The 116,594-nt window shown below is 50.2% G+C and overlaps 7 protein-coding genes across 12 annotated transcripts; 5 read left to right on the top strand and 2 right to left on the bottom strand.

Annotated features, from left to right (window-relative positions):
- The first annotated feature begins 27,734 nt into the window (after positions 1 to 27,734).
- On the top strand, positions 27,735 to 52,975 carry LOC108941609 (voltage-dependent T-type calcium channel subunit alpha-1H-like). 4 transcript variants are annotated; one of them, XR_003797863.1, is made up of 34 exons: positions 27,735 to 28,087; positions 28,358 to 28,491; positions 28,949 to 29,046; positions 30,889 to 31,048; positions 32,530 to 32,845; positions 33,751 to 33,843; positions 34,246 to 34,855; positions 34,942 to 35,255; positions 35,498 to 35,649; positions 35,765 to 35,950; positions 36,146 to 36,263; positions 36,669 to 36,824; positions 36,986 to 37,085; positions 37,500 to 37,708; positions 38,734 to 39,099; positions 39,690 to 39,790; positions 39,876 to 39,999; positions 40,111 to 40,179; positions 41,504 to 41,688; positions 41,775 to 41,901; positions 42,530 to 42,655; positions 42,741 to 42,830; positions 43,804 to 43,996; positions 45,850 to 46,001; positions 46,739 to 46,848; positions 46,973 to 47,106; positions 47,186 to 47,256; positions 47,356 to 47,434; positions 47,758 to 47,879; positions 47,960 to 48,256; positions 49,184 to 49,358; positions 49,454 to 49,605; positions 49,678 to 51,234; positions 51,381 to 52,975. XR_003797863.1 is itself a non-coding variant. In XM_029254041.1 (33 exons), exons 1-33 carry the CDS (start codon positions 27,995 to 27,997, stop codon positions 50,635 to 50,637), a joined length of 6,372 nt encoding a protein of 2,123 aa, XP_029109874.1. In that variant the 5' UTR covers positions 27,735 to 27,994; the 3' UTR covers positions 50,638 to 52,975. The 4 variants fall into 4 exon arrangements, 2 of the variants coding, with proteins under 2 accessions (XP_029109874.1, XP_029109875.1); XR_003797862.1 differs by having other exon boundaries at positions 51,357 to 52,975; XM_029254041.1 differs by having other exon boundaries at positions 49,678 to 52,975.
- Positions 52,976 to 54,123: 1,148 nt separating this feature from the next.
- ccdc97 (coiled-coil domain containing 97) lies at positions 54,124 to 56,971 on the top strand. 2 transcript variants are annotated; one of them, XM_029254044.1, is made up of 6 exons: positions 54,124 to 54,355; positions 54,486 to 54,589; positions 54,948 to 55,419; positions 56,017 to 56,280; positions 56,376 to 56,502; positions 56,637 to 56,971. In XM_029254044.1, exons 2-6 carry the CDS (start codon positions 54,527 to 54,529, stop codon positions 56,758 to 56,760), a joined length of 1,050 nt encoding a protein of 349 aa, XP_029109877.1. In that variant the 5' UTR covers positions 54,124 to 54,355; positions 54,486 to 54,526; the 3' UTR covers positions 56,761 to 56,971. The 2 variants fall into 2 exon arrangements, with proteins under 2 accessions (XP_029109877.1, XP_029109876.1); XM_029254043.1 differs by having other exon boundaries at positions 54,921 to 55,419; positions 56,637 to 56,964.
- Positions 56,972 to 59,764: 2,793 nt separating this feature from the next.
- Positions 59,765 to 65,502, bottom strand: syngr3a (synaptogyrin 3a). The gene is made up of 4 exons (XM_018764370.2): positions 65,253 to 65,502; positions 61,853 to 62,087; positions 60,908 to 61,053; positions 59,765 to 60,061 (listed from the first exon to the last, which is right to left on the bottom strand). Exons 1-4 carry the CDS (start codon positions 65,379 to 65,381, stop codon positions 59,831 to 59,833), a joined length of 741 nt encoding a protein of 246 aa, XP_018619886.2. The 5' UTR covers positions 65,382 to 65,502; the 3' UTR covers positions 59,765 to 59,830.
- Positions 65,503 to 65,911: 409 nt separating this feature from the next.
- Positions 65,912 to 67,540, bottom strand: gfer (growth factor, augmenter of liver regeneration (ERV1 homolog, S. cerevisiae)). The gene is made up of 3 exons (XM_029254046.1): positions 67,262 to 67,540; positions 66,896 to 67,110; positions 65,912 to 66,436 (listed from the first exon to the last, which is right to left on the bottom strand). The coding sequence occupies exons 1-3, from the start codon at positions 67,445 to 67,447 to the stop codon at positions 66,274 to 66,276; spliced, it is 564 nt and encodes a 187-aa protein (XP_029109879.1). The 5' UTR covers positions 67,448 to 67,540; the 3' UTR covers positions 65,912 to 66,273.
- Positions 67,541 to 67,680: 140 nt separating this feature from the next.
- On the top strand, positions 67,681 to 72,093 carry drg2 (developmentally regulated GTP binding protein 2). The gene is made up of 14 exons (XM_018764530.2): positions 67,681 to 67,792; positions 67,981 to 68,061; positions 68,390 to 68,550; positions 68,758 to 68,847; positions 69,185 to 69,245; positions 69,429 to 69,519; positions 69,813 to 69,885; positions 70,019 to 70,109; positions 70,256 to 70,353; positions 70,642 to 70,718; positions 70,816 to 70,904; positions 70,990 to 71,048; positions 71,605 to 71,658; positions 71,776 to 72,093. The coding sequence occupies exons 2-14, from the start codon at positions 67,998 to 68,000 to the stop codon at positions 71,860 to 71,862; spliced, it is 1,095 nt and encodes a 364-aa protein (XP_018620046.1). The 5' UTR covers positions 67,681 to 67,792; positions 67,981 to 67,997; the 3' UTR covers positions 71,863 to 72,093.
- Positions 72,094 to 72,387: 294 nt separating this feature from the next.
- Positions 72,388 to 105,382, top strand: myo15aa (myosin XVAa). The gene is made up of 65 exons (XM_029254047.1): positions 72,388 to 72,621; positions 82,186 to 82,268; positions 82,356 to 82,419; positions 82,552 to 82,661; positions 83,107 to 83,181; positions 83,956 to 84,046; positions 84,453 to 84,556; positions 85,143 to 85,206; positions 85,454 to 85,567; positions 85,813 to 85,974; positions 86,233 to 86,346; positions 88,476 to 88,534; positions 88,774 to 88,897; positions 89,046 to 89,141; positions 89,245 to 89,376; positions 89,648 to 89,773; positions 89,893 to 89,970; positions 90,061 to 90,215; positions 90,310 to 90,355; positions 90,482 to 90,606; positions 90,755 to 90,872; positions 90,971 to 91,146; positions 91,235 to 91,319; positions 91,399 to 91,452; positions 91,566 to 91,647; positions 91,842 to 91,972; positions 92,188 to 92,283; positions 92,371 to 92,606; positions 92,708 to 92,886; positions 93,174 to 93,246; positions 93,444 to 93,638; positions 93,789 to 93,904; positions 94,182 to 94,276; positions 94,713 to 94,830; positions 95,471 to 95,674; positions 95,896 to 95,960; positions 96,057 to 96,239; positions 96,316 to 96,394; positions 96,534 to 96,675; positions 96,759 to 96,849; positions 96,934 to 97,069; positions 97,236 to 97,351; positions 97,443 to 97,502; positions 97,601 to 97,676; positions 98,206 to 98,321; positions 98,471 to 98,589; positions 98,696 to 98,837; positions 98,934 to 99,045; positions 99,159 to 99,233; positions 99,541 to 99,746; positions 99,878 to 100,017; positions 100,102 to 100,174; positions 100,334 to 100,406; positions 101,147 to 101,220; positions 101,308 to 101,390; positions 101,481 to 101,611; positions 101,928 to 102,022; positions 102,111 to 102,188; positions 102,277 to 102,373; positions 102,567 to 102,727; positions 102,827 to 102,960; positions 103,121 to 103,254; positions 103,415 to 103,548; positions 104,707 to 104,847; positions 105,021 to 105,382. Exons 2-65 carry the CDS (start codon positions 82,186 to 82,188, stop codon positions 105,120 to 105,122), a joined length of 7,248 nt encoding a protein of 2,415 aa, XP_029109880.1. The 5' UTR covers positions 72,388 to 72,621; the 3' UTR covers positions 105,123 to 105,382.
- Positions 105,383 to 106,081: 699 nt separating this feature from the next.
- Positions 106,082 to 109,473, top strand: LOC108941731 (RNA demethylase ALKBH5-like). Of its 2 annotated transcripts, none has more exons than XM_029253858.1 (5): positions 106,082 to 106,644; positions 106,968 to 107,815; positions 108,314 to 108,394; positions 108,530 to 108,664; positions 108,781 to 109,473. In XM_029253858.1, the coding sequence occupies exons 2-5, from the start codon at positions 107,121 to 107,123 to the stop codon at positions 108,980 to 108,982; spliced, it is 1,113 nt and encodes a 370-aa protein (XP_029109691.1). In that variant the 5' UTR covers positions 106,082 to 106,644; positions 106,968 to 107,120; the 3' UTR covers positions 108,983 to 109,473. The 2 variants fall into 2 exon arrangements, with proteins under 2 accessions (XP_029109691.1, XP_029109692.1); XM_029253859.1 differs by lacking the exon at positions 106,082 to 106,644 and adding an exon at positions 106,679 to 106,778.
- Positions 109,474 to 116,594: the final 7,121 nt, after the last annotated feature.

Raw genomic sequence — 116,594 nt, 5'->3', positions numbered from 1 at the left:
CTCCGCTTTTCTACAGGGTTTGTTTCTGTAATTGCATGCAAATGTCATGCAGATGTTTTGTGACAAAACACCTTCTCTCTGTCCTCTGCCTGCTTCATTTAGCCGCAGCTCTTCACTGCACCTGACAGGACCGTTTTCTCTGTAAGCGCACTAACTGGTGCTCCTCTCTCGCTCTCTCTCGCTCTCGATCGTCCCCATAAACCATGTGGCCCCTGGGGACCACATACAAGATCCCCGGATAAGGGTCTTGAGGACTCTGGGGAGGTGTGTCAGTAAATGGGTCGAATAAAATCAGCACTCGCTGGAAGAGCGTTGGGTGGGGGTGGGAGGCTGGACTGGAAGCTGCGCAGCCACAGTGGAGCCACACTAAGTGCCGAAGGCCAGTTACACTTTAATGTTATTGACCGGCTGCAGATGGAATTAAAACCTGGAGCCGCATATGGAGAAACGCATACAGGCACTACACACACACACACACACACACACACACACACACACACACAACATTTATATTTAGACACTTTTATTCGAGGTGCCTTGCGGTGCTGGGTTTCTACGCTAAGCTACTTACACTGATTTAGCGCTCCATAACTTTTACCGTGTTGATTCTGGGTAAGTACCTTGATCGAAGGTACAAAATACGTTACAAACGTGCTCTTTTTTTGTCTCTGCTGCCCGTAACTTGTACATATGAATCAGTCAGATGCTTTTCCCCGAAGCTGTGTACAAATAAGAGTAAACAAAGTGCGTCAACAGCAGACAGAGGGCTTCAGACACTGACACGGCATTTTGGACACAGCTCCTGTGTCTGACTCCACCACGTTGCTGGTTCGCATCCCTCCAGTAGCTCCTATAGAAGTGACATTCAAATAGCAAATGCATAGAAAGTCATAGCAGATGGTGTTGGTGGGAGGGATTCAGCAGCTCTGAGGGGCAGAGGGAGCTCACCCAACTCTCTTTATGGAATTGTGGAGCTGTCAAAAGGTCAGGAGAGAAGATGGTCTGAAAGAGGTGGGTTTTAGACCTTTTTTGTAGGCTGGGAGGGATTCAGAAGCTCTGAGGGACTGCGATAGGTGATACTGCACCTGTTTCGGTCTCTTTCGCCGAAGGCACTTTTTGTGTGTTGGACCTGTTGCTTGTTTGTTCACATGAACAGGACCACATTAACACACACGCTAATGTACAGTTAGACACACACACACACACACACACTGCAGGCCCCAGCTGGACAAGGGAACCTGTCTGATCCTGTGGCAGGAGAAATGCCAACGGTGTGTTAGTTTACGGTGGAACACGTGCTGCCGGTGCTTTACTTCACCTGTAAGTGGCTCAGGTACGAGTCCCGGTAGAGCTGGGCTCCAAGGTGCTGTGACTCGTGGGGCTGTTCATCGTTCTGAACCTCTGGATCTCTTCAGCAATTGCTGTGCAATGCAGTGAGTGTGTGTGTGTGTGTGTGTGTGTGTGTGTGTGTGTGTCTAACTGTACATTAGCGTGTGTGTTAATGTGGTTTCTCCTCTCTTGTGTGTGCGGTGCAATACACCCCCGGTAACCATGACGACACAAGGATAAACAACCCCAAACAATCTTCTCCAGGCTAGAAGGACATGAGCGTGGCAGCGTTCGCAGAAATGGAGCACAAAATAAAAATGAAGAGCGGAGCAGAGCGGCGAGTTGACGCCGCCGCAGCTACTCAGTGGAGGCGCCAGCTGACGCGAAGCGCTGGGAACATGTCCTGCGCGGAAACAGGAGCGCTCCGAAATCACAATGAGAGTGAATGTGGAGCGCTTACATAAGAGCCGTGGCTGGAGGTCAGAGCTGCCTGCGCTGCACAATCACCCTTTCCGTGTGTGTATGTGTGTGTGTGTGTGTGTGTGTGTGTGTGTGTGTGTGTGTGTGTGTGTGTGTGTGTGTGTGTGTGTGCACACGCACCCACGTGTGGGAAGGGCCCAGGTTCAAATCTTACATCCTGCTGTAGTAGCCTTGGTCAAGGTACGTACCCTGAACTGATATGGTAAAAAATACAAATAGGTAAATCAGCATATCTGGTTTAACACCATGAGTTGCCGTAGAGAAAAGTGTCAGATAAACAAATAAAATACACACACACACACACACACACACACACACACACACACACACACACACACACACACACACACACACACACACACACACACATTTTCAGAACCGCTTGTCCCTTACGGGGTCACGGAGCCTACCCGGCAACACAGGGCGTAAGGCCGGAGGGGGAAGGGGACACACCCAGGACGGGACGCCAGTCCGCCGCAAGGCACCCCAAGCGGGACTCGAACCCCAGACCCACCGGAGAGCAGGACTGCGGTCCAACCCACTGCGCCACCGCACCCCCTGACACAAATAAAATACAAATAACAATAATATGAAGAAATGAATAAATACAAAAGCAGTTAAAGGCTGACTGACATTGGTCAACGTCACGGTTCATGGTGACCAACCCGTGTGACCTCCACAAGCAGTGGTCCGGTCCCCCCTGCACACTGAGCTCCTCGCCCACAAGGGCTTTACCGTGTTTCACACTGTTTGAGCTTTGGCAGCCGGCAGTGAAAAGGCCCTCTTGGTGCTGCTGCCTTAGCGTTCGTATGTGGCGCTGTGTTTGCGACCCGCTCTGCCAGCGGTCTCTGTCCTTTCTGCTCTGTTTTCACAATGGGCTCCAGCACAGAGGTTTCGCCCTTCAAACCGAGCGGTGCCGTTGCATAGCAACTAAGTTATCTAAGGTACCCCCCGCCAGGGGCTCGCGGAGAAGCGCTGCCTTGAACACACATCCTACTGTATGCGTTTTGCCAAGCTCAGCGGCGAAGTCCAATGCGACGACCGCGGGGAAAGCCCAGCCTGCCCATCAGCTGTGGTCCCATTTATGGTCAAAATGCATCATTTAAACGAAAAGCAGCAAAGTGGCGACGCACAGACACGCCGTCCTGCCGATGTCTTCGATCTTCCTGCCGTCGGCCCCTCGCCCTCTCGGCGCTCCCGTCTTCCCCGCCGCAGCAGATGGGCTTGTGTGACAGTTTTCTATCAATATTACATTAATTTCATCAGCGTTTTGGCAGCCGCCCCTTTCCTGTGTTGACGGCGGTGGGAGGCTGCGGGGGAGCAGCAGGTGGCGTAGCGGTTGCGACTGATGCTTTGTTTTTAAAGGACCCGGGTTCAAACCCCACCTCCAGCTGCAGCGCCCTCGATCAAGGTACGTACCCTGATGCGCCAGTGTAAATCGCTGTAAATTGTTTCGCGAGCCCCAGGTTGGAGGAACGAGTCTGATCGATAAATGGATGTTAACTGGAGCTGTTTTTTTTGACCCCGCATTCCTCCAGGGGTCTCTTCTGTTACACAATCGGTGTGTGTTGAGGACACGCTTCTCCGGGCTGTCATCCCCACAAGGTGTGTGTGGAGCAGGGAAGCAGCAGGGTGTCGCCTCACATGAGGCTGACGTGCGGAGAGCAGGGCTGAGGGCCGAGGGCTGGAGGGCTGCGCCGCACCGTGCGTCTCGCTCTCCGTTTCTCCCCTTTTACATTTGGCCGAAACACAGAGGAATCGCACAGCAACGAACGTGGAGGGAATACGAGGCTGAATGAAAGTGAGTCCACACACACACACACACACACACACACACACACACACACACACACAGGTCCAAAATCAGTGCTCCACAATAATGAGGGTGAGATCTTTAATCGTGTCCAGCAGTGAGACTTGGGAGTGTGTCTCACCGGTGGACAAAAGGAACGGGAGGTAAACTTGCCCCCCAGTCCTTGTACCTGGCCAGGTGAGTGTGTGGAGGGGGAGGTCGCTGTAGTTGTTCTGCTTTATTAGTGCTATGATTCATCGTCCCCCTGAGTGTGTTGAGCGAGGCTCTTCGTTGGAGCCCGACCCCTCCTTCGCTCCGCCGCACGTTGGCTTTCTCCCACCGAGCGCCCGGATCGCTCCTGCGTCGTCTCCTGATCTGCCGCTCACGACCGAGGAGCCTGGGGAGGGTCGGTCCCCGCAAAAATCAGAACCAAAACAGAATCGGGTTGTTTGTTCAGCGCCGCAAAGTGCAATTATTGCTGGAGAAGAAGCGATGTTTGGCTCAGGAAGCTCCGGGGGACCTCGTCTAAATCATTCATCGAGGACGTGCAGGGCGACGTGAGCCGCCGACCCCAGCAGAGGCGTGACGCCAAAAGGAATGGTTGATGCGATTGGCTGCGTTAAATAAAAGATGCGCTCCTCGGATGTTCGCCGTTTCGCGGCCCAACCTTTCATCCGCCTTTTTCACGGCAGCGAGGGGACCTGCGGCTGGCGGGAGGGGGCCAGGGGTGGGGCGGGGTGGTGTTCCTCCTGCTACCTTTCGGCCGTTGACGCGCACGCGGTGCGACTCCTTTTGGAGCAAGACGAGGCAAGATGGGACGCTAAAGGAATCGTTATCCGGAGGAGGGGGCGATGGGATCGGGTTGCCAGGCTCCAAGACGAAGCGCCGTGTGCCCACGGTACTGTGAGTCATCGCGGAGGAGTGCCGCGGGGAAGAGCCTGCAGACGATGCGCCGGGGATGCGGCACGACCCCCCCCGCCGCAGGGGGACCCACCCACCCACGCGCACACACACACACACACACACACACACACACACACACACACACACACACACACGCACACTCTCACGGGCTTCCGCACTCATTTCTGCGTAACCTTGAAGCAGCGGGATGTGGACAGTGGCTCCCGGGCCCGTTTGGACCGGTTGGGCCCGTTCGCCGAGGTCACACGGACGGGTGTGAACGAGGGTTCCGTGGATCCTTAACCACCTCCGTGCACACCCAGACAGAGAGCAAGACGCTTTATCCTCACTGAGTTCAGCGCAGCTGCTCTCGAAGCTCCCCACGTGGTTAAGGAGCAGTTCGGGAGCCTGTCTCAAGGCCTTTTGCGTAATCCCACTGGCGTCTCCACGGGATCAGCAGCTCGTACTCTTCGGGGCGAAGCGGCACTCTGGCAAAGACCTCATTCAGTTGAAGCTCCGTTTTTAAGGCTGAGTTACCAGGCAACGGGATCGCTCTTTAAAACGAGGGACACTCGGAAGCGGGCGGAGTGCCGTAAACACGCGGCCGGCGTGCCAAGACGCGGAGTCTCGTACAGCCTTATCTCGTGGGCCGGTTCCTTGCCGAGGGGCCCCCACCCTGCTGTAACCACAGGCATTCTGGGAATGCACTGTGTATGCCTCTGAGGGCCACCAGTGGGTGAGATGACCAAGCCTTCCCTCGGGACCGCTGACCCCGGCCTAGAAGTAGCTGGATCTGGGAACTCCCAGACTCTCCCCTAAGGCGCCGATGTGAATGCAACCTCCCGGTTCCATGGAGATGGATTACAAAGGGGTGGTGTCACTGTGGCGTCCAGAGCTGGAGTAGCCAATGGGGAGGCTTGCTCCACGGCCATCTCGCTGTGCCCTGCCCACTTTGCGCTTTTTTTAGATCCTGGGAGAAGCAAATAGTCCCCGTTTGCTCTGTGTTATTTTCATGTACATTTATAGTTATTCGTTTAGCAGACACTTCTCCGAAGGGACGTGCAACTCAGAGTAAACAAAAGTGCCTCTCACCAACAGACAGCGAGCTTTGGACACAAACACACGGGTGTCGAGGCCGTCCGTTTCCCCAGTTGCACCGTTTTTTCCAACATACGTTACGCAAGCAGCTGTCAGTAGATGTGGTAGGAAGTTCAATTGTGACCGTGTCAGATGGAATGATTTATGTGACTGTCAGGAGATGATGAGGGAAATGGATATGGAAGTTGATTTTTGTGATCCTTCTTGAATGCTGGGAGGGATTCAGCAGCTCTGAGGGACAAAGGGAGCTCATTACACAGCCTCGGGGCCAAAAATGGCATCGTTCACGTTGCCTTATTTCATCATCTTTGTTGCCTGCACTCATTTGTAGCATGATCTCTGCGACGAAAGACCGGCCCGTTAGAGTGAGTGTGTGTGTTTCTTTATTCATTCCTCTTCATTCATCTGTTCTAAGGGAATGTCTTTGTTGGGAAAGACCACAAACAAGTAAGATGAACTTCTTCCCTGGTCTCCCAGCGGTGGGAGATGGAGGTAAAAAGGGGGTGTGACTCTATCCCACCAGGTCATGCTGCTACTGTGCTCTCTTGATACACTGCACCACACTGGTCCAAAGCCCCGACTGGTCAAAGCACCTCATGAGCATCTATAACATGTTGGACGACCTCATTGGTTTGAGTATATAACTGGTCTAAACCGCTGACTGGTGGAAATACATGACTGGTCTGAGCATCAGACTGGACGACAGCTCAGCTGACCTGTTCCTGACCTCTAGAATCGTAGACCTTCCTGACATGCGAAGTGTTGTGAAGCACATGGCTCAGGATCTCGTGACAGGGCGAGTCCATTAGTGCTCCTGTGATTGATCTCCGGGCCGTGTCGACACGAGGGTTTGGATGCACCGCCACTCAACCGACAGCAGCTAAATGCTGCTCAAATCAGGCTTGTTTTTCCTGTCACTTGGAGAAGCCTCTCTGATCGCTGGCAAAAAGACCTCGCATCACAAATCCTTCGCCATACCTCAGCAGATCAGGTATGTTTTTGGGAGACTTGCAGTGCAATAGCACTGTTCCCTACTTTTCACCCTGCAGAACACACACACACACACGTTGTCTGAACCACTTGTCCCGTTCGGGGTTGCAGGGAGCCAAAGCCTAACCTGGCAACATAGGGTGTAAGGGAGAGGAGGGGACACACCCAGGACGAGACACCAGTCCATCGCAAGGCACCCCAAGCGGGACTCGAACCCTAGACCCACCAGAGAGCAGGACCCGATCCAACCCACTGCACCACCAGGCCACCATGCCCCCCTATAAAAAGCAATACGCTGTCATTAGTAACTGCGTACTGATCCCTCTTTGAACCCTGAACAGTACGTTGAAGGACAAGAGCGGACAGCAGAAGGATTGAAGACGCATGAGAGCATTAAGATCCGACGGCATTATTTCATCGTCGGGTCGCTCTGCTGCCACTGACCACGATCATGGCTCTGGGACTCTGAATCCTCATTTTATGCGGCGTCCCCATTATCTCATCGCTCATCTCTGGACAGAATGTCTGCAACACTCTGTCCGTTGTCATGGCGAGGACAAGACATGCATGGATATCTCATTCTGTCATACTGTATTTCTCTTGAGGCCCTGGTGATGCATCAGGGTGGTCTCCCCACAAAGCACTAAACAGGTGTGTGTGTGTGTGTGTGTGTGTGTGTTTCTCCTAAAATATCACTTTCCGGTGCCAATCATGGTGTCCGGAGCACCATACCTTCCCGGAGTTCTGTGATACGGATGCCTGGGAATGTGCTGGTCTTCGCTGCTACTTCGACTGAGTGTTGGATGATGAAATGGTATGAAAAAGTGGGATCTAGATTAAAACATAAAAAAGTGTGCACTGCAGAAACATGGTTGGGAGGTAGTAATACTTGCAAAAAAAAAAGAAGTCTCTGAAATGTACTAGTTACCTGATGCTGCTGAGGACAGCAGGGGCACCCCCTACGGAGCTCCGTCGCCGAGAGGTTAAAGGACAGGCCGAGGTTTATGAGATGTGGCCTCCAAACAGGGGAAGTCTCTCATCTCGACAGAACAATTCCTCCAGGGATGCCCGCGCTCTCAACTTCTCTCCTAGTCCAGGCTCTGATCACACACACCCCTCTGGAGGGTGTCTCCTGTAGATGAGCTCCGACAGCTGAGGATCAAGTGGTCATTAGCTGTAGGCATGGGGAGACGGGGTGGAAAGGGTTAAGCGCGACCAGCTGCTCTTGAGAACCCGCAGCGGAAGGAGCTGAGCTCCCGGCACAATCGCAGGCAACGCGTGGGTATGAGGAGGTTTACACGGTGACTGTTCTCGTGGCTCACTGACGTAACAGGGCCCGCTCGTCTCCGAAAAGCCATGGTCGGAGCTTGCGCTCTCGTACGGCTGAGCGAGACGCTTCACCTTAACGACTTGGGTAAAGACCGAGCAGGTGGAGGTGTGTGCGCTGAGGAAACGTGGACTGTGCAGCGTTCAGGGGAACTGTCTCGTTGTTTCAGAACGACCTTCCAGGAGCAGCTGTTAAATGAGAAACGCAAACAAAAAGTCTCTGTGTCCCTCAAGCAGGGGGGTGGCTGGGAGTGCTGGGACCCCTGAAAGAATGCTGCTCCCCCATGAAGGACTATATCTTGCACTACATTTTAATAATTTACTGAAACTTGACGGATCACTGACTAGTTTTAATTTACTGAAGAATTTTCTTTTTTATTATGACAAAATATGCAATGCAGGAAACACATTCAATTTGCAAATCGTTAAAACGATTAGTGACAAAACGCTAGGAAAAAATCTCGATTTATTTTACAAAAACATGAGGGAGATCAAATGGATAAAGGAGTTTGCCGTCGTGGGCGCAATGACAAAAACACGGGTTTGTTCTTAAATCCGCTCTCCGTCCAATAAACACACAACTTGTGGTGCCGGCCAGGCGGAGCCAGAGAGACGGGTCCAGACCCCGCGCTGGTGTCACGTTTAAGGGATGCTGGGAGCTGTGGGCTTTGAGGTGAAGGATAAGGAGTCTGCCGAGTTCTGGAGTGTCTGTGCTAGTGGAAGCCGTGGTTCGAGAGCTTTCGCCACGGGAATGCCAGCGTGTCACCAGGGTATCATCTCCAGCAGCCCGCCCCAGACCACCGTCGACTGTGGCACTTTTTTTGCTCCAGTTCACACCTGTTCCTCAGCCCTCAGAAGACAGAGTCTCTTTCCTTGTTCCCTTGTTCTTATTGTGGTAAAAAGTGGATTACGGTATGATGTGAGCTTGCCTTCAGGGGTCTTTCATATCCTACTGGCGCAATTAAATAACCAAATTAAAGCCACTCCGCGGATTTTACAGCGTTTTTGACATTGTGTGACACTGACGAGTCCTTTAGGCTCACAGGAGCCGGGAGAGAACACACACACCGAGCTTCCACACACTCAGCGCTCCCCCAGCACTGTCATGTGACTCAAGCAGTTCAGCCCCCATTTCTGCCAGATATGCATATCCATACGCGGAGTGTTTGCCCTACTTTTTGCAGTGTGGCGGTGGATTGCGAAGCGCATGGAAGCTGAATTACCATCTCACTGTTGTTGAGAGTGCGCACTGCTACACACTTTTTAAAAATGTATTCATCTCCCTGACACTTCTGCTCTACAGTGACTATTGATTCTAGGTTTGTACATCGAGCCACTCGCAGTGATGAACCTATTTTTACAGCAGGGTAATTTTTACCATGTCTGTTCAGGGTTAGTACTTTGATCGAGGGTACTGCAGCAGAAACTGCCCCGTGACCCAGTTTCGCACCGCTGTTTTGTATGCAATCTATAGAAAGGAAACCAAGCTACTGATTTTTCACAAACACACATTTTTTGTTTTTGCGTGACGGTGAACATTTACACCGACGGTGGGAAAAGTGCATCCTTAAAATGGCTTGTACGCAGGGGGGCTTGCGTAGACCGTACCTGTCCAGTGTCAGAACTTGATTGACCACTGGATCCTAGAGTCACGGGATGAATTCACACACACATACACACACACACATTTTCAGAACCGCTTGTCCCATACAGGGTCACGGGGAACCGGAGCCTACCCGGCAACACAGGGCGTAAGGCCGGAGGGGACACACCCAGGACGGGACGCCATTCCGTCGCAAGGCACCCCAAGCGGGACTCAAACCCCAGACCCACTGGAAAGCAGGACCCGGTCCAACCCACTGCGCCACCACGCCCGGGATGAATTCAATAAAATGAAAGTGAATGAAAATAAAAATATGTTGCCTCCACGAACTCCCATTCAATGGCGATTTATGACTGATTCATCCCACAAACACGTGCCGCGTTGCTCATTCTGCGCCGATCACCGTCACAGGCTGCGGACGCCGTGGAAGTGAGGTGAATGAAGACGGTCCCACACTCCCCTTCAGCTTGGGTGCTTTTTACTGCCACCTAATGGCTGCGTGTGGAAATGCAGGTCAACTCGGTCCACAACAAAGAGACATTTTCCAGGAGCGACTGAATGACGACCAGCTGCTCGCACTCGAGGGCCTGGTGGAAGGACCATAAAGGCAGCTGGCCTGAACAATTGAGAAGAGCGCTGTGTGTTTGGAGAGGCTTCAGTTGGCAAGACCTGGGTTCGGTGAGGCGTTTGTTTTTGTTTGAAAATAAACCCCTTTGTTGGCGCAGCCCTGCAGTCCTCTGACTTAATCCCTGCGGTCGCCTCCATCCCACAGCCGGAAAATGTTTCTATCCGGGGAAAAACAACCTTCGCCAGATTGTTCGTAACTCGAGGAGTCAGTGTTTTCGAGAAAAGTCCAGGGAGGTCGCAACGGACATACTGACAGTTTGGCGCCGTCACTTCGCTGTATACTCTGCGGTTACTGTTCCCAGGTGGCGTTTTGCACGCCCTCGGGAGTGTGTGCCGTGGTAAAAGGCCCCCCACCACCGTGTTTCGCTTGAGCTTCTCGGTGTGGGTGGTCAACCAAAGAACAGCTGAGGGTGTCACTTTTACCGTATTTTTGCCGGGGCGATCGCACTGACAGGACACACGTTCTCCGCTCTGAGGAGAGTGAAAAGATACATCCGGGGCCCTTTACACCAGCAAAGTGCTCAACAGCAGCGCCTGGAAACGTGCGCGTTGAAAATGTGGAGCGTTACGAGTGCGGCGTTGGCACTGCAGTGCCTCGCTGCCAACACACGCGTGCGCGCACACGCGCACACACACACACACACTGCCTTCTGGAGTCCTGCGAGGAGGGGCTCACACATCACACACTCTTCACATCCTTCGTGATCCTCTTACCTCACACTGTTCACACACCTCCGTTCCGAGAGTCTTCGTACACCTTCACACCACACACTCCTCAGTTACAGTGGTCTCCACTGGTCCTGTCTCCTCAAAAGGCCCCAGGTGAGTTTTACCCGTTAAAACCTGTCGAAGAAAGGAGGGACACCTGTATTGCCTCCGCCATCCGCAGTGTTAACCGTTACTTTACCTCGTCAGTTTACCCCAAGTTGAGCAGAATGTTTCTGACGAGAAATTTCTGACGAGACACCGCGACTCCACTGTCAACCCAGACGACACACTTCGTTACGCTGTTTTCACTTCAAAGTTGCTCGAGGGGCAGCGTGAGAGGCCACGGAGGACGTGGGGACAACATGGTAAAGTGCACCACACGCGCTGACTGCGCTCTGTGCACAACGACGTCTCGCGCTTCTGCCGCGGTGCGGGGGGCTCTGTGTGTGTGTGTGTGTGTGTGTGTGTGTGTGCGCGCGCGCAGGGAGCCTGAACCGAAGACGCGAGTGTGTCAACAGTCACAGTGTGTTTCCTTCTCCGTCTCCGCGCTCGCTCGTTTCTCTGCCTGTTAGGGGACGGACGGGCGCGTCGCGCGCGAACTCTTCCGCCGACGCTCGCGGCGCTCTCCACGCGCGATGGGCGCACACCCGCTGAGCGTCACGGCTCGCGCTGCAGGGATGCTGTGACCGCGTCCCGTCCCCCGCCCCAGCACCACCAGCACCCGACTCCAGAGCGCGATGTGCAACCAGCTGAGGGGGAATTCACATGGACCCGCGTGAGGCGCGAGGGGCGCAGTGCTGCCGCCGGCGGGAAGAGCGCGCGGGTGCGCCGCAGTGAGAGCGCGCCGTGGATTAGCGCCGCGTGCCGCGCGCGTGAAAAGCGCAGCACAGAGCGGAGGACGAGAGGACATGTCCAGGGGGACTGGGACTGGAAGGTACCGTGACCCCGAGCCGATACACACCCCCCCGGTTATGGCTCCGGAGTTGGGATAATTATAATATCTCATTGTTTCCGCCGACTGACTGCCGGCACGCGCGCGCCCTGCCCGCCTTTTCAATTGTCTCGTGCTCCGTTTGAACTTAGTTGCATGTGACTTTCAACGACACTTTTTATTCGCGTGACACACGTTGAAATTAATTTCTTACACGCGTGACACACGTTTACACTCCATTTCACATTGTCACACACGCGACACATGTAGGTGAAGATCGATTTCTTGTACGTGACACATCGACATGATCATCATGATCATATGTACACTCACTGTACTTCGTTTCACCGTGCTCGTACACGTGACACGTGTCCAAAAACTCCATTTTACATTCCTATACATATGAAACGTGGTCAAAATACCTTTTGTATTATCTATACACGTGACGTGACACTTGTTTAATCTCAGTTTCTCCGTTGTTGTACATGTGGCACCATGATCCTCACATCTGCTGTCAGGGGTTGGATGGATGGATGAGTGGATGGATGACGACCGAGCGCCACCCTCACCTTTGCTGTTGCGGGATGAATGGCAAATGAATGAGTGAATCACCCCCCCATGCTGTAACAGGATGAAGGACCATGAGTGATTCCCTCATCCCTGCTGTTACAGGACCCCATCATGACCGATGGTGAGGTGAGACCGCCTGGGCCGCACCTGGACAGTGACCCGGTGAAAGTACCAATGTCTGCGTCGGACAGGGGCCCCGGCGAGGGCGAAAACCCCGGGGGCGAGGAGGGCGAGGAGGAGGGCAGCAGCACGGGGAACGCCCCCGCCGGGAGCAGTGGCTCCAGCGGCCAAGACCACGCTCCTGACTTGGTTGTGGACGACGAGGAGCAGGTGCTCTACCCCGGACTCGCACCTGTCGTGTTCTTCTGCGTCAAGCAGACAACTCGTCCCCGGAGCTGGTGTCTCAGGATGGTTTGTAACCCATATCCTTTGCAAGGTCGTGTGTGCCCAGCGAGCGTGAGCAAACACCACCTGTGCTTCCCCTCCAAGCCAATAGGTGGCAGTATATACTACTGAAAGAGAATAGGAGAATGAGACCACTTCAGTTCATCTCACTTCCACGGTGTTTACTGCTTGTCTCTGGTGTTCCTCACTGTTGGTGATCGATAACGAAATGAGGAACATTGTGTGTTTATGAATTGGTCAACAAACCAAGTCAACAACTGAACAGACAAAAATTTTATTGTCTGTCATTTTGGAGCTTGAAAATAAAAATATTGAACTAAAAATTTTAGGCAATAGGCTCTGGACCGCAGCGACCCAGTGCAATACAATGAGTGGCTACCAATAGTGAGTGAGTGTCGAAGTGTTTTTATTTATTATTGCTATGCCGAGGCCCTTTGCAGAATTGAACCTTCAGGTAAACTGAGCGACGCATGCGTTGATGAGTGAAAAAGGGGACCTTGGAGTTACAAACAAATGGAGTTATGAACGGACATCCAGCTTCAGTTGTGTCTGTAAGTTGAGGAGCCCGTGCCACTCTTTCTGACACTGTATCGGAGGGACGCAACAGTCTGGAAGATGCTACGGGGAAGCTGCAGTCGCGTCTGTACTCCGGCTGTGAGTACTGCGGGGCCTCGAACAAGTATTACCACATGGAGTGAATTTCATCCCGTTTGAGATGGTGGTACTTTCTTTATCTGTGTGCAATTTCGGTTTTGGCTGAAGTGTTTTTTTAATCAAATATTGATGAATGTTGAGAGCACACCTGCCGAGTGTTTTCTCTCTCTCTCTCGCTCGCTCTCTGTATTTATTTATTTATTGAAGCTCATTTTCATGTTGTGTGAGGCCACCTTGTGCTGGTTTCTTCCATGATCCAGCTGCTCCTCCAGGAAGGAGCAGGAAGACCAGTTTCACTTGAAAGACCCTATTATTATTTGTTTTATCATAACTGGCAGGGTTATGAATAAAGGAGCATCCTTTCAGTTACACTGCTCTCTGCTCTGGTCTCCTTGGTTTTTAGGGTCGATGTCAGTTGCTCTCGTTAAGATGGTGTTCAGTGATGACAAATTAGTAGAGCAGGAGGCGTACTGGTTGAACACGTGGCGTTGTAAGCTGAAAGTTGCAGGTTTGAGTGCTGATGAAGGTGCTGAAATTGGGAATCTCTCTGGAATGTGGCTCAGAAACACACCTGGGTGCTCGAGGATAGGACGTCTGTCTGAGGGAGTCCAGAGCTCACATAAGGAGGGAGCTGTAAATTGCTGTGGGGCAGCAGGTAGCAGAGTGATTAGAGGTGATACATTGTACTCAAAGGCCCTGGGTTTGAATCCCGCTTCTTTCTGCAGTTCTCTTCAGGTACTCACCCCCAGATGATATGGAGAAATTGACCCTGCTGTGTAAATGGGTCTATCAATCTAGGTTGCTTCAGAGAAGGTGTCAGATAAATACACACACACACACACACATTTTCAGAACCGCTTGTCCCATACGGGGTCACGGGGAACCGGAGCCTACCCGGCAACACAGGGCGTAAGGCCGGAGGGGGAGGGGACACACCCAGGACGGGACGCCAGACCATCGCAAGGTACCCCAAGCAGGACTCGAACCCCAGACCCACCGGACAGCAGGACTGAGGCCCAACCCACTGCGCCACCGCACCCCCACATGTCAGATAAATAAATAGATGTAAATATGCTGCGTTTCAAAGGTCAAAGGTTGCCCTCATAGCCGATCTCGGTTGGTGTTGAAGCCGGTTCCCCCTCCTCCTGACCAATTAAGCATTTTATTGAACAAATCACTTCCCTAATTGGCCCAGACTGTTAGATTGTTGTTAGGTGGCCACGTGCAGTGGTCACTGTGCCCCCCCCCCCCCGAGCTTACAGTGCGCTGTTCTGACACAGTAGCCACACACCCCTGGACTCCCCAAGGTGATCGCCATAGAACCGAGAGCAAATCAGTCTCCTGGGCTACGCACGGCTCTCCAAGCGGCATCACAGAATACTAGCCTCGCTGGGTGGTTACCATAGTAACGGCAGCAATGCTACGGCGAGCTTTGCTGGCGAAACCCCCGATGTGGCATCTCATGAGCTTCTCCACTTCACAGAGGCGCAAGGCTCTTCCTCTCGGCGCTCTGCACTCAGCTCTCCCACAATCACGTCCCTGTCTTCTCGAGAACTGGACGCTGACTTGTCCCGGTGCAGAAGTGAGCGGGATAGTCCTCTGTTCGCTTTCAGAGGCTGACGCCATTTGTGTTGCTGTCACAGAGAGAAAATATGTGATGTGGTTCATGAGTTCACCTATCAACAGCAGTACTGGCGAGTGGGTCTCGGAGAGAATGGATGTTTCCAAAGGTGTGCACCGAGGATTCTCTTTACCTTCAGGGTTGACCTACACAAATGTATCAATCAAGTAGCAATGTCCAACCTTCTAAGACTTCACTGTGTTTTCTGTCTGAAGAAGTGTGAAAAGTCCCAAGATTTACCGCTAACCACGGTACTTAAGTAGCACCATCTAGCTGTATAAATAGTTCAAGCCTAAAACTGCAAGATATGTAAATTGTTAGGATATGTAAGCGTGTGCTAAGCAACTAAATAACAACAGTGAAAAATAATGCTGTGTGCCCTGGTTGCCGTGCAGAGGGAATGTTATTTGTGCCGTGTGGCAAGGGGAACCATGGGCGGAGTCACACATGGAGAGGAGTCCTAGGGGTCCAGACTTGGAACCGTCATCAGACCCCTCGTCCCCATGAGAACTCTTCTTCGCTTTTGGACAGGCTCGTCCTCCAGGGAGCTGTTCTGCAGTTCTTCACAGCGCTCTCGGCCTGTCCTCTGTCCAGCGCGTGCTCTGGAGTCATTTTTTTTTATCCCTTCTGAAGCCGAATGCCGACACTGGTCCCGTAAAGGCTCTTTACAACTCAGACGTGGGTGCTGCTCAGCCATAGACCTCATCTTCTCAGTGGATCCGAGTTCCACTTTTGGAACATGTCATCGAGTTTACACACACATACACACACATTGTCTGAACCGCTTGTCCCATACGGGGTCGCAGGGAGCCAGAGCCTAACCTGGCAACCCAGGATGGGACACCAGTCCGTCGCAAGGCACCCCAAGCGGGACTCAAACCCCAGACCCACCGGAGAGGAGGATCTGGTCCAACCCGCAGCGCCACCACACCCCCCGTCATCGAGTTTGCGCCGGACAATGTTGCACAAATATGTTGGAGGGGTGAGGTTTGCCGTTAAGGTGGTGATGTGTTTCTCCAGTTGGGATGCGGACAGGGCACCAATGGATGTGTTGCGATGGCCTGTCTGTCACAGGTGATGAATTCCTGACGTATTGGGCTCAGAAAGTCCCGTGTAGATATTGAGTGAGGCACAGCAGGTGCGGTGAGGCGGATTGCTGGAGGCGAGATTTATACTTAGCTGCTCTCGATAAACAAAAGGGTGGCAAAGGGTGTAATTGAAAAATGAATCGGGCATTGATTCCCCAGCTCTGGCATCACACCCCACCACCCAATAAAGCATAAACTTCACATTAAGTGTCCCCCACAAGCATTAAAGTTTTAATGAGGCAGTTATTGAAAAACACTGGGAGGGTTGTTTCCGTAAGAGTGGCCTTTGCTTTTGGAAGGACTTGTGCTGTGGGAGGGGCCAGCTCTGAAAAGTGGGGTCCATGACATAGAAGAGCCAGTTTTATTGGATGAGCCTGTTTAATGGGAGGAGCCCTGATGATGGCAGAGGGGTCCAGGTGAGCCAGGACAGGTGATGGAGTGAAGCTACGCAGACCTCATTGAAGTAGCACTGCAGTCCCACTCTGCACTCGGTCTTGTCGAGGTCCTAACGTTGCCCCGATCATGACCACGGATGGATGAATGCAGATGACAGAACATGCAATGATGGATATTTCACTCGTAAAATTTAATTTCATGTCTTTCGGCTGCAAATATAAGTCCCAGGGGTCGTGGCCTTTACGCAGCTGGACAGGGTGATGGCCAAGGTCCCTGCAGCGGTGACTCATCCATACCGGGAAGACAAAGGTGTTTGAGCACACGCCGCACATTGTCAGAAGAATATACTGCCACATTTCTCACCAGTGCTGCTGGCACTATGGCTGCCGGAGGTTCTTGGATGTATTTCCAATTACCGCTGCAATCTATTAGCTTAAGTTCTGAAAGGCGTCGACACTCGTTGTTTTCCAAGGGGACTGCTAAAATACACTGACGGTTGCATATATGAATTGAGAATTAGTTGTTGTTGCTGTGTGATTTGAACAGCTGCCTGCTAAGACGATTATTTATGCAGCCCGGCTTTCTTGTGCGAGAGCTGCGAGGCCTGTGGTGCACGGAGCGCTCGTCTCTCATCTCAATTAGACTTCCATCGACGGACCGCTTTTCCTCTCATTCCAAAAGTATTAACGGATATATATGTACAGGACAGCCTGGCCGCTGATGGGTTCCAACAACGTCTGCATTTTCCAGAAGCTTCTCATCCATTTATCCAGCTGAATCCAGTTGAACTGAAGCAGTTTACGCTCAGTTATTTTTGTCAGAGTACGAGAACGGATCCCTCATCCATGTTTAACGCACGGCTACCATGGGGCCTCAAGCCCGATTGCTCAAGTGCACCAGCACCTGCTTAAGAAAAGTAAATAAGTGCTTAATAATCTAAGCCGGCGTCAGAAATTCACTTTTATGGCTGAGGGCTCCGTTGGTTGGTGGACTACGTTGCCATGGCGATGCTGCCCATGGATATGTTTCAGATTTTTTTTATGCTATCAGCACTTTGGCTGTAAATCTGCAGCACGTTCAGTGCTGCCAGCCACCCTCAAGAACATGGGAGAGCTGTCAAAGTGACAGCGACATGACGGCTGCGACAGGCTGGAACTGCTGTACGATAATCAGCCGTGAACCCCCCCTCCCTGAGGCCCGCGTGGCCTTTTGGCGCCCGGTGGCCTGTACCGTCTACTCCGAACGGGATTCCTAAGGAACACCAAGGACACAGGTGTGTCGATGTGGTTTCTTCTAGGAGTCCGGGTTGTCAGACTTCTCTTGGCTGATGTCAAGCAGCTGAAAAGAAGGAGGGAGACGATCGGGCTTTGAAGCCGGCGCAGCGCAAACAGAGCACATGGGGAAACCTCAGAGGGAAAACCGTCACGGGGAACCACCCGGTTGCTGGGCAACGGACGAGCGCAAAACCCCACAAAAGGAAGCCCGCGCTTCGTCGTCTTGCGTTCGCGGGATTTGGCCGAGTCAGTGCAATCGGTTTTCATCCGTCCAGGCAGGGGGAGGAGGAGGAGAGGAGGTGGGCATTGTTTTACAGCTATTTAACTCTTGATTGCTCACAGATGTCCTCCTGCCAATCCGCCTTGACCACGTCATCCCGAAATAATCGGTCGATTATAGCGTTAACTTTAACTTAAACATTATGCATAAAGAAATGCATTTTAAAAAAAGATCAGCTATGAAATAGAAGGTACTGCTTTGTTCAGAGCTCTGAAGGGCAATCTTGCGTCCGGGATAGGACCGAACGCAGCTCATTTGAAAATATTTCATTTGTCCTATTATTCATGATGGGAGCAGCACATATCTGACAAAGAATCTTTAGGCTGACAGGAAAAATGGTGTGTGGGATGCATGTGTCTTTTTGTGGCAATTAAAGCATAATTCCTTTTGAATCTGTGTTTACTGACACTGCTTACATCCTGCCAATGTATGATCTGGGCCCTTATCATGTACGCTCTGTTGTTTTTATGCAGGCTGTGTCATATTCACATTAGTATGCGGCTGTCGGCAGAAAGCATTTCGGGAGTGTTTGAGGGTATGCCTGTTCCCAGAATGCAGTCCAGAAGCTCGCCGCCTCAAGACCCATTTTTATTTTCCACGAGTGGAATGCTCATAGTGGTTTATCAGCTTAATGTTTTATGGTAAAGGACCTATAAGATGGATTTCTAATTGATTTTTCTGACCTTTCCGAAGCTGGAAGAACTCATGTCCCACCCTTCGGTTCCCAAGAGACACGCAATTGCTGCTAATGAGCTGAATCAGTGCTTCTAATTTTCCTGTTTTGAACTGTGGGTGATTTTGCGCTCACAAGATCACATTAGCCAATGTCAGGAAAACAATGGCATGGAAAATGGCACGATGGGGCTCATTTAACTTTAGTATATGTCTAATGAATGTTTATTGTCCTGGAATAAAACGGGTTTAATCCGTTAGATCGTCCCACCACGGGGTGCTTTTCTGAGGCAGAAAGCCAAGATGCTGGAAATCAGGGTAGCTGATTTCTTTTTGTGTCATTGCTGCACAAGTTGTGCATTTTCTAGTGGCGCCAATGATCGTTAATGCACCGGCTCATCCGCGCCAGGACTGAAGACAGCCGGTGGTGGATCTGTGGCCAAGGAACATGCAACTGTTGAGCTGTTTGATCTGTGAGTCTGTACCGAGACCTGCTGGCCACCTAACACTTTCTGCCGGGTGCTGTGGCTTGGGGCAACTGTATGGGGGAAGCCAGAGCGGGATGGACATACCCACACCAGTTTAGAAACCGAGGGGTCATTGAGGGAGTGGGACCTGGGTACGGAGGAGCCACATGGTCTGAAGGGAGGGACTCCAGTGGCTCTGTAGCCACTTGTGCTCCATTCGCATCCCGTCAAACGCCAATAAACCTTTCAACAGCCTGCACTCTTTCAACAAACCATCAATCTCTTGGATGCCTTGTCTTTGGAAACAGCTGCTGATGTTCAGAATCATCTTTCCGAGAGCTCTCATTCAGTTTTCTACTGGAATTAATTCATTACATTTATGTATTTTTTCCTGTTTACTTACTAAGAGGAGGATTTCATCTGCAGGATGTCGCATTCCTTTCAGCTGGACTTTTTCTCAATCTTTTAAAGGCGACTCCCTTGCTTCAGGGTACAACAACTGTTTCCCAACCATGATTTTTGCCTGGAACACTTGAGTCACATAGCTATTCTCAAACTGTGTCCCAGTGAACCTCCCATTAATCCACAGCAGCATGCTAAAGCCACTTTGGCAATATGTAGGTAAAAAGACTAAGAAGACTGTTCACATAATAAAACACTGTCTGCTGACCCTCTCAGTGGTGCTATAAAATCTATATTAAAGAAGAAAATATTTACGGTTATGACCTGTTTTATTTAGCTGTGAGCCAAAGGTAGAAACCTGTTAAGTTATGCAGCCATGCAAACTGCTGGTCAGACAAGGGCAGTAATGTACTATGTGCTCTTTCCCAGCAGTTTTACGACCGTGTGACTGAATCATTTCAGTGCAAATGAGAAAGTAAACTATTGTCCATAGCTGTGGCGACCGCTGGAGCTCTGCCCGGGCTCTGGATGCCCTCGCTCCAGCCGAGCGGACAAAGAGTTCAGATCTTTCTAGAAGCAGAGGCTTGGGGGACCGCTCTTAAATATGTGCTGGAAGGGGTGCCTGTGCCTCTTCATGTTGTAATGACCCATTTCAAGCGAGTTAGGTGTTACTCACCCGTGCTCGGCTGTACCGTCACGATTAATCGCCCCTGCTGATAAACGCGTGTGCTTTTACTCGGAGAAAAGCACGCTATGGAACTGAGTGGTGGGTATTTATTCAGTCATTTTAGGTAGTGCTGGAGGTCACTGCAAAACAGGGTTGTGTGAAGTGTCTGTTGCCTCTGATTTTGAGCCACTGGTCAGTCAGTCATGACTATTAATAATTCAGAAATGATAATGAGTTGGAGTCATTTTGAACCTTATTCTATTCATCGGATATTCATGTCTCATTGTAAGGTCTTTGCATTGGATTGTCACGCGGAACTGAGGACGCGGGGACGGGTGGGCCGAAGTGCAGGATCGTTTGTCAGGAACCAAGGGGCCAGGCGAGTTCTTGTTGTCGGGGACGGGTGAAGAGTCGGGCGATCGGCAGTCAGAGTGGGAGCGAGGATCCATGGATGTAGGGGCTGAGAAGGGTCTTTTTAAGGAGAGTGCTTTGATTATAGTCTGGTGCTTGATCTGTCAGGTCCTGTTGATTGTGGTGCGTGCGTAGACGTGACATGGATGGGCTTTCTCTTTCATTTTTGTGAGCTATGTGGCTCAGCCCTCTGAGAGTTCTCTGCTCACAGGAAGTCTCCGGGGAGATGGTGGGTGCCATCGGTGAGAACAGCAGGTGTCCCCTACTTCACAAGGGTTGTTAACCCCAAAGTTTGATCCGGTCCTTGTTGGCTTGGCTAAGCGTTTCCGCCGTTCTGTTGTGACATGGTCGAGGTCCAAGCCAATCCTTCATCACATTCTGACACCATCACTCCGTGCAGACTGTCACAAGTGCGTAACCAAGGAAACCTGAGTGCGGTATTAAAGCTCGTTTGTTTGGTGTGTGTGTGTGTGTGTGTCATGTGAGCTCAGAGCTGAGAAGTCCTGCATGTCCCTAGTTGACAGTCGCTGCTTGTTAGTTATGGGTGACAGGAGCTCGTGTACCAAGACAGCACCCCTGATGCCCCCTCAGGCCAGCAAGGGAAAGCAAGAAGCCCGTTGCAGGTCCGTCACTTCCTGGTGGCTTTGAATAAACACTCACTCACCTCTTAGTCTTTCATAACGATGGATCTCCAGCGCATGTCAGTAGTGTCACGCTGTTGATGACTCATCTGAATAAACCTGTGGGATCACGGCGACGTAAAGTAAAATAATAAGGATATCGACTCTGTGTGAAGGTTTCGAATTTTGGTTCCAATTTGAAAGTTTTACTGAGACAGAGATGAATCAGCATCTTGTCAATCAGCTTAGAGATGATAATAATTTTCATGTTTAAAGCAAAGGAGGGATTGATGTACTATATACTGTGTATATTTAGGAGAAGCTTTTCATTTCAGCTATGATGTCAATCAGAATAGTTATAATTTCATTTCAAGGTGTTCTGTTATTTTGCTGTCATTTAGAGCAGTGCATCGGTGATGTTTCTCAGGGGCTTCTTCTCATGAATGTGGGTATGAGTGATGCTTCTTGTAAGCATAGTTTTTCTTATTTCTCTCCCACTTCGCCAATAACAAATTATCAGTATGAGTCGCTTTCAGAAAGTGTAACCTTCTTACTAATTACACAGCATTTCATGTTGAAATTCTGTAAGTAAAGGACAAAGCGACAGTGGGAGCACGTTCTGATAATGGAAACTCAGTCATTTGACATGTACCAAAAAGAACCGGAACTGCTGGCCAAGAGATGATTTCATCCTGATGTATCATCATGCAGTTGAAATGTTATATAATTACGTAACCATGTATTCATATACAGAGGCGTCAGTGTCCATTATAGTTTTGTGTCTCTCCTTTGGAAATACCAGTGTAGAAGGTTAGTGTATTGTCCACCTTGTTTGATTTCCATGTGCATCCTCCAAAACAGACTTTCCGTGTGTCACATTTAGTTGCTTTTTCTGCCCTTTAGTCCAAAAGGACATGGCTGTGGCACGGTTGTTCATGCTGGTGCACAGCGTTAGACGAGCAGCCCTGAACCCTTTCTTCACCTGACACTTCTCAGATCTTTGATTCCCTGCTACCTGCTGGTTTCTGCCACCTCGTCTGAGCTCCCTTGGGACGTGAGCTCTCAGCAGCTCCTCTGCTCGTTACTTCTTCTGTAAAACACCTCACGCCGCTCCACCAATATTCTGTCTCATTTATGCCTATACTTTCAATTAAAGTCCCAATCTCTAAAAGATCCTCAGAAAGAAAGTGTAATTTCTGGATTTACTGTTTCTTACAGAAACTCTTGGAAAAAGTTGATTGAGGGCAGCAAAAGTGGAAGGAGATGAAGCAAATCCTCACATAGCCCTGTATGGTAGGGACTGAGGGTGACCCCTCAAGCCTGGGGTGCCTTGTCCTGGTTGCTGCGTGTGACACCTTGAACTTTGGGGTTGTGTCCAACAGTAGCTTTGTGTGACATCTTTCCTCCCAGGCAGGTTTCCACCCAGAGCTGGAGTACAACCAGAATTAAAATGAATTAGCTTAAATGGTGAATAAAACCACAACTTAACATTATTCCAAATGACATAGTACCCCGAGAGTTACCATGCTGGCTTGGAGCACCAAGTCGTTTACCTGGAACTGCTATGAGGAGCTCTTCCCACGCTCTTCATACCTCGAACACAAGTTCTGGCTGGAAGGGCTCAATTAGTTCAATTATCTGTGTAGTGCTTTCACTCAAGGGCTTCATTCTATGGACAGACCTGTACGTTTCCTACAGGGGGGCAACGCACTGGAACCCTACTGGGTTCGAAAGTGCCGTGTTTCATCAGGACCCGAACATCAGCATGACTTCACAGTGCTGTAAAATACAATGTTTTAAGCTGCTGGGAGGAATCCAGGATGCACAAAGCCAATTTGTTTCCTCCATTAGATGGGAGAAATTGTTATTGATCTTAAACCCGGTTTGTAGGGTGCCCTGGGGATGCTGTGGCCCCACGTGTTATTTGATCGTATGGAAGCGCAAACAGTAACCCTGAGGTGTGGGTGGTCTCGGTCTGCCCCCCTCCCCTCCAGGGAAGCAGCTAGTTAGCGGGGCTCTGAAATCCAGAGTTGGGGGTTGGAGGGGGACGTGGTGAGGCTGCGGAACAAAAATTAGCAGTAGCATCCAGGCCGATCCTGGCTCTGTACGCATACGCACATCACCATGGTTACCGGGAGCCTGGCTCCCTGCATAGTTGGGATTCCCTGCAACCCGTATGATGACGTGCAGCACCGCTGAGGCTCGATCGCTGAGCCGTTTTTTTGGGTCGTGAGGGAGTGCTTGGTAAAACAAAACACAAAAAACAGCCATTTCTTAATTGTGCAGCTTTGTCTCTCCTGTCTGGATGTTCTACTGCTTCGCGTGTTGTCCGTGGATTTCCCCCTGTAAAAATGTGCGCAAACAACGAAAATGAGTCATTTGCCATTTCTCATCAGTTCAGCTTTTGACCCTGGAGGTGGGGCTGCTCACTGAATTGCTCTTGAGGGGACAAGTGTGGCTCTGGACACTTCCTGTTGCTCTGCTGTTTACGGTGTACACAGTGCAGCTGTCTGCAGCGAGAGAGGTAAACAAAGAGCTGGAATGATTAAGACGTTAATCCTTTATATTACCAACGTTGGGCAGGACGGCCACCAAGACTTCGTCAGGCCTCGGGAGAGCGAGTGCCCTAGCAGCCTGATACAAGCAGGGTCAGCCTCCGTTGAAAAGTCCATTTTTGCTGGAACCCCCTAAGGCTGAACACCTGGGTTGCCTCGATGCAGCAGTGTAAACCGCAGTGCTTGCCGATGGCTGGTTCCGGCCACGGGGTTGCAGCAGTGCCCAGGATTCTGGCTAATTCGACAACGGGTGCTGCAAGGGGAAGGCTTGCACAGTAGATGCACGCAGAGTTGCAGCCCGTTTATCAGAAATGGCAGCCTGTGGGGGGGATCCAGCCTAAGTGTTTGCATATGGCTATAATTTGTGTATTTAATTGTCTCTGTGTACAAGCTGCACTACGTTGCTCGCACAATAAACTGACGGTGTGTGTGCGCAACGCCGGAGGCCGGGGGATGAGTCTGCAGAGAGTGGAGGTTTGTTTAACAAAGGAAAAAGTGGGTTTTTGAAACTGCTGGAGCGATCAGTTAGATGAGAAACCAAATTATGTGTTGACTTCAGCGCCATGGTCTGTTCTTACCCCCCTGGGGCAGGAGGCTTCTGGTTTGCTGATGTGAAGAAGCCACGTTAGCGCAGAATGTAAAAATGCAGCAAACAAATGCTGGAGTACATCAGCAGGTGACGTAGCGGTTGAGGAGCTGGACGCTTGTCCAAGATGGACTTTGCGCTTCTTTCCTAAATGAACATGGATTTCTCCTGTATGTCATTTACTGTGCGGCTTCCTGAGCCCACTTTCAAAGTGTTGTCAGATTTCATTCCAAGTCCTGCTACCTGACTTCCCACAGGTGACCTCACGTCAGATCAACGCGTGAATGGAAGGCATCTACCGATTGCCTTTAGGCTTTTCCGTGTAAGGGCCCGGGGGCCGTTGGGTCAACTGCTGGACGCTGGACATTATCTCCACGTGCCGCATTCCAGGTACGCACTCCGGGAGCCAGCGAGCACCCGTCCCTCAACAGTTCTCCACTTTCCTCCATGTTTACCGTCAGCATTCCCATGTGGGTGGTCCTGCCAACTCTGCTCTTCCTCAGAATCTGCCCTACTGGTCGCCAGGCAACCGGGGGACCACGTAGTGACACCACCGAATGAAGGGTGGTGCTGTTTTATGTGCAGCTGTGAGCAACGAGCACATCGGCGTTCGTGCCTTTGTCAACATTACAACTTCTATGAGTCTTCTGGGTGCCGCGATGTATTTTAATAACCTTCAGGGATGGAATTTAGCCAAAGATTTCACTAAGCTGCCTTTCGCAGCATGTTGTATCAGTTCACTCTTTGGTTGGCTTAGAGTGCAACACACAATGTCAAGTGTGACGTATCCCCAGGTATGAAATTGGCCACAATAGGTAATTTGTGTACACTGTTAAGTAATTTAACTTCGTACACTGTTAAGTGATTTCTCAAGTCTCAAGCAGTCTATAATTCCTGCTCCTTCGCTGTAATTCAGACTTGAAGATTTTTCTATTTTCCCGAAACAAATAAACCGATAAATCCGCCCAGAGGGAGCTGGTGGTCCCCATTCTTCGCTCTTCAGGATAGCTGCTGTTCCTTCTGAGATCCTGTGGGGCAGTCTTCCCGCGTGGTGACTGTCCGTCAGCACTCAGTGAGGGAGGCACGTCGGCTATAATTAGGCACCGGCAGTGGGTGGCGTGAAGGGGGAGGCACTCGCATCTGGAAAGAGGGGAATTATGTTCGCATTTTATTAAAGTACCTGTCTGAAGTGCCTCTATTTATAGGGCCCTGCGTTCACGGCGACGGAAGGAGAATGTGATTAATTACTTTTGCGTTGCGGAGGCTGCCCTAGTTCCCCTGGTTCCCACAATGCACCCTGCTTGTCCTCCTCCTTTCTAACCAGTCACATTTATTGCAATCAGTGTCCTCTTTACCTGCAAGTTACACAACCGTGGTGAACTGGTGAGGATGGCGAGCAGCTTGGGCCCCGCTGTGAACTCCTTTCCTCCAGTGACCTTCCACTTGAGGCCAGCAGAATCCAGCACTTCGGGTGTCCGAGGTTTGATATTTAAAGGTCACGATGTGGAGGTAAGTAAGGTGTGCGTTCGTTGTGCGCACAGGGCGTTCGCGGACTGTCCATTATCACCGTGTCCCACCGAAAGCCTAGGGAAATGTTACGAGCTTCGATCAGGTGGCACCGTGTCTCTTTTGGACGGCTCTGGGCCTTGCCAAGAAGGACGATGCAGAAGTGGTGACAAGCTAGAATTAGCACTTACACACTGTCCAAATGTTTGTTCCTTAAAACACCCCCCCAAGGATGATGATCAGTCACTCCTTGTCGTCACTCTACTTTATTTTAGCCAGCACAACTTATGTTGTGTTAATCTGCTTCCGCTGATAGGTACTAACCCTAAATGGGTAATTTGTACAACAGAGTAAGTCTTATTGCGATGGTTTAGGATTAGTACCTTGGTCATGGATTCTGCAGCAGGAGGTGGGATTCAAACCCAGGTCCTTTGAGTGGAAGGTAGCCGTTAGAGCTGCCGTCTCACCTGCTGCTCTTCGCTGTCCTACTGGACCACAGGACATGCTGTCGCCTTTCAGTGTCAGAATATTTCGGAGGTGTGGAACGGAGGAGATGTCCGTCTGTTCCTTGCGTTGGGCCGCAGCGTCGATCTGTGATGCGGGAGGGAAGGTTCCAGAGACCACCCCTGTCGGATGCTGATGGAAGCTGCTCATGATGATGGGAGGCCCTCCCACTGGAGTACGTCGCTGTACGCCGCTTGTGCAGTGGCGTTCTGCCGGCCCTGCTGTGCCGCAAAATGTCCTGTACTTGTTTACGTCACCGACTTATCTGCTCAGGGCACTCTTTACAAAGACAAGTAACAAGGGCTCCAAAAGCCATTTCGTCTGAATTATCAGGACGAATGGATGTTTTTTTAAGAAGCTGCAGCGCATTGAGGCGCCAGGTGGTGACAGCCTGATGAGTCAATGCGATGGCTTCATCAAGACAGTCCTCTCCGGGTGGTGGCAGGCTGTTATTCCAGGCCCCTCCTGTGGCTTTGAACATCTCTGTCACTAATCCTTCGGACAACAGAGAGAGAGGCCTGCCAGGAGAGAGAGTCTTAAGTGTGCGAATGCGAAATGTGTGCTTATCCAGGGCCACAATGGAGTGGAGAAGTACCAGTAGCGTTGAGGAAGTGATGCTGAAGGTGCTTCAGATAGGAGCTCTGCAGCAGATCCAGGCCAGGGCGATGAGGACAAGGTGAGACACTGGCATGGTTGGACCGGCAGGGCAGTGGACCCGACAATATACCAGCTTGGCAGTGACGTGCACATGCCATAGTTCCGCTGGATGTTATGCGGCTTGGAGTTTGATATGAACAACATTTTCTTATCCTCTTTAAGAAATTGCGAAACAAAGAAGCCACCGCACAACTGTTAGGTTCTGTTCATAGCAGTGCCGACAACCCTGATGACTCGAGGAGATCTCCATGCAGAATGGCCCGTTTCGCTGACTTTAAGCACTGTTGTGGATGCAGCTTTGTTACTGGGTGTTGGGGAAGAACAAAGTGCACCATCAATTCAAAGGACGTTTATATTCCAAGGCAGCGGTTGCACTGAAGCGTCCCTCTGCCTTTCTGTAGCATTCTGCAGTTGAAGTAACCGGGATGAGGACTGGAGCAAAGGTGAACATGTCATTCATGTATAAGTGACCCCTCTGGTATTGAATTGTGTTATTACGTAGTTACCATGCAACAGCAACGTTGGTTACTAAGACAGTCAGGCAGATGAAGAGTAACAGTGCGCTTGGTTTGCTTCTCTTGTGATGAGCAGGTGGAAACCTCAGCCAGGCACTATCCTGAGATAGAAATTTATTCTTCAATGTCCATTAGTCATACAGGTTATATGTTGCTCCATTTAGCTCTCAGTGAAAAAGTAGACCAGATGTTATTTTAGATGGCTCATCTGAAGCAGGGAAACCAAATCTAGTTTTTCCAGCCAGTGGCCAACCCATGTAAAATAGAGTGACCCGTATCTTTAAGGACCAAGTGAGGGATTTCTCTCGGTTCGGTGTTTGTCCTTGACCCCTGTGCATATGGTTTGAGCGCGTGAGCATGCTGGTCATCCTCTTGAACTGCGTGACCCTGGGCCTGTTCCAGCCATGCGAAGACATACGGTGCCAGTCACAGTGGTGTGCCATCCTGCAGGTGAGTTCATCTCCGTTGGGGTTATTGTAGGTCTTAGCCAGGATGAGTAACGAAACTTCTGTAGCTAAGAATAACCTGGGCTACAAGGCACCTGGTAAGCAGCTAATGACGTACCTCTGAGCCAGGTGTTTGATCCACATTGCTTTATTTAATGTTCTGAAGGTGCCGTGCAAAACTGTAAAATATGAAGGAAAGAGCCGATAGAACGACTAACAATGTTTCCGGCATGTCAGGGAATGTACATCTATGACTCAACTTCCTTGTCCACAGGCATTCGACGACTTCATTTTTGCTTTCTTCGCTGTGGAGATGGTCATTAAGATGGTGGCCCTGGGGATCTTTGGACCCAAGTGCTACCTGGGTGACACGTGGAACCGTCTGGACTTTTTCATTGTTATGGCAGGGTTGGTGCACCACTAAAATCCCACCTCTGCCACCATCTTCCGGTAGATGAGCAAGACTCATGGGAATCAGTTGTCATCTCTGTGAGGTTAAATGTCCTGGAGAATTTGGATTTCCCAATCCTCAATGTTCTAGATGCAAGTTAATATTTTCAGTTCCCTGGCTCTACCACTCCCCTTCATGAGGGGACAGGAAGGAAGAACTCTAAACACTGTCACCACTGTCATATTTGGCTGAGAATTCTGGCCTCGGGTCTGTCTCCTTCCTGACTTAAACCTGACAGCTTTGTGCTGATGTACGTTCTGGCATGTGGGTTCAAAAAGGAATTTTGATTATGTTGCTGGAGAGGAGGAGGGCAGTGAGTGACAGGCCCTGCTAGGTGAAAGGTGAAAGAATGGCCATTTGCTCCTCTTTCCCACGGGTGTTGACCTTGCGTCATCTTTGCTGTCTTCGCTCTAGGATGTTGGAGTACTCGCTGGATGGCCACAACACCAGCCTGTCAGCCATCCGGACTGTGCGTGTGCTCCGGCCCCTGAGAGCCATCAACAGGGTCCCCAGTAAGTGCTGCTTCATGAGGATTGATGGGACAAGGTATGGACCGTACCTTTGATTTAGGAAAGTGTTAGCACTAAGCGCCAGGACTGCCTGGACCTGCCGAAATCATTCTAAGTGCAGTGGAACAGGATGCCGATGCTTTCCGCTGTACTGGCAGCCAATTGGAAAAGGCCTGGGCATTGTGGGATAGAGCACAACAGGGCAGTGTCCAACCCATTGTGGGTTTCCCTAGAACTCTGGAAGTAAGACAGTCGGCAGAGACCCAAACCCTTGCTTCATTCCAGTGTATCTTGGAGTGAGCAAGAGCAGGTACCGTCCTTCCAGGAAATGGCAGGCTAGTAGCACAGTGTGCGTGGAATGTGCTCTTATTAGGCCCATCTCTGACTCGGAGGGTTTGCGTAAACACGGAGATGGCCTCTGCCAGCTTGCTGGAGGACAGGCAACAAGAAAAAAGAGACCTTACGCGTTTGCGATGGGTTTGTTTGAGCAATACCTCAGGAGTCAAGGGCTTCCTCTCAGACATGTTAACTCTGTTCTCCTGCGATTTGGGAAAGTGCATTGGGCCATGCGTAGACATCCAGGCTGGAGTCGCGCGGAAAAACACTCAAACCGCGTGAAGCTGGAGCTCCATGGGTTTGTGTCAAAACAAGGTCCAGTTAAGCAGTAAAGCCAGCATGTTACTTGATGTTTTTGAAGCATTCTCTTATCCTGATGAGATCAGACCTTCTGTCCAGATTCATAGGTAGCTTTGGTATCGGGATGTATGAGGCTGTTGTAGTCCTGAAGGAACTCAAGGTGTCAGGTGAGTCCTCCTTGCTGTGACTCTCCTTCCTGAGCTCCTCAGCCTTTGTTTCTGGACTTGGCTCTGGTTGAACCTGGAGGAAGAGAAAAATGTTTTTCCTAACAATTCTGCTTGTTTAAATCCTTCCATTTACAAAGCCCAGCCTTTAAAATGTCTCTGCACTTAGCTGAGACCTCTTTCTCAGAATACCCCAGAGGCCTGAGCCGGACACACCTTTGTCCTCGGCCGTATCGTCTGACTATGTCTATCAAAGTAGATCCATCAACGTTATGCTATACATTTTCATCAAAATATAATAATATAACGCACAACCTTCAGAAAAAGTATCATGTCAAGTATAAATCACAGCAGCCACAGTTTAAGAAATGAGCTGTGCAGACAGGGTAGAGAAAGCTTTTCGCCCTGAAAAGTTTTATCAAACCATTTAACACCAGCATCTACTTCAAACCACCCCTTTGTTGCCGTTTTCCTGATTCTCACCTGTTTTATTACACTGTTCTTGGTATTATTCGTGCTCCTCTTTGTGTCGGCGTGCAGTGCAGCTCGCTGTCTGCTTAATCCCTCTGTGAGGCACCGAAATGGAGGGAACCGTCCCCTTTACGCTGTTGAATGTGTTTGCACATCAGCAACGTCGATGTGCTGCATCCATGAACAGAAACAGACAGGCAAGGTGAATGCAAAGTGAGGCGGAAAACGCAGATTTTCTGAATATGGGCATCCTGCCAAAGCTGACGTGGATATTAGTGTTAGAACCGGAGGTGAATGAGCACCTGGCTTCGCTTCTCGTGTCAGGAGAGCAGCACAGCGTGCAGATATGTGATGGAGTCAAGCTTGTATTTCATATCACAATATTTGATGCTCAGTGATAAAGAGCGTGACCTTTGCGGTGCATAATATATGTGGCATTACTCGGACGGCCTTATTCCTGCTTTGGGTCCTTCTCTGCTTTTGCAGATCGCAGGGAAAGCCGGTATTTTGTGTGTGTGTGTGTGTGTGTGTGTGTGAGAGAGTGAATGCTGATGTCTCTGTGTGCTCTCTGCAGGTATGAGGATCCTGGTGACCCTGCTACTTGATACTCTGCCTATGTTAGGCAACGTTCTCCTGCTCTGCTTCTTCGTCTTCTTTATATTCGGCATCGTAGGGGTGCAGCTGTGGGCGGGGCTGCTGAGGAACCGCTGCTTCCTGGAGGATGATTTCAGGAGGTGGGTGAACCCAGTCCCATGACCTCTGACCCCCCAGGCTCTGAGCACCAGAATGCACCTCCCTGTGTCAGCATGTCTTGGGGCATGTAAACTATGAGAACAGGAGTTTGCAAACATACCAGTCACAGACCTCTTTTTCTGTTATGGATGGTTGAGTTATGAATATAGAAGATAGCTGAGTGTCGGCGATCAATAACAAGATGAAGTGCCCGTGTTTATGGGGTAAATCGATCAGCAGCCCAAACTGAGTCTGAGTAGCCCAAGTATAGTACATAATCAATTGAAAAAGTATAAAAGAAAAATTCTGGCAAAGTATTTTTGTTTGTATCGGGGGGTGCGGTGGCGCAGTGGGTTGGACCGGGTCCTGCTCTCTGGTGGGTCTGGGGTTCGAGTCCCGCTTGGGGTGCCTTGCGGCGGACTGGCGTCCTGTCCTGGGTGTGTCCCCTCCCCTTCTGTCCATACGCCCTGTGTTACCGGGTAGGCTCCGGTTCCCCGCAACCCCATATGGGACAAACGGTTCTGAAAATGTGTGTGTGTGTGTGTGTGTGTGTGTGTGTGTGTGTGTGTGTGTGTGTGTGTGTGTGTGTGTGTGTGTGTGTGTATTTTTGTTTGTTATAGCTGCGCTGAAGATTTTTACACCACGTAACCTGAACATATTCAGGTGTTTTGGTCGGAGCTCTGGAGCTGGATAAGCGCAGTCTCCCTTTTCGGGGCCCCGTATGAATCTCGTAGTTGCCTGTGTCGGCGTTCTGTTCAGGACCAGCCGTCTTTTGTTGCACTGTTGTTGTCCACGATGCAGGACAGTGGCACTCCGCCAGACACCGACAACACTGTGTTTCATCACAGCTGTGTCGCTGGCAATTTGTTGCTCTCGCTTTGGCGCTTCAGCTGCAGAGCGTGCACTTAATTTGTTAATTACTTTGGGTGGGATTGTAGGTGGGGAGAGAGTGCCGACAGATGGGATCTGAGCGGAAACTCTCTGCGGGTGACCGAGCCGCTGTTTGTGGAGCGCAGCTTTGTGTGTATAATCAGCAGCGGAGCACCATCCGGGGAGTCTGACAGGCCGACAGTCGGCGCCATTTGAAAGAGCGTTTCGCCAGCAGCCCTCGACGTGTCCGCTGTTTCTTCGCGGCTTACAGTCAGAGCAGTCGTGCTCCACAGCTCTGCGCGTCTCAAAGCCAATTCATCCGAAGGAAGAGCTCATCCCTCTACTAGATATATGTCACTGTTCGCGGGACATTCGTGCACGCTGGCGAAGGCATCCTGCCAAAACGCATCCTTGTGACTCAAGTTCAAACCTGATTATCGTTAGCGCCCTGAGTGCTTTCCCATCATCGTTCCTCACTTTGTGCGCGCTGCTGGGTTCGAGCCCCCAGGCTTCTTATATGACCTGTATGCTTGATACACCGTGGCCGACAGAACTGCTCGGAGAGCATCGCAAAGGCGTTTGCCTGTAACCGTGTTTTGCATTCCCTCGCTAGGACACACAACCTGTCCTTCCTCAGTCCCTACTACAAGCACGAGGAGACTGAGGACACACCTTTCATTTGCTCATCGGTGCGCGACAACGGCATGCTGCGCTGTCACAACGTGCCGCCGCTGAAGGAGGCTGGGGTCGAGTGTCACCTCGGCGTGGCCCCTTCCAACCACACAGAGGAGGGGCCTGTCGCCACCAGCGCCGCTGGCTGCATCAACTGGAACCAGTACTACAACGTGTGCCGGCCCGGCGAGCTGAACCCTCACAAAGGGGCTGTTAGCTTTGACAACATCGGATACGCTTGGATTGCCATCTTCCAGGTACGAGCGCCAGCACTCCACCGCCTGCTAGAGGTGTGAATCTTCACTTTCCTCACGATTCGATTCAGTTACGATTCAGAGGGTAACGATTCGATTATAAACCGACTCTCGATTCATCACAATGAGGGCATCCTGTTTTCATGTGCCCAGCGACTAGATGGCAGTATAGAGCACCCAAACCTAGTAGGAGTGTGGGATTGCCTTCATTCAACTCCCTTCCACAGTGTTTACAGCTCATGTCTTATGCTCTTGAGTGTCAGTGATCAACAGTAAGACAGGGAATGCTGCACATATTTATGGGATAAATCATTCCACAGTTAACATTGAATTGGAATTTGTGGAGACAAAATGTTTTTATTTCGAAATTGTAACAACAATTTGCATTCATTAAAAAAAAGTATATTTTTTTACTGAAAAATGTTAAAGAATTGTATACAACCTAGCCTGTGAAAAAGATGTGGTGTCTCTATTATCAATCTTTTCATAATATGACTTTCTATTGACAGATACTTTATTGACCCCAAAGGAAATTAGAGTAACAGGAATAAATAAAGCAAACAGACAGTCGATAGTGTAAGAAATAGACAGTAAATGTAAATCAGTGAAGTAAGAAAGTTGTATTCTGAGCTCTGTAGACGTTAGTGTCCTTCTAGCTGTGTCACAGTAAACCAGCTTTGAGCTGACAGCTGTCTATGGATCTCAGGCCATTTCCCACAATGCCCCTCTTTCTGTGCACCTCTCAATGTGGTTGGCATGCTCCTCCTACCATTTGACATACCTCCCGTGCTCCTCCCATTATAGCCCACTATGCTCCGCCCTCCTCCTACACTCCAACTCTCCGCCACCTCCCCCTTGACGTGTGTCCGTATCTCCCTTTTATCCTTTCTTCTTTTCTGCCCCCACAGGTGATCACCCTTGAGGGGTGGGTGGACATCATGTACTACGTCATGGACGCGCACTCCTTTTACAATTTCATATATTTCATATTGCTCATCATCGTAAGTACCAGGCGCCACAATAGTGAACACTTAAATTCAACATTCGCTCGATGCAAACGCATTAGCGTGTAACTACTTTCCTGTGCTGGGGCTTATGTATAAATAATGTAATTTCAGGATAATGTAATTCTGCAGAGGGTAGCGAACTGTGCCGGCTGCCCATAATGAGGCACACGAGCGCTGCGGAGCAGTGACCTCTGGGAGTTCCATAAACAATAGACCTACTGCACCGTTTACAGTAATAGGAGGCCCAGGGGATGAGGTCAGGGTCAGCGCTGCTTTCAGAAGGATGGGACAATAGAGCAGTAGAGTACAGTAGCAGCTCCGCATGCCGACCGTGGTGAGAGGAGGAAGACGCAGAGGTCGGGGGCGACTAAGGAAGTGCTGCCTTTGCCTCCTCAGGTGGGCTCCTTCTTTATGATCAACCTGTGCCTGGTGGTGATCGCCACGCAGTTCTCGGAGACCAAGCAGCGGGAGAACCAGCTGATGCAGGAGCAGCGGGCGCGCTTCCTCTCCAACGACAGCACGCTGGCCAGCTTCTCCGAACCAGGCACCTGCTACGAGGAGCTGCTCAAGTACGTGGGCCACCTGTACCGCAAGCTCAAGCGCCGGGCGCTGCGTGTCTATGGCAGGTGGAAGACGAAGCGCCGCAAAAAGGTGAATCCCAACAGCGCCGGGGGAGAGGCCAGACGCTGGCGGGGCCGGAGGAGCAATGGGCGCCACGGTCGCTCCGTCCAGCACCTCGTCCAGCATCATCAACACCAACCCTACCATCACCACTACCCGCTCAGCAATGGCAGCCAGGGGCCACGGGACACCCTGGAGACAACTGACTTCTGGAGGCCTCAAAACTGCCTCGGAGATGGCATGAACTACCCCATCATTGTGCCCTCAACCCTCTGCAGTCACACGGCTGCCACCCCCAGGGGAAAGGGCAAGAAAACGTCGGGTAACACCCAGGGCTACAGCACGCCAGACCTTTACACCAAGCACACGTTTGCTCGTGAGCAGGGTAAGTTCAAGATCACTATACTCCCTTGCTTTACTGACGATTTTTGTGCCACTCTTTGTTCTTATTAGCACTTGTTCCCTGCAAAGGCCTACACCTCCCAGCAGGGGGCACCACCCCTAGTTGGCTGCAGCTCGAGACGATTGGCTGCCCATACTGTGACAGGCGTGAGCCCGGCAACACGGACAGTGACGGCTCGGAGGGTGAGGCAGTGCTCGAGTTCACCCGTGACCCGGGACGCAAGTGGGGAGGGGCCCACGGGGGGCGTCGTTCAGCCATCCGGCACTGGGACAAGTTCCAGACCAAGCTGAGAAGAATTGCGGAGAGCAAGTACTTCAACCGCGGCATCATGATTGCCATCTTGGTGAACACCTTGAGCATGGGCATCGAGTACCACCAGCAGGTGAGGGAAGCTGGACAACAGTGTCTGCCTGTGAAGTCTCTTCAATGCAAGAGTCCCCTCACACCAGCGAGCAACGGTAGCAGCATTTGGTGTGTTAAGTTTAAGGCCGAAGTAATGCCAGCGTGAGCCCTCTGTAATTCTGGTATAATGCCGACGTAATCTTTGCCCAGCAGAGCTCGGACCAGATGTGCAGCAGTCGTTCTGAGCTCGTTGCCTTTTACCCGTTTTTTTTTGTGCGGCAGCCCGACGAGCTGACGGACATCCTGGAGATCAGTAACGTGGTCTTCACCAGCATGTTCGCTCTGGAGATGGTGCTCAAGCTCCTGGCCTTCAGCATTGTGGGCTACATCAGGAACCCCTACAACATCTTCGATGGGATCATCGTCATTATCAGGTTTGCCGGCTCTGTCTCGGCCCTGCCGAAAAGATGAGCGGTTCCAACCCGGGTTAAGCGATTGTGATGTGCGTGAACAGTCGCAGAGTGTGTCCATGTACCTTGGTCTTCGCAGCGTGTGGGAGATCCTGAGCCAGGCGGAGGGCGGACTCTCGGTGTTGCGCACTTTTCGCCTGCTTCGCGTGCTCAAGCTGGTGCGCTTCCTGCCCGCTCTCCGGCGACAGCTGGTAGTGCTCATGAAGACGATGGACAACGTGGCCACCTTCTGTATGCTCCTCATGCTCTTCATCTTCATCTTCAGGTACTCAGTTCAGATTGAGGATGGTTCTCATGTGGAGATATGACAATGTTTCGGCTCCTGGGGTACGACCCTCAACTTTCTGAACTTCTCGTCTTCTTGGCACTTCTGCTCTTACGCTGCAATGACGGTGTCTCGGTTTGGAGATGCTGAGCTGTCTCAGTCGGCTAAGGTGTCTCCTCTCGTATTTCTTCTCAGTATTCTCGGAATGCACCTTTTCGGCTGCAAGTTCAGTCTGAGGACAGAGAATGGAGACACTATCCCGGACAGGAAGAACTTTGACTCCTTGCTGTGGGCAATTGTCACTGTGTTTCAGGTGAGGGCGGTGGGTCTCGAGAATGGTGGGAAGGGGCTTCCAGGGTGGAGAAAATAGCCCAGTGGGAGAACCTACTTCTGCTCCTCAGGCTTCCAAATGGCTTCTCATTCCCTTGATTCCATGGTCATAGTATGGGGTCATGTCCCTTTGACCTTGTCCATGTACTATGGTCTTCCCGCTTGTGGTATTTGGATCTATACAGCTAGGGAATGGTGGCCTGTCAACCTCATTCATCAGTGATCAGTGAGGGCTGTTTATTAGGCATTGGCTCATCATCTGGGAAAAAAAAGGAGTTTAACAAGTCTAACATGGCTGCATGAAGCTTGCGGACCTGAAGCAGCCCCTCCAGTCCACCATGAAGCTGCTGGGGGGTCTTGTGTTCTGAATGTGGTCTCTGGCCTTCAGATCTTGACCCAGGAGGACTGGAACGTGGTGCTGTACAATGGCATGGCCTCCACTACGCCCTGGGCCGCCCTCTACTTTGTGGCCCTCATGAGCTTTGGGAACTATGTCCTCTTCAACCTGCTGGTGGCCATTCTGGTGGAGGGCTTTCAGGCGGAGGTAAGACAGCCGTCATCCTTGAGCCCCGTGGCGACAGAACTTTGACAGGTTGCTGGCAAAGGAGGGCATTGGGAGGGAGGTCCCCTCAAACATACTCGTGGTGGCGACAGCGACGTCATTGGTCGCTTGTTTACCGTCCATTCCCTCATTTGCTTTGGCAGGGAGATGCTAACAAGTCGGATGCAAGCGAGGATAAGCTGTCGGTGACCTGCCAGGAGGAGGAGAAGCAGATGGAAATCCACACCTCAGGTGACACCGCAGGTGATATACCCCTTTCATCCTCACACCCTGACTACTTCCAAAGCCGTCGGTTTCCCACGGACCCCTCGGGCAGCTTCCTCCTCAGACTTCCTGGGATGGTACCTCCCACCTGAGGTCTCAGGTGACCCATGTAGGGCTGGCTGTCCAAAGGATTCTGCTGCTCCGTGAGCTCATTGTAGACACATGAGAAGAGTGTACAGAAATGTGATCATCTACACAGGAATTGGCCTATAGAGCCTTCATGCAGATGGGCCGTGTTACGTAAGTCGCAGTTGCACGCTGATTAATATTCCTCAGTGTATTTTTAGAAGACACCGATCGCCTGCTATAGCGATACGTTGGTCGTCATCATGTCGAAACACCTTTGCAGGGAGAGTCCAGGGTTGATGCTTCCCTTGCATTGCTTTTCTCCAGAAACAAGGACGTGCTTTCTAATGATGGTGGCGAATGGCCACATGGAGCCCAGCGGCTGCATACCCACACCGACCATCATGCGCACTGCAGCCACGCCCACCCCCACCCCTAAGGGCTCCCTGGGGGCCGAGTCCACGCAAGGCTTCGACGACTCGCGCAGGGGCAGCGGGGCCTCCATCGACCCCCATGTCTGCGTCCAGAGGTCCCTGGTGAGCAGTGCGCTGCAGCCCCCATCGCAGGTCGCATGGCGCAGTCACGCCACCCCATTTGCCAAGCGCTCTGCCTCAGCTTGCATCCATCAGATGAGGGTTCTGTGAAAGATGTGCTTTGAACAGGATAATCTGATTAATTATAATTCCATCTGTGATATTTGAATTATCTTGGCACAGCAATTCTTCTTCTTCTCCTTTGTTAAACTCCACGTACAATAAGAAATATAAAACAAACTGGACTATTGCACAACCAAATTGTGACAAATTACTCACATGCTCATTTGAGACAAACCAGGCTTCAGTGGATGACAGGGACTAGCACAACTTTCCCATCTCTTTCAGCGCTCAGGCATACAATACCACATAGATAAAATGACAAAAGCTGGAAAATAACGCAGCCAGCTGGAAACGAACACCCCTCCAACAGAGAAGTTTGCCTTGGCACTTTGCACTCACACAACTATTTTGAGTGATTAAAATCAGAAATACTCAGACGTGGACATAAGAACATCGAAGAAAAGCCCACTGAGGCTTAACTGTGTGTGGCTCTGGCAGTGCTCTCCATCGAAACTATATTTACAGTAAATATAGTTAGCTGATGCTTTCCCCCAAAGCGACTTACGGTGTTTAGCTACTTACAATTGTTTATCTATTTACACAGCTGGGTAATTTTACTGGAGCAATTTAGGGTAAGTACCTTGTTCAAGGGGTACTACAGCTAGAGGTGGGATTTGAACCTGCGACCTTTGGGTCCAAAAGCAACAGCTGTAACCACTACAGTACAAGCTACCCCTGACTATAGTTAATTATAATTTAATTGCATTATAATTGCATTACTAATTTTTCAGGCTTGAAACACGCAAACAAGCGCCAAGATAGAGGTACGTTTAAAACTCCAATTGAACTAAGATGTTCAAGAAAACTATTAAAATCATCAGTCAGTCAGTAGAGTTACGAGGTCATGGCACACCAGTGGTGTGCGAAACTTAAGGAGTGACCGTCTCGCGTTCTCTGTCCCCCAGTCCAGCCACCCCAGCTCCCCTAGTGCCCCGCGGGGGGCTGGCAGCTCCTGGGGCAGCCGACGCTCCAGCTGGAACAGCCTGAGCCGAGCGCCCAGCCTGAAGCGGCGCGACACGTCCGGGGAGCGAGAGTCACTGCTCTCGGGAGACGGGCGCGGCAGCCTCGACGACTCGGACGGCGAGGGCGGAGTGCCGGGCGGGACGCCCCCTCCTCAGCTGCAGCAGCATCCCGTTTCGTTGGACCCCGCGGCGTGCTTGTCGGGGAAGCGTCTCAACTGTAGCAGCAGGACCCCGCAGCTGCCCTCCTGCGCCGAACCGGGACCGCAGCGCCCCAAAGAGGACCCCGACGTGGACGAGGATGCGGACGAGGTGAGTGAGGCTCCGAACTCCCTGCCGTACGGCGTCGCTACCCTTGCCCACGCTGCGCTGCGCCGTGCTCATAGTCGCCTCTGCTGCTCGGCAGCTGCAATCAGGAAAACAACAAAATTTCTCCTCTTGTTGCGAGGACGCCGGTGTCTCGGCTTGATAGATTGGCCAGCACTCTCCGTGGGAGGTGATCCTTCTCCTGGCGAGTAGAAAGCCTCCACTGTGTGGCGACACACTTAAAACGAGCGTGCCGCACTTACAGTTACCTTTGTTTACTCCAAAGTGATGTACAATTCGGAGTTTAAAAAAAGCCTAAATAACAGATGAAAAGATGCATCATGTGATTGTGGAAGCGCAGTCAGTGTGCCCCGTATTGCTGGTTGGTAACCAGACTATTGAACTCGATGCAAGCAGAGTGTTCCGGTAAAGGTCCACGCTCCAGAGTACAGCAACACGCCCAACCAGGGGGGGACTTGAACCCACCGGACTCCTTGTTTCTCCACAACTGCCAGCATGAGCATGTTTCACTCCTGGTGTCGCTAGTTGTGTCTGTCCACCTCCCCGACCTTCCCCCACCTCCCGGCCCCTTCCAGAGCTGTGCGTTCCGCCTGAGGAAGTTTCTGGAGAGCTTCCGGCCCAGGTGGTGCATCGAGCGTGCCGAGTGGTCCCTCTATGCATTCTCTCCACACAACCAGTGAGTACGCCGTCCCCGACGGATGTACGTCAGCGCCCTGGTGAGCGTGTGCCGCAGGGTGACGCCCCCTCTCGCTGGGCCGCAGGTTCCGCAGGGCGTGCCAGAGGCTCATCTCGCACAGGATGTTCGACCACGTGGTGCTGCTGTTCATCTTCCTCAACTGCATCACCATCGCCTTGGAGCGGCCCGACATACCGGCCCACAGCACGGTACGGCGAGACGGATGCTGCGCCACGCGTGCCGTAGCGATCTGCCGCCCGTTTGGAACTGTTCCTGCAGACTCTGTCAAACGTGGATGTTGTTCTGCTTTGCTCTTGCAGGAGCGTGTGTTTCTCAGTGTCTCCAATTACGTGTTCACTGTGATCTTTGTTGCTGAAATGGCCGTGAAGGTAACACGCTTTCTTCCCTACGGGTTTGTGGGTTCCTGTGCTTTGTGTGCGTCTCTCAGCCTTGGTCCTGGTAACCGCTGTCTCCTCCTCCGTGTCCATCTTTGCTTAATGAGATTTGGCCGTCATCATCTTAGGCTGTACAGTTCATCCTTTTGTGACCGCACTGCGGACGGTGACCGGACAGCCCAGCGTGTCACTGCGTTAGTTTCTAGTTCATTGTCCAGAATTTAAAAAAAAAAAAAAAAAAAAAAAACAAAAATTGGGGGAGAAATTGGTAAAAAAATCTCCAGTGTAACAAAAATTACAATGAAATCATTTTTATTTCAATATCTCAAGTGATTTTCTTGCATAAAATTTTTAGTAATAACACGTTATTATTAAATTTTACTTATTTTTTAATGAATTTTATTAGAAAAATGGATTTGAAAGAGTTGGTGTTTACAATCTTCCAGCGTGACATCAGGATCATTACTCATTTTTCTCTTAAGTGTTAATCAGCAAAAAGAAACCCAAACTGTTAAAAAAAAAATCATTTAGTTTGTACTTTCAAAGTGATTTTTGTGCATACAGCTGTCAATACATAACATAAAAATATTTTTTGGAAGGATTAGTCATATTTGCACCAGTCTCCACCTCTCATTAACATCAGTGGTAATTTATCTGTCTAGTGGCAGGATACTGGGCAAAATAAATGATAGTTAGTTAAAAAAGACAAACAAACAGCTTTATTTCAAGTCATCTGCAAGCACACAACATTAAATGTACAACACAAAAACACTTTATTTAATGCCCACCTGTTGGGAAACTTTGCCACATATATGATACACTAGAATGATGATGGGGAGGCGGTGGGCCTGGATTGAGGATGAACTGTACTCTAGTTTCTTTTTTTTTTTTTTTGGAAAAATGCACAAGATGCAGTTGGCATTTTAAAACGTGTCTTATGCCAAAAAATGTGGCACTTCCACGTTTGTGCTCCGAATTGAACCGGTGAAGTCTGTGCAATGAGAAGCAACAGGAGCGCCCCAGGAGCAGGGCTGAGGGCTCTGCTTTACTCCGGCCTGTGTCTTTGCTGTGGTTTGCTGCGCTGTGTTGTGCAGAGGTGCATCTGCTGTGAGCTGTGAGCCGATGTGCCGGGGCTCAGGGGTCTAGAGGAGGTGCTCTAGGGGTCCCAGTCCCAGCCATACAGCACGTTTACCTCATAGGGAATGCAAAACAGCCCTGTACAACACGCGTGGAAAGTGCCCAGGAAAAGCCACATTTGCATTTCTGCGTGTTGGAATGAGGTGTATGTGGAAGGACAGAGCGTTCCTCGCCCTTCCAGGTGGTGGCGCTTGGCTTCTGCGCGGGCAAAGGCAGCTACCTGCGGAGCAGCTGGAACGTGCTGGACGGCGCCCTGGTCTTCGTCTCCATCGTTGACGTCCTGGTGCTGCTGGCGTCCGCCGGTGGCAACCGCATCCTGGGCATCCTGAGGGTGCTGCGCCTGCTGAGGACCCTGCGGCCCCTGAGGTAGAGCCCCGCGTCCCCCCCTCCCCTCCCGAGGGCCGCCGTCGTCTCTGTGGCGGAGCTTCCTGCTGACCCGGGTGTCCCCGCAGGGTGATCAGCCGCGCCCCGGGGCTCAAGCTGGTGGTGGAGACGCTCATTACGTCCCTGCGGCCCATTGGCAACATCGTGCTCATCTGCTGCGCGTTCTTCATCGTCTTCGGCATCCTGGGAGTGCAGGTGGGCGCGCCGAGCCACGCCGTTTCCCACAAGGCCCCACCGTTGACACGCATCCACAAAATGTCACTTGCATTTATTTATGTAGCGGACGCTTCTCTCAAAGGCGACTTGTAGCGTTCGGCTGTTTACCCTGATTTAACCATGTGTGCAGCAGAGTCGCTTCTACTACCAAAACTACTTTACCAGTTAAGGGTAAGAACCTCGCAAGGGGACGGCTCTAGCCACTGCACTAACTGTTGGACCTTCGAGGTCTCCCGCCTGCTGTGAGCTTGTGCACAACATACATTTTGTTCTCATAACATCAGCATTAAAATGGTCTAATAAAATAACGGCATTAAGTTGGCAGCTCATGGGTAGAATGCTTGGTAACACACGGTAAAACACACTTCAAGGCTGCCTGACACGTGGAGTGTAAAACAGACGTTTGAGTGTCGCGGCGTGGAGAGTGAGCGGCGACCCCCAGTGTGACCGTACAGTCGGGGGTGTGTAACACATGTAAACACGGTACAGTACAGTACGGAGAGAGACGTTCAGCGGTTGGTGTGCGTCCCTTTGGAGTAAGAGTAAAGTAAAGAAATCCTCGGGACAACGGCGCTTCCTCACAGCCTCACACTCCTGCGCTTCGCAGCTCTTCAAGGGCAAGTTCTACCATTGCGAGGGAGCCGACGTCAGAAACATCAGCAACAAGTCGGAGTGCCTGCAGGCGCGCTACCGCTGGGTCCAGAGGAAGTACAACTTCGACAACCTGGGCCAGGTGAGGGGGACACTGCGTACTGCTCTAAATTCACGGTAAACAAGGTGACGTTGTGTTCGATTCGAGGCTGTCCCCCCCCCGCCAGGCCCTCATGGCGCTCTTCGTCCTGTCCTCCAAAGACGGCTGGGTCAACATCATGTACGACGGCCTGGACGCGGTGGGCGTGGACCAGCAGGTAAGCGGTCAGCGCGCGTGTCGGTGTTACCGCGGCACTCCCCGTGTCCGTCTGTCCTGCTGCTCTTCCTCCCCAGCGGCGGGAGTGGCGCCACTCAATGTCAGTGATGAAACTGACACAAACAGGTCATTGCAAGCGATGCAGTACACAGCACAAAACAATGGCTGAATTAATAATTTATTACGAAACACTTTTAGAAACAAAAACAGAGTATTTTACACAGTTCTGTTTACTAAGTGCAGTGCAGGAAACCACACAGCTCCGGCAGGGACGTGAATTCGGGGTCTCTGTGTTTGTATACGGCCGAGCCCGTACCCAGCTCCCGAATTTTGAACACCGCGTGGGGCAGCGGCGCTTCAGATGGCCAACGCAACTGGGACCAGAAGTCTGCTCGTAATTCGTTTCGTGTGTAACTCCACACCCACTTTCAGCACTAAGTCGCGGACAATAAAAGGCAGAAAATGCAGACATCCCTTCATTTATTTGCTGGTTAGCTTTTGTAAAAGTCTTTGATGTAACGATAATAAATGGATGAATACTTGTAAGCCTTATTTTAATGTTTCTATTATTTTTGAGCTGTGGTCAGATTAAATCTGGTGAAAATAGCAAAAAAACTCTTGTTCGTCATTGACTGATGTATCCCATAAACATGTGCAGCATTCTTTACCTTATCATCGATCACCAACGTGCATGAAAACCGGACACGAGCTGTAAACACTGTGGAAGTGAGTTGAATTAAGGCGGCCACAAAACCCTACTTTGGCTCGGTGTGCGTACATAGATTGCTGTGCTGCAAAGAAAAATAAAAGAAAATATTTAACTGAGGGAAAAGCAATTATGAAATTATGATGAATAAAGATAGAAGCAAAATGGAAGATGTGAGCCTGTCTGAAAATCCATAACTGCCTGTAACGTGACGAGTCCGTGTATAGTGCGACTGACGCTCCTCGCTACGCTCGTCTCCCTCCCACAGCCGGTGCGCAACCACAACCCCTGGATGCTGCTCTACTTCATCTCCTTCCTGCTCATCGTCAGCTTCTTCGTGCTCAACATGTTTGTGGGCGTCGTGGTGGAGAACTTCCACAAGTGCCGCCAGGACCAGGAGGAGGAGGAGGCTCGGCGGCGCGAGGAGAAGCAGATGCGCAGGCTCAACAGGAGGCGCAGGAGTAAGGAGAATGGCGGGCCGGGCCGGCCGTCGGGTCGGTAACAAATCTCTGAGCCTCTCTGGGGGCCTTGAGCGGCCCCCACCCAACCCCCGGCATGTGCCCCTCCCCCCAGCCTGAGCATGAGCAGGGAGCAGCACCGCACCCAGACCCCGGACAGAGGAGAGAAAACACACGTAACGTACACACTTTTCAGGCAGTCGGGGGGCGGGGACGCTGGCCCGGTGACCCCCTCTTTGCATTTGAGTCCGGGCCAATAAGAAGTCCTTAGGGGCCCTGCGCCCTAACTGCTTTCACATCATTTCCATCACCGCGTGGTTTGTCACAGAGACAATAGTCCCTCGGTGAATTGAGGTGAAAAGACAAAACCCACGCGCAGCGTTTTTGCACACACTCATTTGTCAGCTGTTTACGTGAAAACTCACACCTGGGAGCTGCAGCCCCGCTGTTTGCATTTACTTTTGTGTTTATGCATCAATCAGACTCCTTTCTCCAAAGTGATGTTCAGCTCAGAGTAAACACAGTGCTTCAACACAAGACCTAGAGCTTCAGACAGAAACAGGACGACTGACGCACAGCTTGTGTGTCTGACACCACTATATTGCTGGTTCACATCCCTCCAGTAGCTCCTATAGAAGTGACATTCAGATAGCAAATACGTAGATAATCACAGCAGATAATGTTGATGGAAGGGATTCAGCAGCTCCGAGGGACAGAGGGAAGTCATTGAATCCCACCTACGGAGGTTATAATCAAATAGCAAATACACAGATAATTATGGCAGATAGTGTTGGACTCATTTATGGAGCTATCAGGAGAGAAGTGGCTCTCAAAGAGATGGGTTTGAGATCCTCCCTCATTATGGGAGGGATTCAGCAGCTCTGAGGGACACAGGGAGCTCATTCCACAACATTGGGGCCAAAGCTGAGAATCTGCAGGTCTAGGTTCAGCATAAATGTCAGACATAGTTATAATAAATGAAACGAGCCGTAGTTCTCTATGGTAACCCCTCCCCGATCACATCCTGTCAGTGAATTTGCTGTGTGCTAATTGTTGTGGACGTGTCCATGCGCTGTCTCCGGCAATTAGCACTGCAAAGAACCATTTTCGGCACGAAGCTCCAGAGGAGGACGGTCTCCTGTCTGCATGATTCCTAGAGTTTGTGGCGCCTGTGATGGACAGAGGGACGTCTGCCTGGGAAAGGTTAAACTGAGAAATTATTTCCCCAGGGTGATCAATGTTTTAACTCTCAGCTCACAATTCCTGTAATATAAATAAATATCAGTAATAATTTCCCGATCCAGTACTTATTATTGGGACTGTGCCACTGCTCCTTTGAGGACATTTGGCACATTCACCAGCTAGACGTCCCCACGTGAAAATCAACATCGGAATGATGTTTTAGTTTTTTGTTTTGCAGAATTTGCACTAAAAGGTGGATTCCCCAGACAGCGGCTGGACAGCATGTCTTCGAGCCCAGAGCCGAGTCTCCAGTCCACGTCTCCTCATCTTTCCATTTCTTCTGGACTTCATTCCTCATGTTCCTGTTCCTTCATGTGGTCAAAGACAGGGATGAAATGTTCAAAACACGGTTCAGTCCACATGCCGTCCGGTCCACGATGAGCCCCCAGTGAGAGACGCATCTCGGAGGCTCGGCTCTGGATGTCTTCTCATGGATGTTCTGAGTTTGACAGCACTTCATACGACTTGTGAAAATGCAGATTTCCCTGGAACGGATTTTCTTATGTGGCACCAGCATGAAACAGTGCAGCAAAGCACAGCAATGGGTGGGGCAACCAATTTTACACCTCTCTGTGTGTGTGTGTGTGTGTGTGTGTTGTGTGTTGTGTGTTCAGAAGCTCAGCAGCAGCCGTACTACGCGAACTATTCCCCCGTCCGGCTCTACATTCACACACTGTGCACGAACCACTACCTGGACATTTTCATCACCATCATCATCGCGGTCAATGTGGTCACCATGTCCCTGGAGCACTACAACCAGCCCCGGGTAAGCCGCTTCTCTCTCTCTCTCTCTCTCTCACACACACACACACACACACACACACACACACACCACACACACACACCACACACAAATTTACTGCTTCCCTTAATCTGCAGCTGCCTGTGGCTAAAGGAACCAGCATAAGTTAAAATTTCACACTTTACCCATTTATTCAATTAGGTATTTTTACACTGTTCAAGCTGGACAGACTGAAAGAGAACCGACTACTCAAAATTGGAACTCAGCTGTGACCAGAAATCTGTCCTTTGGCCAAATTCTCAATCAGAAGCGTAATCATTTTCACTCTTTAGGACCTTAAAATCTTCAACACCAATTCTGCTACATTTGAACACTGATTTAAATTTTAGTGTAGTTTACAGTAAATAAAAACGTTTTTCAAAATGTAAATGACAAAATTAAAATGTGTTGCCTACACAAACTCCTGTTTAATAGTAACTGTAAACACTGTGGAAGTGAGTTGGATCGCAGTGGTGCCACTCTGCTGATTTCTCAGGGTGCTCCTTACTGCCATCTGTTGGCGTAGTGATAAAACAGCTTGTGTTCACTGCAACACATAGAAATTTTTTGAAAAGGGAATCAAATCTGTTTAATCTTCGGGAAGAGAACAGCGGAAGCCTGCTGACTTTACCTCGATTTCACTGCGCTCAGTGCTGGGACTGAATGAGCACGTTTCAGCACCCTGTTGAACTCTAAAGATCTGAACACATTTTGTCCCGCAGTACCTCGAGGAGGCTCTCAAATACTGCAACTACTTCTTCACTGTGGTCTTCGTGCTTGAGGCGCTGCTGAAATTCGTCGCGTTCGGATTTCGGAGGTTCTTCAAAGACAGGTAACAGAACCGGCCGGGAGGGGGTGCTCGCGAGGGGGTGTGGCCTGTCCTTTCTGTGGGTGTGGCCTGCCCTGCCTGAGGGAATCTGCAGGGTTAAGGAAGCGTCCGCTTTGTTCCCGCTCAGATGGAATCAGCTGGACCTGGCGATCATTCTGCTGTCCATCTTGGGGATCATACTGGAAGAGATCGAGATCAGCGCCGCCCTGCCCATGAACCCCACCATCATCCGCATCATGCGTGTGTTGAGGATTGCTAGAGGTAGCGCCCCCTGTTGCTCGCTCTGAGAGGAGCATCTTGCCGTTACCTGCGGGCACTAACACTTTGACTGTGTTCGCAGTGCTGAAGCTGCTGAAGATGGCCACTGGCATGAGGGCTTTGTTGGACACTGTGGTCCAGGCCTTACCGCAGGCAAGATCTGAGATCATCTAGATTGTGTGTGTGTGTGTGTGTGTGTCTGTCTGTCTGTCTGTCTGTCTCAAACCCGGTCTATCCGTCTGCTCCCCTTAGGTGGGAAACCTGGGCCTCCTCTTTATGCTCCTGTTCTTCATCTATGCCGCCTTGGGGGTGGAGCTCTTTGGGAAGCTGGGTTTGTATTCTCCTCCCGAGCATCTCTGTGCCTATATTTGCTCCCGCCGCACCTCCATCACAAGAGGGCGCTCTGTACTCCACTGAGGCAATTGTCGTACTTGCACCTTGATATAAGTGCAAATAATTTGATGGAAATAATGAAAGTGAACAGTGTTTCCTTAAATCGAGCAGAAAATGTTACATGGTGATCGGGGGGGGTCACTCAGTCATCGCTATAAGAGGTAATAAGGAGGAATTCTACTTAATGAAACTCACGTGAAGGCCACTTGTCCATGCTAATGGTCCGCCAATTTCATGGTCGTCTCTCTGTGTGGGCTGCAGAGTGTACAGACGAGAACCCGTGCGAGGGGCTCAGCAGACACGCCACGTTCGAGAACTTTGGCATGGCCTTCCTGACCCTCTTCAGGATCTCCACGGGGGACAACTGGAACGGCATCATGAAGGTAAGTGAACATGTGGAGGGCGGAGCCCCAGGCACCGAGGGCTTGGCTGTACGGGGACCTGACGGTGGCTCCCCCTGCAGGACACGCTGCGCGAGTGTCAGAGCGAGAAGCACTGCCTGAGCTACCTGCCCTACATCTCGCCGCTCTACTTCGTCACGTTCGTGCTCATCGCCCAGTTCGTGCTGGTCAACGTCGTGGTGGCCGTGCTCATGAAGCACCTGGAGGAGAGCAACAAGGAGGCCCGGGAGGATGGCGAGCTGGATGTTGACACGGAGGCGGAGACGACGCGCCGCCTCAGTGCCGCTTCGGGGACCGTCGAACTGGACTCCGAGGGAAGGGCCACCTATGTGGGGCCGGTGCCCACCTCCTCCAGACAGGTCAGCGATGCGGGACGGTGCGGTAGCTGCTCAGAGGTTAAGTGCGACGGCTGTTGCGAAGGCCACAAGGATGGCAAGGGCACAGTTTACCGCGGTTAAACATTCAGTCCCTAAATGTGGATCGTTTAGCAGAGCGTTCATTAGATGGAGCCGTAATCGCCGCGCGGGGCCTGTGCAACTTAAAACCACATTAGAGCCCCGGGGTTTAAATTTGATCTGAGTGCAGCAGAGTCGCTCCGCTTCCATTATCGCATCCGCAGAAGATTCAGGCTGAATGTGCTATCGATCATCCACAGCCCTGGAGCTCGTAAAACGCTGCGAGACGGATGTTTTTCTCAATCGACCGTGCGTGTAATCGGTTTTCCTTCCGCTGCCTGGGATACACGCTGGTTCCCCGTGTTGCAAACGGAGCTTGTGATTGCCCTCCGAGCCCATAGGTGGCGGTAAAGAGCAGCCAAACAGAAGGGCAGTGTGGCACCCCCTCAGTTCAACTCACTCCCGCAGTGTTTACTGCTCGTCTTTGGTATTCCTTGGTGTCGGTGGTTAACAGATAAGGAACGCTCTGCATGTTTGTTGGAAGAATCAGTCGAGAATCGGCACCCAGCACATATTTTGCTTTAATTGTTGTGTTGTTCAAACTGAATGGAATATTAAAACTGTCTTGCAAAGTGTTTCTGTTAATTACAGCGATGTCCAAGACTTTTCCAGAACACAGCAGCCAGTAAAGACGTAAGGAGACGTTTGTATTATTAATCTCTTATTGACCGTGACTTTGAAGTGACTTTGAGTTACAAACAACGTGAGTTACGAACAGACTTCCAGTGCCGGTTGTGTCCGTTAGTTCAGGAGCCAGTGAGTACAGAATGTTACACGTTCAGCGGCAGAGATGCACATGTGGGTGAGTGGATGTGTTTCACCTGTCTACAGGATGAAGAGTCCCGCTTTTACCCTGCTGAGGAAGGTTCCCTCTCACTGCAGAAGGTGTCAGTGTCGAGGATGCACTCCCTGCCCAACGACAGCTACATGTTCCGCCCAGTGAGACCGACCAGCGCCCCTCAAACCCTGCCAGAGGATGATCCCGGTGGGCAGAGCCACCACTTAGGTAACATCTCACCTCTGGGGATCACACTGGGTGGGGTTCGACCTATGACCTCTGCCAAACCGCAGGAGGGACTCTCTCTGCATCCGTGTCCACAGGCTCTGTGACGTCCGTCCGTTCGCAGCCCTGCGTGGGAAGCTTGCTGCTGCAGGTCCCTGACGCGGCTCCGTGGGATGGGAGCGAGGAGCCGCCTAGGATACGGCCGCCGCCGAGGCCCTCGTCCGGAGGCAGCAGGTCGCTGCGCAGACAGGTAGCGCGCGTGTCCGTTGCACGGGGGTCTGAGTCCCGAGCCACGTCTCACGTGCTTGTGTGTGTCCTCCAGGGGGCCGTGAAGAGGGACTCCGTGGAAACTCAGAGTGTCGAGCGGCTGGAGCGGCATCGCAGTCTGCACCTGCGTGTGCCTGTGTCAGAGAGCCTGGTACCGCCCTCTCCCACCCCTGAGGGGCACGGCTTCGCCCGGCTCCGCGCCTCCAGCGCTGTGCCCTTTGAGCGGCGCAGCCTCCCCTGCCGACCGTCTCGACCCAACGACCTGCCACCTGGCTTGGTGGACCTGGAAGACGAGGAGGTGTGGCACATAAACAGCTCGGCACGGTCACTGGTGGGGGTCGGCCAGCCTGTCACACGCAGCCACTCTCTGTCGCCGTGCGCCGCACCCGACGCCAAGCTGCCTGTGCCGCCGAAGAGTGGTAGTGCCGCTCACCTGCCGGCGTGTGGCGCCAAGGACAAGGACCTGAGGAAGTTCTACAGTGTGGACGCGCACGGCTTCCTGGCCAAGCCGTCGTGGGCAGAAGATACCCGACGCCACTCCATCGAAATCTGCCTCCCTGCTGACGATGGCCAGGGCGCGACCCCCAGGACTCCGCCACCTCGGCGCCCGGCCGGCCCAAGGAAGAAGAAGATGAGCCCGCCCTGCGTCCCCACGGAGCCCCCCGTTGCATCCCTCGCCGTGCCCCCAGAGAGCAGCACGCTGCTGCGGAGGAGGACGCCCTCCTGCGAGGCGTACCCTCAGGATGCCGCGGAACCGGCGCCGCCCGCCGACCCCCTCCCGGTCCGACGCGACCAGCTCTCCTTCGACCAGTCAGACCTGAGCTCGCTGAGCAGCACGTCCGAGGTCCTGTCGGACAGTGAGGCGTCCGCTGGCTCGCCGTCCTGCGGCCGTGGGCAGAACGGAGGCCTGCCGGAACCCACGGAGACGTGCAGCGCCAGGAGCCCACTGAGGAAGAGAGGGCCGGTCCGTGCCGCGGGCTCCGGGAAGGAGGACCGAGACAATGCGCAGGCGTAGCACCAGCTGGACCCCTGGCAGACATCACCACTGGAGGCCAGAGACGGGTGACATCGATCAGGGCACCCCGTCCCCCCACTCAGCCGGACACACTGACAGGGTCATTTATTTATTGTCAGCTCTGTGGGGGGGGGGGGTGTCTGGGTATGCACATATTTTTATAGCGAACGGGACATTTTGCACATATCAGCTTGAACTTCAAGTGGGTTCGTGTTTTACTGTCTTTCTGTGAACGTGCAGGTTTTTTTTATTATTATTGTTAATAATTATTATTATTGCCGTTGTTATTACCTGTTGTTACTATTATTTAAGCGAGTAGGGTGAGTCGCCGTTGACCTGCTGAAAGTGGATTTTTATTTTTTTACTCTGCGGAGATAGACTTTTTATACCGATGAAATCCAAGGGAAACAAACCAAACAGTAGATTGTGTGTCCGCCGAGTGCAATAAAGGAGGTTCAGGGTTCGATGCAGGGCGCAGAGATTGTGCTTCTGGACCAGTCACTTTGCTCTCAAGGGTTCCTTCTTATCCTTCCCTTCGAGCCCCATGTTCTGCGCTCGTCCCTGTCCTCGTCTTTCGGTCCCACACGGACTCAGCTGGTGAGCAGAACCGCATTTTCTCATTTCTCATCTATTTATATTGATGTGACACAAAACTGTGTCTTTATTTGCATTCGCTGGGCAGGAATGGAAATGGAATAGCGCACGTTTTGTTCTCACAGGCTCGCTTTTTATATCCCGAATAGACGTCCCGTTCACGCCGCGGGTTTGACGTCCTTCTTGACACGGTGCCTTCAGACTTGCGACTTCTGGGGACGTGAATATATGAGCTTCTCACTTGAAATGGTGTGAGTGTGAGTACTGCACGCAAGCTAAGTAATGAGTTGTTTTTTTTGTTCCCCTGGTGTTTGCACCCTCCTGAGACCCAGCAAGAAAGGGTTTTTGGAGGAACTCCTCAGGTTTCTGGGACGTTGTCCAGGTGTCCTTTCACGGCACAGCACGTCCTGTGGCAGGTGCAATGAGAAGGAACACTGTGGCCTGGACAGGTGAGGAGAAGTACCGACAAAATGTACGTCCTCTAGAGTGGACAAAAATGACAGGAATGGCTGGTTTCCAGGAAAGTGGAATTCACACCGTGAGGGGAAACGCGACGTCGGCGAATGAGATGTTGTCAGGGGCACATGCACTGGTCCACGCAGCCGTGCCACGTGGCTAACCGTCACACACGGGCCATTAGGTCACGCGGAAGGAGGAAGGTCTCTGGCTGTGTACAGGCTGGGGTGAACGAAAGAGCGTCGACACCTGCATTCGAGCGACGTCCGTCCCTGAAGTGCGTTGACAACGTCGTCGTTGCTGTCGGTTGCTGTCGATTGCTGTCGGTGTCCATGTGGCGCCTCTCGGAGACGCCGTTCCGCCGACGGCCCTCGCGGATAAGGGATAAGGAACTGAACAGTACCTTTTTACATCCAGTTACAGTATGTCTCACATGTTCTCCTGTGATCGTGACGACGTGGCCCCCGACGTGGCTCCTAACTAACAGCTTCATGTAGCCCACGGCAAGAGGCTCCGAGACGGGGAAGGGGCCCGATGAAGGTTGCGACGAGGGGCCCGCGAGCGATGCCTCCCGCGAGAAGAGGCCTATAAAACGTAGCACACAGATCTTGTAGCGTTTCGGGACATTCTTCACGGACGTGTCGGGGGCTGCGGTGCGTGGAAAGTGTGTGTGGAGTGTCACACTGATCACTGCTTCTCACTGTCACTTATTAATAATGTACAGAGAAAAAGTCTGAATTAATTATATCCTCCACTGACATCTTGTACTTTTATCTCTCTCTCTCTCTCTCTCTCTCTCTCTCTCTCTCTCTCTCTCCTTTTTCCTGTCCAGACTGTGATAAAAGTGTTACTACGTCATGTTTGTGTGTCTGGGTGTCATTATCTGTGAAGAGTATTATCTGGACATGGAAGATGAGTGCAGTGTGTGGAGGGCAAACAATAAAACGCCAGTATGTGATCAGTAAGAGCCCTCCTTCCGCCAGTAAAAATATACACTATGTTCCTGATTTGTCCAGAGAGAAACCAGCTCTTCACATGAAACATGTTTAAAAAATGATCGTCTGTTTTGCAGAGGGAAGAGTCTCAACCGAGGAAAGAGCTATCGATGACACTAATGTCTCATGGCTGTTTGTTTGTTTGGTTGGTTGGTTTGGGTTTATTTTTTCTCACCCTCGTTTGTCGTTTGCCGTTTTACTTTTTTTAGCCAAAGACGTCATTTTATAACTTTTCATGATCACTTTTTTCCACTCTCGTTCCTATGTTTTGATATGTCTTGCTCTCCGACTTGTGCTTATTTTTTTAATAAACAATTTGAGTTTGGTAAGACATGTTTTCTATCAAAGCCTTCTTTATATTATATTTTATATGAATAAATAAATTATCTATTTGACCAGTAGCTTCACATAAGAGGGGCAGCAGGGGGCAGGGTGGTTAGAACTGCTGTTCTTCAATCCAAATGACTCTGATTCGAATCCCACCTCCTGCTCCAGTGCCATTGACAAGGTATTTGCCCTGAACTGACACAGTAAAAATTACCCTGGTGCATAAATGGGGTAAATGGCTGTAAAGTAGGTTATCTCTTAGTCGCTTTGGAGAAACATGCCAGACGGATGAAATAAATACATTTTTTAAAAATTACCATTTCATGTTAAGCGCTGTAGCGTGTAAAATTACACGTTAATTATTTTTATTTCATGCAATGAAGACCAGGGGGCGTGGTGGCGCAGTGGGTTGGACCACGGTCCTGCTCTCCGGTGGGTCTGGGGTTCAAGTCCCGCTTGGGGTGCCCTGCGATGGACTGGCGTCCCGTCCTGGGTGTGTCCCCTCCCCCTCTGGCCTTATGCCCTGTGTTACCGGGTAGGTTCCGGTTCCCCCGTGACCCCGTATGGGACAAGCGGTTCTGAAAATGTGTGTGTGTGTGTGTGTGTGTGTGTGTGTGTGTGTGTGTGTGTGTGTGTGTGTGTGTGTGTGTGTGTGTTTCCAATACGCGCCTGTAGCGCCACCCAGCGGTCGTTTGAGAAACAGCATTCGCGGATCACACGGATTACACACACACTTTCAGAACCGCTTGTCCCTTACGGGGTCACGGGGAACCGGAGCCTACCCGGCAACACAGGGCGTAAGGCCGGAGGGGGAGAGGACACACCCAGGACGGGACGCCAGTCCGTCGCAAGGCACCCCAAGCGGGACTTGAACCCCAGACCCACCGGAGAGCAGGACCGCGGTCCAACCCACTGCGCCACCGCACCCCCCTCACACGGATTAATAAACTGTAAATACACAACACGTAACAGTGCAGTCCATCAACACCTTAATAGTTAAATTAATTAATATCCTTAATACTACACAGTAGGGCGTTTTCAAAGAAGCGTTCAAAACGACGCATTCTCCCGGCGTGCGGAACCATTGTTATGCGGGTCAATGTTGGCGGGGGGACGATAATAGTGCTGCACCAGGAGAAAGACGCTCCGGAGAGGCTGTGAGCGAAACACATTTAATATAAAATCAGCAATAAGCGGAATCCTGAGGCAACTTGGCGGCATTAACCTGGTCCTCCCTCAGCTATATGTGCGAGAGGAGATGGAGAGCTGCAGCACAGTTAATAAATTGCATTTTTCGGCTTTGGAGATGCTGAACTGACATCATCATCGGCGTGAAAAAGAAGAAGGTGAGGAAACAGAAACACTCGATTAAATTAATTATTTAAATATTAAACGAATGCGCGTTTTACCGTCTCTGGCGTCGTGACGCCGTCGTGTAAACGGCACCGGCGTCGTTCTGTCCTCCTGTTTCCATAGAAACCGAGTTTGTGCGCCCGCTGCCAGCGAGTGACGTGACGATGTGGGGAGAAATCGAACCTGTAACCCGACCTCGGAAGTCCAAACCAGAGGGAAATCGTGAGGTAAAAACACACACGCACACAAGTTCAGATAAAGCGGTATAATTAAAAGAAAAAGCTGTAAGGCTCTTTAAACACAGTATTACCTTGAATTGAACTGAAGGCTTTATTTGTCATGCTTTCATTGTACTGCTGTGGTAAATTAATGGTACTCCCTGAGTTCTTTACACAACAATGCAAAAATGAAACACTATAAAAATAGAAAATTACACAGTTTAAACAGATAATACAGTAAATAAATAGGTAATACAGTATTATAAGATTGATTCCTTACATTTACAATGACATAAAACGAATGCAGTTCTGAGCGAGTGTCTTGTGTGCCCTCATCCAGGCTCTTTGTGTCCCTGCTCCATCCCAGTGGTACCCTGCCAGTGAGCGTCCCGCCGACCGTTCCAGCGGTTTCCATGGTGACCGCCACAGCAGCCCCCCTAGCGACCGCTCCGGCGACGGTCTCGGCGACCGCTCCGGCAACGGTCTCGGCGACCGCTCCGGCGACGGTCTCGGCGACTGCCCCGGCGACCTCCTCGCCATGATCGAGGCGGTGGCGGTGAGCGAGAGCCCGGTGAAGAGCCAGCAGCTCGGCGAACCGGACCTCACCCTGGGGGAACGCAGGGCGCTGCTGTTGCAGCAGTACCGCACCAAGCCGCTCGTCTTCCTGGAACGCTACCAGGCCCACCTGAAGCCCGAGCACCTGGGGGCGTTCTCGCACCTGAGCGACGACTGCCGCGTGCAGCACTACGGCCAGGAGGTGCGCAGGAGGGCGTCCAGCCAGACCAGCAAGACCCGGGTCAAGAACCAGCGCTACGCGGCGCTTCGGGCTCTGCAGCAGGGTGAGCGCCTTCGTTCTGCTCTCTTCCAGTGTTCACAGCTCGGGGTAGTTTGATGTTAATATAAGTGTGAAAATGAAACGATTTACAGTGCGCTTTTCTTTACTGTAGCTGTATCCCAGACTTTTACAGCTCTGAATCTGTAAATAATTGGAAGAACCTTTATTTTATTGATTGTTTATACGATGTAAAATTGAATGTGGGACAGGCTACGGTATTGAATGGGGGGTCAAGGAGACGACTCCGTTTTCATTTTTAGTTCTGTGAACGAGTTTGAATTTTAATATTGACTCAAGGTAAAATAAAAGGGTTACACTGCGACGTACCGTGTCTCGCACCCTGTTCCGGAATACAGCAAACCACCGTGACCCTGCACTGGGAAAGCAGTGATGATGGATGGACGTTGTACAGAAAATAATATCTTGTCTAAAGAACCAAACCTGTGAACAAGCGGAGGGACGTCCGTTCTTAAACGTTCATTGATTTTAGTGACTTGGTGGTAAAAGGTGGCTTTAGAGCCATGAACTAACTGAGTTATGAACAGGCTTCTGCCCCCCGCTCGCGTTCGTAAGTTGAGCGGCCGATGTAACTGCTTTCCAGAGGGGCAGTACTTCAGCGAGGAGCAGATGAGGCTGCGAGAGCCGCTGCTCTATGAGCAGTACATTGGCCAGTACCTGAGCGAGGAGGAGCTGGTCAAGCGCTCCGAGGAGCTCCTGCAGGGTGGCACCGGCGGGCTTGCCGACCTCCTCATCAACTCGTACCAGGAGCGCCTGCTGCAGAACCGCCTGCTGGAGCAGCAGGAGAGAGAGGACGCCGCCCAGGAGGAGACGGAGGATGAGGAGGAGGAGGAGGAGGACGACGACGGTGGGTTACGGTGTGCAGGTGACAGAGCGGAGGGGGAGCGACCCCAGCTCTCGCAGGCGTTCTTCAACGCTCTGACACTGGCTCTATGCCCACAGAGGCGCGTGGCCCTGAGGGGCCCGAGTGGGAACCCAGCGCCGAGGAAAAGGCCCTACTGAGGGACGAGTTTGTCAGCCAGATGCACCGGCGCTTCTTGGAAGGGAAGGACAAGGACTTCAACTACAGGTGAGCTGGAGGAAGCCGTGAGGTGCGAGGACACACGTGTGTCGTGTACCCGATCAACTTGTACACGCCAGCGGGGGTGAGTGTGCTCTGGCGTGCCCGTGTGTGACGCCTCCCTCTGTTCCTCTGCGTGTCAGCGAGGTGGACGAGAACCCCGACTATGACAACCTGGACATCGTGAGTCGCGATGCAGAGGAGCGCTACTTTGACGAAGATGATGATGATGAGGAGGAGGAGGAGGAGGAGGCGGCGATGGAATAGCCCTGGAAATACACTGAAACTGATTAAAAAGCCTGTAAATACCATAGTGTGTAATTACGATTACTGATCAGTTTTTATGAATCATTTTCTGTGAAGGTTCAGTGATACATTATACACACCTGTCTCCATAGACTGCTGAGATTTCCTAAAATAAAGATACATTTTACATAAAGTGTTGATTCATCTTCATCGCTTTTGCTTATTGCCTCTTTCACGAAGGGACTTTTGAGACCACGTTTGGACTCGTGCCTCAACAGGAATGATTTCACTCACCTCGTTTTCCCGAATCTTTCGGCCTCGTAAACAAAGGTCCAAGTTCCCCTCTAATTCAGCACTTTTTTATTTTCATTAGGCGCTGCTTCTGCCTCTGTATGACAACGAGAACTTTTTCTCCGCAGTATTTTCAAAGGAGCCCGTAGGTATGAGCACCAACGTGGACGGGTTGGGTTGGGTTCTGAACAAGTGTCGACACGGTGCTCCTGGGACACGATGTAAACTTCGGCTTCTCCTCAAAGTCCAAATATGGGCCCGTGTTGCGCACTTGTGTCGGAACCAGGAACCACCCGATTCTGCCTCCACGGGCTGTGCGCTGCCTGCTGCTGGAGCTCCTTCACGTATACGAGTGGCCGACGGCGGAAGCGGGGGTTCGGTCAGGTGGTCCGTGCTGCGACAAGACCGACCGCCAGATGGCGGGGTGCCTCCCGATGTCTGCGCTCCACACGATGCCCTGATGCCAAAGGATGCCCCCATCGGGTAGAGCGTGGAAACACACGTTTGAAGTTTAATGCAGTGGCTAGATGACCATGTAAGCTGAATGCAAAATGTGAAAAAGTCAGAATCTGCGATTATAATTTCTTATAGACAGTAAATCATACTGATGTATTTTGTGGCATCATACATGGAAGGTCTCCTGTTACCACTGTGCTCAGCCTTCACTGGGTGTTTTATTGATCTGTCTTCTCAGTTTCCTCCAGGATCAATAAAGTGTCAGTCTGTCTTTCTTCTCCTCCTACCTTTTTACATAACCCGGACGATGAAACCCAGCAGGGACCTCCTGGAACTTCCAGCAGAGGAATGTGGAGCTCGTCCAGGCTATAAAAAACACTCACTCGTCGAGTCCGAGTTGGCGGAATTCGCAGATCATTCAGGCCACTTTGGAAAGGTGAGTGTAAAACATGGTGTCTTTGCCCAGATTCACGTTTTCTGTAGCTCCCGCCGGATAAAGGAGACTCTCAGGGCCTTGTCTCATGTAAAACATGCTGAAAATAAAGACGCGTCGACGTACACAATATCACCGTTGGTGAAGAAATAATGGTGATCGTGATTTTTAAGTGCTGTTTGGAGCCCTCTTTAAAAAGCCACATGCTTCACTTTCATCTCGAGAGAAACGAGGACGCTGCAGGGCGACAGACCCGTTTGCCCTCTCTTCTGCGAGCAGCGGAACAGCCCGTTAAACCTGAACAAAAAGTGATGAAAGAATGAGAAAACGGCGCGCAAAACTGGTTCAAGACCCATTTTACTGGAGGAGACAGCAGAGGACAAACAGCGTAACATAAACAGCACATTGACATGTTGCCGAGGACAGTCTCACCTGGTTAAGGCTCCTGTGTGGAGGAGACACGTTTCATCAGTTACTCTACCAGAAGAACACAATGCTCAGCATGGACATTTTGGTCTAAACTGGTCTAAAATAATCAATTATGAATTTACTGATGTGTTTACTGTACACCGGCGGTCTGCGGAGTGATCGGTATTTTTCTCCGATTTGGACGTGTCTCTCCGCTGTCCAGAATGAAGACGATGAATGATGGACACCGCTGGACACCCGGTCGCTTCGTAGAGCTCGGGGGAGGCGATGCCCGATCTCGGCACCGAAGGCCAAGGGATTGGTGACGTGCTGCCGGCGACCCTCTCGGCAACAGCAGACGCAGCGGTCCCACCTGCACAGCGCCACCTGCTGGAAGCCTTTGCTCTGCACGTTTCGTTCCGTTCCCAAACACCCGAACACCTTCAATGTGCTTCTGTGGAGGAGGAGCAGCCCGGCTTCGCCGGGGGCGTCGGCAGCGGGTGTGTGGCACACACGATGGAGAGAAGCGACGCTCGTCTACTGGTTACAGTTCAGCCCCAGAACATCACAGACCTCGGCAACTTTCAACAATATATTTATATGTATATATATATGTATGTATATTTTGCACATATCAATGGTGTATTTTTTTTTGCAATGGAACACGTGACCCACGTGTTGCGCTTCATAGATGTGTTCAAATCATCACCTTGAGTATAGGAAATAAAATAATATATTTATCTAGAGACAGTAAAGATGTTTATATGACACTGCGATATCTATTTACCGAAACAAAATTTCATATTTGGCAGTTCTGATCAGCATAATACTATGTTGGGAGCTGCACCAAATTTAGTCTCCGCACACAGACCCCGACGCTGGAACACCCTGCCAGCTTCTCATGAGACAACGGAAATCTGGCACGTGCCCAGCGAATGTTTGTTTGCTGGATGAAATATTAATCTTGGCCCCTTTTGTTTTGCTGACAGGCGAAAGCGAGCAGTGAGCAGGCCCAGTGTGTTGAGACGGCCTGCTTTGTGTGTGTGTGTGTGTGTGTGTGTGTGTGTGTGTGTGTGTGTGTGTGTGTGTGAGAGTGAGGATGGGATGGGGGGCTGTGTGTCGCCCGTGTCAGAGTGGAGGATGCGGGACAATCCAGAGAGAATGACCACCTCTGGCAGCCTGGACGGTAGCGATCCATATACACACACACACACACACACACACACACACACACACAGAGCTGCAGGACCTGTTGCTGCCGGGAATGAGCGGTGCCACAAAAACACTCGTTGCAATCGCTTTATGTATTCATTTGCATTTCCATGCCCTTAAAGAGTAGATGTTCTGCCTTTGTGTTGAGAAGAACTGAAATAACAGAAGGGAAACGCGGCACGTCCCCGACAACAGACATCCACAGCTGGAACGGCGCCTCGCTCACACACAGCACACGTGTCACGGACGCGTTTCCTCCCGGCTTTTTCTGTGGCTGGGGGAAGGGCTTTGCTAGTAGGTGGGCACCTGGTAGTCCCTGGGGGTGTTCTCCGGGTTAGTGATGGTGGTGGTGGTGGTGGTGTTGGTGGTGAAGGGGGGGGTCTTGTAGATGTCCGGGGCCTCCACGGCGCCGTTGCCCGGGTGGGGCTGGGGCTCGGGCTTGCTGTCCAGGTGGTCCGTGGCGAAGAGGCTCATGTCCGTGCCGAGCAGGTACCGCTGGACGGCCCTCACGGTCAGACCAGCCTTGGACGGGATTAATAGGGTTAGTGAGCGGGAAGAGGGCGCACCTCCCCGAGCGCGAGTGGTTAGAGTGAGCTGCGCGGATAGCTGTTAGCGCAACGCTAATGGGTTAACATATCTGACCGAATGTGACCATCCAGCAACAGCGCATTTGTGCGCAATAATTTAACGGGTTACGCCTGTCAGACAGATTAATGGAAAGGACAGGATGTGAAATGAGCCGGTTCCGTCGGGCGGGAGCAGCCGCTCCTCTTTTCTCTGCGTTTTTTCCCTGCGGTCTGGAAAAAAAATGTGGTCCTAATTGTCTGCGGAGAAGGTTGTTGAATTATTTACCGGGGTGGGGCTCCGGTGCCGCACAGATCGCTCTCTAAGCACATTGCGATTCCAGCCGTACCCGTTTATGTCAATGTTTTACCACGGAGTGTCCGTTCTGAGACGGGCGGTTAGTTCGAACCGATCTCGGTGCGGCAGACTGGGCCCGACGGGGTTAATGTTAGGGTTAGGTCCCGCCAGGCTTTACACTGGAGCACCAGCGACACACTGCTTGGGGACCAGCCTCTGTGTGTCCTCCAAAAAGCCCATGTTTCTAAATCTGTCCAAGGCTAAAAGACAAAGATAAGCCTGCAAACGAGAAAAGATGGTTTTCACAAATTGAGCACAAGTGGGACAAAGGTACTGTCCGTTTGACTACATTAACTGCCGTGTGTTTTTACAGTTGTATATCTCTGTGCTGCCGGAAAAGTGCAGATTTCCCTCAGCTGGCTGTGGCTCGTTTGAAGATTGACATGGGACCCGAGTGTGAGCCAAGGGGAACCCCTCTCCCAGGGGTACCAGCACTCCACTACTCACCCAGGTGATGATGGAGAAGAAGGAGAAGGCTATGGCAGCCCGTGCTGCATCTGCACCCTGTGCCAGCGGCAGTTCCTTGGGCGAAGTGCGCTGCCACTGATTGGCCAGGAAGCAGAAGCCGACAAACCAGAGGAACGTCCAAAGGCCTGGTGAGGGGAAGGAAGAACCAACCTTCTCAGAGCACATTTGCTTCATACCGTGTTCCCGTCAGTCCTCTAGCAGAGACGTTCCTCAGCACCGTCTGTCTCTTTAAACAGGTCTACACGGGAAGGATCTCTTCTGACCCTTAGCGCACTCGCTCGACCCACACGACCCTCAACCACCTTTACAGTTCTTGTGTAATGTTCCCGGAGGCACTACATCGCCAAAGAAAGAACCGATTAGCAAACGCCTTCAGTAGAAACAGTAAGACCGAGTATGTGGTCGAGTCCGATTATTGCGCAACGCATATGTGAAAAGACTGTGGGGTCGAGGAGAGCTGGGTTTAGCGCGCACCGACTGGGGCCTGAGAGTACCGCGGTACAGCTGCTCTCAAAACCTGCATTTTGTTTTCCTGCAAGACTGAGGTAACTGAGATAATAGATGGCTGCTGAGTCTTCTGAACATCCTGCCACAAGGTACCAGAAAGCAGAGTCACTGTGAGTAAAGAGCTTATCGGTTTGATGCATCTGAACCGGAATTTACCGCTGCTGTTACCAGAAATACTATAAATCCATGGATATAGTGTGGAATTTATCTGCAGTGAGGCAGCAGGTGGCGTAGTGATTACAGCACTATTCAAGGTTGGACTTTTGAAGTCTAGGTCTGATGTTTTCAGAAGCTTGATATATCTTGACTGGCTACATAAGTGGGCAGGATTTGGTGTCGTTTTAAGGAATCCGTCCTCAGCTCTTCGAACCCTGGGCCTGTTTCTGCTGACAAGGAACCTCAGGTAGGAAAACTCACCTGAGAAAGCAATCTCCACGAGCACGGCCCTCTTCCTGTCCTTCACGCTGCTAATCTGCGGGAAATAAACGTCCAGGGCGAAGAAGAAGATGCTGGCCAGGAAGGCGATGACTCCCACGGCGATTCCGTAGTTGCAGGCGTCGTAGTTCTTGTTGAAGATGCAGTGCAGACGTTCGCTCCCGTTGTTGACGTAGCCCTCGTTGACAATGGAGCCAAACACCACCATGGAGAAGATCTGTGAGGAGGGAGACAGGACTGTGGGGTCAGAACTCAGACGGTAAAGAAACTGGATCTGCGGGGAAAGGTCCCAAAAGAGGCCCTGCTGTTGTACCTTTCCGGAAAATGCATCCAGAAATGCTCCGGTTTGCATCCGGCAGCGTGAAGTGTGTGGAAGGGGGGAAAAACCTGGAGAGCTCATTTGAGCGCGACCCTCATTGCTTTCACTTTTCGCAGATCCCTTCACTAAAAGAGAGCACAGGATGCGCACGACTGGAGGGCGGTGCTGGCGGCAGGACCACGGTACGTACTGAGAGTGCATAAATGCTGTTCTTAATAACCCACGTTGGGGGGATGTGTTCAGATGGTTTCTCGTGCCCCGCAGCACCAAGAGCACGGACATGGCGCCTGGAGGCGGAGCGCGGTCACAGGTCTGCATGGGCCTCCCACTTCTTGCACGTAGGTGTGTGCGTGCGTGTGTGTGCGTGTGTTTGCGTGTGTGCGTGCGCACGTTTACAGCCCTTGGGGGTTTAGCTGGTTGCTCTTAGCTTCACTTTGTGCCTTGGTGTTATTCACACTCCTGAAAAATTTAGGGATCCCAAATGTAGCTGCTCACTGTTATATCTCACAGACCAGTGTAACCTGCTCGCTCATCTCGAGCTGCAACATATTCACTCGCTGTTTATATCGAGTGTGAGATATATAGTATAAGTACTATAGCTCATATTCTCCACTGACTTTTGAAGTTTACAAGTTGAGGGGAATTACTGTTAAAACGGCTTTTTTCCCGTGGAGTTTGTGAAGAGCTGGAATTTTGGTTGCCATGGAAACAGCAGACATTCAGTACAGGATGCGGAGAAGTAGGGTTGGATCAGGAGGGAAAGAGCTGAGATTTGTTTAAGAGATTGCATTGCAAACGTCACTGCTTCGTCCAGTCTTCTCCTGACTTTATGAAGTCGTTGGTATGATGATAAACATCGAGCTGTTGCCATGACAACAAGCGAATTACAGAGACCAGACCGTGATGCTGGCGGTCGAGCGTCCAGCTGAGATGTAACACAGCACACGCAATGAGAGACATTAGGAAGGTGCATGCCAGCGAGCGGGGACTCGATCGCTCTGAATCCCAGAGCCTGGTCCTGCGCCAGCTTATCTTAGGTAGCCGGAGACCTCCCGTACTTTCTGCAGCAGTGCATCATGGGAAATCAGCGCTAGCAGCTAATCCTTTGTAGTGCAGCGAAACACCATGACAGGCCTTTCCATTTGTGCATCACTAGAGAGATAGATCTTGCCCTTGGAGGGGGAGGGGGTTGCAAGAAGGGGGTGGGGCTTCCTCACACTCCTTCCAGTAGCAGCACTACAGCCAGCCAATGAAAACCATTGTTAAGTGATGATACAGAAGGCATAAAAAGCAGAATAAAGATAAAAGGTGAACAGCCTACATCAATGTATACAATGTATTTGAGCATTAACACTGAGGACGTTAATTTTTATATCGATCCGACCGACATGGGAGACCAATATGGGTAAAATGACCGTATACCAGAGAGATGTGGGCCACAAGCCGGGTCCCCAGCATGGGAAGAGGCAGCGAGCACAGAGCCGTCCGTGAGCCCACTGGATATGAGGCCTGTGCCACATTCATGGGCAAACACATCTTATCTGGCAGCAGGAGAAATGGAATAAGTGGGAAATGAGGGAAGAGAACCAGGGTGCGTCCTCTCCTGAACCCGGGACGGGGTGGGGGTGTCGGGGAGTGTTTGGGAGGCAACCGCCCGATCGAGTGACCCCAGGCTTTCGGGGCTCTCGGTAAACTCTCGGTGCAACTGCTCATGGTGTAAATGTTCAGACACCGTGACTTATGATCATGGCCGGATCAGCCTTTACACAGCCGCTACTCCGGCATTGTACGTAAATGTTTGTGTACCTTTAAAAAATGAAAAATTCTTTGTATGAAGGTGATCAGGATTAGTCTATCCTGAGTTTTACACACCTACTGGTGCCATGAACATCGTGCATAAAGTGGAAGGAAACAAACTAGGTTTACTTAGAATCACATGTGTGCAACTATGTCTCTTTCTCCTAACTAATGAACAAATTGTATTTTCTCCGAGATGTACGTCGCTTTGGAGAAAAGCATCTGCTAAATGAATAAAAGCAAATGTTAATGTAAACGTAACTCAGCTTCCCTACAGTACCAGGGCTGCTGTGGCCAAACAAGGGGCTTGTCTCGTCACGTGACCGGTCCGATTAACGCTCCACGCTTTAAATACGTCTATTACTTCATGCTTTGCTTTGATATTTCCTTTTTTTTTCTATTACACAACATATTGTGTGTGTATGTATATTTAAACGGTGCACATCTATATTTTCTGGCGCATTTCGCCAGTGGGAATATACTGTATGCATGAATGGCGCGTGCCGGGCTCACAGGCTAATCAATTGATTAATTGGTTGTCCCCTCCGAGTGACCATGTGAGATCCGAGATGTGGGTGGAAGCCACCTCACGGGTCATATGACGGGCCGCATATGATGCCGAGCCCTCGTGCCCCCTACGGTGTGACCAGATGTTATGATACCGGAATATTATTACTGTACATATCATTTGCGGCGCGGTGAAGGCGAAATACTCTGGTTTATTATATTTTCTAAAGTTCGGCACCAGCTGATCGAGTTTAAAGCAAAACGACGGATGAGAGAATTTCAAGGCCGAAAAATGATTAGAACATGAAAAAGGAAATATTCAAAGACCTGGCAGGAGACAAAAACGAGCGAAATCGTGCGCAATAAAAGTGAGGGAGAGACGCGACGCAACTGGAGAGGAAAATGAGAAAGTGGCTGAATTATGTACGAACAGGGATGTTTCGGGAAATGTACAGAAAGCGGGTAAAACAATGTACGTTTACACGTGAGGACACGAGACGAGCCGAGCGGCGGAGATGAAAGGGGGAGAAGCGAAACAAATAACATTAGTGTTGCCATGGAAATGAATGATGGTGTTACGGTGAAAAACGGTACAATGAAAATTTCTCCATGGAAATAGAGGACGTTACTATGGTAAATGTTGCATTTTAAACGGTGTAATGCTCCGTCATCGCAGGGCGCCGCTTCCTTTGTTTGTGTGCGGCGCTTTGATGATTTTATTATGATTATGATTATGATTATAAAAAGAGCGCGTCTCACCCAGGCCAGCACCCGGAGGATGGTCTGCGGCTGTCGGATGAAGGAGACCGGGTCGAAGGCACCGCCAGCGCGCCCGGCCCCGAAGGAGCCCGTAGGCGTAGCCGCCGAGCGCGTCGCTCCCGCGTCCATCGGGCACACGTTCGCACCGACACACACACGCCGATACACACACGGACGGCGACTGACACGCTGACACCGTCCCCGACACACACTGCTTCTCGCGCCGCTGCCGAGCCTCCCCAGCCGAGGTGAACACCCACCGTGCGCGTGCACAGTGAGCGCGCCCCCGCCCAACGACTGCGCGCGCCCACGCCGCGCGCCCCTCTGCTCCTGCGCAGAAATCCGAGGCTAAGGCTGTGTTGGGGTGCGAAGCGTGGGGTTCGAACCCGTCTCAGATGGAGGGTCCTCCCCTCGTGGGAAGCACGCTCGAGCAGGAGGGGGGCGAACAGCAGGGGGCGCGGTGGTTGCAGCTGTGGCCTCGCCCTCGGGGGACGAAGCGTAAAGTACTTGCTCGGAAAAGTTACCGGGCTGTGTAAAGGGGTAAATCAGTGTATCAATCTCCCCTTGGCGGTAGGTCGTCTCGCAATGAAGAAATAAAGACGCGAGACTTGGAAGAGGCGTGTGTAATGACACAGTGCCGTGTGTAGCCCCCAGGAGAGTGTGTTAGTGTGTAAATTCCACAGATGAAGATCAAGTCGAAAGAAAATGTGCTTTTATGTTCCAGGAGGAGAAAGAAAGAGCATTTTTACAATACGGAATAAGGAGTGAAAGAGCACGACTGAAAAAAAGGAGACAACAGCGTACACGTGCAGTACTTCCACCTCAGACTGAGGTACGTTTTCTTTTATGACACACACACACACACACACACACACACACACTTTTCCGCATGATCACACACATCGCGGCCGTCGGTGTTCTCGGGCCCGTGACGTCATCGACGGGCCCCTTCAGGTACGAAACTGTCCCACCGCCAAGCGCAGCAGAGATGTGTGTGTCGCGCGGCTCGTCCGTCCGTCCGTCAGTCGCACGAGCCGTCCTTCCAGCCGTCCCTCCAGCGCTCGTCCACCCTGGAACAGTCGAACTCGGCTTTTCCCAGGCGCCCGTTGATGGCGTTGTGGAGGCGGCACAGCCACTGCGACAGGTTGTGTTGACTGCTCACGTCCGGCTCGTTGGTTCGCAACCTGCGGGGGGGGGCGCGAGGACGAGAGACGAGAGTGAGGAATCGCCGAGGACGTGGGTTCGATGCCCGCTCAGTCTGTGCGCTCCCACTGGCAGCGGCTGCGTGAGTTGGCTCCGGTTTCCTCACACAGTCCCAAGACCTGCTGTTAGGCTGGTGACTGGAAGTCGCTAATTGTGCCTGGAGAGCGGTGTATGAGCCCCGCCCCCCCCCAACACACACACTGCGCGGTGTCATCAGCACCAGGGTGATTTACTCTGCTCGTACTGTACACCGCCTACAGGGGGCGCCTCATCCACACACCAGCAGAACACACTCTCCCTCTGTCACTCACACACACACTGGGGCAGCACGTGACTGGCTGGTGGTGTGTGTGCGTGCCACCGAGTGCGTCGTGCTTCACGGCACGCGCACCAAAAAACAACAACAACAACAACAAGACGGTTTTCACGTGGGACTCGACCTCGATCTCAGGTCCTCCGCGCACTCCTCGCAGGGGAAGACCTTGGAGAAGAGGCCGATGAACTGCCTCATGTCCTGCTGCTGCCGCTCCGTGGGGCTGTCGGGGTAATACGCCGCCATCGTGTGCAGGAAGGACCACGTGCTCCTGCCCAGCTCCTCCCGGTCCAGGGGACACTCCGGCGGCGGCCGCTCGCGGGCCTCTGGGTCACGACCCACCTGGTCGGGGTGCACAGGCCCAGTCGCTCCACACAGTCACCGTTCCGTTCATCGCTCACCGGCGGCGGTGTCCCGCCCGTGTTCGGCAGCTGTCAGTCAGTCAGTCAGTGTCACCGCCGCCCCGGCCGGCGCTGCGCTGCGCTGCGCTCACCTGCTGCTGCTGCTGCTGCTGCTGCTTCTCCTTCTGCATCTTCATCCAGGACCTGAAGTCCGTACAAGCCCTGCACGGCTTCTTCTGCTGCTGACCCGGGGCCTCCTGTCCTCTGGCGGGGACGCTCCCAAGCGCCGCGAACTCGCCGTGATGCGGCGACGCGTCCGATTCTCTGGAAGCGGCCATGTTTCTAAGTGCATTGTGGGACGGGATTAAATAAGACCCAGTTGTCTCTAATTAAAGGAAAAGAGGGGAGAAAAAAAAACAGCGGAAAGCAAGATCGGTGCACGGACTTTAGCAAGTTTCGGTTTCCTGGTGAACCAATCCGAAATGTAACAGTCAACGGTCGTTTTTAAATAATACTACAGTAGTTGTACTCCGGAACGACGTATGTTCTCAGTACTTGTTTCCGCCGGGACCGGTTGCGCGTGGGACTCGCTTCCGCTTAATGATGTCATTTGCTGCGTGCTGCTGAGTTGAGTCGCTAACAGAAGTGATCTTTTCTTTCTTTTCGCGTCGCATGCGATTCAGGTAAAGTGTTTTGTTCAATGTAAAAACTGCCATTTGTGCGAAGTGATATTGTGTGGCGGCATGTGACTGGTTTACCGATGTGCTTTTGCTGTTAGTTTGCCGGCAACTTGCTGCTGCTGCTAGGTCGGCTAACTGGAAAGTGCTTCATTTTCCCCCAAAATCTGATCGAAACGCTGCTTTTAACACAGCCCGTTTTCCACTGAAGATGGGGATCTTAGAGAAGATAGCAGAAATCGAGAAGGAAATCTCACGAACCCAGAAAAACAAAGGTAGGAGTGTGTGTGTGCGCGCAGAGAGATGCCCAGCCAGCGCTTCCTTCCGGCAAGTTTTGCAGAATCGCCGGTTTGAAAAAGTAGTGTTTTTGTTTACTACTTGATCTCTCCAACGTGAACATGTCTGTCAGTGCTCCTCAGTAAAAATGTTTGCACAAGACTTTCCAGGGACCAGTTCACTGGAGCCGGGGGCCAAGGCGGTGAAGCTCTGTGTGTGTGTGTGTGTGTGTGTGTGTGTGTGTGTGTGTGTGTGTGTGTGTGTGTGTGTGTGTGTGTCCGTCCCTCACGGTGTTACTCTGCCTGTACGTGTTTTCCTTGCCTGTAGCCACCGAGTACCACCTGGGTTTGCTGAAGGCTAAACTTGCCAAGTACAGAGCCCAGCTGCTGGAGCCGTCAAAATCGGCCGGGGCCAAAGGAGAGGGATTCGATGTCATGAAGTCCGGAGACGCCCGGGTTGCGCTCATTGGCTTCCCGTCTGTGGGCAAGGTGAGCGGCGAGGTGCCGGAAATGGGTCCCGCCTGCATGCCGAGCCGCCTTTTTCCAACCTTTATTAACAGTCCCGCTCACGGGGCTTAAATTTGCACCTTTGGTTGTAAGCCCGCGCTTGTTACTCAGTGCGCGTGTGTCTCTTTGGGTTTGCGTTCACGTCGGCTTCCCGTTGCGTGTGTCCTCGTGCCGCCCCCTTCCGTTCAGTCTACCTTCTTGAGCCTGATGACGTCGACGGAGAGCGAGGCGGCGTCCTACGAGTTCACCACACTCACCTGCATCCCCGGAGTTATTGAGGTACCGGCTCCTTTCCTTTCGCCGCTTCATGATGTCTTTAACCGTGACCGTCACTTAAAAACTTACAGGAGACAGTATGTATTACGGCGATAAGCACGAGTAAAATAATCGGAACAAAAGTGAGCAAATAGCCTCGTTGACAATCTACTTAATAATAATCAGTTGGCCAGCTGCCAGCAAAGGAGCGAAAGACAAAAATTGATGTCAGACTGGAGACGATAAACCTGTAGTGGGGTCCGCGGTCTACGGTACATAATTTGGAGTAAATTAGGCCATGCCTGCGGGCGTCTCTCTACTGTGTTGTGGGTAATTTAATGCTGTGTCTGGTTACTTCTAGTACAAAGGTGCCAACATCCAGCTTCTAGACTTGCCTGGAATCATTGAAGGCGCCGCCCAAGGTACGAGAGCCGTTGTCCTGGCTTCAGCCGATGTTTTTTGCGGCAGTATATTTATTTCCGTTGAATCGCTTCCCTATAATGTTCCTCACTGTAATTCTCGTAATCCTTGTTTTCGTTACAAATCGCCGTCCTACATGAGGCTGCGCTGTGACTCCTGAGTGCTGTGCTGCTCATCCCCTGCAGGGAAGGGTCGAGGAAGGCAGGTCATCGCCGTGGCCAGAACCGCAGACGTGGTCATCATGATGCTGGATGCTACGAAAGGCGACGTTCAGAGGTGACCTTTACATTGGGCTCCATCTGCGTGTAGACGTTTTCTGAATTCGACACACCTCTTACTGTCTTGCTGGCACCAAGCTGCGCGAACTATGTGCGATTTGCACGCTTTTTGCACTCCTGTAGTTGTATAAACGTTGTGCTTTTTTAAGTCAGTTACCTCTGCTGCTATGTTGGCGTACGCGTGCTGCTGTAACTCGTACACATTCTTTCAGGATCAGTACGCTCTCTGTGTGTGTGTGTGTGTGTGTGTGTGTGTGTGTGTCCCGTTTTCTAATTGCATTCATCATAAAGGGCGCTTCTGGAGAAGGAGCTGGAATCCGTAGGGATCCGACTTAACCGGTTGAAACCAAACATTTACTTCAAGGTGAGTAGAATTTAACAGACGTTACGGTATAAATGATGCGCGATCCAGTGTGACGCCCACTTTATGTTCTGAAACACTGTTGGCATTCTGTCCACTTCAGCTTTTTCAGACTTCCACGTTTTTTGTGTTGCAGCCCAAGAAATGCGGTGGACTTTCCTACAACTCGACAGTGCCCCTCACGCACTGTTCCGAGAAACTGGTGCAGCTCATTCTGCACGAATATAGTATCCTTTCCCAAGGCCCCACCGGTGAATTCCCATGATGCACACCGTGCCAATAGCAGCTTTGTGCTCCAGGCTTTAGCACAGGGATATGTGTGGAAATTGAAACATCGCACCATGTGCGGGATGTTAACCTTGACATTTCTGCGAAATCTTCAATGCGGAGGTTTTGTTCAGAGAGGACTGCACGCCTGACGAGTTCATCGACGTCATCGTCGGAAACAGAGTTTACATGCCGTGTTTGTATGTAAGTAGAAGCCATAAACACATGCACACGCGTGGATCGATGTTTTGCGCGATAATGCACTTTCCAAAAGCTGCGTTATTTCAATATTAGTATAATTAAATAAGTATTTAGTATTGATATAGTATTTATGGTGTACTGGAAAGAGGCGTTGCAGGAGATCGGGCTGTATGAGCTCATGAGAAAGGAAAGCCTCTTGTACACGGAGCACCAGCCTTCTTCACCTCGACTGAGGGGAACTATTTGCACACGTGGAGCGTGGACTGTGGGATGAGTTACTGTTCTTTGCAGGTGTACAACAAAGTGGACCAGATCTCCATGGAGGAGGTGGATCGCTTGGCCCGGAAATCCCACAGCGTGGTCATCAGGTGAGTGAGCGTAACCAAATGGAGTCTGGGTTTGAACTAGGGTTGAGCAGCCGTGCATCACTGAAGCGCACTTTTTTTTTTTTTTTTAATTTTACAGTTGTGGCATGGACCTGAACCTTGACTACCTTCTGGAGAAGTTGTGGGAGTACCTGGCATTGATCTGCATCTACACCAAGAAGAGAGGAGGTCAGTCTTCCCCGCCCAGTGTCACCTGATGGCTCAATGTAGATTTTTACATTTGCATAAATAATGCAGTCTTTCTGGCTTTCAGAGCGACCGGATTTTGGAGATGCCATAATCATGAGGAGAGGAGCCACCGTGGAGCACGTGGTACGTTTTCCAGTCCCGCTTCTTTGTTAATTCATCCACCAAACATACTGGCGCATCAGCGGTGTGCTCATGACTGTCCAGGTGAATAAGGATGGGGACACACTCATCCCTTACGCAATGGAAAAATGCTGTAGTGTCTATGAGAACATTTACCCTCAGTACTGTCAGTCTGGCAGTTTTCTAGTGCCGTGTACCGTTACCATGGAAACGGTGACCGTAAACTGGTCAAGTTCGAGTGGTGCTGGTTGGACTATGGAACCAGCACACTGTCATTTTCAACCAATGAGAAGGTTAGATTAATGTATAAAATACAGCGGAAATAGTACATTCAGTGGTAAATCTTAGCAATAATGTGTAAACGTGGCACTTTTTTCTTTTCTTTTAGGTAAAGTGAAGCATTGACAGTATCCCCACACTAGTACAATCAAAGTACAAAGTACATGTCACATGTCCAGAGAAGATCTTGTGAACTTAATGTCATAAATGTCCGTAACAGGGCACGTCTGTTCGGCTCTCGGAAACATGATTTCAGTTCGTTTTTCTTTTTGTCTTCCAGTGTCATCGAATTCACAGATCACTTGCGAGCCAGTTCAAGTACGCACTCGTCTGGGTGAGTTCTGTGCGTGTGTGTGTGTGTGTGTGTGTGTGTGTGTGTGAGAGAGAGAAGGATCCTGTCCCACGTGCTGTCGCTGCCCTTCCCTTACTCTGTGTGCGCGCACGCTTTCAGGGGACGAGCACCAAGTACAGTCCGCAGAGGGTGGGCCTCACGCACGTGATGGAGCACGAGGACGTCATCCAGATCGTGAAGAAGTGAGGCGCGCCGCTGCGTGTGTGTCGCCGCAGTGACCGAGAGTGAAAACTAATAAACAAGATGAGCGTGAGGGAACTTTTGCCACAAAGTTCGCTCTGTGTTGTGTGTGTGTGTGTGTGTGTGTGTGTGTGTGTGAGTGAGAGAGGGGGGGAAACGGACAGAGTGAGTCTCCTGGAGTGCATGAAAACTTCCTTTTAAACGACAAATAAAAGAGGCGAGAGGAGCCCTGTCTGTGCTTCATATTACTGTCTTTTATTTGTTTTTTGTGGCCAGAAGGAGTCGGGTTTTCGTGGTGAAAGTTTCGCTGAAGTAACGGTCGGACACGCGTCACGAACATACATAGTAAATAAATTACTCGTCTCCCAGGTACAGACTGAAGCGAATCGCATCATTGAGCCCCAGATGTCGAGACGAGTCCTTCACTCCACTTAAATCACCAGAGGAACATGAACGCATATCATATCGTACTGTGTAGTATAACCGGCATAAGGCCGCGTTCTTCCTTTCATGTTCCCGCCGCGTCGTCAGCGCGGCACCTGTGCTGTGAGCGCGAGCGCGTGTCCGAACGCCCGCGTGCCCCAGTCACGACCAATAGGAGCCCTTAAAATGTCTGCGAGTTGCGGAGAGGAGCTTCGTCACCCTCCCTTCCTGTCCCGTGCGGTTCGCTTCGGTCCAGTGATTCCGTTTCTCGGCGGAGGGAGCTGCCGGACGGGCGCCCCGACATGACGCAGCGGCTCCGCCTGACGGGACGGTGGGATCACGGTAGGACCCCCCCCCCCGCTGGCTTCGCGCAGTCGCGCGTGTTTGGACCCTTACCGGTTGAAGGTTCGTTCAGGCGGGTGGGGGCACGTGCCTCTCTGTCCTCACGAGCTGTAATGAGGCGTTTTCGCGTGTCGCCGGTAACTTTTTAGGTCACGTGACCTCCGCTGGAGGAAAAGTTGTGAGCTCAAAATGTGAATATATTAGCATTAGCTTAACTCACGGTAAAGCGAGTAGAGGCGTTAAATTTTGATGACACCACGTCTGTCTGCTCAAATACTGGCACCTTCCTCCGCCCGGGAGCTGACCACACACGCACACACACAGAGTAACCGGCTGCTTGGCGATTCCAGCCAGTTGTACGTAACCGTTAACGTACCTAGGCTGAAGGTGTTCGGTTCGTGACCCGCAGCCAGCAGGTGAGGTGGTCTCATGGTCACATCCTCCACCTCGTCCTCGAAGGCACTGGGAGCCCAGGGTTGAGTCCCACATGCTGCTGTAACAGCCTTGATGAAGGTTCAGCAACCGGTCCGATATGGTAAATGCGCTGTAAATCAGCGGAAATAACGCTGCTGCTGAGGAGGAAAGTGTCACATGAGGAGTTATTAGGTTAATGATGTCGCACTCTAGTTTTCACCTGTTTCTCACTCTGGTCTTCACCTGGTGTAGATGAGCGATTCAACAACAGTTTGCCTTCGTGTGCATTCAGTCAGTGTATTCTTCTCTTCCTTAAAGCACCTGCTTATGCTGTATAAGCAGAGCAGACACGGCAGAAGTGGGGGAAACTGAGCCGAAACCTGTAGGTTGCTGGTTCAGAACCCGTTTGCCACCGCTGTTGTAAAACGACCGAGCAAGACACTTACCTTGAATTACTGCAGAAGAAGAACCCTGCTGTAAAAATGGGTCGAATCTGCATACTCATTTGGGTAAAGGTGTCAGCTAATCATCATAATAATAATAATAATAATAATAATAATAAGAAGAAGAAGAAGAAGAAGAAGAAGAAATGCCACTCATGAAATTTGAGATTTAGTGAAGCTGTTCAGGCCGAAAACTGAGCTGAAACACAAGTGATGTAAACCTGCAGCTCACTGGCTGTTTGTGCCAAATCATTATTATTATTATTATTATTATTATTATTGCCACTTGCAAGTACTCACCTGCGCAGTAAAAACACTGCGGTCTTTTGGCCACGAGTTGGCGCCACAGTTGCGTTTCCCACCTCACCGACAGAAGAAGTACTGTACTGTACATCCCTCGTGCCCTAATTTATTACCCATATTCTTTATTACTGTGTGTGTTTGAGGGAGCAGCCAGGCGTCATAAACAACTTTTTAACAAATTACCACCACGTTTCATCCACTTTCATTGTCCAACCAACTGTACAATTGTATTTTTTACATTTATATTTGGTGAACATTCCAATTTCTGAGATTTACTTTTGCTACAGAGAACGTAATTGCAATTTATTATTTTCTAATTGTGATTCTAATCATGTGAAAAGGGAAGTGTTGACATCGCAGCAGGATGTAAATGTACATCGAGAACACAATAAAGGCCATTTGCACGAGGCCGAAGGGAGCTGGGATCCCTCTGGGTATTTTTAGAATTTTCTGATGAATTTTTAATTAATTTGCAGTGGTTCACAGTGGACTGAATACAGACGGGCCATTAAGTATTGATGACTGCCTGTGTCATGAACTTTTAGAATATTAACAAGTCATCAATGAATTAGCGCAATTCGTTCAAGTGATGTCAGCAAACATGCCGCTGCTCGAGAGGCACAGAGAAACAAACAATACACAAATACACAGATTTCAGTTCTGTTTCATGAATTATACGAATATGCTGGAGCTCAGTTTGCTTGGCAGACTAAAAAAATTAACGACCATTAAAAAAAACACACAGAAAAAAACAGCTCAAGTTTTCAAACTGGAAACAAATTCCTTTTGTGTTTAATGTACCAGATTTATGTGTGTGCAGTTTGTCCTTTGTGCTTTCGAATACGGTGCTTTTGGGCACCGATTCAAGACATTTATTTCATCTGGAAGGAAAAGAAAGGAAAGTACAGTTTTTTTTTTGTTTTTTTTTTTTTTGCTAACTTCATAACTTGATAACACAACATAATGACAACATTGAAGCATCTTGTACCATTTCTGTATAGTGCTGCTTCAAAGTCTGTGAACTCCCACCAAAGGTCACACATAAATGATGAAACCTCCGTTTACCCAAACTGCTCCTTGCTTTTGTAAAAGAAATTATTTGTACACGGAGATTCTGCAGAATTTCTAGGAGGTGATGCATGAGAACAGTAACAGCTAAATAAAAACAAGTCGGAAAAGAAGCGAACTCTCGCTGACAGCTCGGCAGCCGGGAGGTTACAGTTCACAAAAACAGCTTAAGAGATGCATTTATTGCATGAAATGTGATGTACAATTGAAATTCTGACAGTAAACACATCTTTATCACACTGGTAGAACTTGTTTGGGCAAGACCGCATCTAGTCTGGTCGTCCGTGGTTAAAAGCAACGAGTCTAAGTCAGAGTCTGATCGTAAGGAGTGAAAAAGTTTCTCAATAAGCCGTGCATCATATTGTCAGCAAATGCGGTCGTCGCAGTCATTAATCATTACGAACGCTCATATATCTGTGCATCATGCTCTCGCTCTTTGACTCGTCTCAAGCTGCAGTGCTTACCCGGAGTGTCGGTGTTTACGGCCGTGTCCACGGTGCCCAGGTGTGCTCGCCAGGTCTATTTAGGCTGTGTATGCGCTGCTTTCTGAGACACAGTTTAGTAACAGCTCAGCGCTCCTGCATTATTCACACGGGAGCGAGGCACAGAGATAGCATTACGCCAAGGCGGCACCGCTGATACATGAAGGTGCCCTTTGCAGCTAAAACGGAGGGAGAACCCCACTCTCGGACACACACACAGACACACACACGTGCGCTCACGCCCAGCTTCAGCAGCCCTCTGCATCGCAATGGAAACGGCGCGTGTTGCCTTCTAAATGGTAACTGAGGGAGCGCGGACATCTCGGGACTCCTCTGACAGCCCTGAAGGACAAGGGGACGGGGACTCCTCATACCCAATGGGAAGACTCCGGTTGAGCCAAAGCCTGCTTTGTTCCAAGGGTGAAAACTTTGATGGTTCCTGAGAGGACGAGGAAGCCATCTCTCGTTGCCGAAAATGGGAGTGCCACCTGTTCTGAGGTAAAGGCAAAACGGAAGGTGCAACATCTGTCTGGAATAACGCCGAAGAGGGAAAACATATCCCGCTCACATCTTCGGAGAATCAAACTCTCTTCTCCTTTAAATTATTGACTTGCGTTGTCTGGGTCCTTCTGGTGTTGATTGCAGCGTGCATGCACGCTGCCGACTGCTCTGCGCTGAACGTTCTCCCTCGGCACAGGCTACAGGCAGCATGGTGTTGTGCGTGGATTTGCCATCACCGCTCAGTTGTTTGTGACACAGTGACCCGGTGTAGCGCGGCCTTCGCAGAAGGACGAAATGCCAGCAAAGAAAGGTGATTCCAAAGCTGCGGCCAGGAAGGGCGATAAAGGGAAGGGAGACAAGAAGCCTGGAAAGGATGACAAGAAGGACACAAAGGAAGACAAGAAGGGTGGAAAGGATGAGAAGAAAGGAGGAAAAAAGGACAAAGATGTGCCGGAGAAAGGAAAAGGAAAGGCTGATGGAAAGAAAGAGAAAGATAAGAAAAAGGGTAAGGAGGCTGTCAAGAGCGACTCCGAGGAGGGTTCCGAGGAGGAGGTGATGAAAAGTGAGGTGGATGACAGTGAAGAAGAGGATGGGGAGGAAGAGAAGGATGAAGAGAGCGAGGACGACACAGAGGACGACAGGGGCAAAAAGGCCAAAGGAAAAGGGAAAGCTGCTCTGAAAGGCGCCTCAAAAGCTGTGGCAATGAAGGCTGCAGCCAAGCCTAAGCGTGTTCAGTTAGAAGAAGAGGATGATGAGGACGAGGAGGGAAAGAGCCAAAATGATGACGACAAGGCCGACCGAGGTGATCGTAAGCGCGCCAACCTGAAGGCTGCGTCAAAGGCCATGGCTGGGTTTAAACCAGAAGACATGAAAGGGAAGCTGAAAGGAAAGGAACTGCAGCTAAAGGGGGCCTCCAAAGCCATGATGGGGTTTGCGGCTGAAGGAAGCAAGGCGAGGAAGCCGGATGCCAAGGTTGACGTGAAAGGAACCCCAAAACCACTCCCGGGCTTGATGGGACTTGCTTCTCAGGAGCACCTCAAGGGGCTGAAGAACACCTCAAAGCTTTTTGCAGGATTATCGGCCGAGAAGAAGAAAAAGACATCGAAGAAGCGACTGCAAAGCGCCACCAAGATGTTTGTGGGCTTTGGAAGACCTAAAAACCTATTGGCGAAGAAGAAAAAAGCGGTCCTGAAAAATACATCCAAATTCATGATGCGTTTCCAGAGCAGCACAAAGAAGAAAGCCGAAAAGGCGAAGGAAAGCGCGGCACCTCAAAAGACACTTTTGCTTTCAGGTCTGGGAAACAAGGCTGGAAAAATAGGAGCTGATAAGGCATCTGGGTTAGGTGGCAAGCTGAAAGGCATTTTTGGAGCAAAAAAAGTTGTAAAGCCTGGTTTTAAGAGTAAAGGGGCTGTTTTAGGAAAAGTTTCCGGTGCAGCCAATTGGCTAACAAAGAGGTTTCTTTCAACAAAGGGAAGGGAGCGGTCTCTTGGAAGACTTGGGCGTGGCCGGATGTCCAGAATGGGAGGCAAAAGATTACCATTCCCATCTGAAGATGATGTTTGGCACCGCAGGTCAAACACAGGCCACTTTCGGGGTTTTCGTAACGAAGGGTATGATGATGATGGAGATGAGTATGGCTATGAGGAAGATGATTATGAAATGGACAATTGTAAAAGAGGTTTTTCCCAAAGGAGGTATGTGCGTAATGAATATGATGATGATTATACAGCAGGACGTTCTAGGAAACCAGGACATTATTATGATTACTACGATAATAACGCAGACTATTATGACTACACAATGCATGATCAGAATGGGTACTATATGGAAGAAGATGAATATTTTGATAACGGAATGGATTACGAAGATGATTATGAATACTTTGATGACGGCACGGACTTCTATAATCCATACCATATACAGAACCACTATGATCTTCTTGAAAATGAAGAGGATTACTATGATTTCAGACCCCAGGAAATGTATGAGAATCGGTACTATGTGAATGGTATGGAGGATTATGATGAAATGCAATACCCAGTGGAAGATGAACGTGAATACTACAGCAATGAGATGATGCAAGGCTACAATTATGGCAATCCCCCTGACCATGTTGGTTATTATGGGGATATGCAAGGATTTTTTGAACAGCCATATGGTGAAGCTGTAGTGTCAGATCCTTACATGATGTATCCAGGCTACAACGAAGAATATTATCAAGATTATCAAGTTAATTACAGTGAGCACAGCAGTGCTCCATACCTCGAGTCAGCATACAATGCTTATCATCCATATCCTTACATCATGGAAGATATAATGGAACAAGTTGAACCTGTGGAGATGTATGGAAATGAATATGGAGCCTTCACCACAGATGACATAACAGTTCAGGGTTCCTCGCAGTTTAAGCTGCCCAGACCCCATATAAAAATGTTTGAAGAGGAAATCCTTGATGTTCCACATCTGTCCTCTCCACAGATTTCCGTAAATGATTTTGGAGAAATGTCTCAGATGCAATATGAAGTCCCACCATCCCTTCTATCCTCAGCAGCAGAGTTTCCTCCAGGCCTCCCCCAACCAGCTGAAATGCTCCAGAGACCCCTTTCTCCTACACCTACAGCTATGCTCATCAATCAAGCAATGTCTCCAGTAATGAGCACACAATACACTGGAAGCCCCATTCCCAGCAGATCACCTCAGATGCCATCTTCTCCATTACCCCAAGTGCGACAGTTTCCTCCTCAAATGCCGTTTTCACCCCCTCCACCAGCATATCCTCTGGGACACATGGGTCCAATGCAACTTCCAAGACCACAGTCTCCTCTAGCTCCAGTCAGACAGCTTGCAGATCCAAATTTTAATGGACCACAGCCTCATCCTGCCCTTTCAGATCCCATGTTCCCAGTGAGTTTTGAGCAACCTGTTGACAGAATAAGCTCCCCGTTGCCTTCTAGAAGACCAAGTCCGCTTCCTTCTCCGCAGCTGTCCGTAAGACATCAAAATGGTATTTCTTTGAGAAGAGGCCCTTCACCCCAGCCATCACTGAGAAGACCTAATATCTACCCTGAAGACATGGAACCCCTGATCTCTCCAAGGCAACCAAGAAGGATATTTGGTCAACCCTCTCCTCCACCAGGTCAATTTCGACGGCAGTCTTTCACAAATAATGCTCAGAGGCCTCAATCCATGCTATCAAGGAGACAAGTGAGCCCTCCCCCTTCTCCTCAACCCTTTCAAAGGAGTCCATCTCCTCAGCCAGTATCAGGGCTGAGGTCTCCTTCTCCTTATTCCAAAAAAAGAGGTTTCAATTTCAACAGGCAACAACTCGGCCAAGTTGCTACGGTGCCTTCCCACCAGCGTTCTGTCCGGAGGAGTCCTCCACCTTCACCACAGGGATCTGTCAGAAAAAGAAGCCAATCCTCCTCTCCACAGCCAAATCTAAGGCAAGAGGCCCACACAGCTACCCCTAAAACAAAATCTGGCTTTCGGCTGTTTAGTGGAAAAAGAAAGGAATCGGTCCCACCTGCCCCTCTATCAAAGAAACTCGACCCTTCCATCCAAAGACCTACCTCTCCTCCAGGGTTTTTTAGAAGACTTAGCCCACCACCATCTCCTCAGCTAAGTACAAGGCACACAAGCACCCGGCGACACAGAGATCCAGACAGGCCCTTATCGGTCCATCCGCCGCGAAGGGGGCCATCTCCAAGTCCATCACAAAGAAGTCATAGAGATGGGCCTGAATTTCACAGGCCGCTGTTGCCTCATTCACCAGGAGGCCAAAGGCCTAGGTCCCCATCACCAATAAGACCGTCAAGTACAGCTTTTAGTGAGGTGCACAATGTTCCTCGTAGTCCAACAACTACAAGATTCAGGCGGTTTGGTCACAACAAAGTACCTATGGGAGCGGTGAAGCCATCAATGGTAAATCCTTACATGCAGCGAGTGGATCGTCCACACGCACCTTTGACGCAAAATGTTCGCCCTTTTCGGACATCCGTTCGTAATGCAGCAGGGCCTGCAGGTGTCAGAGATCAAGACATTACATCTTCTCCTCAGCTATCATTAAGGAACCACCCTGGAGTTCACAAAACAAATGGGGGTTTTCCTGCAGGGACCCCTAAATCTGTGAAAAGCTTTAGAAGGCCAGTTGGCCGAGGCCATCCCCTAGTTGGCATTCCTCAAGTTCCGCCATCTGCTAGACAGTCTGTAAGAATGGCGGGTCACCCGACAGGTTTCGAGACCCAAGGCACACTCTCTCCACAGCCTTCTTTGAAGCATATGGGACAGCTATCACCTCAGCTCTCCGTAAGGCACTCGCTTAGCAGACCACCGTCACCTCAGCCCTCAGTAAAGCATAGTTCACCCTTGCCCGTAAGGTCCCCGTTCCCCAGGGACCTCTCCTCCCCACTTTTGAGTGGTGCCTTACAAAATCCTCACCTTCAAAGCATATCGTTTGCATCACCCTTTCCAAGCAACACATCACCTGGTTCTCCTTTAACAGATGAGTATAATAGCAAGCAAGGCAGTTCTCCGCTGCTGGCAAATGCTATGCATAATAAGATTCTTCGGAATGCTTCTTTGAGGTCACCCTTTCAAACCGGTGTCCCTGTAAGTTCTCCAGTGATGTCAGAGAACAACCAACCAACGATGCAAGCAAGTTCTCCTCTTTTGTCAGGTGCTCTGCAGAATCCCAGCCTTCGTAATGCATCCTTTAGTTCGCCATTGCGAAGAGGTGCTTCTCCTTCTCCAACAATGACTGAGCACAACCAGGAAATGATGCAAGCACACTCCCCACTTCTAGGAAATGTTCTTCAGAACCCGCAGCTCCGCAATGCATCCTATCGTTCACCTTTTCAAAGGGGTACTTCTCTTTCCCCAGTGATGACAGAAGCTAGTCAGCCAGTTGGACAGGGCCATTCACCACTTCTTACAAGTGCATTGATGAACCCTCACCTCCAGAAAGCTTCTTATAGGCTGCCAGATGGGACATTAATATCGCCTCACTCTGAACAGAATAGGGAACAAGCTTTTTCTCCGCTCATGTCAAATGCTTTGCTCAATCAAAACATTCGCGGCGCCTCCTTTCGATTACCTGATGGGTCGATCCTCTCCAAGAACCAGGGAAATCAACAACCCACTTCCCCACTTCTATCCAATGCACTACAGAATCCACTTCTTCTCAAGGCTTCCTATAGACTTCCTGATGGGTCGATCATGCCGGGAAACACAAGTTCATCAACTGTGCAAAGCTCCTCGCCTCTGTTGTCAAATGCATTGATGAATTCTAGCCTACGTATGGCTTCCTACAAACTACCGGATGGGTCAGTCCTGTCCAAAAACCAGAGTGGGCAGCAAGCCTCATCTCCTCTTCTATCAAACGCTTTACTTAATCCAAACCTTCGCCAAGTTTCTTACAGACTGCCCGATGGATCGATCTTGTCCCGAAATGCTCAAAAGTCAAGCAATCAGAGCTCCTCTCCACTTCTGTCAAGTGCATTATTGAACCCCAGCATTCGAAATGCATCCTACAAGCTGCCTGACAGGTCGGTCTTGTCTAGGAGCCAGGGTGGACCTCAGGTTTCCTCACCCCTCCTGTCAAGCGCGCTCTTGAATCCAAACCTTCGAAATGCTTCTTATAAGTTGCCGAGCGGATCAATTCTAGACAGGAATCAAAAGGGCAAAGAAGCATCTTCTCCGCTTCTGGGGAATGCTTTGCAGAATGCCAACCTGCGTATGGCATCCTACAAGCTTCCTTTGCAAATGGGAAAGCAACAGGGACATCCAAAAGCAGACAATGGCTCTCCAGATGGACGATATGCAGTGGTCATGCCTCAGATTCAGAGGCTGGGCTCGTCCTCACTGCACCAGCATTGGGCTCAGAGGCACCTCTCCGACCCACAGGAAGCAGAAGATATGTGGTCATCAGAGAGAGTCCTTCCTCATCAAACAGTTCAGAATCTCACCAAATGGTCCATGTACAAAGATGAGGAACTAATTACTCCAGCCTATCCTGGCAGCGAGATGAATACAGTCGAACCTGAATGGGCACCTGACAGGGAAGGTGAACCTCAAGGACGCTGGTATGATAAGGTAGTTAGACATAAACATACCAGACTTGCCACCGATTTTACCGTTCAGTTGTTTTTCAGCTGCTGTTTAAAATCTACACAGTCGCACGATGCTGTCTTTGTGAGCTAGATGTTACCTGAAGCAATCAGGTAATCGATGAAGTAGTCTGTGATTTCATAAAGGAAATGGACTCTTCCCATCCATTCTCCATCGGTTCCTTCAGTAAAGTTTGTTTCCGTAAATTCGCACAGGTACAATCAAAACTTCACTTTTTCTTGTAGATGTACTCCATCCGAAGCTTGCCAACAATGGGCTACAGGGAGTATTCAGAAGAAGATGGGGTTGAAGACATGACGCAGCTGGAGTAAGGCTCACGACAATCAAACGTGGTAAATAACTGCATCGCCAACTTTTTCATGCACTCAAGACATTTCTCTATTATCTTTTGCAGAGAGCTAAATGAAGGCTCGGTGCTGGTAAATCTCAAGAAGAGGTTTGATCGTGAGCTGATTTATGTGAGTGAAGTCAATGTGCTCTTGTGTCTCGTGTCCTTCCGGTACTTACTGGTAGTTGTTGTTGATTTTGTGAGCAGTCGGTGAGGCGAAACCGCTCTGTACTTTTGCACTGTCGCTTCTGTTCTCTGTCAGACGTACATTGGCAGCATCCTGGTGTCCGTGAACCCATACAAGCTGTTCAATATCTACGGAACAGACGTGGTGCTGCAGTACGAAGGCCATGGGCTTGGAGAGAACCCCCCGTAAGAACTTGGATGTTTTCCGTTTGTAATCAAAGTGCATGTTTTCCATGTATTTTGCCCATCCTACATCCTAGGCAGAACCACCTCATTCAATTTATTACACTGAAGGTGGACTCAGCTCCTGAGGCTTGTACCTTAGTGGCACCGCTCTGCGCCATTGTTTGAAAGTTTAAATACATTTTGTGGACAGCATAGCGAGTGTCAAGTGTCTGCTGTTGTGCTGGAGTGAGGCCACATAGCAGGGTGTTGTCTATTGGTCGCAGGTTGCTTTACAAGGAGATATTAAATAACCATTTCAAGATCATGACAAGTACAAGAAGTGGCATAGAGGGACAAGTATCGTTTTGATCTACCAGCTCTCATCTACTAGCTGTTTTTACAGGTCACGGCACATAAGGGCCGCTCATGTTTTCACTGTCACTCTTCTCTGTGTCCTCTTTTGCAGTCATCTTTTCGCTGTTGCAAATGTGTCCTACACTAAAATGATGGATGCCAAGCAGAACCAGTGCATTATTATCAGGTAAGACGTCGCACTGTGCAGTGACACAGCGTTCCATGTAATTCTTTTCCAGCTACCACGTTTTTGCTTTCTTTCACGTTACCGTAAGTTTAGAAGGCTCTCGTGGGCATGTTTGTCTCTGTGAGATCAACAGCAGCTTGGGGCTCCTTTTGAAGCCGTAGGTACATTTGATTTCCGAAGCCTGGGATTTTTGCATTCTCCATCGCCCACTTGCGGCAATAGTGACTCCTGGCTCTGGAAAGTCCTTCTAGTCCTTATCGTGTGGCAGCCAGAGCCAGTGCGACTTGACCCTGCTGATGGCACCAGGTGCCCCGGGGTAGTTTGCGAAGAGGACACCTGTAAGGGAAGCTTGGTGACGGCCGTGCGGCGATCAAGGCCACGTATCACGTCTCGGGCTGAAATCCATCCTGTGGCGTCTTGAGGAAGCTGGACACAACTCCCTTGTTTCAGCCTTGAATTTCACTTCATCGTCTGCCTGAGAAGCACTAAAGGGAAACGTTAGCGATCGTGTGATTGGCAAAGAAACGTGATACAGCCTAATTGCCGCTTTGAACATTGCTGAGCATGAGATTGGCAAAAGTTTAAGGGAGTGTAATTCAGGCTAATTGCTACTCCACAACATTGCTGATCATGAGATTATGAACGATTAAGGCTGTATTAGTTACCCAGGACTTGAAGCCAAAGCCAGTGTCAGTTCTGGCCTGAATTGCTGATCTGTTAAAAATTCTTTTTTCTTTTTGAACCATTGAAATCATACAAGCGATTTCTTTACAGTGGAGAAAGTGGCTCAGGGAAAACTGAAGCCACCAAGCTTGTCCTGAGATACCTGGCGGCAGTTCATCACAAAGGCAGCATCACACAGCAGGTACGTACGAGCAGGCGAGGAGGCCTTCGCCTGCGTTTCGGCCGAACACCAGGTGGACCTGTTCCCCCCCAAAAACACTCTCTGTGTGTGTTTTGTCTTGTCGCATGCTGGAACAGATCGAGGTAAGGTCGTTTTAGTCGGACGTTGTCTGCAGATGGTGCGTGTGCATGAAGAATTCACCTTTCCTCAGGCTGAAAATGTCTGGCTTCTTGGGTGTTTCTAACTGGAATGCGGCGTAGCACTCGAAAGGCCACGCTCAAGTATAACTGCATACTCGTTGGGTCTGAGCACTGCTCCGACACTTATTTTCCTGGGGGAAAAATTCTGGCCTCTTTGGGTTTTCTCTTCATCTTGTTGTTACTTTTTAAAGAGTGTTACTTCTAACGACTCGATTTTCTTTCTTTAGATCCTTGAGGCGGCTCCCCTTCTAGAGTCGTTTGGAAATGCCAAAACCGTGAGGAACGATAATTCAAGTCGTTTTGGGAAATATGTGGAGATTTTTATGGAGGAGTAAGCTCAGTTTTTCCACTGATTGGATTTTTTTTTTCTGGAACCTTAACCGAATATGTGTACAATACAAGTAATTGGTAATTAACTAATCCAAGTATAGAACTGCACAGTACAAAAGGAAGGAATGAACTTTTAAGGGAGGAAGCAGAGTTACTATCAGAGCTGTGCCGAATGTTTTATGCGGACGAGGTGTTACGCGCAGCCGGTTAGACGTCACTTGTAAATCCTTTACGCTCTGTATGTTTCGTTGCATAACTTCACATAGCACACACACTAACGCAAACAAATGAATCATGGTTATTTTATGATGACATATCACACAAAGTGAACTCATTCAATTTCCTGCGCAGCCCACCAGGAAGCAACTCCTTTTCTCATGACCGCAGTCTTTTTTGAAACTTCCGAAATGTCACATCCATTTGAGAGTATCAAGTCTAAATTGTGAACAGTTAGAGTGACAGCAGGTTGCATTAATCGCACTTGGGCCCCTCTGAGCAAAGGGAGGGTGCCCCGGTCAGATGTGCAGTTGCAATGTTACGGCTACGCGCTGTTTGGAGATGCAATTTGTCTGCATTATTTAACACAGGGGAGTGATCAGCGGTGCCATAACCTCACAGTATCTGCTTGAGAAGTCACGGATTGTGTTTCAGGTGAGTAACGCGTGGCAACGTAATGCTCGTTCCACAGGATTCCCTCGCTACTCGACAGCCAGGGATCGGCCTTGTTCCTCAGAGGAATCATTTTAACTGTACGGAAACCTATTGACAGACTAATTATATGGGCGCTGTGCCTGGACACGGTAGCAGGAATCAGCATCGCTCCCTTCAACCTTCACTGCTCAGTCTTTCAAGGCCTTCCGCCCTTTGTTTCAGATCATTTCCACCTCTGCTTTTTCAGGCCAAAAATGAGAGGAATTATCATATTTTTTATGAGATGCTCGCTGGCCTTCCTGCACAACAGAAACAGGCCTTCTACCTTCAAGAGGCAGAGACGTACTATTACCTCAACCAGGTGAAAACACGGATGTACCGTTGCCTTAACCCGGTGAATCGACAGCTGTAGAAGAGAAGGTGTTGTCTTAATCGGCAGAAGTGCACAGAACATGTGTTCTGCCTTTAGGAAGCAGACTGATTTAAACAGTTGGGTTGCATTGATTCGAAGTGCTACCAGGAAGGCCCTGTAGCTTTGGGCCGCAGCTTTTGTGTTTCCTCGACCTCGTACCCCCAGTGTTCTTACCCTTCCCATCATCTCAAAAGGGGGGCAACTGTGAGATCCCAGGAAAGAATGACAGCGAGGACTTCCTCAGGCTCCTCAGCGCCATGGAGATCCTTAACTTCAGTGCCGAAGACCAGAATAGCATCTTCAGGGTTTTGTCTTCCATCCTCCACCTGGGGAACGTGTTCTTTGAGAGATACGAGGTACCTGCCCAGTGGCTCCTAGTGTCCACCTGCCTTCATTGCCGACATCAGGGTTTAAAACGTGACTGTCTTGGTACCATCTGAGTGATACAAGCCACAGTTACACTGCTGTGTCACTTCATAAAGAAAGAAACGTTCGTGTCAGACTGCTAAGTGATTCGAGTGTCTGGATGTTCGGAGCCTGTGTGTGTACCTGAGGAATGTGAAGCAGATACAGTAAGTGAGCAGGGCTGGAGACGTCTGGATGTCTCCCCACAGGCTGATTCCCAGGAGGTGGCTTCTGTGGTGAGTGCCCAGGAGATCCGTGTGGTAGCCGAGCTTCTCCAGATCTCCCCAGAAGCTCTGCAGAAGTCCATCACCTACAAGGTCATGGTAAGGATGGCCATCGCCCGAAAGTGATGGGTTTTTAAAAACGAAAGCCTGTGTTGCTTCTCTGTGAAACCTCACACCAGCAACTGACACTCAGGCTGTTGTCGCAGAGAAGCCAATAGGAAAGAGCAGAAAAAGCATCAAAGCAAACTTGCAGTGGAGTCATTATCTTTTCACACCGTGATGTCCCTCTGCTCCGGGCTCCGCCACCATGCTCTCTGTCGCGTGGGTCACTTTCCGGGGCACTGCCTGTGCTGGTCGCCTGAATGAAATCAGTAGCTGGTGCTCCTCAATGGGTCCATGCAGCTTAGTGCTGTAAAGCAGGAATCACAACACCCAGAGCAGCGCATCTATCTGATTGCCATCTTCCATGAGTGAATAACAACAACCAGAGGTAATTATAGCCCAGGTAGCAGCATAGAAACAGCTGAAATATAATCCACAGTTACTTGTTGATCTTATCTTTACTTAACTCTGAAACTCTTACTGACAGACCCACTTGTACAGAGCCAGGCCAGACCCCAACGATGCTGCGTTTCTGGGTGACACCCACCAAGCAAGGCTAGCTGTGCTTTTTCGTTGTCTGCAAGACCCCTTCCCAATCACTTGCTCTGCTGTGGATCATACCTTGCTGACGCCACAGTCAGCTGCTCACGTTTTCACAGCTGCAGATGGGCAGCCTCATCCAGTAAACGCGGTATTCCTTTTGGTGGCTCCTCGGGAATGAAACTGTGCTCCTCCAGTAATCAAAAGTCGATTTGCAGAGAAAAGGACCAAAGGGAGATGTTAAGGGTAAAATCCTCGAAAGGTCACCCGAGTAACACCTCAGGCAAGATTCCTTATTCTTGGGTGAAGGTCCAGGTCATCCGTTTTGTACGGCAGTTGGGTCACCTGACTTTTGACCCCTTCACCCTCCTTTGCTCGCTCTCTGGATTTCAGCCAATGGCCAGGAATCAGACGTTCACCCTCCCACCTCCTGCGAAGTTGCTGCAAAGCTTGAGCCCGATTCAGGCTTGTTTGTATGTCCATCACCATACCACTACCTAGCGTTCCCAAAACATACTCATCCTAGCATGGTCCTGAGCTGCTTTCTGGAAGATTCTCCCCACCGCATTGTAGAACAGGATAAAGTGTTGCCATAAAAACATCCAGATTTCTCATAGATTGCGAGGGAATATTGTTGTCTCAGTTCCCACAGTCCTTACTTGGAGCTAGCGTACATCAGTGTATGCTGGTCCTTGCAATGTGTCGTGCAGCTTTAACCCTGAGCCGGAACTCATTGTGATGGGACTTTGATGACATCATGCAGTGTCATTAAGGTAATTCTGTTCATTAAGGAAATAGGCTCTCCCTATGTAACTGGAGATGGCCCCGTCAAAGATAGTCCCCTCACTGCAATTGGATTAAAACAGTGCTTTGTGTCTTCAGACGTGTCTTCAGACATGTCTTAGGAGCAGCAGGTAGGGTAGTGGTTAACAAACTGGGCTCATAACCCAAAGGTTGTTGGTTCACGTCCCACTTCCTGGTACTACTGTAGTACCATTGAGCAAAATTCTTACCATGAACTGCACCAGTTTTATTACTCTGACGTGTTAAATTGAATAAAAGTCTGCTTAAAGTAACAATAATGTCTTACTGGGAAAAGGCTAAAATGACCTTGATTATAGAAAGAGATGATTTTTGAGTAAGAGCAAAATATTTCTCTCTAAAGAGGAAATTCATGCTGTCTCTCTGTGGTATTTCAAAATGCATTCTCGGAAAACTCATTTTTGTGGTACTTGTGCTCTGATAAATGAGCACGTATATTTTTGGAGAAGCTTCTCTTGATGCTGCTGTTAGAAGATATTACCACGGTCACTCATGTACCAAGTCATGTTCACACCTGCGAGCAGCCAACCTCTGGACCAACTGCTGGTGGCCTGCTCACAGTGTGTTTCAGTGCATCCCAGTTTGGTTCCAGGTCAGATGTTCTGCAGAACGAACCAGACCACGCACACATCTCAAGGATGAGTCAACAGCTGCGTGCCTTCGTCGGTCTTATGTTTATTGTCTGTCCTGTCCTTGTTCTGTTCGGCACTGGGAGAGTGCCCCTGCTCTGGGTTTGTGTTCTAAATCATTTTGAATTTCCTCAGGACACCATGAGGGAGAAGATATTCACTCCTCTGACTGTGGAGAGTGCTGTCGATGCCAGGTGAAAACACTGTTCATCTACTAAAAGTGACAGCCTCACAATTTTGTACAAGACCATGTATTTACTGAAGCAGTGTGGATTAATTACTTGCACGTGGATACCTGTGCAAAGCCATGCATGCCGACTGAACCTGAGACCTTCTGCTTTCACGTTCATGTTTCGTATCTGCTGTTTACGCTGAAAAGCGAGGATGTTAGTGATCTGATGTGACTCTTGTTCCTCTTTCTGGGCTCATCCAGAGATGCCATTGCCAAGGTCCTGTACTCTCTCCTGTTCACCTGGCTCACGGACAGAATCAACAAGCTTGTTTACCCAAGAAACGAAGCGTTGTCCATCTCCATTCTGGACATTTATGGATTTGAGGTTGTGCTCCGCAGTTCTCCACTACGAAACTGTCTTTCTCGTGATGGCTCGTAAAAACCTCCCTCGATATGTTTTCATTACTCTTCTTCGACTTCCTGAAAAAAGTCTAACAGTGCGAGAACTTAATATCTTTGTTTTTGTCGTTCAGGACCTCGCTTTCAACAGTTTTGAGCAGCTTTGCATTAATTATGCAAATGAATACCTGCAATTCTTTTTCAACAAGATAGTGTTCAAAGAAGAGCAAGTAAGTGCTTCGTGCCCAATATGATCCGCAGAGCATCGCAACTGTGAATGCAGTTTAGTTCCTCTAAAACGTTAGTGCCGTTTCTCTCCCTTTCATATGTAAGGATGAATACATCAGGGAGCAGGTGAGCTGGCAGGAAGTGTCTTTCAGCGATAATCAGGTCTGCATTGACCTCATTGCCTCAAAGCCTCATGGGATACTTAGGATACTTGATGACCAGAGCTGTTTCCCCCAGGTAGGTTAGTTTTGTGGGAAAACCAATCAGTGAACCAGTCTCTTGTTTAGTGTTCTGTATTTTCCGGTAATCCTGCAATTCGTAGTGCGCATATTTTTTTTTATATTTACATTATGGATACACACATGTTCATAGTGCACGTATTTTTTATTTTTTTTTTGAAGTAAAAGAAACAAACAGCACTTAAGAGGTAATGAGTACAGAAATTGAGGAACAGCAGTGTCTTCAATCACGTAGGAATGGCACTCTAATGGAATGTCACAATGTCCAGGCAACCGACCACACTTTTCTTCAGAAATGTCACTACCACCATGGCAGCAACCCTCTCTATGCTAAGCCAAAGATGCCTCTGCCTGAATTCACCGTGAAGCACTATGCTGGAAGAGTCACGTATCAGGTGCAGAGCTGCTGTCTGGGCTGCTGAATTGGGGCTGTTGGCAGATATGACAAAACATTGACAAACAAAGTTTTGGGTGCCTTTTCAGCTGCCTTCTAACATCCACGAATTCGCTGCAGGTCTACAAGTTTCTGGACAAAAACTTTGACCAAGTTCAGCAGGAAGTCCTTGATCTCTTCATTCAAAGCAAAAACAAGGTCGGGAGCAAAAACTGTGGCTTTTGTGCGGTGGGCAAACACCAGGCTGGGACACGGGTTTCTTCGTAACGCTTGGACCCCGTTTTCCAGATGGTGGCCAACCTGTTCCTGAACCATGCACAGTTCCTCAACAGGCAGAAGTCCAACGTGAGGAAGACGAACACGGTAACACGGCGATACCAGCCCGCTACGGTGGCTGCCAAGTTCCAGCAGTCCCTCCTGGAGCTGGTGGAGAGGATGGAGAGGTGAGCGAGGAGGGTTGCTTGTCTTTGTACGTATTCCCTTCTTTCTTGCCTTGGTGCTCCAGCTTGTGCCTTGTTTCTTTGTGTACCTTCACAGATGCAATCCCTTCTTTGTTCGCTGCATAAAGCCAAACAACAGAAAGGTATGAATACTCACTCTGAGGCTCGTTATGGCGTTCTCGGTTCCCCGCCCAGCGTCGTTACGGTGAAAGCGTGCGTGTCGATGTCTTTCTGTCTCTCCGAGTGTGTATCCATGTTCGCCGACACAGGAGCCAGGCATTTTCGAGGTGGACCTGGTTGCCACCCAACTTCGCTGTTCTGGGATTCTGGAGACGATCCGTATCCGGAAGGAAGGCTACCCAGTCAGGCTGCACTTCTATACCTTCCTCAACCGGTTCGTTTTTTCACAACATCCCAAGCCTTCACGCAGTCTTTTTCTGCCTCGTCTTTACACGCCGTGTCCAGCCTGAACCACGCGGCGATGAAGCCGCTCTTTCGCAGTCCTCAAACACTTGTCCCTTGTTCGTGTGGTCTCTTGTCAGGTACAAAGCCCTGCTAGGTTTGAAAGAAACCCCACCAGCAGATGGAGAGAACTGTGTCTTAATGCTGAAGAAGCTCTGTCCTGTCAGGGCAGGGTCGTACCAAGTGGGGGTCACCAAAGTGAGTGCAGGTTTGAGGTGTAACTACTGGTTTTCCACAGAAACACAGCTACTTAATTCGCACAAACTGTGTGTTTCTGTGTGCGTGTTCGTGCGCAGCTCTTCATGAAGGAGGACCTGTACCAGCTCCTGGAGAGTAAACGGGACCGTGTGCGACATATTGCAGCCCTTACGCTCCAGCGCTACACGCGCATGTTCTTTGTCCGGAAGCGCTACGTCTCCTTCCGCATGAAGATCGTCCGGCTGCAGGCCCACTGCCGGGGCTACCTCACTAGGTACGGGACCTCACGCGCTATCGTTGAACCATGCTGCGAACACATTCTCTAGTCTCCGACATGTGCTCCACCTGCTGCCTCCCCTCAGAAAGCACTACGTTCGGATGAGGCAGAGTCTGGTCAAGTTCCGTTCCCTGATCTACATGTACGTCGACCGCAAGAGATACATCAAGGTATGGAACCCAAGAGCTGATTTCCCACGTCTGCTCCAGATCTGTTTCCCTGAAAACGAATGAACGTGGTGTGTTGCAGATGAAGTTTGAAGCCAAGAGGAGAGCTGAAGAGGAAAGGAGGAGAAGAGAAATGGTATACTTGTGATTATTTTCACCTTCACACACACTTTTCATTGGCTGGACGATTGTGTTCTTAGCTGCGTGCCAGTTGGGTGTTTGCTGTCTCTCAACGGTGCTCACCTGCAGGAGCTGACAAAGCGAGAGGTGGTCAATGTTACTCATCTGGCCATCCCAGCGGAGCTGGGAGCCCTGCTGCAAGCCGTCACAGGTAGGCGCTGCAGTTATTTAACAAGCTGACGCTGTCTTCCACAGTGACTTGTGTAGCCTTAAGTGTTTCTATTTCTGTTGAACCCATTCTGAGGTTACGTACCTTGAGCACACAAAACCATGAGCTCTTTCAAGGCATTCGAGAGATTCTGTGCCTTAACCACTTTGCTGTGCTGCTGGCCTATCCTTCGCCAGGAGGCAGGGAGCTGCACTCAGACTGCCTTGCTCTGGTCCAGGCTCCCAGGATAGAGGTGCACTCTCAGCTCACTTTGCCTCTTGACATCAACAACTACCCCATGTCCAGATATGTCCAGATCCACTTTAGGGTAAGATCGATTAGTTCATGCCCCTGTCTATGGTCACATGTGCTTATCGGTAAGCGTAGAGGTCAATTTCTCCAACCCCTTCCCTGCTGCCACGGGGTACCAGGTGACTAACAAGGGACAATTAACAGTTGGAAGATTCCAGTTTTTATGCAGCATATCTGCCACGTTTTTTTCATATATAGCGTTTGTGTCAATAACCCAAGCCTGTTTTCCAGGAGCCCAAGTTTGGGATGCTGATGGCTCCCATTGAAGCGCCGTTAACTCACATAGAGGAGGAGTTGAAGAAGGAGGCCCTCGGCATCTTCATCATGGTGACCTCCTCACAAAATGCATTGTATTCGACCTTCTCCCCTGTCCTTTGTGCTCAGAGGATGATGCTCTTTCTGTTCCTGTCAAAGGTTCTGAGGTTCATGGGGGACCCGCACCTGAATGGAGCTCAGGAGAACCTATTTGGGAACTACATCGTGCAGAAGGGCCTCTCGACTCCAGGCCTGAGGGATGAAATCCTGTGTCAGGTTGCCAACCAGATGTGCAGGAACCCCAACGCTGCCAATGCGGAGAGGGGCTGGCTGCTGCTTCTGGCTTGCCTGAGTGCCTTTGCACCTTCGCCAAAGCTGGAGAAGTACCTCCTCAAGTAAGAGGGCGGAGCTTGATTTAAGGCCGTCGCTGTCCATCGGACCAGATGCGCAGCGATCTCCACCCGGCCCTGAAACTGTCCCATCTCGTTCCCCCCAGGTTCGTCTCGGACTTTGGCCACAGTGGCTTTGAGGCGGCATGCCAACATAGGCTCATCCAGGCGATGCAGAAATCCAACCTTGGGCCAGCGGCTGCGAGGAGCCGCCCGCTGTCTCTGCTGGAGTGGACAGCCAACAGGAAGAAGGCAAACATGGTGCTGCAAGTGCACTGCTTCGACGGTGAATGCGGATGCTCTGGGCTCATGTTTGAGGGTGTTTGGTGGGCAGTAGATCTTATGGTCTGTGATGGCAAAACAAAGCATGTGTAGTTATGACCCAAACACTCACAACCACAGGAAGCCACATCTGTTCTTTCTTTCATCCAGTTTGACTTCCTATTACCAATATTCCTCATCTATTCGGAAAGCAGCTCACAGAATTTAAGAAAGAAAAGTCATTCATAAGGTATCATTGTCAATTTCTGACCTTAGACTCTTCAAATCTGTCTGCTCATCTCTTCTCCGTAGGTTCCTCGTTCCTGTGTCCCCTCCATTCCTGGACAAGTGGGGAAGAACTGGCTGGAGCTATTCTCCAGCACAGGTTCGTTCATCTGTTTGTTCACCTGCGAGCTACAGTCCACCTTGGCGTACGGGTTGCTGGGCTACGAGTCTCTGTGGACGATAGCGTACCTCAGTTTCTGAGGCCGAACTATTGTAACCCATTACTTTATCGAGGAGGATCGCTGCTGTTTCTGGGGAGGTGAATATGTTGAATAAATCCCCCAACACTTCCCACAGGGGTGTGGAGGAGGGTTGGCGGGGCTGCTCCGTCCTCTTGATGGAGCACGACCAGTGGGCCGAGCTGGTGGGCCACGACTACGTCCTGGACCTGGTAGCCGACCTGGAGCTCCTACCAGACTTCCCCCGGCAGAAGTCGTACCTGGTCATCTCTTCTTCAGAGCCTCCAGCTCATGCTCGGCCCCGTACCAGCCTGTGAGCTCTGATTCTGTCTGGTTCGGATCCCATAGCTGCCCTCACTCTGACTGTGCTGTTGTGTTCCATTTGTGGCACTCAGGAAGACCACACCTTAAACCATGCTTAGGAATTAGCACTTTGATCCAAGTCCCCATCTCACCCCCACAGTGTCCTGTTTGAGAGTGGCTTTGAGTTGGATGAAGATACCCCACTCCCCCGCACCTTGGGGCACTGGGACCCCACCTCTTCCACTTTACCAGACTCCAATGGGTACCACAGCCACGGTGAGGCACTCAAAGAGATGTGCAGACCCTGCTTCCAGCACTGGACTTGTTATTAAAAAAAGTATGGATTGTTATGTTTTACGCTGTTAAACCCACATACAGTTCTGCATATTTTAGAATTTTTACATTTTAGTGAATGTGTTTAGGATTGTGTACTTTGCTCAAGGGCAAAGCATGCTAAGAATGGACACCATGATCTTTGGGCAAGATCTGCAGCGCCAGCAGGCATCGGTGTGGTGAGTCTTGTTCTCTAACACCCTGCTGTTTCTCTGCACAGTAGAGTCCGACAGCATCGGCGAGGCGTCCGCCCAGAAGGGCATGGACCGCTACCTGGACAGCCTCTTTGACCCCGTGCTGTCTGAAGGTGCAGGGGTGAGATGACGGTTCACCGAATCCTCTGTGCACGAAAGCTTGCGAGCGTCCGGTTGAGTTCTCTGTGAGCCGAGTCCCAGCACGGGGATGGGGATTGAGTTACAGAATTACCGTAAACTCTGAAAGATAGAGAGCCAAAGGATCTCTCAGCCACGTGAACACCTGTTACCCAGCTCTTGTAGGCACTCTGCTCCCACAGCGAACTCATCGGCACACAGTGCTCACAGCTCACGTAAGAGGGCATCGCAGCCTAGAAAGTGGGCGAGTAGATCGGCCTGTCCATCATGTGGCATTAGCAGAGTCTCTTACTATTAGAGGCAGTAAGGTACTCCAGCAGATTGATTTCCACCCATCCTCAAGCTGTGGGGGTCCCGACCAGGTCAAATGCTCATTTGTTACTGCTGCCTGTCTCTCTTTCTCTCTCTCTCATGACCAGGAGAAGTCAGCCAGCATGTCCAACAGGATGAAAGGGGGTGGTGGGATCAGAGGGGGGGACAGAGAGAAGAGCCAGCCTAGTGCTCGTGGACACTACCCCCCAGGACTGCAGCCCGGTGGTGAGTTGGATGCCCGGGCCATATGCGAACCGGAGGCCTGAATAATGCATGCTGATGTGGCTGGAGTGGAATTGCTTTGGCTCGGTGGCAACAGGGCACTTGTGGGATCCATGTCAGGCTTGACGTTTCCTTTTGTAGAACTATGTGATGCCCAGAAGTGGTGTAGAAGTGTAGTGGGGTTAGCATGTGCAAGTTCCATGGAATGCAGCAAAAGCTGGACCAGGACTTTAATTTTTAGTTCCTGTTTATGTCTTTTCTTGAGATCTGTAGTGTAGTGTCCTGCTGTAGTGCAGCTAACTGTGCTGCGGACTGTTTGTTAAAGCAGCCGCGAGCTCTCGCGATGGATGCAGAACTCAGAACTCGTTATTTGCAGTATATAGCAGACGGTGAAAGACAAGAATAATACTGTACAAAAGTCACCATGTGCAAGTCGTAAATAATCAACATATACGATCATCCGCTCTCTAGTTCTCTCTAGTTCACCAGCACGGTATGTTTTTGCCACGTGATGTTTGTGCCTTTGAGTTTTTGTGCCTTTCTGGTGCTGTCAGTTCTGAAATGTTAAAAAATATGTAAATAAAGTCCTCTGCTGCAGTAGATGGTGCTGTAACTGAATGCCTTCCCATGTGCTCATTCACAGCTGTGCAGGTCCTGCCTGTCATGGGCACCATGGTGCCAGGAGTGAACCCTGTACCACCCCTGCGGGCTACCTCCCCCGATCCAGATGTGGCCACAGCGCCTGCTGCCCCCGCAATGTCCACAATGCCAGCCATGCCTACAATGCCAGCCATGCCTACCATTCCCAGTGTGCCTGCAATACCTACAATGGCTGGCAATGTGTCAGGTGTGGAGAAACGGTTTCACTTGTTGTTCAGCGTGCCACTTGTGAACATCTGCGAAGCCCTCAAAGCATCTCGATGCTTCTCTCACATCATCCTCCGTTAATTAATATAAAAATGTATAAATTAAGCATCAGCTTGAGAAGCCATCCAGGTTTACGAGGTGTTCATATTACTTCCCGTATTAGTGTCATTATTTGGCATACAGTGAACCCTTTTCCTTCAGAGGCGGAACAGAGTGTGTTGGCCCAGCAACAACAGGCCATCATCAACCAGCAAGCGATTATCCTGGTCAGTGTCCAAATTGCAGTCCGTCTTCATGTGGCCTTGTACTTAAAAGTTCAGTCGTTTGGCCAAACCTGCAGACGCTGCTCGTTCTCCACTCAGGCACAGCAGATGACCATGCAGGCCTTGGCACTGCAGCAGCAGATGTATGCTGACCATATGACTGGCCATGTGACGGGTCATGTGACGGGTCATGTGACCAACCCCTACGGGAGCCCTCACGCCAGTCCGCGGTTCCAGCATTCTGCCCTGACACCGCTACCCCGGGCCACCGCTCCCTCTCAGGTAAGCCCCAGACCCTTCACAGTTCCTCACATGCCGCACCCCACCCTACTCCGACACCCCTCTTGCCCCATTGCAGAGCAGGCCGACAGCAGGGAGTCCGCTGCGTACCCAGGCTCCAGCCCAGCAGGGGGGCAGAGAGAGGCCGACACACCGGGGTACGTCACTGTCCCTTCGGGACCAGTTTTGGGGCTGTGAAAGGGATGGTGGCATCTAGCATAGTTGTGTAGCATCAGAAGCTTGACTTGAACCTAGAGTTCCAGTGCACAAGAGTGCCCAACTGTTTGTGTCCCTCAGGCCCTGCACACTCAGTCACAGCTGAGGACACGGTGAGGTCCTCCGTCTCTAACGCAGAGCACATCGAGCCAAGCCACAACATCAAGGACATAATCAAGCAGTACCAGCCCGGAACCCCAGCCAGACCCTCGGAGACAGCCAGGTGCCTCTGAGAGTCACAGCAACCCATGTTCTGTGTATGTGCTCTATGTTTCCTAACCCTCACCCTTTGGCCCCTGGAAACAGGAAGGAGGGGAAGGTGTTTGTGAAGAAGCCAGACCCTCATGATGAGGCCCTGACCATTCTCAAAGGTCAGATGGGCACTCAGCAGGCCCAGGTATGAGTGGAGTGCTTCATGGGGTTCATCACTCTATGTCCTACATGTTACATGCATTCCCATCCATCTCTCCCCTTTCCCAAGCACTCAATGCAGCAGCCAGCCCCTTTGACACCAAAGACTCAGAAGGGGCGCACTCCGCCCCTCTCGCCAGCCAGGACTGTCAAGGCAGAGCCCACCGAGTCGTCAGACCCCCAAATCACCCCTCCTCCCAAGCCAGGTGAACGTACATTCCGTCAACCACGTTGCTGCCAAACGCGATTCCAGAACATAATCATTTTAGCAGCAAACTAAAAGGTTATGAGGATCATCTGTAAGGCTCTGGGAGGGTGTGCAGGCCCATGGTGGGTAGTATTTTGTGGTCTCATCGGAGAAGGTGTGGTCAGTGTCCAGGGAGCTGCCGCTGGAGGAGGACAGCATGCAGACGCAGTTACATAGGCGGACCAGCGAGGAGCATTTCACTTACACCAACGTGCCCTGGAAGATCTACCTGCGCAAAGAGGTGTGCCCCCCGGCTCCTGCCGCACCACCACGTGCTCTCAGTATCTTCACTCTTCTCCAGCATCTTCATTCTTCTCTTTCTCCGGCTGCAGGTTTTCTATCCAAAGGACAGCTTTAATAATCCACTGCTTCTGGATCTCATATTCAGACAGGTCTCAACTTTACCATCTCCATCAATACCATCATAGTTTAGATACAGTGACTATGCTACCCCTTATTCTGATTGCACATTCCCCATTTCCTCCTCCAGATAGTCCATGATACATTTTCTGAAGCTTGTGTCCGAATTACCACGGAGGAACGCCAGAAGATGAAGTCCTTGTTTGGTAAATATTGTGGCACGCAGCACCATAGGTTTGGATGGGGCAAAGAAGGATGTAGAAGTAGCATTTATTTCAAGTGTTTTATTGAAACACTGGCACCAGGAAAATAATGCTCTTAGCCTAAGGACTTCATTTCCATTAGAACTTACATCTCCAGCCAACCTTACCAGCCTGCTTAGCACCCCCCCCCCCCCCCCCCCCCCCCCCCCCAAGTTCTTTCTCTCTTTCCCAACATGCCCCTAAACAGGGTCACCCCATCATTTCCTCCAGACGTGCCCCTAGTGGTTGCATACCTACATTTCACATTTTTCCCACAATGCAACTATTTACATTTCACAAGTTTCCCGCCCAAAACAGTAACGCGGGTCGTTACAATACCACAAAGTAAGGTGGCTGCAAAGTTGTAAGGAAAATGTGGGGAAATAAGTGTGCAATGAGTCTGCCGCTAAGCAGATGAAGGACTGTAGTTACGGTCTGCAGTGGAAAAAGGAATTTCCAGGTGACACAAGCTCCACGCCTCTTCGTGTTACAGTGGAGAACCGTATCGAGCCAAATTCAGCCATTCAGGATGAAAGTGTGAAGAAGAAGGTCATCACAGCAGCCAGGGACACTTGGGAGATTTACTTCTCTCGCCTCTTCCCTGCTTCGGTAAGACTCCTCTCTGCACTCTGTATGGGGAGAAAGTATGCCCAGCAGACATGTTTCATCGGATGATATATGTTCTGACAGACTCTGGTAGATGAACGTCTTATTGAGGGTATACATGTCTGGAAATCTCTCAAACCTCTTGTTTGTAGGGCAGTGTGGGAACTGGAGTCCAGGTCTTGGCCGTGTCTCACAGCGGAATCAAGCTGCTGAGGATGGTGAAGAGCAGCACGTCGTCCCAGGAGTTCTTCCGGGTCCTCCGGCCTTACAGGTAAGGAGCACTTTTGTGTTCTCCAGTCTTGAAGCTATGGAGATGGGGAGCATCAAGTATGCAGAGTGTGATCAGAACAGCCAGCTGACTAATATCCTTTGCTTAGCTACACGGACATCATGTTCGTCACCATTCCGTCGAGGAACATGCTGGAGTTCAACCTGATCAACGAGAAGCTCATTCTGTTTTCGGCCAAGGCGCCGCAGGTGAAGGCCATGATTGACTTCTTCATCACCGAGCTTAAGAAGGTAGATGACACTTGCCTTGAGATGGAGATCTGCTTTTGGAATCCAGCCCGCCTTGGAGAAACAGAACAGACACTCTTAGCCCCTTTCCTCCTCTAGGATTCAGACTACGTAGTGGCTGTGAGAAATTACATCACGGATGATCGAACGCTTCTCAGCTTTCATAAAGGTGATATCATTCGTCTACAGAAGATGGAAGGCCTGGAAGAAGGTGAGATATAAATCATGTTTAATCCCAGTAAAATATCCGTTAGCTAATCCCTTTGGGTAGAAGCATCTGTGAAGAAACTGCAATGACCTCTCGCTATCACGCCTGTCCGACAGGCCACTACTACGGTTGCATTGTGAGAAAGAAGGTGATTTTCCTGGAGGAGTTAAAGAAAGAGACGTCTGACTTTGGTGGGTCTGTGTGCCCTCTTTGCATGGAGTTCCTTTTCATCTGCGCTTCCTTTGTGTGTTGCACATCCTCTCAGACATGCGTTAGCGTGCAAAATGTGACTTTAGATAGGAATTAGGAATTTCTGCCGGATAAATAAATATAAATAATTTTGGAGCCATTGTGATCCTCGCACGATCAGGGGTAACTGGGAATGAGCAAATTTCCAAGCAAGCACTAGCATCCCCGACTCTGCCGACCAGAGCCTTTCTCCCTTCATGAAATATAGCCACCCTGCGTGTCTCTTCTCTTGTTCGCCAACGCATCAAGGCTGGAAGTTCGGTGCCGTCCACGGGCGCTCGGGCATCTTCCCCGCCGAATTTGTTCAGCCGGTGGCCGCCCCTGACTTCATCAGCCTGCCTGTGGAGAGGAAGGACGAGCCCAAGGACAAGCAGGGTCGCGTGGCCGCTTCAGCTGCGGTCGCTGTTGCCGTGGCCTCCACCATGGCAGCTCATGAGCTGGACCGCCCCATTGAGGTGTCCTCTTCCACGCAGTAACACAGCCAGATGCACAGGCTTGTGGGAAATCACAGCCTTCTTTGAGCTTTGCCTCCATATCGTGAAAAAGCCAATATTGAAATGCACAGCAGCTGACTTGTCCCCCTCAGGTGCCAGGTGCCGGTGAGTACACAGAAACCTATGATGCGCATGGCCCTGTGGAGATGGATGAGAGGATGCTTCAGGACAGCAGATACAGTCTGGTGGAGTTTGCCAAGAAGTATTTCAGGGAGGCCCAGAGCAAAGAGAGGTCTGACCTTCTTAAACCCTTCATACAGCCAGATGGTGAACAACCCCGCAGTACAGTATAATTATGTTCCGTTACTCATTACAGCAATTCATACAAACAGAAGTCAAAGAAAGGCAAAGAGACAAGAAACCCAGTGGATATGGTGAAATATACCAAAGTCAGTCAAATAAAACATTACTTTTGTCAGAATTCCAGTCGCAGACAAACAGCTTAATCTTTCACTGTGGTGCTTAGTGCTCAATGTTTTCTTCATTAGAATTCAGTTTATTATACCCTTTGCTGTAAAGTTTGAGTTAATTTCTGTTTTTGTCACCAGGCCCCAATTCAAGAGTCCCTGATCGATTTCACTGATGAAAACATGAACAAAGTGGCAGCAGAAATATTTCTGGGTGAGTTGAAGGTTTAATTTTTCACTCTGGTACAGAAGTGAAGGAACCATAGAAGCTTTCATGAATGTTACATTTATTCATTTAACAGACTTTTCTGCAACACAAAATACATCTCAAAATACATGTTCATTACACTAGCAGAAAGACAGATGGTTCTGAAGTGCAGTTTCTTTCCCTCATATGAAAATGTTCATCACACAAGTAGCTGTATAAAACTCAGAATATCCACAATTTCAGATCAACTTCTTAGTAATTTAAGATGCATATAAACATACATTACAGGAATAGCTGTAAAGGTTTAGCTGGGCATCATGTAAAAGTTATGGTGCATGAACATTTACACCTTACATGAACTTAAGAGATCATGGGCAAAGTGAATTTTAAAATGTGGACAGATTCAGCAGTTCTGAGTGAGAGGGGAGGTCATTCCTCCACAATGGAGCCAGAATCAGGAACCTTCATGCTTTACCTTTTATGCGTTAGACCACCAAGGAGGCAGATGTGGAAGAGCGGCACAGTTGATCAAGTGTTGTAGATAGCTGGGAGCAGTTCCATTGATGCTTCTGTAGGCCATAACCAGGGATACCAGGCCCTACCCTGCTTACCTTCAGATTGTGCATGTTCAGGGTGGTATGGCCGTAAGCATGAATGTATGGCATAGTGCAGCGCTTAAGATGAGTTTTCAGGGTCTCCGGGTGTACCAGTGTCCGTTTACCCGTTTGCTTTGCCTCTTTCGGTAGCGGTGATGAAGTTTATGGGAGACTACCCCCTGAAAGGGCAGACTGAGCAAGAGGTCGTGTGGACCGTTCTGAGGGTACGGTCCATCTCTTTTCGTAGATATAAAAATCAAGCTCACCTCTACAGCGGTACTCACCATCCCGTTCCATTCCCTCCTTCACAGCTCAGTGGGGAGTATAACCTCATGAAGGACGAAGCCTACTGCCAGGTTCTCAAGCAGATCACTGCCAACACCAGCTCCAAAACGTAAGCAACCCTATGGTGACCTTGATCCCTCACCACTCTGAGGTCATTTGCAATGGCAGCCAGTGTTCCCCTCTCTGACCCGGTCTGCAGGGACAGCTGCCAGAGGGGCTGGAGGCTTCTCTACCTCCTCACAGCCTACTACCGCTGCTCTGAGGTGCTGAAGCCCTTCCTGCTCAGGTTTCTGCAGGACATGGGTCAGAGCTCAGGGACACACTTTCAAGGTGCACCTCGTGGTGAAGATGTATCCACAGAAGTGGTTACCAGGTTCACTAGCGTCACACTGTCTTTCGCTACTCTAAAACCCAGGTGTCATGGACTCTTTGTGTTAGACATAAACATGCCTAAGGGGACAATAAAGTATATTCTATTCTATGCACCAGAACAAATTCATGCCATGAACTTGCAAGAAAGTTCTCAAACTGCTCTAAAGTAGGTTAAGTATGTTTTTGCTAAAACATCAACAGAATAAGGCATTGGGATGGCAAACTGTTTATACCTGTGAATATAACTGACATCTTTTATTGGCACCATGGGCAGGGATTGCTAAAGCCTGTGAACAAAATCTGAGGAAGACCTTCCAATATGGCGGCCGAACCGAGTTCCCAAGCAGCATGGAACTGAAAGCGATGGTGGTCAGTTCAATTAAACAAGTACTTTATTCCCCCCATATCCCACATTTTTCCCACCCCCCTTTAAGCTTCTGCTCTTTCGGTTTCTTAGGCTGGGCGAAGCTCCAAGCGACAGCTCTTCCTTCTGCCAGGTGGAATCGAACGTCACCTTAAAATTAAGACTTGCACGGTAAGATGGCCCGTCTGAATCGGCACAGGACCCTGCAGATGCTCTTGACGGGGGTGTCTGTTGCAGTGAGCCTGTCGCTCTATATCAGATTGCCCTGGATGTCACTGAAGAGCTATGTTACGAGATGGGTTTGCATAGACTGGAAGCCATGGATGAATATGCCATCTTTGTGGTCACCAACAGAGGTGAGAGGGGAAGGGGGAAACCCCCACACACTGGGGATTCTCAGCAGACATTTTACAAAATGATGCAGGCTGCTGCACAAAAGCTAATATAATCCCAAATTACCATCCAGTGAATTGTGCCTTTATGTTCTATGAGCCTGTAAAGACCGCTGTTCATGTGCGCCAGGAGACTATTGTCCCAATGTCCCTGCAGGCCAGAACGTCCGTCCGTTAACCAAGAAAGAGTATATCCTGGACGTATCTACAGAATCTGAGCCCGTTGACAGCAACTACAGCTTTTGGTTTAGAAGGGTGATCTGGTTCCAGCCGCTGAAATTTGACAACGAGCTTTGCGTTACCATGCATTACAACCAGGTACAGGGCTGATGGCTGGGGGGTGTTGTGTAGTACCCAGTTTGGCAACCCAAGGCCTGGTTGTTAATTACCTTTGTCCCCCTCCCCACCCCTCTGCAGGTGCTTCCAGACTACCTAAAAGCCCTGCTCAATGTTCTGCCCCAGGGGAAGGCTAGTGAGCAGCAGCTCCAGCAGGTGTCCAAGCTGGCTGCATTGCAGCACCGTGCTTCTGCCAGCGTTTACCTTCCCACCCTGTACGTCTGCTCTTATAAAGAAGTTGGAACGACAATTCTAATGTGATTTAGCATTAGATACATTTGCTGATAGAAGTCACGCACAATTCCACATATGAAACATCTAATTCATATATGATTCATTGTGCAACACCGCATGCGATCCTCATGCGACCCTCAGCCGTGAGGTGCAGGACACCATCCCCCTGCAGCTATACGGGCTGCAGAGACCACAGCAGTGGCTCAACATGGTGACTCAGCACATGCAGCAGGTCCAGGCCCTGAGTCCACACCAGGCTAGGTCCCAGTTCCTAGGTATGAACCCCTTTAATCATTATTATTCTCTCTGAATTAATCCCTTATCTTAGATTTGCATGTCTTTATGCTCTGCTGTCAGTCAAGTATTTGTCATTATGGTTATCCTCTGCACAGCTTTGTGTCACTTGTGACTTTTTTTGCACTGGTCTCTCCACAGGACTTGTGAGTGCCTTCCCCATGTTCGGCTCATCCTTCTTCTACATCCAGAGCAGCAGCAACACTGCCATTATGGCCCCTTGCATACTGGCTGTGAATCAGAATGGGCTTAACTTCCTCAACAAGGATACCCATGTAGGTCAAAGTCAGCTAGTGACAGTCAAGATACACAGGACAAGAGGTTACACCCCATGCACATATTACAATGGCTATACCCAAGGACCCAGACCAACCAACCTTACTATGAAGTCATGGAAAACACCAAGCATTGCCAGCCTACATCCATGAATTGAGACCAAGAAGTTTAAACTTTCTTCCCAAACAAACACAACCATTTACATTTAACAGACACTTTTCTCCAAAGCAACTCCTAACAAACTCTGTGTAGCATTGAGCCCACACACCCGCAGTGACTTAAACTGCTAGATATACTACTTACAATAGGTCACTTATCCATACATCAGTGGATGTGGATATCGCTCTCTCTCTCTCAGAACATCATGTCTTTGGACTATGGGAAGAAACCAGAGCACCCCAAGAAAACCCACACAGACACAGGGAGAACATGTAAACTCTACACAGATTGAGCAGGAATCAAACCTACATCCTCTCACACCAGCCAAACACTATACCACCACACTGCTCAAGTACACAATCTTCACAAATTCAAACCACCTTAAATCACACCATACCTCTCTACCTGGTAACAAAACATACAAATTCCCCCCTCCACAAACTTAAACTAACCTAATTAACAAGGCCACACCTCCTTAATTACCACCAGCTGTCTTCAATTACTAGCCACCTGCCACTAATTTTACCAACCACTGCACACTTCCCTCCAACCTGCAACCCCAAATACCCTGTTCTCTTCTCAGCAGCCTCAGACGGATCCTTCACTGCCACCCTTAATGAAAGGTCTCCAACTCAAAATTCCCTAGACCATTCCCCAGTAGTTGATTTTACCACAAACCCCCTAACACCTATCTCTGCTGGTCTCACGTGAGCCTGCCATTCACGGTCTCTTGCTTCTGCCACCAGCTGTACATACTTTAAAAATTTCCGCTCATATGCCTTCCAGAATGGCACTGTGAGCTCTTTGAAGTAGTAGAACCCAAATCCCAAATATAGCACCCCTGTGCCAAGCTAACCTCATGTGAGGAAAAAATGGCTTGAAAAAGGAAGAAAAGGACTAAGAAAATGTTTTTTTCCAGCTACTATTTATTCCCCTTATTGCCTTTGAGGAGGCAACTGTGTGGTTACGGTGTGGATATGGTGTTCCACTCTCCACAGGAGCTCATGGTGAGGTTCCCCCTGAAGGAGGTGCAATCCACACGGACCCAGAGGCCAACTGCAGGGACCAGCTTTCCGTACGTGGAGATCAAGCTGGGGAACCTGATGACCCAGCGCATCTCCCAGCTACAGCTAGACCAGGTAAGACTGACGGATTGCCCACCAAAGTTCCGGTGGACCGCTCCAGAAAATGCAAGTGAAAAGAACTGCTCTTGACCGTTTAATGCTCTGAAAGCTATTGTTACGACTCTTTAATGGACCGTGAGACACCATGAATTACGTCTGCACGATGTGCCGATGCTCGATGTGCGCAGGGTCTGGAGCTGTGTCGTGTCATCGCAATGCATGTGGAGAACATGCTCTCGGTCCGAGAGAAGAGGCTGACCCTGCCGCCCAGCGAGATCACACTGCTCTAGGGGAAGCCACCCAGCCAGCCCTTCGACACTGCTTTTCTGGCGATTTCACCAACGCTTTCTGGGATTTCACCCGTGAAGGTCTCGGTACAAACGGAGTTCTTTCACCACCGTGCAACCAAAGCAACGTGCGTGTAAATAAGACACGCTGTTATTTTTTGTGTCTACACGTCTGAGCATTTTAAATGTATTTCGTGTGAACGAAGCGACTGATTTCAACTTAAGTGCTATTTTTGTAAAACATTAAATATTTCTATAGAAACTGGACGATCTCCTTGTTTATTTATGAGTGGAACATCTACACCTGGGTCGACGCCCCACACGTTGTTGAGGACGTGCGAGCGTGGACAATGATGGTCAGCCTGAAGGCCGCAGCGATGCCCTCGGCCGGCCTCAGACACTGTCGGCAGAGAAGCCTGGTACCCTACCGCACAAGGGAGTGAAAGTGTACATTGACCGACCTCTTGCTTTATTCCCAAAAGCGCGGATCGGCGGCAGGGCTCCACTCAGTTCGATCAATCGGTCAGGGATTCGTGTAGCACTAAAAGTGCTGCACCGATACTTATGACGTCACTGAAGCTCAGGCCACACAAAAAGGCAGCACGTGCTACTCTTTACATACAACAGGTATTGTTCAGGTTGCACTGTATGTAAAGGACTGACAGCATGTAGAAAGTGTCCTGGTTATACTAACAAACCTGTAGGACTCATCTGTCTGTCTGTAGCAAAGAATCCTCCTTGAATTAAGTGGAAGGTGCATTTCCTGCTTTACCGCCTCATTTATACGAATGCAATGATGATAGGAGGTAAACGGCGCCCGCAGAACTTTCGGAGACCTTTTCGGATAAGCGCGGCGCCGCCGCTCGCGAAAAACCGACCGGGGATCAGCCGTTCAGGAGCGAAACGGCGCCGACACGAACACGCGCGTTCTGTCACGTAACCGCCGCCGAGGGAGTGTCGGAAAACTGCGCGCCTTTGCACGCGGCGCACGGGCATGTCGCTGTGAGGAAAGTTTTCTGAGGGAAAAAATGTGCGGTGTGAGAATTTTAGACGACGAACTGAAGAGGCGCGGGTGTTTTTGTTGTCCACACGATTTCACGGACCGTTTCCACCGCGTTCTAGTTTCGAGACAGGATTATCATCCCACTGAAGACACATTTGATTTGCACAATTTCTGAGGCAGCCTTAACGGTTACCTTAACTGAGTGGCGTTTTTTTCTGCACCAGTCAACTTTCGCAATATTTGAAGCCCGGGCGAAAACAGTGCGGCCGGTGACCTGAGGACCCACCCGAGTCTCGTTATAGTGGAAAGTGGAAAGTGGCGCGGCACGCACTTGACGTAACCCCACTTTCTTACTTCTTCGCGCGTCGACGCGCAGCACCAGCGCGCTCTCTGGCGCGCGGCTCCGTCGTAACTATGGAAATTACGCGAGAGACGTAAAGGGCGCACGCGCGTCGAGCGCGGCGCATGCGCAGTGCGCCGCCAGGGTCACACGCGTTCATTTCTCACTCTCCGGCTCTGCCCGTAAGTACAGCAGTCGAGCGCCGGAATAGCGTTGTGCGTGTTTGCGGGCGCGTGCCGTCGCGTGTAGCGTCGTGTGACCTCGCGGCTCGCGCAGGCCGAAATGCTTTGCGGCGGCTTGGCGCGCGCCGTAGCGGGTAAGATCGCCGTTGAGCTTAGTGCGCAGCCACTGGCTGGAGGAGGGGGGTGTTCCACACGGTTTTCCCCCTCATCATATTTGCTGTGAATGTGCGCGCGCGTGGCAGGATGGAGCAGGTGGCGCGCACACGCACACACACTCTCTCACTCACTCTCTTTTGACACTGCTGCCTCTCCGGTGTTTTCAGGAAGCGTGCTGCAGCCAGCTGTCTGTGTGGCCACCGCTGAAGGTCAGGGCTCGTGACCCCATGACTTCTTGACCGCGGAGCGACTGCGATCTCGGAGGCCGCGCGCGAGGCATGACGTGTGAGACGCACTGCTGAGCTGCGGCGACCCGAGAAATGGCGGCCGGCGGCTTCTCGGACCTGCGGGAGAAGCTGAGCTTCAAGACGCCGCAAGGGAAGGGCCACAGGAGCAAGGAGGCGGGGGACGGCGGCGACGGGCGCAAGCGGAAGCACGGCCACCTGGAGGAGGAGGAGCCGCCGCCGCCGCCGCCACGCGGCCTGGAGGCCGGCCGGGTGAAGAGCGGCATCCGCCAGGTGAGCATGTTCAGCGCGGACGAGTGCCGCCGCATCGAGAGCCGCATCGACGAGGTGGTGGCCAAGGCCGAGAAGGGCCTGTACCGCGAGCACACGGTGGACCGGGCGCCCCTGCGCAACAAGTACTTCTTCGGCGAGGGCTACACGTACGGCTCGCAGCTGGAGAGGAGGGGACCCGGCCAGGAGAGGCTCTACTCCAAGGGCGAGGTGGACGACATCCCCGACTGGGTGCACGAGCTCGTCGTCAAGAAGCTCGTCGCCAACGACATCATCCCCGAGGGCTTCGTGAACAGCGCGGTCATCAACGACTACCAGCCTGGGGGCTGCATCGTCTCGCACGTGGACCCCATACACATCTTCGAGAGGCCCATCGTCTCGGTGTCCTTCTTCAGCGACTCGGCCCTCTGCTTCGGCTGCAAGTTCCAGTTCAAGCCCATCCGAGTGTCGGAACCCGTGCTCTTCCTGCCCGTGCGGCGCGGCAGCGTCACCGTTCTCAGGTGGGTGTGCGTGCGTGCGTGCGGAAGCCCGTCGCGGGACTCGTCAGTCGTGAGGGTACGAGTGTGCAGGATAAACTCTGTGGTTTTTACGTAGCGTATCTCATGTTTGCATGTTAAAGATGCAACGCAGACAACAAGCCGGCTGTAAGCGGTGTAAAACTTATCCTGCGACTGAGGAAAACACCCCACTGAAAAATGGACATTAATTTCTTACCCTTCTGTGAAGTTTTGTTCCTTTATTGAAACCTTTCAGTCACAGACAGCTGAATAAAACAAAGAAACTAGAATAAACTGCATGAACAAAAGTATAAAAATTCATGCAATTCACATAGCCGCAACACGTGTAACGTTCATGTACGTCATAAAATGTATATTGCTATAAATTCGAGCTATTTATAGCATTTTGAAAAATACAATCTGGAGCTCGAGCAGTGAGACGTCCGCATGTGACGATGCGGGGCTTCAAATCATCCAAAGGTGTGTTCAACTGTGTTTCAGTGGCTACGCCGCAGACGAAATCACCCACTGCATTCGGCCTCAGGACGTCAAGGAACGAAGGGCTGTCGTCATACTCAGGAGGTGAGTCGCTCTGCGTTCTCCGCAAATTTGCCTCTTTTGCGGCGAAACGTAGCTCTGTGAGTTTCCGTGACGTTTGTTGCACCGCTTTGAAATAGCCGAGGGCGTGTACAGGTGTGCTCGTGTCTTCGTTTCCAGGACGAAAGCGGACGCCCCCCGGCTGGACGTGAGCTCGCCCGGGAGCGCGCTTCTCTCCGCCTTGGGTTCCGAGAGACGCCACGTTCTGAGACCGAAGCGCTCTCGCCAGAAGGCGGGCCCCGACGCGGCGCACAGGTACTCGGGGAAGCGCGGCGAGCGCGCCCATCGACGGGTCTCGGCTCCCGCGCGCGTCTATTAACGCGTCAAGAGGGGTCCTGCTGGGAAATGTTCACACGTCCTCATACCCACAGGCCCAGGATTCTGGAGATGGACAAGGAGGAGAACCGGCGCTCCAGCCTTCCCTCCTGGCGGCGGAGCGGCTTCGCTTCGGAGAACACGTGGAGGAGGTCCCAGGATGAAGATGAGGAGGAGGACGAGGAGGAGGAAGCCGGTCGACGAGACGACCCCCGATTCCTGGACCCCGTGCGGAGCGTGAAAATGAGAAAACGCTAAGGGGCTGTCCCAGCGCTCGGAGGCTGTGGGCGGAGCCTGGCCCCCAGTGCTGGTGCACACAAGACCCTGGGGGGGGTTCCTCTGGTTTTTGCTTCTCCGTGAGACTTTATTGGGTTGAAATCTGAAGCGGGAAAACTGAGACATCATGGTGTGTGTGTGTAGAGTTCTCCATGAGGGTGTAGGATTAACACCCCCCCCCCGGAACAGTGGCTGCATGATGGTGTGTTTTCCATGTTCTGGCTTCTTTTCCCCCTTTTCTCTTTATTGAAACGTTAACCGTTGGGAACTGCTTAGCACCTTAGCTTACAGTAGAATAACTGTCTTCGATATTTACGTTTTTAAGGGTTTTGCACAAGCAGGGGCGGCAAGTGACTGTTCTGAGAGCAGGGGGGGGGGGTGCAGTGCGAGACATTTTATTTTTAAGTGGAGGATGTGCTCCTTCGAACATGTGCTGCACTTCCTTGGAAGAAATAAATCTCAGAAATGCCTCCTTTAATCGCCCCAGGCCACCTTGCTGCGCTTTCGTTCAGTCGTGTTCGAGACAGGAAAATGATTTCTTTCCACCAAGTTAGAGCTGCACTGTGCTCCATTCTTGCATTCAGTAGGGCTAAAGTGTTTTTAGGTGACATGCTTTGCCCCTAAGGATTTTACTTAGCGCTGCTGTTAGCAAACTATGATTTGGGTCCTTTAAAGCAAGGCCCTAACACGAGATGAAAGGTGTTCTTTCGAATACGAAGCTGATCAGTACCCCGTTGATTTTGCTCTTACCTCCCTCTTTCCGTGTATCACGGCCCATTTAGGCTTTTTCTGTTTTTTAGGTGAAAAAGCATCTGCCGCCATACTGAAATATATATTTCCTTACACCTGCCTGTAAAGTACACTACAGCTGCATTAAACTGAACCCAACGAGAAAGTAAAGTGCAGAAGGTGTCATGTTCAAGCCCCATGCCGAGACCACTCCTGGGAGACGTGTGTTAAACTTCATGCACTATACAGGAAAGTTCCTTTAGGTTTTATTCAATTGTTAAGCCTAACTTCTCCAGCTACGTGGGGTGATAACAGGGTAGTTATGGCACATTTCTCATTCACACTGAGAAAAGCTGAAGGGATCTGCTCCCAGATGTGACAGAAGGGTCTTCCCACAAGGAAGCAGCAGAAGAACTTGCAGCACTGCTTCCTCCTCTGCCCATCCAGCCATCTTGAAACACATCTCCTCCCACAGAGGATCTTCTGCTTGCTGCTCACAATCAGACAGGTGTTGGATGAAGCCCCTTCCAAGGTGGATGTCCTCTGTGGTGCAGGGTGGCCCCTGGTCCCCCACGCACTAGAATGTGGTGACACAGTGCACCCACTCCTCAGAACGGTTAACTGCTTCTGTTCCATCAGACAGACAAACCAGCCAAAACATTAAAACCCATCTGGCTGATGTTGCGTAGCAGCAGATCCTTCAAGTCCTGCAAGTTGCGAGGTGTGACCTCCATGGATCGGCGGTGTCTTTTTCCAGCAGGTCCCACAGATGCGGAACCGGATTTGGGGAACGTGGAGGTCGAGTTAACATCTTGAACTCTGTCATGTTCCTCAAACCATTCCTGAGCAATTTTTTGCAGTGGCAAGGCTACTGCCATCAGGGAATAACATTACCACGAAGGGGTGTACATGGTTTGTACCACGGACCATAATCTTTAGGTAGGTGGTACGTATCAAAGCGACAGCCACGCGAACCCAAGATTTCCCAGCGGAAAATCATCCAGAGCATCACGCTCTCTCCGCCGACTTGCCTTCTTCCCATAGTGCATCCTGCCGCAATCTCTTCCCCAGGCGAAGGACGCGCACGCGCCCGAGCGTCCATGCGATCTAAAAGAAAACGCGATTCAGCAGACCAGGTCGGAGCACACCTCGACACCTTCCAATTTCGAGATGCTTTGACCCACTCGTCCAGCCCTCACACTTTGGCCCCTCTCAAAGTCACTCAGATTCTCACTCTACCCACTTCTCCTGCTTCCAACACCTCAAACTGAAGAAGCAACTGCTCGCTCGCTGCCCAATATATCCCAGCCCCGACGACAGGTGACATTGTAACGACATCATCAAGTGTCATTCGCTTCAGCTGTCAGAGGTTTGAATGTTCTGCCTCATCGGTGTATTTACATCACTTGTAATTGATGAAACTGTTTGAGGGATAGGAGGACAGAGAGTTTAAAATGAAAAACATCGCTGGTGAAACAAAGAAAAGTTGAGGTAATTATGGTGAAGAATGCAGGAGTTAATGTTTGAGTTCCAGCTGCGACTGAAGTTCCCGATCCCTCCGTTCGCAGCTCTCCGCTCCTTTACCTCCTCGATAATGTATTTCATCTCTTCTTTTTGTTCCTTTTTGTTTTAAGGCAAAGTGACTCTTACCTTTGGCTGCGGGTGTAATGCGGAGCAGAGAGCTTCGGTAGCACGATGCTGGCTTACGAGTGCCTCCCCTCTGAGGGTCGCGTGTTCGAGCCCTGCCTCGTTCCCTTGTGGGTAGGGTGTTTTTTTTTTTTCAGTCATGTGGCTCCTGTTCTTCTCCATAAGTACAAAGCCAGAGAAAGGAAAAATCCACCAGAGCTCTGTAGAGTGGTGTGTAAGCACAGGCGGGTTCCCTTCTGACGTTGTTGGTTCAAATCTCAGGAGTTTGTTTCTTTAAGTCCGAGACGCCCTGACATACCTTTCTTTCTGTTTAACGCTTGGAGCTGTGGAGGAACAACAGGGATATTAGAAGGTCTAACTTCCGGGCAGTGGTGTGGCGTAACAGGTAAGGAGCTTGACTCCTAACTGCGAGGTCCTTGGTTCGGTTCCCCGGGGAAGGTAAGTATGGACCGTACACCTGAGTCGGCCACTGCCCGCGGCGCCAGCGCTTGAGGATCCGTTGGTGTGAGTGATGGAGGTGTGAGGTGTTTTGGAGTGAATGTGTGAAGGAAAAAAAAAAAACTGCCCTTGTGGTGGGGGCCTTGTTACATCATTTATAATAAATTAACTAAATGACTACTTATTCAAGTATTCTTTTTATGAACTTTGTGTTACAGTTTCTTCTTGTACCTGATGTCTTGTTCTTCAGGCATTTTGCTCACACTTCACATGCCATCATTCATGTGTAGGCAGGATGGATTTGTTGCACTTACCTTAAATAGTACCGTCTCTTGCTGGCTGGCTGGCTGGCGCGCAGGATTCGAACCGTGGGTCTCCTTCATTTGAACGCAGTGCTTTACCTCCTGGACCACAGAGCTTCTCCACTTCTTTCTTGTACTTTGTTTAGCACTTATGTTGTTAACCACGACTCTGTTGCAGGGCTGTAGAAAAAGTGTGACATCGTTACATGGGATTTGATACCGTGAGTCGAGCACCATGAGAGCAGTGCAGTAACCACTCTGCCACATCTCTACTGCTCGTTTTGTTGAAGCCTTTGAACACCTTGTGCGTCTTTGACACTCATTTCATTGAGGTTAAAAAGCACAAAGCCCTGGAAAGATGGTTTCGAACCCTAGACTTCTTCAACTGAAGGCTGTGCCTTTAACCCCTCGACTAAAGAGTCGACGGCCCCCAAAAAGCTGAAGTCTTGTATTTCAAGTAGGCATTTTCTTCCAGAAACGGCAAGAACACATCCCCCGCCCGGCCTCAAACCCCACACTTTCTGGGGGTAAAGCTAACAACTCAACCGCTGCCCCACGGGAGCCATTAGGCTTGTTGGGGCTCAATTTATATGTATTGGAAGTGAAGCAGGTCTCCTTTACTTGAACAGAGTACTTTAACTGTTTTGCCATGAGCCCAACGCTGCTAGTACAGCTCTTCGTTAAGCAGCTGGACCATTAAGGCGCATCGTCGCACCACATGCGTTTGAGCTCGAGCCAAAAGGGCACCTTCAGCGACCGCAAGGAACACCGAACAACACGCACCCACCTCGTTGCCCGTTTTTTTGCGGTGACCTTGAACGCTCAACCTCTGGCACCAAAGACAGGACCTTTAACCACTAAGCCACACACTTGGCGACATCTCTTCCCCCCCCCCCCCCCTCACCTCTTTACCTCAGCTGTTGACTGTAACATTACCTTCCACTGCCACACTTAGATCTGTTCATGAACATCGCGAACTACAGCTACCTCATTTTACCCTGTTACTGGACTAATTAATATCTTCTAAGCATATTGTGGGAGTGATGATAATGTTGATTTTGACTTTAAAAGTATTTCAAGTGACACATGAAGCATAGTGTTTTCTCGTTCTCCCTCCCTCTCTTTCCTGTCACTGTGTGGACAAAGAAAGTTACTGCAGTTCCTTATTCACTTAAAAAAACCACACAAAACCAACTGCAGTATCACGAGTGACCAGAAGGTGGCATAAAAAACTCCGCCGCCAAACGAAGAACATTTTGTAGCGATTTTTCGGAAAGATGAAAGAGTCCTGTAACTTTTTCGGTGTCAGCAGCAAAATGGGAATTTGTATGTCGATGTGTAAATGCCCCAAAGACCTCTGGGTAATTTTTTCCCACTATGTTTGATAAGTTATTCTTGTTTGAATTTCATATTGACACTCGTGAACAGTTACTGGATGCTTACGGAAGGGAGGAGGATGAGGCGCAGACGATGACAGAAGAGGAAAGAAATCTCCCACGAGTCGAAAGACGGTGGCACTTCTAGTGGCGCAAACTCCTCGCTTCCGCTTCTTCCGTTACCGATGCCGTCATGCGGCAGCGGCCTTAACGCTGGTCACTTTCGTCACCATTTATATTCTTTAATACGCACCGTTCACTTGGATGGGAAAAGTACTTTTGTCTCCATCTTTTTGGGTGCCGCTCATTTTGTTTGGTTCTCCAGTATTTGTTCACCGTTCCCGTGTGACTGGAGAAACGCTTCTCTTGGTTCCAACAGCCGGTAAGTTCCGAAGACGTTTGTCCCTCGTTCTTGGTACTCCGGCAGATGAGGCACAGCTCTCGCAATAAGTTGGTGTGGCTTCGAAAGTGTTTTCCGTCAACTATTCAATTCAATTCAATTTATTTTTATAGAGCACTCTTCTCACGCGGTGACACAGAGCGCTTTAACACAGGCATAAGGCAAGAAAAACAAATGCATCAAATAAAGAAACAAAGAAGCCAGTTGACTGCCGACTATCATAATATAGTACTTTTATAGAGCTATAAGTCTCCTACTGGCCATGCAGGAAAGGAACAAAAACTCCCAACTAAAAGTTGGGGGAGAAAAAAACCTGTGTGGGTCCAAGGGCCAGTGGTTGCCCACCCCTCCTGAGCATTCTAGATTAAGGAACAATTCTAAGCCAGTTAACAAATAATAATGATATTGTTGCTATATGGTATCTTGAATGCCCGGCTCGGCATGGAACGTCTCGTCCATCATGGTCGTTAGTCATCATCTTCAGTCAGCATGGGATTCGTCCGTCACCGCCGGCCGGCCTCCTCAGGTCTTATGTAGCGACGCAGTGCTCGACAAGAAGAAAGAACAGAGTTAGTAATTTGTAACTTAAGTCAATTTAACATGCATTTGCATAAAGGTGGTAAAAACAACCAAGTGGAATTACGTTTTGAGGTGGAGTGAACATGTAAGTCTTTAATCGGGTTTTGAACACAGAAACGGATGGGGCATTTCTGACAGTAACTGGTAGACTATTCCACAGTTTAGGTGCTCTACAACTAAAGGCATGACCTCCTCCTGAGGTCTTATTGATCACGGGTACTTTAAGGTAACCTGCATCCAATGTGATGTAAGAATCAATAATCTCACAAAGGTAAGCCAGAGCAATGCCATGCACTGCCTTATAGGTCAAAAGAAGGATTTTATAATCAACTCTAAATGCGACCGGGAGCCAGCGTAACGATTTAAGTACCGGTGTTATATGGTCGTTCTTCCTCTCTTTTACTGGCATTTAGAGATAAAATTTTTTTTTTTTTTTAAATCATCCATAATTTTATACTGGTAACACAATTAGCTAAAGACGCCACATGTGATGGATCATCAGGCTTAAACGATACATATAGCTGTGTGTCATGAGCATACGAATGGAAGTTCACATTCTGTTTGCGAATGATGTCACCCAGCGGTAAAATATAGAGTGAGAACAGTTATGGCCCCAACACAGAGCCCTGTGGCACACCATACTGAAGCGTAGTTGAGATGGAGGGAGCGCAGTCATCGGATTTCACTACAAATTGTTCACGCTTAGCTAAATACGAGTCAAACCACTTCAGAGCTGTACCTCTTAGTCCAACCAGGTTTCCAAGTCTGCTCAGTAGGATACTATGGTCTACAGTATCGAATGCAGCACTCAAGTCCCGTAATATAAGAATAGAGATCTGAGCAGCATCAGAAGAGATGAGAATATCATTAACAACACGTGCGAGTGCCCTTTCGGTGCTGTGACCAGTGCGGAAACCAGACTGAAATTTTTTCAAATATCTTATGACGATTAAGATATTTTACAATTTGGGAAGCTACAATTTTTCTAGAATTTTGGATAAAAACAGTAGATTGGAGATCGATCTGTAATTACATGGGTTATTGGAATCCAGATCCTATTTCTTTAGTAGGGGTCTAATAACGGCAATCTTGAAAGCTTTAAGAACACTTAGCCACTTAGTAACGACATGTTAACAATAGGTTCTGCAAGCACGGAAACTGCGGCTTTCAGCAATTTAGTGGGGATGGGTTCTAAAGGACAGCCTGGTAGTACTTTTCACAGAGCGAATGAGGACGGTAATTTCCTCTACAGTTATTACGTCGAAGCTACTGAGATAGCGCGGACAACTAATATTATCATCGTCAGAAGCACTTATGTTTGCTAAAACCGAACTAGAGGGCACTATGGATTTGCGGATATTCACTGATTTATTATTGAAAAAACGACATAAATTCATCATTAGTAATGGTAGTAGAAATACATTGTTTATCTTTGTGTTTACCAGTTAAGTAAGCGATGGTACTAAAACAGGAAGCGAGGGTTCTTGTGATTTTCATCAATTTAACTTTGCGTAGTATATTCGGATCTGGCATGAAAAAGTGCCTTTTTATATATTTTTTTTTTTTTTAGACAATCGAACCAGGCTACATAATAAACGTTTACTTGAGCGCCATTTACGCTCTAATTTACGACATTCTAACTTTATTGCGCGAGTTGATTCGTTGAACCACGGCGAGTTTCTTACAGTTCGAATAAGTTTAGTTTTTGGCGGAGCCGCAGAGTCTAGAGCGAATTTTACCACCGAATTATGATCTAAAGCCATTCGATCAATATCTACGCTCGTTCCAAAATCAGAGCTTCTGATATAATCAACAGTTTTAGCAGTAGTATTTATTTTCATCAATATGCCGCACGATTTTGGTCTTACTATTGTCCGACGGCAGGGGCAGGTATAGATCGAAGGTTACTAAATGATGATCAGAAATAGCCTCGTTTAAAGGAATAATATTAACACGATGAACATCTACGCCGTAGGTTATGACGAGATCGAGCGTATGGTTACGGGAATGAGTAGGACCAGTAACAACTTGGGTAAAACCAACGGAGCTTAGAGACAGAAAACTATTAGCGAGACTACCCCCGACGACACGTCTACATGAATATTGAAATCACGCATCAGGAT

Source organism: Scleropages formosus, chromosome 8 (assembly GCF_900964775.1).
Source record: "Scleropages formosus chromosome 8, fSclFor1.1, whole genome shotgun sequence".
Taxonomy (NCBI): Eukaryota; Metazoa; Chordata; class Actinopteri; order Osteoglossiformes; family Osteoglossidae; genus Scleropages; species Scleropages formosus.
Note: the sequence above shows the minus strand (reverse complement) of the source record. Positions and strands in the feature narration are given on the sequence as shown.

Coding starts and splice junctions, on each gene's coding strand:
- drg2 (XM_018764530.2), top strand. CDS start 67,998: ATGGGGATCTTAGAGAAGATAGCAGAAATCGAGAAGGAAATCTCACGA. Junction 70,719..70,815: donor TCCCACAGCGTGGTCATCAG/GTGAGTGAGCGT, acceptor TTAATTTTACAG/TTGTGGCATGGACCTGAACC. Junction 71,049..71,604: donor GAGCCACCGTGGAGCACGTG/GTACGTTTTCCA, acceptor TTTGTCTTCCAG/TGTCATCGAATTCACAGATC.
- ccdc97 (XM_029254043.1), top strand. CDS start 54,527: ATGTGGGGAGAAATCGAACCTGTAACCCGACCTCGGAAGTCCAAACCA. Junction 56,281..56,375: donor GGAGGAGGAGGACGACGACG/GTGGGTTACGGT, acceptor CTATGCCCACAG/AGGCGCGTGGCCCTGAGGGG. Junction 56,503..56,636: donor GACAAGGACTTCAACTACAG/GTGAGCTGGAGG, acceptor TCTGCGTGTCAG/CGAGGTGGACGAGAACCCCG.
- myo15aa (XM_029254047.1), top strand. CDS start 82,186: ATGTACTCCATCCGAAGCTTGCCAACAATGGGCTACAGGGAGTATTCA. Junction 97,070..97,235: donor CACCCCTCCTCCCAAGCCAG/GTGAACGTACAT, acceptor AGGTGTGGTCAG/TGTCCAGGGAGCTGCCGCTG. Junction 102,023..102,110: donor TGGAACTGAAAGCGATGGTG/GTCAGTTCAATT, acceptor TCGGTTTCTTAG/GCTGGGCGAAGCTCCAAGCG.
- LOC108941609 (XM_029254041.1), top strand. CDS start 27,995: ATGCTGGTCATCCTCTTGAACTGCGTGACCCTGGGCCTGTTCCAGCCA. Junction 35,951..36,145: donor CTCTTCATCTTCATCTTCAG/GTACTCAGTTCA, acceptor ATTTCTTCTCAG/TATTCTCGGAATGCACCTTT. Junction 40,180..41,503: donor TTGCTGAAATGGCCGTGAAG/GTAACACGCTTT, acceptor TCGCCCTTCCAG/GTGGTGGCGCTTGGCTTCTG.
- syngr3a (XM_018764370.2), bottom strand. CDS start 65,381: ATGGACGCGGGAGCGACGCGCTCGGCGGCTACGCCTACGGGCTCCTTC. Junction 61,054..61,852: donor CGTGGAGATTGCTTTCTCAG/GTGAGTTTTCCT, acceptor TCCCCTCACCAG/GCCTTTGGACGTTCCTCTGG. Junction 60,062..60,907: donor TCTTCTCCATCATCACCTGG/GTGAGTAGTGGA, acceptor ATCCCGTCCAAG/GCTGGTCTGACCGTGAGGGC.
- gfer (XM_029254046.1), bottom strand. CDS start 67,447: ATGGCCGCTTCCAGAGAATCGGACGCGTCGCCGCATCACGGCGAGTTC. Junction 67,111..67,261: donor AGCAGCAGCAGCAGCAGCAG/GTGAGCGCAGCG, acceptor CACCCCGACCAG/GTGGGTCGTGACCCAGAGGC. Junction 66,437..66,895: donor GCGGAGGACCTGAGATCGAG/GTCGAGTCCCAC, acceptor CCCCCCCCGCAG/GTTGCGAACCAACGAGCCGG.
- LOC108941731 (XM_029253858.1), top strand. CDS start 107,121: ATGGCGGCCGGCGGCTTCTCGGACCTGCGGGAGAAGCTGAGCTTCAAG. Junction 108,395..108,529: donor GCTGTCGTCATACTCAGGAG/GTGAGTCGCTCT, acceptor CTTCGTTTCCAG/GACGAAAGCGGACGCCCCCC. Junction 108,665..108,780: donor GGCCCCGACGCGGCGCACAG/GTACTCGGGGAA, acceptor TCATACCCACAG/GCCCAGGATTCTGGAGATGG.